The sequence below is a fragment of the Cnephaeus nilssonii genome (assembly GCF_951640355.1).
Source record: "Cnephaeus nilssonii genome assembly, chromosome: 10".
Taxonomy (NCBI): Eukaryota; Metazoa; Chordata; class Mammalia; order Chiroptera; family Vespertilionidae; genus Cnephaeus; species Cnephaeus nilssonii.
In genome coordinates, this window is record NC_137081.1 from 39,759,527 (window position 1) to 39,868,209 (window position 108,683).

General features: G+C 38.5%; 1 protein-coding gene across 1 annotated transcript; it reads left to right on the plus strand.

Annotated features, from left to right (window-relative positions):
• Positions 1-2,810: 2,810 nt before the first annotated feature.
• On the plus strand, positions 2,811-106,989 carry SESTD1 (SEC14 and spectrin domain containing 1). The gene is made up of 18 exons (XM_079781749.1): positions 2,811-3,089; positions 44,424-44,503; positions 47,700-47,808; positions 52,858-52,948; positions 57,521-57,634; positions 70,683-70,796; positions 71,926-72,020; positions 74,860-74,915; positions 77,166-77,377; positions 87,817-87,939; positions 91,432-91,626; positions 92,141-92,255; positions 93,674-93,833; positions 97,680-97,761; positions 98,478-98,600; positions 99,330-99,521; positions 103,566-103,687; positions 106,271-106,989. Exons 2-18 carry the CDS (start codon positions 44,449-44,451, stop codon positions 106,398-106,400), a joined length of 2,088 nt encoding a protein of 695 aa, XP_079637875.1. The 5' UTR covers positions 2,811-3,089; positions 44,424-44,448; the 3' UTR covers positions 106,401-106,989.
• The last annotated feature ends 1,694 nt before the right edge of the window (positions 106,990-108,683 follow it).

Consider the following 108,683-nt stretch of genomic DNA (forward strand, 5'->3'; position numbering starts at 1 on the left):
AGAAGGCACATGCTATGGTTGCTGACTTCAAATGTTTAAAGGCTATGCACAGAAGGGGAAATGGACTGTTCCCCTTGGACTCAGTACTCATTAGTACCAGCTTCAGATTCACTGGACATCTTCCCACACATTGTCTTCATATTTGTAATAATGACTTAAAGTCTTACTTCTTTCCCCCTTTTTAGAGTTGAGCAAACTCACACTTGGAGCTGTTTTGCAAGTGTTCAAGGTCATACAGCTAGGTAATTATAAACCATACCATTTTGTGCTTAAGTTCAGTGGTGTGTCTACCAATACCACAGCTACCTACTAAATGTATAGTGAGACACATTTCAGTTCAAGGTAGCAAGTAGCAGGACTGTTCAAAGATGAATTCTGTTGTGAGGTAGTGAGTGGCTCCCTACACTCGGGAGTTCAAGCATAGGCTAGACAGCTGTTTTGCCAGGATCTGATAGTCCCTTTAATTTACACACACACACACACACACACACACACACACACACACATATATATATATATATATATATATATATATATATATAATGATATGCATATATATATATATATATAATGATATGCTTATCTTATTAAACAAAATATTAAAAATGAATGCTAATCATAGAGCCAAAGGACCTCCAGGAGTGAGGCCAAGTGAATTGAAGTGATTGAACTATGTGCATTCTCTGTGGTTATTAGAAAACAACTACAGCACCCAAAGATCGTTCTCTGCACTTACAATCGAACGTTTTTTTCTGTTTCAGCAGTTACCCTCGTCCAATCACTGGGCAATAAAGTGTGGAACTAGAGGGTATGGAAAGAGGAAGGGCAGGCATGTTTTGTGAATTCCTAATGTGAGTTATTTGGCATGCTCTTGCTTTATTAAAACAAGCAAAGAATGTGAGTGGCAGTAGGAGAGGGTTTAAAATGATAAGCCGAGAATGCCATCTAGTAAAAGAGAACAGAATACTGTGGAAGGCTAAGGAAGGCGGGGACTATGGATTGTACTGTATTTCCCCTCTTGTTGAGTAGATGCCCAACATGTATTTGTTGAAATGAATAATGACATCAACACTGCAACAAATATTTAAAGAGAACCTTCTTAGAGCTGAGCTGTGTGCTCAGTCTGGGAGCCAAACATGAGGTAAACAAAAAATCTCTATCCTTTTAAGGAACTCACAGTCTAGTAAGAAAAGACCACCTGGCAAAAGGAGAGTGCTAATGATTATCACAGAGAATAGATAAAAAGTTCTCTGAAAGCAGAAAGGAAAGAATATTTAATTCAGCATAAGTGTATAGGGCAGTGATGGCGAACCTATGACACGCGTGTCAGCACTGACACACATAGCCATTTCTGATGACACGCGGCCGCATGCCGAGGATGAAACATTTGCTGCTCCTGAGGATGAAACATTTGCGACTAGAGTCTTGGAGTTAGTTTTTTCCTCAGAGTGACACACTACCCGAGTTATGCTCAGTTTTTTGGCGAAGTTTGACACACCAAGCTCAAAAGGTTGCCCATCACTGGTATAGTGTGAGGATGTGGGTGGGTGCGGTGAAAGGAGGGGAAGTCAGGGAAGATTCCAAAGAGGAAATGCTGCATTATCTTTTGAAGGATAGTAGGAGGAGGCTCACCTGGTTAAATGAGGGATGGATTTCAGATGGGGGAAAATATACCACCGCACAGAGACAGAGCCTGTGGGCTTTGTGTGTGACATGTGGTGGGAGTTAGAGCTGGAGCTGAAGAGGTCTAGGGATCAGATCGTAAAAGGACTGGTACATCATAGTAATTATTAACTTGATCCTAATTGTCCAGGTGGAGAGCCTCCGAAGGACTTGAAAGACGCAGTCTCTGTTTTTGGAGCATTCTCTGGCAGTAATATGAGACAGAAGCAGAAGGGAAGTTAGAAAGGCTTGACCAACTGAAGAGTGGCTAAGAGGCTAAAGTAGTGGAGACAGCTTGTTTGTTAGTCACAGAATTAAGAGGAAGAATCCCTCCATGGTATTTTAAATTGGAGAACCTTAGCAGAGAGAAATTTAGTGGCCTGGTTGTTGGAACGGTGAGATTTTAGTCATGGAATTAGGTGATAGTGGAGTGAGTAGCAGACTGAGTAATTTGGAATGCCCGGGATTGGGAACACATGACTGCCTGAGTTTGTATTCCTTGATGACTCTTTTGAACCGAATTCAGGAAATGACATAAAAATGACTTGCGCAATAAAATTAGAGGAATAGAGACCATGAAGGCAGTACATTGGAGAAAAATAACCAGAGTCGGTGGAGATGGGGAAGTAGCCCGTGTCTGAGGGCCGTTTTGGACTGTCGAGTGGAAAGATCCTCAAGGAAAAACAAAGGCCTTGAATCCAGCCCTTCTTCGCTACAACCCATTCTGCGCCAACCTTCCCAGCTGCCTTCACCCTCCAGCCACGTCGCAGGCAGGGGTCAGGTGCGGGGACCATCTCCAGGCATTTCCTGGCAGTAGGTACTTGGGAGAAAAGGAATTCCAAAAAAAAAGGAGGATGTCAATGCTAGAATTTTGAAAAATTGCACACCACATCCTTGAACCTACTGCACATTAAGGAGAGAAAACAAATGCCGAGGGGCCAAGCAGACGGGTCCCTCCTGCAGCCCAGGTTTCCCGACTCCGGGTCCCGCGCTCCTTCCATACCCACGGTGCCGGCTCGGCAGCTCCCACCTGCACGCTCGGTCCCGGGGTGCAGAGAGGCCCCCTCCCCGCGCCGCCCCCAACCCCCAGCCGCCTAGGCACTGCCGGCCCCGCCCCCTTCCCCAGCTGGGCGGGGTCTCTGCGCAGCCGCTACCCCGGCGCGTGCGGGGTCGGGCGGACGCGGGTCGGACCGCGGGTATCGGAGGTCGCCGGGCCGCCTGCGCCGCCGCCCCTCGCCTGACGCACGCCGGGGCCGGACACGGTTTGCCGCGAGCGACTGGAGCCCTGCGCGCCGCCGCCGCCGCCCGGGCCCGCTCCGCCCCCAGCCCGCCCTCTCCCGCCTCGCCCTCCTCCCGCGTCCCGTTGGCGTCCCCGCGTCCTCTCCCGCCGCCTGGGAGAGCCGGTCCGCAGCGCCAGCGCCGGCCAGGTGAGTGTGGCCGCCGCGTGGCCCGGGCGGCCCGGGCGGGAGGAGGGTGCAGGCCCTGCGGCGGCGGCCAGCGCGGGCGGGTGGAGGCGGCGGCGGCGGCGGCGGGCCCGGCGTTCTCCCCCCGCGGGCCGCGCGGCGCAGGGAAGGGCGCCCCCGCCCGCAGCCCCCGCCGCCGCCGCCGCCGCCGCAGACAAAGCGCCCGAGGTGGGAAGCCGGCGGGCGGTCCCTGCCTCCGCGCCGCCCGCGGGGTGCGGCTGCGGCCCGCAAAGCCCGGGCCGCTGGCGTCTCCCCTCCTGAGCGCCCTTCTTCATTTCTGGGTGAAAGGGACCCGAATCGTGCAACAGGTTTAGGCGTGAATCCGTATTTTCCGGTGTGCGGGACCCGATGTGGCGCCCGGCTCCGGGGGCGAGTCCCCGCGTCCAGCGCCCGCGGCTGGCTGCTCCTTTGTGTGGCCGGCGCCCAGCCCGCCCGGTGGGTGGGGGACGCCGGCTCGAGGCCCCCGGGCTGCGCGAGCCTCCGGGACGCCTCCCTCGCGGAGTGCGGCTCGGCTCCCGCGGGCCTGCAGCACGCTTACATCCCCTAGCCTGCGGAGGAGCCACAAAGGGAGGGGAGCCAGGATCCCGGCAGAGGTCTCTCGGGATGTATTTATTTTCTGTATGTTAGGGTGGACTCAGACTAGGACCGCAGCGTGCTCGGCTCCCGAGGATGCGGGCGGGATCTCACCCTGGGATGCGCGGTGGGCACAGCCCCCGCGGTTCGCTGGTGCTTTGACATCTTGCTCACACACAGACCTCACCCTGGAAGTTGGAAGTGCGGTGGAGGGAGTAACTTGATAGCGGCTAGTTGACAGGTCACCTCTACCTTCACATTTTGTCTGTGCCAGCTAGACTCACCACGCATTCTAGCAAAGGGGTGGCAAACCTTCAATTAAAATCGCCACTCAAAATGCCCCCTATGTTGGAACATAGTAATCCATATGGGTTTCTTTGGCTTAACAAACCTTATTTTCTTAGGCGTGAGAAACTTTTTTTCAACCTCCCCAAAGTTGAATACATCATAAAGAAGGTTTATCTTTGTTTACATACCTTGGGTCATGCTCTTTACCTATCTGGTTTCATTGGTGTGCTATTTTAGTGTAACAATACTAAATAGAAGGAAAATATCTTCCTTTTGCTTTGAGCAATAAAATACTTCTTTGTTCTAGAACCAGGAAGCTTTCTGTGGACAGAAGTTGGTGACTTGCTTTTTACCCCATGATCAAATACGTTAAAATATTCCCAAAGGACTTAAAAAAAAAAAAAAGCATTACACAACTCTATAGATTGTTTGTACATCCAAAATTCCAGGAAATAATTTTGCTGTATGTTTATTCAAACAATCTAACCTTAAAAAGTGGGCCTACTCTGTAAATACCCACACATTAGGGAATGCATTGATTGGATTTAAAGAGTTTACCAAGCACCCCTGTGAAGAATAGTTGGAAGGAATAATGGGTGGGTGAGATTAGGAGCTGATGATGGTTGGACCTAGAAGTCTGACAGCAAAATGCAGAACATGTGAAGTGGTAGAGGTTGCAGAATTCACCTATTTGGGTTTCTGCTGGACAGGCATATCTGAAAACTAGATATCTACTAATTTAAAAAGCAGAAAATACTACATTTTGACCTATGTTTTTCATGTGCTTAATAAAGACTCCTTGAAGCTCTTCTCTACTTCCTAAAAACACACTTGATATTGATAAGGACTTTTCTTTTGAAGAAACAAAATTGTATCAAATTAATATGATCTGTAGAATGTTTCTCTGGCATAATTAGTAGTTTGACTTCACTAAGGATACCATTTATCCATGTAACATTGAACTTCAGAGAGCTTTCCTAGCTGTTATAAGCAACAGGAACAATCTCTTGAGAAAAGTAGGATATTTACTAATGAAAAGTAGCAGAAACTTAAATTTATGAAATTATTCTTTTTTATCGAGATAAAACATATAGTTTAGACTCCACTCTTTTAAAGTGTTCAGTGGCATTATTATATTCATAAAGTCGGACAAATCTCTCTCATTCAAGAACATTTTCATCATCCTGAAAAGACACCCCCAAACCCATTGGCTATTATTCCTATTCTCTCTCTCCTGCATTTGGCAATCACTTATCTACTTTCTGTATCTATGGATTTGCCTTTTCCGGACATTTCATGTAAATGGAAGCATAAAGTATGTGGCTCTTTGTGTCTTTCACTTAGCAAAATATTTTCAGGATTCCTCCATATTATGCATATATCAATACGTCATTCCTTTTAATGGCTGAATAATATTCCATTATATGGATATACCACATTTCCACTTTTTGAGTAATGCTGCTATGAACACTTATTTACAAGTGTTTGTGTGGACATAGGCTTTCTGTTCTGTTGGGTGAATACTTCGATGTGGTGTTACTGAGTCATTTGGTAGCTCTGTTTAACTTCTTGAGGAACTGCCAAGCTTTTTCTTAGCTGCCGCACCATTTTACATTCTCACCAACAGAGTGTGAGGGTTCCATTTTCTCCAACACTTGTTAAATGTTGTCTAGGATAGTCCTTCTAACGGGAAGGTGTATCTGTGGTTTTCATTCGCATTGCCCTAATGCCCTGATGGCTAATGATGTTGAACATCTGTTCCTATTCTTATTGGCCATTTGTATATCTTCTTTGGAAAAATGTCTATTTGACTTATAATCATTTCTGTTTGTTTTCACATGTATTTTCTTAGTCTTTGAAATAATACTATAAGATAGATTCATTTCTGTTTTACTGTTAGGAGAGTAAGTTGTAAAGAGGTTAAGTAATTTGCTCCTTTTTAAGCTTATAAAGTTAGTAAGAATAATGGTGTGAATATAAACGTAGGTCTTCTGACTCCACTTCCTGCATTCTTTCCACTTCGTGAGGCATACAGAACTCAAATTGTCTTTGCAGATTTGCCTGGCTAATCATTGCCAAAGTGGGGGCATAACAAATCAATCAACCAAACAACAACAAAAAGCAGGTGTTATGGCCACAGTGCCTCAGATTCACCAGATTTTGTTACGCTTTCTCAAATAAATTTTTTTTCTTATCCTAATAAGGTGGATCTGATTTGCATACTTCCTGTGGGGAAACGGAGCAGTTAAACTAGTCCCAGCTTCTCAGTGGCACAGCTAATCCTAGAACCCACTGTGCCCTGGGACATGGGGCTTTCTCTTCCCCTGCAGCTTCCATGTTCTCTGTTTTCTCCCTTTCATATTAAAGTGATCGGACAATTTCACATTTTTCATAAACATTAACATTTTTCTGGATTAAACTGAAATTAACTTATTTTTGAACCAAGTGACTTGCCAGTTTCACTTTGAAGTGCAGGATTACTAGGGTATATGCTTCAGTTTTTATGAACTAGTTTGGATCAGACATATGCAGAATTCTTAACTCCTAAGGGTAGGTAGAACCCATATGTTATTTATTCATCTTTGCATGTCCATTGTCCAGCATAGTGCCTGTCACATAGAAAGGACTCTAACCTTTTTAATGAGTGAATACAAATACATTTTTTTAATTGGAAAAAAATACACAAAGCAATACAAATGATCTGGTACACTCTTTTAGAATAAATGTAGTCCTAATTCCAGAAAAAGAAGTATTTCTTAACCCTGGCATATGATCTAAAAACTAATAAATGTTAAAAATTAGAACTTGATTTAAAACTCAACACTGTGTGTTATGGAAGGAAGTAAGTGTTGTTCCATCCTGGATTTAAAAAAATAGTTTCCTAGACAGTTTGACTCAGTGGTTGGAGCGTGGGCCTGTGGACTGAGAGTCCCTGGTTTGATTCCGGTCAACGGCATGTACCTAGGTTGCAGGCTCGCTTCCTGGTGCTGGTTGGGGCTCATTCTGGAGGCAGCCATTGGATGTGTCTCTCTCACGTCAATCTTTTCCCCTCCCTTCCACTCTAAAAATCAATAAAAAAATATCCTCGGTTGAGGATGAACAACAACAACAAAAATAGGTTCTAAGTACCTGCTGGCACAAGTGCTTACTCTAAGCTCGATGTTCAAACAAGAGTTGTACTCTGAGTGTTTGTTAAATAAAGGAATGCCCAATGAGTGAGTAAAATAATTATTTTTTTCTATAACAAGTAGAGGAGATAACAGCAAGTGAATATTTAGGTCCTGTTATTCACTTGTATTTTAATTATCAAACATGATATATCCTATAGTAATAAAAGCCTAATATGCAAATTGACCATCACTCCAACACACAAGATGGCCACCCCCATATGGTCAAAGATGGCCACCCCCATGTGGACACAAGATGGCTGCCACAAGATGGCCAGCAGAGGAGGGCAGTTGAGGCGACCAGGCCTGCAGGGGAGGGCAGTTGAGGGGGACCAGGTCAGCAGGGGAGGGCAGTTGTGGGTGATCAGACCTACAGGGGAGGGCAATTAGGGATGAATGGGCCCGCAGAGGAGGGCAGTTGGTGGCGACCAGGCCAGTAGGGGAGGGCAGTTGGGGGGGACCTGACCTGCAGGGGAGGGCAGTTGCGGGGGACCAGGCCTGCAGGGGAGGGCAGTGAAGGGTGTCCAGGCCTGCAGGGGAGGGCAGTTAGGGGTGACCAGGCCTATAGGGGAGGACAGTTGGGGTGACCAGGCCTGCAGGGGAGGGCAGTTGGGGGCGACCAGGTCAGCAGGGGAGGGCAGTTAGGGGTGACCAGGCTGGCAGGGGAGGGCAGTTAGGGGTGACCAGGCCAGCAGGGGAGGGCAGTTAGGGGCAATCGGGCTGGCAGGGGAACAGTTAGGTGTCGATCAGGCTGGCAGGGGAGTGGTTAGGGGGTGACCAGGCTGGCAGGCAGAAGCAGTTATGGGCAATCAGGCAGGCAGGCAGTCGAGCAGTTGGGAGCCAGCAGTCCTGGATTGGAGTGGGTGCAGGCTCGGCTGAGGGACACCCCCCCCACCCCCTTGCGCGCCCCCCTCCCACTTCCCCCGTGCACAAATTTCGTGCACTGGGCCTCTAGTGTTAGTTATAAAAATTCAAATAATTAATGGGTATATAAACTTAAAGTTGAAAATCTCCCATTTACTTCTTGTCCTCTTTATTTCTTTCACTCCAAGGTAATCATTATTAACAGTTTGAGATTTATATTACAAACCTATATCTTTGCATTTTTGTGTACATAAGTACAAATATACATTTATATATCCAACCATACTCACGTACATATGTGTGTATACACAATGGTTTTTATTCTACATGTATCCTTTGTTTTTCACTCAAATATATTAAGACTTTTGCATCTATTATCAGAAAAGATAAACATATTTGTTTGCTATTCTTGCCTGGTTTTGGTGTTAAAATTAAGCCAGCTATTAAGAATGAATTGGTAAACTATCCCTATTTTCTCTGTTGTCTGGAATAGTTGAAAATATCTGCCCTGTAAACATCTTTTAGAAATCACCTGAAAACCTTGGCGAAGGAAGAAATCCAAGACAACCTTTCTCATTTTTCCTGTTTGTTTTTATTGTTTTATCAAGTTTTAGACCTTATTTTCTGTTACATGTTTGGTGAAGGAATCCTTCCATACACACTTCTCTCAGCTCTGATAAGTTGACAAATGCAAATGATTAAATGAATCAATGGATGCAGAAGTATTTGCGCTTTTCTCTTAGAAAGATCCAGAGTAAAGTCCTACACTTACTAGTTGTATAACTTTTGGCAAATTACCCTCTTCAAACTTCTGTTTTCTTATCTGTAAAATGGTAATGGTCCAACCTCACAGGAATCTTGGAAATATTAGAGATGTGAGACAATGTATGAAGTTGCATCTAATAAAAGTGAAAAAAAATATAACACTAAACTATAAATGTAAATTTGTCACCTTAATTACTATAAATTGTTTCAGCTACCAAGAACAAATTTAAGGAGAAAGAATGGTGGAGCTATAGGGATGGTTTCCACTAATAAATTGGAAGACTATAAACATTTCCAGGCTATTTAAAATTTAATTTTGGAAAAAATGATTTCTAACTACCTGCATGCTTTTGGGGCAGAATAGTGGGGAAAAGTACTGGAGTAAACAGATCTGGATTAATCTTACATTATCAATTGTAAGCCTTGTGACTTTGGACAAGTTAATTTCTCTCTGTAAAATGGGATAAATGCACTTACTTTATAGGGTAAGTATGAGGAGAGATATTAGTATAATGCCTGACACTTAATAGGTATTCAAATTGTTAAAAAACATTTTTGCATGTGTTGAGTGCCTAACATTGATGAGCATGAGGTGTTGGGTTCTGCTGTTTGAAGGCTTCGTGGTGTAGTGGAAAGGACATTAGACACTAAATCAGAGATTTAGCCTTGGACAAGTCACCTGCTCACCTTCTTCTATTTCCTTACCTGTAAAAAGAGAGTAAGAGAACTAACACTTACTGAGATTCTATTTTATATGCATTTACTAGGCAGTTTAACAAATCTTACTTCATTTAATCTTCCCAATAATCCTGCCAGGTAAAGATAATTTGTCATTTCCCATTTTAATAGATGAAGAAACAAAGGTGCAGGAATTAGATTTTCTGAAGTCCATTGGGCGTCCACCCTCCTCCCCTGTCCCCCAGTCCTGTCCATGTTCTTTTATTCATTACAGCACTCCCCTGCTGGGATGATAGGATGTGTCTACATACAGCGAATACTAAATGGAGAGAATACTGCAAACTGAAACACTAAGTGTATAAAGAAACTAAACCAATGTATGATTAGGCTACTAATTTATTAATGGTTTCCATTAATCAAATATAAATAGAGGATTGTTAATGTGTCCTAATGCCTGTGCTTAAGAGTAGTAATTTAATTTTTTTAATATGTGTGTTTCTTATAACCGCTTTACTTAAATAATTTATGAGTCTTCATTTGCATTTCTACTTTGACCAGGTAAAGGAGAGGGAGTAGGTAGTTGTCATAAAGGGAAATACAAGCTTGTTTGATGAGTGTGTGTGTGTGTGTGTGTGTGAGAGAGAGAGAGAGAGAGAGAGAGAGAGAGAGAGAGAGAGAGAGGAGAGAGAGAGAGAGAATGAATATGTGTGTATGGAAGAGGTGAGAAGTACAGTTCTATGGCAGTTTGGCATTTACTGAAACTATAAACTCTTTGAAAGAAGTAGGGAAAATCTACATGATAATTCATTATCCACTAGCAGACTTGCAGAGTCGTTTAAAAAATGAACCTGCCTTTGTCAGCTGGTTTGTAAAGAGCTATTGATTGTATTCTTAAAAGGTAGTGATATTGTCTTTCCTTTGATAGGGTTTGCCAAAGCTTTTGCTATGGGTTTCATTTTATTTGATCAGATTCTGTGATATTGATTTTGCATTGCTGCAAGCCTTGTGCTAGGGATATGCAAAACCAAAAAAAAAAAAAAATGCCTTAGGATATTGCAAAATAAATTGTGATTCAGTTTTAGTATAGAAGGTTTAGCAGTTCTGTTGAGGCTTCAGTTATCATTTTTATTCTGTTGATTAGAAGTGGGAATTCCTATGTTTAGGGTAGAGAATTTTTATCAGAGTGACTGGAATTGCACTGTGGAAATTCTCACTGGTATTGAAGGCCACTTTATTTTATTTTATTTACAGAATACAAAGCGTGTGGAGCTATATGTAAGAGGTAGAAAACATGGTTCTTGTCTTCAAAGAGTATATTTTTAGTTTGGGAGGCAATGAAGGAGGAAACCAAGTAAAAGGACACAGAGGGTTTTGAAAACTTGCACTTGCTCTTTGTAAAATCACTTTAACTGCATTGGGCTTTGTTAAGATACGATAGGTCTCTCCTGATGGATACTATCAGAGTAACTAAACCCTTTGAAAACTGGCAGTTGTGTGTCTTGTATGTCTTGTTCATTCTATAGTATTCTCTTTGCTGTACACAAAGAACTGTTTGGAATAAGTATCAAGATTAGTTCCTCTTTTCAGTATTTTGCTGTTTATCTCCTGGATTGTGGACTGGGTTCTCTTTTTTGTGATGGCTGTTAGAAAGCCAGAGCCAGGCTTGTGGAACACCCCAGAGTGGGCATACAGGTTTTATGCTGTGCATTTTGCTTAGCCTTGGTTTGGCACCATTATTGGTGTCTTTATTCTTTTGCGTTTATTGTTTAACTTATTAACTTTTATGGTTCATGTAGTCTTATAAGTCTCATTAATCCTTTTCAGAATAAGATAGGGGTATACATGAAATCCATGGAGGAACATATCAAGGCAAAGAGATTAATATAGTAGAGACCATATATTGCAATGGGTTTATTTCATGGGCTAGCTTTGATTGATAATGGTGGCTGAATGGAACACTGCCTTAAGAAGTAGTTAGAGGCACCATGTGGATTTAGTGGGAAGGGCTATTGTGATCCTTGAGCAATGTTGTCATGGGTGTAGGAATATTGATGGCCAGTGTTTGCCATCCCTGTTATAGACAAAATATACAGGATACTGGATAATACAATGGGTGAGTGACTTTTTAAGTTTAGAGTTAGGTTTTGCCAGGTGAGATGTGGATTTGGGAAACAAGCTGGTTATTTTGGGAGGTTGGCAGTCAGATTGGTTCAGCTGCAATGAAATGTCTGCAGTGGTTAAGCAGAAATAAAGTTGGTGGGAAAAGTGAAGAAGGAGGTGTGGGAAGCCTTCTTCCACAATCCCATCCAAAATACCACATTGTGTTTATTTTTATTATTATTTTTTTACTTTTTATTTTTTATTTTTTTAATAAATCTTTATTGTTCAGATTATTACAGTTGTTCCTCTTTTTTCCCCCATAGTTCCCCTCCACCTGGTTCCCACCTCACACTCTGCCCGCCCCCCCCCCCCCCCACTGTCCTCATCCATAGGTGTACGATTTTTGTCCAATCTCTTCCAGCATCCCTCACACTCCCTTCTCCCCGAGGATTGTCAGTCCACTCCCTTTCTATGTCCCTGATTCTATTATATTCACCAGTTTATTCTGTTCATCAGATTTTTTATTCACTTGATTTTTAGATTCACTTGTTGATAGATATGTATTTTTTGTTCACAATTTTTATCTTTACCTTTTTCTTCTTCTTCCTCTTCTTAAAGAATACCTTTCAGCATTTCATATAATACTGGTTTGGCGGTGATGAACTCCTTTAGCTTTTTCTTATCTGTGAAGCTCTTTATCTGACCTTCAATTCTGAATGATAGCTTTGCTGGGTAGAGTAATCTTGGTTGTAGGTTCTTGCTGTTCATCACTTTGAATATTTCTTGCCACTCCCGTCTGGCCTGCATAGTTTCTGTTGAGAAATCAGCTGACAATCATATGGGTACTCCCTTGTAGGTAACTGTTTTTCTCTTGCTGCTTTTAATATTCTCTCTTTGTCTTTTGCTCTTGGCATTTTAATTATGATATGTCTTGGTATAGTCCTCTTTGGATTCCTTTTGTTTGGGGTTCTGTGTGCTTCCTGGACTTGTAAGTCTATTTCTTTCACCAGGTGGGGGAAGTTTTCTGTCATTATTTCTTTAAATAGGTTTTCAGTATCTTGCTCTCTCTTCTTCTGGCATCCCCATAATTCGGATGTTGGTATGCCTGAAGTTGTCCCAGAGGCTCCTTACACTATCTTCATATTTTTGGATTCTTTTTTCTTTTTGCTGTTCTGGTTGGGTGTTTTTTGCTTCTTTGTATTTCAAATCTTTGACTTGATTCTTGCAGTCTTCTAGTCTGCTGTTGGATCTCTGTATATTATTCTTTATTTCAGTCAGTGTATGCTTAATTTCTGGTCCTTTTTCATATCCTTGAGGGTGTCACTAAATTTCTCGGAGGTTTCTAGAAGATTCTTGAGTAACCATATAATGTGGTTTTGAACTCTCTATCCAGTAGTTTGCTTTCCTCCATTTCTTTCATTTGTGACCTGTTTCTTATTCTCTGCATTTTGGCTGCTTCCCTGTGTTGATAGAGTGGCTTTGTGTGCTAGGTGTCCTATAGGGCCCTGTGGCTCAGCCTCCCCAGTTACCTGAGGTGGACACTCTTGGTGCACCCCTTTGTGGGCTGTGTGCACAGTCTTGTTGTAGTTAAGCCTTGATTGTTGTTGGGAGGAATTGACCTCCAGGCCAATTGGCTGTGAGGATCAGCTGTGTCTACGATGGGAGAACTTCTGTGCTGGAGACACCTTTATGAGGCAAGACTTGCTTCAGTGGGGCTTTGGTGCTCACTGTGTCTGCCCCTGAGTCTGTCCCTTATGGATCTGAGAAGTTGTAATCTGGATGGTCCTACTCTGACCCCTGAGTACACTGGCTCTTGGATCTCCAAGGAGGTGCTAATTTAGCCTCTGCCTGAGGCCACCCAGCAGGTGCTACTGAGAGATCTGGAGATTCCTCTTCTTTGTTTGGGTTTTGGAGGTGCCCAGATGAGGCCCAGCTGTGAAGCAATGCAGGCTGCTGTGAGGCCTTGGGCCTTCTTTTGGATGTTCTGGGTCTCTGACTCAGCTGCAGTTTGTGAGGTAAGTTTAGATTTCAAAGGACCAGGCCATTCATATGCAGAAACCTCTACGCACAGCTTGGGTGGGGTGGGGTCTCAGGGTGGAGCAAACAGCAATGGCTGACTGTCGGCCCTGCCTTAAGAGGCCCCCGGGTCTCAGTGTCCTGTGGTAATCGCTGCAAGCACCTTTGAGAGAAAGCCGCCCTCGAGTTCGGCCTGCTGCCAGACAGTCCAGTTTCTCCCCGTATGAGTCTGGGTCCCCAGAGTCTCGCCCGGAACTGGAGTTCAGAGCAGTTGGGAGCTTGTGTCTCCCTCCTGATTGAGAAAGATAGCCATGTACTCAGTTGCCAGCCTTTTACGTGTGCGCCTCCGTACCTCTGCACTTTACTTCCGCAGCTCCTCTCAGTCTCAGTGTGCTTTTGTCTTTCCTTCTAGTTGTAGAATTCCCACTCAGCCAGCCTTTCTGCGGTTCTGGATGATGTCCATTTTGTCTTTTAGTTATAGTTTTGAAGTTGTTGTGCGAGGCAGCAAGTTCAGGTGTTTACCTATGCCGCCATCTTGGTTTCTCCAGAATACCACGTTGTGTTTAGTTGTCCTGTCTCCTTAGTCTCCTCTGACAGTTTCTCAATCTGTTCTGATTTTTTTTTTATGACCTTGACAGTTTTGAGAAGTCCTGATCATATATTCTATAGAACATCTCTCTATTTGGGTTTGTCTGATGATTAGAATGGTGCCATGGATTTTTGGAAATAAGTTGAATTGCCCTTCTCATCATGTCACGTAAGGGAATACCTGATATATTAATGACATTACTGGTGATGTTCACTTAGATTACTTGGTTAAGGTTGTGTTTGTCAGGTTTCTCCACTGTAAAGTTACTGTTTTTCCTTTTCCATACTTTATTTTGGGAAATGATTCACTAAGTTCAGCCTATCCTCACAGTGGAAGGGGGAATTAAAGGAACTTTCTTTTTAAAAAATGTAATATTCCTTTAGATTTTTTTAAATATATTTTATTCAACTATTCCCTTATTGATATACATTTAGATGGTTTAGTACAGGGGTCCTCAAACTGCGGCCCGCGAGCCACATGCGGCCCGCCGAGGACATTTATCCGGCCCTCCGGGTGTTTTTGCCGCGGCTGCCTGTCCTGCTTAGCAGCCGACTTAGCAGTGTGCATAGGAATTGGTTCATAGTTGTTTTTTTTAAACTGTAGTCTGGCCCTCCAACGGTCTGAGGGACAGTGAACTGGCCCCCTGTTTAAAAAGTTTGAGGACCCCTGGTTTAGTACATCCTAACAGGTAAGAAAATAGGCTCTGGAACTACACTACCTAGATTCAGATCCTGGCTCCACACTAGTTCTGTGATCTTGGGCTACACTTACTTGACCTCTTAGTTTCTCTATCTGTACAGTGGGGCTGTTGATAGTAATTACCTCCTGGGATTGTTTGTTGGGAGGATTAAATGAGAGAATATATATCTAAAGTGCTTAGAACAGTGTCACTATACTAAGTGCTAAGTAGGTGTTTGCTATTATTATTATTATGATTTTGTCTTTACAGTGATACTGCAATGAATAACTTTGTATATATTATTCTACACATTGGTGGGGCAGGTAGGTATATAATAAAATAAATTCCTAGAAATGGGTACTTGCATTTGTAATTTTGATAGATATTGTCAAATTTCCCTCCCGAATCGATGTACCATTTTGCATATCATCCAGGGATATGTGATAACATCTGTGTCCCTATATCTGTGTTACCAAATTTTTTTATCTTTGCCAGTCAGGTAGTGCATATCTTTTACTAGGAATTAATTTGAGCATCTTTTCATTTAGCCATTTAAGAGTTTAGATTTTGATACTGCTTATTGTGAAGCAACCTGTTCTTCATCAGCTAGCAGTAGTAAGAAATGTTTTGGGGAAATAATTATAGTAACTAGATAAGGAATAGTTGGACCAGGGAAAGAATACAAGTAGTACTGTGGTTGCAAGATGGACAGTCTGAGAAGTGGTACACTAAGTTGCTGGCCTCTCTTCTGGTGTGACAGCATGGTGTCTTGGTAATTGTTTTTTAAAAGCCTTAAGAGATTCTTAGGCTATATTCTAGAAGTGGGATCACTGGGTCAAATGGTAGTTCCATTTTTAATTTTTTGAGGAAACTCCATAGTGTTTCCATAGTGGTTGTATTCCCACCAGCAGTGTACTAGAGTTTTTTTTCCACATCCTCAATAGCACCTGTCCTTCATTGATTTGCTTATGGTAGCCATTATGACAGATGTGAGGTGAAACCTCATTGTCATTTTAGTTTTCCTCTCTGATGATGATTAGCAACTTTGTGAGCATTTTCTTCATGTATCTCTTGGCCTTTTGTATGTCCTCTCTGGAGAAGTGTCTATTTAGGTCCTTTGCCCATTTTTTAATTGGATTGTTTGCCTTCCTTTTATTAAGTTGTGTGAGTTCTTTATATATTTGTATCATTGGCAAATATGTTCTCCCATACAGTGGGCTCCCTTTTTATTTTTTTGATGGTTTCTTTTGCTGTGCAGAAGCATTTATTTTAATGCAATCCCATTTGCTTATTTATCCTTTGTTTCCTTTGCCCAAGGAGATGTATTAGAAAAATATTGCTATGAGAGATGTCTTGAGATTTTGCTGCCTATGGTTTCTTCTAGGATTTTTATGGTTTCACGACTTACATTTAAGTCTTTTACCCATTTTGAGTTTATTCTTGTGTAAGGTGTAAGTTGCTGGTCTATTCATTTTTTTGCATGTACCTATCCAATTTTCGCAACACCTTTTATTGAAGAGACTCTCTTTTCTCCATTGTGTGCTCTTGCCTCCTTTGTCAAATATTAATTCAGTGTAATGGCTTGAGTTGATTTCTGGGTTCTCTGTTCTGTTCCATTGATCTATGTGCCTGTTCTTGTGCCATTACCAGGCTGTTTTGATTATAGTGGCTTTGTAATATGACTTAATATCTGGTATTGCGATACCTCCAACTTCGTTCCTCTTTCTTAAGACTGCTGTAGCTATTTGGGGTCTTTTTTGGTTCCATATAAATTTTTGGAATATTTGTTCTAGATCTGTGAAATGTGCTGCTGGTATTTTAATAGGTGCTGGTATTTTAATAGGGATTGCATTGAATCTATAGATTGCTTTGGATAGTATGGACATTATAATGATGTTTACTCTAACAATCCATGAACATGGTATATTCCTCTACTTATTTATGTCTAATTCTATCTCTTTTTTCAATATTCTGTAGCTTTTCTAGTATAGGTCTTTTACTTCATAAGAATCCCAAAACAGCAATCAGAGAGAATATATGCACCCCTATGATCATAGCAGTGCTATTTACAATAGCTAAGATATGGAAACAGTTCAAGAGCCCACCAGTTAGATGAGTGGATAAAAAGATGTGGTACATTTATACAATGAAATACTATGCAGCTGTAAAAAAAGAAGAATCTCTTACCCTTTGAGACAGCATGGAGCAACCTGAAGAGTATTATGCTAAGCAAAGTAAGACAGAGAAAGACAAGTATCACATGATCTCACGCATATGTGGAATCTAATGAACAGAATAAACTGATGAACAAAATAGATCCAGAGACATAGTAGCATGGAAGAGACAGGAATCTCTGGGAAGGCAGGGGGTGGGGTGGGTGGGAAGAGATTAGCCAAGGAACTTATATGCATACTAGAGGCCCCGTGCATGAAATTTGTGCATGGGGGAAGAGGGGATGTCCCTTAGCTCGGCCTGCACCCTCTCCATTCTGTGATATTCCTCTCTCAATCTGGGACTGCTTTCTCCTAACCGCTCGCCTGCCGCCCCATAACCGCTCCCCTGCTGGCCTGATTGACGCCTAACTGTTCTCCTGCCGGCCTGATCGCCCACAACTGCCCTCCCTTGCTGTGACACTCCTCCTCTGCACGAGGCGGTGGAGACGCCGGGACCGGCCTCCTCTGTGCTGCGCGGAGCCACAGGACCCCCAGTCCTCACAGTGCGGAGCAGCCGCTGGGACCCGCCTCCGCTGTGCCATCTTGTGGTGGCCATCTTGTGACGATGTCACGCGAGGGTGTGACGCCACATAGGCTTTTAATATATAGGATATGCATAACCCATGGACACAGACAACAGTGTGGTAAAGGTTTTGGGTGTGTGCGGGATGGAGGGGCTCAATGGAGGGGGAAAGACGGGAACATCTGTAATACTTTCAACAATAAAGAAATTTTAAAAAAGTTTTAAGAGGCTCAGCATCTTATGTTTGCACACAACAGTGAATGAAGTTACAGGGGTGGATTGAAGGAAAGGTTTCAATTGCATTAAAGTAAAACAAAGTTAATCTGACCCATCTTTTATGATATGCATGTTTATTATGGTACATAATAGGCAGAAATAAAAACAGTTCACATATATAATTGTAATTAACTTTAACATCCAATTTTACGAGATTTTCTTTCCCATTGCTTTCTCCAGTATGTATAAAATTGCCAGTGGGTAGTATTTTTCTGTTATCATGTATTGCATACTGTTTAATGGCTGTTATCATTAAACTACCCCCTTCCAACCTCCTTCCCAGCCACACTGTAAAAAACAAAAATGCTGAATCTTACTTTTACATCAACTGGATGGGGTGTAGTGAGCATGATGGTCTTTTGTTTGAATTTAACTTTGGAGGAGTCCATGAGCTCAACCTAGCCACTCATGAATTATATGCACCCTGTTTCCTCACATGCCAGAGGCTTCAAGAACTCTGGGGCATGAGAATAAACTGCTGGGGGTTGGAGGGGAGGAGGAGATACAAAATGACCCCATTCTGAAAGAAGGAAGGGGATATTAAACCAGGAGAAGGAAGTAGACACCGTGAACATGGAATCTGGATCAGTGGAATATGAGATTCTTAGCTTCCTAACAATGAAGTTAAGAGAGGAGAAAGCAAAGGAGAGCTCAAGTAACCTACCTATTAGTCAACTCTTTTGACCCAGCTATCCTAGTCTTGTCATTACTAAAACAATTTCCTAGTGGACTCAGCAAAATAAAAACAAAGCTCCTACACCCTCAGTTAAACCAAGTCAACCCAAAAGGTGAACATTTCTTCTAGCTGCCTTAAAATACAAAGCAAGTCTGTTAAAAGACTGAGTGCAGTTATTGTTTAAGTTCTTTTCTGTTTTGATAGGGGAAATGGGAAGACTGTGGCCTCTTGGGGACAGGAGGTATGAAGGGTAACCTAGGGGTGGTAGAGAACTTAGGAGGCGGGAGAAAGGGAAGCTTAGAGGCAGCTAAAATGACAAATACAGGTTTTGATAATTTTTACCAGATCATGGATTGTCTTTACTCCTGACAAATAAAAGCTTTATTTCAAATATTTCCTCCCTGTAGAATAGGCAGCTAGCCAGACACATACCTTAAGTTGTGGTGAGATGGAAGGTGCTACTACTACCTTAACAACACTTGGATTGCAGTTTAATTCTATCTTAAACATATTTCTGTTAAAATGCCATTTTTTTGTTAACCTGCTTTTGTACATTGTTGAAAATATTTAAGCCCATCAGTTACTTATGCCTTAAATGTGAATCATTTAAGCAGATAATTATTGCTTTTCTCCTTACTACTTGGCTGAGATCAGATACTAAGGAAATAAGAATGTTGGTAGAGGAGAGGTAGTTTTATAATTTACAGCTGTTGTGCAGGATCATACTGTACACCATGGTTAACTTTAGGTGACATTTACTAGTAAAAATTGAATCTGGTTTGCAAAGAGAAGACAACATTTTATGAAAATAATATTTCTTTAGGCAACTTAAAATTAGTAAGTCCAAGAATATTCTTTCAAAGATTTATTTTAATTATCTAGTGATATTTTTATAAGATGGTTGCAGGAACAGTGCAGATAATATAGCATTTTATTATACAGTCTGTTTAAACTAGAGTTTTAAAAAATAAAATTAATACTATTTGTCTGACTGAACATTTGCATCTTGTCAAGCACTGAGATACATAGTAAGGATACAGTATATTAACTACTTGTGAAAAAAGACTTTGCTACTATAGCAGAGAAATCAGACATTGGTAGTGATAGTAAAAACAGTGATCTGAAATGTTTTTTGATAAAACTAGTGACCCGGTGCATGGATTCATGCACATTGAAAGGAAATTAATTAGAAGGTGGCTAGCGGGGCAGGATTGGGGGAGATGGGCTGGACATGCCCTGGAGCCAACCTGTGGTCCCTCCCCGGCTGGCCGCACCTGAGGCGGCGCCTTGGCTTGAAGGGCATCTGCAGAGTGAGCTGGGTCCCTCTGGCAGGTGGGGTCCCTCGGCCTGTCCTACGGGGATTGGGCTGAAACAGGCTCTCTGACATCCCCCGAGGGGTCTCGGATTATGAGAGGGTGGTTCTTGGGTGACACACCCCGGAATCGAGTTCCCTCCTCTCTGGTTCCGGGGTGCATCACCCAAGAACCGCCGCTGCCAAGTCACCACAGCTCTCCTGCGTTGAGCATCTGCCCCCTGGTGGTCAGTGCCCATCATAGCTACCGGTCAGACGGTCGCTTAGCCTTTTATATATATTGATTGGTGGATATTTGGCATCAAGTAGGTAGTGTATTTAACTTACCATGTTAAGCGCCAAGCCTTTTTGTCTTCCTTTCCGTTTAGCCCGCGATATCCGATTTCACCGATACCCTGGCGGCACCAGTGACTGATCGGTCCAGATGGAATGTATAGTGTCAGTCACCTGGGACTGACATGGCGCTTAATGTGTTAAGAGCTTGACAGGACTCTTAGTTTCAATAATAAAAGTTGTTAGGGCTAAGGAAAGAAGGGCAAGTTAGAGGAGGAGGAAAGAAAAAAGAGGTCAGTTAATAGAGAACATAGAGAAAAAAGGGACCAAAGACAAGAATTCAATTAATTTTTGTGAGAACAAAGCCTTTCCTCTGAGGAAGAAGAAATAAGGTGTTCTAGTTCCTTCTTTATTTTAGGAACACTTCTTCAGTGTGGTTTGTAATATGTGACTTCTATAAGCAAAATACACTAAGAATTATAAAATGACACTGACTTATTTTTTTCCTTGCAGTTAGTCATTTACTAAGTGACAAGTTTCCAGTTTCCTATAGAAACTGTCATGACTGAAACTGTCAAAAAAGCTGATACTTTTAAGTTAATTTTAATGAATGATGGGGAGAGTTAGTGGATTATTATCAAATTGCTTGTCAGCTTTTCTTTTTCCTAAATGTAGCATGTACTGTAACTATAATGTTTTATTTAATACCTATTTTTATGGAATCTAAGAATTTTGAAGGAATTTAATTAATGGTCATAAAAGTTTTAAGGGAAGATCAAGAGAAAGCAGTCTTTTTCATCATGCCAGTAGTTTTCTAGGGACTTCTTAGTATCATTGTACTTATGGAATATTTTTTCTTAAAAATATATTTTTATTGATTTCAAAGAAGAAGGGAGAGGGAGAGAGATATAGAAACCAATGATGAGAATCATTGATTGGCTGCCTCCTGCACGCCCCCTGCTGGGGATCCAGCCCACAACCCAGGCATGTGCCCTTGACCGGAATCAAACCTGGGAGCGACCCTGCCTCAGACTGAGGCTCTATCCACTGAGCCAAACCATCTAGGGCTGGAATAATTTTAAAATTTGTATGCATGGTTGTATCCCTGTCCTTCTGGCAGGGGAGTAAAAGTGTCAACTCCCAGGAACTCTTGTCTCTGGGGAGCAAGGCTTAGGTGGAAGTCTCTGTACCCCCCAGACATGAAACCAAGTATATGGCACACATGTCTGATTATCACTGCTTATTCTGGAAAATAATTACCTTCCTTATTCCTAAAGAAAACAAATCTGTATAAAATTTACCACTTAAAATATCTCCAAACGAACTCAGTCAGTCGTACTTGGCACTTGTAGGAAAGGGACAGACATACAATAGAAAGTAAAATTGACTCAGTCCCTGACCTTCCAGAGCATATACTTTTAACATATGCTAAAGTTTATGCTTAGAAATATAGTCTATGATAATCAAAATTGAAACAGACTCAGACACAGCAAGCCCAGTGGTGGTTGCCAGAGAAGGGGAGGGGATTTGGGAGACTAGGTGAAAGAGGTGAAGGGATTAAGAAGTACAAATTGGTAGTTATAAGATAGTCATGGGAGTGTAAATACAGCATAGGGAATATAGTCAATAATATTGCAATAATTATGTATGGTGCCAGGTGGGTACTGGAAATATCAGGGGGAATACTTTGTAAAGTATATGATTGTCTAACTGCTGTGCTGTACACCTGAGACCTATACAAAATAATATTGAAAGTAAGCTGTACTTGAAAAAAAAAGTAATTAACAAATATATAAAAATAACACAAGTAAATATGACTTGGTTCGTTCTATCAATGAATCCCCACTCAGCTAAGTTATATACTGAGTGATAAGTGTAATAGAGATAGTGTAAGATAAAATAGTAGGACTAAGAAGGGAGAGAATGGTAACTTATCCTCACAAAGAGTGTTGTGTCACGGAAGGTTTCACAGAGAAGGTGAAGCTAATCTACAGTTCAAAGAATAAGGAATTTCTTTGACTAGATAACCAGATATAGCAGGATATGCTAGAATACAAACAATGCAACAGCACTGTAGGTTGAGAGAACTGCACTTGATATATTTTTTTTGCTGATGAGAATGACATGAAATAGAAAGAGAGGCAGGGGCTTTTCCAGACTTAACTCTTGCAGAACAGATGGCTATGGAGGACCATTCAGGATTTTAGACTAGTGAGGTAGTTAATTTTGCAGGTATGTGAAAGAGGAGTGTCTGGAATAGGGACACCTTTCAGAGGTTATACAGCAACCATGTCAAACTCAAAGGCTAACACGGGCCAAATAAACAAGGTTTAAGTTTATGTGGGCCACAAAAAAACAAAAGCTTCAATTTTCATAGAAACATTGGTTTATTTCGATAGAGACATGCTGCATACATAGGGCTGAAATAAATGAGTAATTGTTAACATAAAAGAATAGAATCTACACTAATAGAAGAGAAAGATGCAAATTGACCGTACCTTTGTGACGCCCACCAACCAATCAGTGAGTATGCAAATTAACCCAACAAAGATGGCGGGTTAATTTGCATACGCAGCCGCTCAGGGCCTCTGGGCAGCATGGGAAGGCGGGAACGGAGTGGAAAGAGGCGGCTGCGGGCCGGAGCGGAAAGGCGGTGCCGGCAGCCAGGGAAAGGAAGGCCATTCTTGCACAAATCTTTGTGCATTGGGCTTCTAGTATTTTAATAAAAATTAATGTTTTTTCTTGAACATTAACTTACCAGACACTGAATAACTGCACAAATTAATAAGTGTAACACAAATAAACCTATTTTTTCTTGTTCTCCGAAAACGAAATATTTCCTGTTGCACACATCAAACAAGTCAGTCCAAGACTAATGATGTGGCAATCAGCTGCTAAAATATTCGTTGCTAGTATTAGTGGAGAGAAGTGGTGCGCCTGCACATAAGGGACATAAATGCAACACGATTATAGTAATGAGTCATTAGTGAACGTTGTAGTTCGTTATTAATAACTAGAGGCCCGGTGCATGAAATTCGTGCACGGAGGGGGGTTGTCCCTCAGCCCAGCCTGTACCCTCTCCAATATGGGACCCCTCAAGGGATATCCGACTGCCCGTTTAGGCCCGATCCCGGGGACAGTTGGACATCCCTCTCACAATCCAGGACTGCTGGCTCCCAACTGCTTGCCTGCCTGCCTTCCGGATTGTCCCTAACCGCTTCCGCCTGCCAGCCTGATCACCCCCTAACCACTCTGCTGCCAGCCTGTTTGCCCCCAACTTCCCTCCTCTGCTGGCCTGGTCACCCCTAACTGCCCTCTCCTGCAGGGTTGATCACCTCCAATTGCCCTCCCTTGCAGGCCGGGTGCCTCCCAACTGCCCTCTCCTGCTGGCCATCTTGTGGTGGCCATCTTGTGTCCACATGGGGTCAGGATCTTTGACCACATGGGGGCAGCTATATTGTGTGTTGCAATGATGATCAAGCTGTATATTACTCTTTTATTAGATAGGATAGAGGCCTGGTACAGGGGTGGGGGCCAGCTGGTTTGCCCTGAAGGGTGTCCCGGATCAGGTGGGGGTTCCCTTGGGGCGTGGGGCGGCCTGAGTGAGGGGCCTGTGGTGGTTTGCAGGCCGGCCACGCCCTCTGGCAACCCAAACGGAGGCCTTGGTATCTGGAATTTATTTTCCTTCTACAATTGAAACTTTGTAGCCTGGAGCGGAGCCAGGCCTGGGGCTCCCTCCTTGGCCGGCAGCCATTTCTCTTGGGGTTATAATTGAAACTTTGTTGCCTTAAGCGGGTGGGCCCAGCCAGGGTGTGCGGAAATCTTTGCTTCCCATGTTGCCGGCGGCAATCCTGGCCTGCTCTCTCAAGCTCCATCCTGTCGCCATTTGTTTGAATTTGTTTACCTTCTGTAATTGAAACTTTGTAGCTTGAGTGGAGGCTTAGGCCTGGCAAGGGCAGGCGGAAAACTTGGCTTCCTCTGTTACCTAGGAAACTTTGCTCTCTGTGGCTGTAGCCATCTTGGTTTGGGTTAATTTGCATGCTTGCTCTGATTGGATGGTGGGCGTGGCTTGTGGGTGTGCCAGAGGTATGGTCAATTTGCATATTTGTCTATTATTAGGTAGGATTATGTATAACAGGATATTGTAAAAATTAAGTTACGACATTTTTATTAAAACGTTTCTTACATACCGTTATATTGGCTGGGCCACAAAAATATTTGTTGTGGAGCTGCATGTGGCTCATAGCTCGTGAGTTTCACATGCTTGTTATACAGTAATGGAGGCAATAGTGCTGTGGAAGAGAAAAAGATAGAGTCAGCATTCTGTGGCATTTATACAGAGGGTATAGGAAAAGAATAACTTCACAGTCTCTCTTAGGTTTTTCGCTCTGGTTTTTATAATGTGTGTGGGTACATGTACATGTTGGGGATTAATGTAGCAAAGCTTATCAAATACTATCATTTTACCAAATTTTAAAATTTTGAAATAATTGCAGACTTACAGAAAAGTTATAAAAATAATTCAAAGAATTCTTAATATTTTCACCCCATTTTAGCCAAATGTTAACTCTTTACCACATTTGCTTTTCATAAAGTAATAAATATTATTTTATTTCTGAACTATTTGAGAGTAATTTGTAGACATTATGTCCCTTTGTCCCTGAATACTTCATTGTGCATTTCCCCCAAAACAAGCGTATTTTCTTATATATAATCTATACTAATAAAAGCCTAGGTGGCCCTCGCATGCGACGTTGTCACAAGATGGCCGCCACAAGATGGCTATGCGCACAGCGGAGGCAGGGCCTGGAGGCAGCTCTGTGGGGTAAGGCCTGGGGGTCCCGTGGCTCTGCGTGGCACGGAGGAGGCGGGTCCTGGCGGAGGAGGCAGGTCGTGGCAGGGGAGGGCAGTTGTGGGCGATTGGGCCGGCAGGAGAGGGCAGTTAGGCATCAATCAGGCTGGCAGGGGAGTGGTTAGGGGCGATCAGGCTGGCAGGCAGAAGCGGTTAAGGACAATCAGGCAGGCAGGCAGGCGAGTGGATAGGAGCCAGTAGTCCCTGATTGTGAGAGGGATGTCCGACTGCCAGTTTAGGCCCGATCCCTGTGTCGGACATCCCCTGAGGGATGGAGAGGGTGCAGTCCAGGCTGAGGGACACCCCCCCCTCGCCCCTATGCACGAATTACGTGCACCGGTCCACTAGTCAAAGTATAATCATCAAAATTAGGATATTAACATTGATGCAATGCTGTATCGCCTTTATCCAAATTTTCTGATGTCCTTTTGAGTAAATGAGAATCTTTTTTCCTGGTATAGTATCTAGTCTAGGATCATGTATTACTTTTATTTGTCTTCTTTATTCTTCTTTAATCTGGAACATGTCCTTTGTCTTTCTTTATGTTTCATGATATGACATTTTTGAAGAATACAGGTGAGCGGTTTTGTAGAAGTATTGCACCATTTGAGTTTGTCTGGTGTTTCCACCTGATTAGATTCAAATTATGCATTTTCAGCTGGAATACTACAGCAGTATGTCAGTGAGTCATGTCTGGAGGTTCATGCTATTGTTGTTGCAATACTAGTGATGTAAATTCTTATCACTTGGTTATGATGGTGTCCTCCAGGTCTCCCTACTGTAAAATTACTTATTTTTCTTTTATAATTAATGAGTATCTTTTCTGAAGATACTTTGAGACTCTTGATAGTCTATTTTTCATAAATGTTTTTTATCCACTAATTTTAACATATGAAGATCTTATATTCTGTGTCCTTTTGATATGTATTCATAAATTTTTCAGCACGGCCTTATATTCTGGCAAAAGATGGTCAAGAGTCATCTTCTGCTTTCCTCACCCAACTTGGAATACCAGTTTTTCAAGCAGCCCTCATTCTTGTTAGTGGGAATTGTGTTTAGAAATATAGATCAAGGCATATTCTCATTGCTGCTAAGAGGTCATTGAATTTAGGCCCTTTTATTAGTCAGGGTTCTCCAGAGAAGTAGAACCAATAGGCTATATTAGGGAGATTTATTATAAGGAATTGGCTCATGTAGTTGTAGAGGCTGGCAAATCTAGTCTGTAGGGTGGACAGGAGGTAGGAGACCAAGGGTAACCAGTGTTCCAGTTCTCAGAACATCAGACAGGATGAACTTGAGCGCAGTCTATTGGAGAACTCTCTTAACCAGGGGAGGGTCAGTCTTTTTGTTCTTCAGCTGATTGGATGAGGCTCACCCACAGTATGGAGAGTAATCTGCTTTACTCTACTGATTAAAATGTTAATCTCATTCAAAAACACCCTTGCAGAAACATTCAGAATTATGTTTAATCAGATATCTGGCACTCTGGCCTAGTCAAGTTGATATATAAAATTAACCATCAGTGCCTTCTTAGGGGACAAAGTTAGGGGACACACAAACATATCCATAACTATATGTATTAAAAACTATGAGTACTTAATAATTTTTCCTTTTCCAACTATCATTATGGGTTCATTCTAGCCTCCCTCTCTCTTCTTATACAGGGTGGGTTTACAGTTATGATTTACAGTTGTGAGTACACAAAACAGAGTTTATGCTTGTATTATTATTTAATTATTGTATTATTTTCCATACGAACAACTGTAACCTACATTTGTCTCATCCTGTATTTGTAACTCCCTTCTTTGACAGAAGTGTGGCTCTCATTAGTATTCACTTTACTTATTTATTTGCTGAGTATTAGAGTACACAGAAAGTACTTTAATTCAGAAAGTACTTTAATTCAGAAGTGCTAATCCCTTAACACTGTTAAAAAACACAAACCCATTTACTGGAATTCTGTATTTATTTATGCTTTTTATTTTTTGCTTACAGCCTGAGAGTATGAACTAAAAATACTATGTTCAAAAGCCACTTGTTTGTTCTCTCTTCCTGCCTCATCCTTTAGTGTAGTTATGGTTGTCATTTGAAATTCCATTAGAGACATTTCTTTCTGTTTGATTTCTGTTTTCGGTTTTTTAACCCTTTCATCCTTGTAAATCTGTGAGTATGTGAAACATTATCATGGTTACAAAAGTCAGAACTACACAGAAAGCTATACTCAGAGTCATCCCTTCCATCTCTTCCACTCCTTTTCCAACCCCCGATGCTTTTCACCCATTTTCCCATACTTCCTCAAGGCAATTAGTCTAGTTTCTCATTTATCTATCTTTTGTTTCTCTGCACAGAATGAGCAGATGAATGTATGTGTGTGTGTGTGTCTGTTCCCGCGTGCGCGTGCGTGCTCTCTCTCCTATCTAATAATAGACAAATATGCAAATTGACCATACCTCTGACACACCCACAAGCCATGCCCACAAGCCACGCCCACCATCCAATCAGAGCGAGTATGCAAATTAACCCAAACCAAGATGGCTACAGCCACAGAGAGCAAGGTTTCCTAGGTAACAGAGGAAGCCAAGCTTTCCCCCTGCCCTGGCCAGGCCTAAGCCTCCACTCAAGCTACAAAGTTTCAATTATAGAAGGTAAACAAATTCAAACAAATGGCGGCAGGATGGAGCTTGAGAGAGCAGGCCAGGGTTGCCGCCGGCAACAGGGGAAGCAAAGCTTTCTGCACACCCTGGCCGTGCTCACCTGCTTAAGGCAACAAAGTTTCAATTATAACCCCAAGAGAAATGGCTGCCGGCCAAGGAGGGAGCCCCAGGCTTGGCTCTGCTCCAGGCTACAAAGTTTCAATTGTAGAAGGAAAATAAATTCCAGATACCAGGGCCTCCGCTTGGGTTGCCAGGGGGCATGGCCGGCCTGCAAACCACCACAGGCCCCTCGCTCAGGCCGCCTCCCACCCCAAGGGAACCCCCACCTGATCCGGGACGCCCTTCAGGGCAAACCAGCTGGCCCCCACCCCTGTACCAGGCCTCTATCCTATCTAATAAAAGAGTAATATGCAGATTGATCATCACTGCAACACACAATATAGCTGCCCCCATGTGGTCAAAGATCCTGCCCCCATGTGGACACAAGATGGCCACCACAAAATGGCCAGCAGGAGAGGGCAGTTGGGAGGCACCCGGCCTGCAAGGGAGGGCAGTTGAGAGGGACCAAGCCTGAACGGGAGGGCAGTTGGAGGTGATCAACCCTGCAGGAGAGGGCAGTTTGGGGTGACCAGGCCAGCAGAGGAGGGAAGTTGGGGGCAAACAGGCTGGCAGCAGAGTGGTTAGGGGGTGATCAGGCTGGCAGAAAGAAGCGGTTAGGGGCAATCAGGAAGGCAGGCAGGCAAGCAGCTGGGAGCCAGCAGTCTTGGATTGTTTAACGGGCAGTCGGACATCCCTCAAGGGGTCCCATATTGGAGAGGGTACAGGCTGGGCTGAGGGACAACCCCCCTCCGTGCACGAATTTCGTGCATCGGGCCTCTAGTGTATATATATATACATATATATATATATATATATATATATATATATATATATATATATACTTTTTCCTCTTTACTGCACAGAAAGTAGACCACTGCAGATCTTCTGCAGTTTGCTTTTTTCGCTTAACAAATCATATTATCTCATAGAGACCTTCATTAATTTTTATAGCTGCATGGTACTCTATTGGGTGGATACCAATTCTTTATTCAGCTACTCTTATCTATGGACATGCAGGTTATTTCCAATTGTATTTTCCAATTCCTGTTACACCACCATAAATAATCTTGTGTAACAAGTATTTATATATTGTTGAAAGTGTATCGTCCTCCTTATTCTGTATATTTGTGCTTTCTCCTTTTATTTTTTTCTTCATTATCCTTTTCTATTTTCTTAATTAAAAAAATCAGATGTTAGTTTATAAATTAGATATACTGTTTTGTTTTATTTTAATTCTCCACCTCAGTTTTTTTAGATCTATTTTTCCATTCTTCTGTTTTCCTTTGTTCTTTTTGAATTAGGAACTTACTTTTATTACTTACATAAATGTTACAGGTTTTTCCCTTTTCACTGCATTAAATGTTATTTTAATATCATTTGTTTTAGAAAATGTAACGTGTGTGGTTTTTTTTCTGTTTACTAGAGTTTAATAGACGTTTTAAAATTTTGAGGAAGAGTGCTTTGATTTTATTTTCTTTGTAATGTTTATTTTTATTAGAATTATGATCAGTGTTTGTATTATTTCTATTTCATGAAACGTACTGTTGCTTTCTTTAAGAACTACATACGATCATTTTTTTTTTTGGTCAGTATTCAAGTCTACTTTAGAAGAAGGTACGGTTTTTATTACTGGTATAAAGTTTGATATAATCTATAAGATCTACCTTACTTATGTTTGTCTGTGTTAGTCTTATGTATGAAGTTGTTTTTCTGTATCTTTTTGCATTCCTTGTAGTTTCTGCTTTTTAAAGGTAGTTGTGTTATTTGATAAATCGGTATTCCTGTTATCTTCATTGTGTATTGTAGCTTTTAACATTAAACAGTGTTTCTCTTTGCCACATTCAGTGCTTTTTGACCGTGCTTCTTTAGTACAGGCGTCCTCAAACTACGGCCCGCGGGCCACATGCGGGTGTTTTTGCCGTTTTGTTTTTTTACTTCAAAATAAGATATGTGCAGTGTGCATAGGAATTTGTTCATAGTTGTTTTTTTTTTAAACTATAGTCCGGCCCTCCAACGGTCTGAGGGACAGTGAACTGGCCCCCTGTTTAAAAAGTTTGAGGACCCCTGCTTAGTATCTGGATGACTATTCTTGCTTTCCTTTGTTTCTATTGCTTGATATGCCTTTGCTTATCCCTTTATTTTTTTAGTCTGATTTACTTCATTGTAAGTTATCGCTTGCATATAGCATTTAGTTAGTTTATTTCTTATGAGTCATATTGAAAATCATTTTTGTTTAATGACTTGAATTTGATCTAAATTCTTTCATATTTTTATGTTATAAATATGTGAATAAAGTTATATTTTCTTTTGTTTCTTTATGATGTGTTTTCATTTAAAATAATTTCTTTGGATATTTTAGATTTGTTGTTTTTTTGTTATTGGTTTAGTAGTTACTTCTATACTTAAGCCTTTTCAAAATAGCTTCATTTCCTTGTGTTTTTTTTAAAGATACATATTTTTATTTATTTTATAGATGAAGGGAGAGGGAGAGAGATATAGAAACATCAATGATGAGAGAGAATCATTGATTGGCTGTGGATTGAGCCCACAACCCAGGCATATGCCCTTGACCGAAATCAAACCTGGAACCTTTCAGTCCACAGGCCGATGCTCTATCCATTGAGCCAAACCAGCTAGGGCTCCTTGTTTTCTTATTTAACTCTTTCCTTTCCTTTATGTTAGTTTTAATGGTGTGCTTGATTCTTATCTATTGCTATTTCAACTATCAATGAGTTTATTCTATGTTTTTTTCTCTCTTCTCCCATTTTTAGTTGCATTATACATATACACACACACACACACACACACACACACACACATATATATGTATACACACACACACACACACACACACACACACTAGAGGCCCGGTGCATGAAATTCATGCATGGGTGGCGTCCCAATGCCTGGCTGGTGCTCAGGGACGATCGGGGCCTTCCGGCTGCCGGCTGGGGCCTTCCCTCCCGCAGCCCCTCCCCCTGGCCGGCCCCACCTTCCTGCTGGCCAGGGCCTTTCTGCCAGCTGCTGGCTGCCGGCCGGGGCCTGCTGGATGGGGGGAGGGATCGCGGGAGGTTGGCCAGTGCGGGTAAGGACCAGGGGAGGTTGGCCGGCCGCGGGAGGTTGGCTGTGGGAGCGCACTGACCACCAGGGGGCAGCTCCTGCATTGAGCGCCTGCCCCCTGGTGGTCAGTGCGTGTCATAGCGACTGGTTATTCCGGTCGTTCCGGCGTTCTGGTCACTTAGGCTTTTATATTATAGACTAGAGGCCCGGTGCACGAATTCGTGCACGGGTGGGGTCCCTCTGGGTGGCCTGCAGGGATTGGGTCGAAACCGCAGTCCAACACTGCCTGCAGCTCCTACCTGCCACTCCCACTCATCCCGGCCCCACTGTGCCTGCTGCGGGCTCGTGCCCAATCAGTCCCGTTCAGGAGAGGCCCATGCTGCCGCGGCAGTGCTTGTCAGCCATGAGCGCTGCATCTGGCGCCCTCCCAAGGGGAGTGGCCTTCGGGATGGGACTGAAACCAGCTCTCCAATATCCCCTGAGGGGTCCTGGATTGCGAGAGGGCACAGGCCAGGCTGAGGGACCTCACCGGTGCATGATCGGGCCAGGGAGGGACCGTGGGAGGGCTCCAGGATGTGTTTATCCCATCTTGCTCATGCACGTCATAGCGACTTGTCGACTGGTCGACTCTCTGCCTGTCTGCCTCCTCATGATCAGTGCACGTCATAGTGAGCGGTTGAGCAGCCTTAGCATATCATTAGCATATTATGCTTTGATTGGTTGTTCGGTTGTTCTGCCGTTCGGTCTATTTGCATATTACCTTTTATTATATAGGATAGGATAGTCTTCAAACTTGAACTGCAGCTTTGTCTTGCTTTTAGTTCTACAACTAAGTATATTCAATCCTTTTGATTAGTTCTTTGCTGAAGTTTCCCAGTCACCTACTAGTTAGCTATAGCTCAATTTTTAAAATAATTCTTAAGAAGTGCTCATGGCCACAACTTCCCAAGTTTTTGCATATTTAAGGTTGTTTTTCTATAGCCCTATTGCTGAAAAGACAGCTTGGCCAGAAATAAAATCCTTGGTTCACACTTTTTTCCTAGTTTATAATGTGGCCTTGCTTTATATATTGTTTTTGAAAAGTCTGACACCAGTGTTTATTTTCTTGCCCTTGTAAGTTATTTGATCCTTTTGCTTAGAATTTTTTATTTTATTTCCCCTTTTATTTTTAAAGTCTAATAATTTTACTTAGAGTTTATTGTAGCAGGTAAATATTCCCTGCTACCTAGTAGATCCTTTTAATATATAGAATTGGATCTTTCATTTTTTTCTTACTATAGTTTTAAATACTAGTTTATTTTCCAGTTTTGTTTTTTTATAGGCACTCCAGTTATGCATAATTATATCTTTGTTTATCATTGATTTCAGAAATTATCTAACTATTTTTACTTCATTATGTCATTTTCATTCTCTTGGTTCTTTTATGTTTCCCTCAATGCCTTTTATTTTTTACTAGAGGCCTGGTGGATGAAATTTGTTCATGGGAGGGGGTGTCCCTCGCCTGGCCTGCACCCTCTTATCTGGGACATCCGTCTCATAATCTGGGACTGCTGGCTCCTAACTGCTTGCCTGCCTGCCTGCCTGCCTGATCATCCCCTAACTGCTCCCCTGCTGGCCCGATTGACACCTAACTGCTCCCTTGCCGACCTGATTGCCCTCCCCTGCCAGTCTGATCGCCCCCAATTGCCCTCCCCTGCTGCAACCTGCCTCCTTTGCCAGGACCTGCCTCCTCCGCGTGAAGCAGCGGAGACGCCGGGACCGGCCTCCGCTGTGCACACGGCCATCTTGCGGTGGCCATCTTGTGACGGCCATCTAGGCTATTATTAGTATACATTTGAATTATTGACCACCTTGTAATTTAGTCTTCAATTTTGATATTATTTTGTCTTTTCTATTTCTAACCTGAGTTCAGTCACCTCTTCTTTCATTTCTCTTTGCTTTTGTCAATTCTGTTTTTAGGTTTTAAATTCTGATACAGGGTGTTTTTGTTTGTTTTTTTTAATCCTCACCTGTTATTGAATTTTTAGAGAGGAAGAGGGAGAGGGAGAGAGAAACATCTATTGGTTGCCTGCTGTACCCCCCTACCCCTCATCAGGGACTGAGCCACAACCTAGGAATGTGCCTTGGTGTGAATCGAACCCACGATTTTTTGGTATATGTGATGATGCTCCAACCAACTGAGCCACCTGGCCAGGGACAGAATGTTGTTGTTTTTTTAATATCCCAAATATTTGTTTAAAAAGATAAAATTAAGTTTGAATGTTGCCTTAAGTTTTTTGCTTTGTTGTTTTTTAGGGGGTACTTTTCATTCTTCATTGTTCTGATTTCTTTTTTTATATTTTTACATAGATGAAGATCGCTTATGCCTTTGCAATTCTGTGAGCAGGGCTGATGTATTAGGGAGCCTTAAGAGAATACTAATTCAAGAGTTCCCTCCTCTGTCCCTGTAGCAAAGTCTAGTTTGTTGGGTGTCTTTATTTTCTCTTGTGGGGGAAAGGGTTTTGTCGCCTCTCAGTTTTTTTCAGGGGTTGATAGATATCAAGATAGATTCCTGGGAGATAAAGGGATCATAACGAAGGGGTGATTATCTTAGGTCTGGTCCCTTTAACTTTAAGCATTTAGGCCAATGTAATGAGCTTAAACTAAAAGGGGGATCTAATGAAAGAATGCTGGCGTATCACCCCACACAGAATGGCACCTGGGTCCTCTTAAGGCATTGAAACTAGGGTAAGAACTAAAGCAACTTGTTCAAGGTTTCCAGAGGCTTCACAAACAATACAGAAGTCTTTAAAAACAGGCAGTGCTGCGTTGGTGCCTCCTAGCTAACTGGTTTGCTTTATTCTAGAGGCAGTGGCCACTTCAAGAAAGCCCTTTTAAACTTAAATTATTTTTTTTTAAAATATATTTTATTGATTTTTTTACAGAGAGGAAGAGAGAGGGATAGAGAGTTAGAAACATCAATGAGAGAGAAACATCGATCAGCTGCCTCTTGCACACCCCCTAATGGGGATGTGCCCGCAACCAAGGTACATGCCCTTGACCGGAATCGAACCTGGGACCCTTGAGTCCGAAGGCCGACGCTCTATCCACTGAGCCAAACCGGTTTCAGCTAAACTTAAATTATTTTTGTGTAAACAGTCACCATAGTTTTTCATTTAAAAATTGACTTTGTATTTGTGTGTTCCTTCAAAAAATATTTTTCCTAATTGCCCTTGCCACAGTCGCACTTCTAGAATATAGTATTAGTTGATAACAGAAATGATATTGCCTCAATTATTAGAAATACTTGCTAGCAAAAACTTACTTTCAACTGTCCAGAAGAATCCCAGTTTCCTCTGTGGTTCTTTTGTGGGTTCTACAAATCAGATAATCTGCCAAGTAAGATGTGGGTGCTAGAGTCAGGAGCCATCTAAATACTGCAGGAAAGTATTTATAAATATTAAAGTGAGAAAGTGAGGTGATGGAGAGGCTGATGGTGAATACTGTAATAAAAGTGAAATTGTAATTTCAGAAAATGGAAAAATGTTCATGCTAAATAGTGACTTTTTTCAAATGTTGAAATATAGATAATGAAAACTCATTTAGACTGTAAATGTAGTAAGGTTAAATAAACCATTGTGAAAGCCAAAAGTTAGAGTTGGCGCGGTATAAAGAAGGCTTTATAAAGTGCCTCTCCATTCATGATGCTGATCGGCCAGGTCCCAAGATGTTTCAGTAAAGGTCCTTGAACCATGTAATTTAATATTCTGTTCAGAGTAATACATGCTTTATTCATAGTGCTTTGTCAAGTTTAAAATTATCTAAGTTTTCTTTTTCCTTTTTCTTTTGCTTCATAATGATTCTGCCCAGTGGCACCTAAATGAGAGAGCTGGCAGGATCATAATAAGGGAATTTATTCAACAAATATATACTGTGCATTGGTCATGTGTCAGGTATTGTCCTAGTGAAACAAATAGACATTCAGAGGACTGAGCCAACACCTACATTGATTTCAGAAATAACTTTTTTTTGGCTCTATTGACTATATAGGTAAAGTAGTTTCAAAAATGGAATAGCCTCTTAAATGTTAGTACATGTTATAGGCAAAACCTTTGGACTCTGTTCTTTGGGTCAAATAATATGATACTTAATTTATTCTTTACCTAAGAGATCTGCCTTGTTTTCTGACCAACCACTACATCACAGTGAATGAGTATGGTGGACATAAACTTCATAAACTTTTGCTTGCCTTAGTAGTTTAATTACTTAAAGAGTAGAATTTGGTGATAGTGATAGAGAGTGAGAGGGTGACTGCTGAGAAATGACTCCAGTCACAAAGTGAAAAGTCCTAAGGAGACAGGGAGCAAAAGTGTCTTTTTATCATCTGACTAGTGTTCCGGTGCACGGATTCGTGCACATTGAAAGGAAATTAATTAAAAGAAATAGTTTAATGTCGCTACTCACGTCTTGCTAATGAAAAGAAAATAGGATTCTACTGAGTCTCCTATCTACCTACTCCAGGACTTCTGTGAGGATCAAATGAGATGAGGCATGGGAAAATGTGTCACAAACATTTGTTTAAACTAAAATGTTTGCACCTGGCTATAAAGCAAGTCGGGTTCCTGGACTGAAGGAACTCCAAGGAGGCTAGTCGTTAGGGAGAGGAAGCTGGCCGTTGCTACGTGACGTCATTACCCGGCACCCATAGCGACTGTTTCTGGGCTGGGCTGTGGGCCGCACTTTGTGCCATGGGGTCTTGGCAGCGTTGGCTGCGATTTGGTGGGCTGTCGTTCCAGGTTGGTGAGGTTGGTGGTGGGGCCTGTGCCCCACTTGGGGGAAGCCAAGTGTTGATTTGTCGGCACCAAGTCCGTGGTGCCATTTATTTTCAAATGGCCGCATCATGGCAGCTCCTGCATTGAGTGTCTTCCCCCTGGTGGTCAGTGCATGTCATAGCTACCAGTCAGGCAGACACTTAGCCTTTTATATATATAGACTAGAGGCTCGGTGCACGAAATTCGTGCATGGTGGGGGGAGGAGAGGAGTTATTGCTGTTATTTTTATTTGGAGGTCCAAGTAAATAAACAGATAACTAATTTGAGGTTCCACCTTTTACTCTAGTATAGGTAATGTTTCCAAAGTGATTTACAGCCTGCACCCTCTCCAATCTAGGACCCCTCGGGGGATGTCCGACTGCTGGTTTCGGGCCTAAACCCGCAGTCGGACATCCCTCTCACAATCCTGGACCACTGGCTCCTAACCACTCGCCTACCTGCCTGCCTAATCGCCCCTAACTGCTCTCCCTGCCAGCCTAATCACCCCTAACTGCCTCTGTCTACTGGCCTGATCGCCCCTCACTGCCCTCCCTGCTGGCCAGGTCGCCCCTAACTGCCCCCCTGCCGGCCTGATCACCCCAGCCTGATCACCCCTAACTGCCTCTGCCGGCCTGATCGCTCCTCACTGCCTCTGTCTGCTGGCCTGGTTGCCCCTAACTGCCCCCCTGCCAGCCTGATCACCCCTAACTGCCCCCCCCACTGGCCTGGTTGCCCCCCCAATTGCCCCCCCCCCCGGCCGGCCTGGTTGCCCCATGCAGCCTGCTGCTTGGTTATTTGGTCATCCCTCACTAACCCCCCTGCTGGCCTGGTCGCCCCATGCAGCCTGTTCAGTTGTCTGTCTGGTTGCGACGGTCACTTAGACTTCTGTATATATATATAGATTATTGCATTTGTTAGAATTGTCCTCCCCTTCTCTGCAGTCTTACATGGGGACCAAATACTCAGATCTCTCTTCATAACGAATTTTTGAATATGATACGTTAATATGTGAATTTTTAAAAATTAGTGTAGTCTGTTTCCTCTCCTTGGTTTTGAAATAAAGAAAATATTGCTAAGTATGAAAATAAAAGGATTATAGCTTCCTCTTTTAGAGTATTGGTCTGTTTAAAGATCTAGTCTTAGTTTTACCATAGATGTTTTCAAAAGCAGAGAGAACTGTAAAATGAACCATTGTTTACCTGTCATAAACTTTCAACAATTATCAGCACTTGGCCAATTCAATTCAATGTATATCCCTCTACCCCTTTATCGATGTAAATACCAGACATACTTCATTTGAAAATACTAAAGTATATGTCACTAAAAGATTAGGTACTCTTTTTAACAAACAGCCTTAATGTTATTATATCTAAAAAATGAACAATTCTATTTCAGAGATTTTAAAGACCTTTATAATTCATGTTTATTAAACAAGAGCATGAGGAGTAATATAATTTAAGTCTCGGACTCTGCCTTAGGACTATGCCAGTTTTGCTACTTAGGAGCTGTATGACCTTGGGCAGGTTAACCTCTCCTCATCTCAGGTACCTGTTTCCTCAGCTGGTAAATGGTAACAACAATAATTCTAACCCCATGGGATTGTTGTGTGTTATAAATGAAACAGTGCACATGAAGTGATTTATACACAGAACATTCTCAATAATATAGTTATTGCTGTTATTTTTATTTGGAGGTCCAAGTAAATAAACAGATAACTAATTTGAGGTTCCACCTTTTACTCTAGTATAGGTAATGTTTCCAAAGTGATTTACAGTGATCCTCTAAGCCCGAGGTGGGGAACCTTTTATATGCCAAGGACTATGTGGGTATTTATAAATCATGCAAGGGCCATACAAAACTATCAACTTAAAAATTAGCCTGTTATATTTGGTCACACATTTAACTAACTCACCCCTAAAGCCTTGGCAGGCCAGACCAAATGATTTCGCAGCTTTATGTGGCCCGAAGGCTGGACATTCCCCACCCCTGCCTCTGCCTTTGGTTTTTAGGGAATGCAGAACAGCCGTAAGTATTCTTTTAATTTAAAGGCACATTTTGTACTTTTTTTCAAAAGCAAACTTGATTTGCCTTAAACATGATACTATTGAAAAGAATAAATATTTAACCTATAATAAAATTTTGGATGTCTGTATGTGTTGGTGTGAAAACTTTGTGATACCCTAAGATATTTATTTATAGACCTCTCTATGGGTTAAAAACAAAAAGCAACTCTTAAGTTGCCTTTGTAGTAGCAATTTATTTAGTGATAGTGTTTGGGCATTTATGAACATAAAAATATTAACATTATTGCTTATATTCTCTTTTCTTCACTCTATTTAGTCTTATTTTTAATTTTTATTGCTTTACCCCATGCAGAATGCACAGTGTTGAAAGAAATTTGTCCTTGCAGCCGAAGTTCTTTCATAGCAATGCGTTCTAATTATAGTGGAAGTCAGGGGGATAAATTGCTCAGCATATGCAATTCATTTAACAGACTTTATGGAACATACTGCTTACATATTTTCAGGTTTTAGTTTTTAATACTTAAAGTACACAACATTTTTATCCAGATTTTCCTGATTTACAAAATTGGCAATTCTGTTTATTTTTAAAATTATTTTTTGACAGCTTTATTGCAATAAAATTTATATGCTGTAAGATTCACTCATTTAAATTGTACAATTCAGTGATTTTTAGATTTATAAAAATCATCACAATTTTATCTCACATTTCCATCACCCCCAAAAAGAATCCTTCTACCCATTACTGTATAATTTTATATATATGGATATGTAGAGTGAAGAACCTACTTAGCAACTAGTGATTAACATTGAGTATGTGTGCTCATTTGTTTGTTTTAATCTCTAAGATTGCTCTTTATAACAACAGTTGAAATTTAAGGACAGTATTTCTTCTGGAATACAAGGTTAAGGAGCCCACCGTCTGATTTTGTTCATTGCTATTATGTGTTTACATGATATAGACTTAGAGATGATTTAGTTAGCCTTAGGCTATCCTAATGGGTTTTCACTGTTTGTTATCAATGCTCTTTGAAGAACCTAACTAAATTTTCCAAATAAACTGGTTGATTTATACTTGCTGAGAGAGAGGTTCCAGTGCACCCATTCATATCATCAATTACAGTCTCTTATGAATTGTAATTTGCCCAGTCTTATTCAAAGGCCTGCAATTCTCTTTTCCTGCTGCTCAACACATCCTCTGCTGCTCAACACATCCTCTGCTGCCCTCTACTGGCTGCCCATTGATAGCACCCATTGATGTCCATCTTAACCACCATCCATGGACCTCCCTTTTGCCAGCATCCAGCAGTTAAGTAGCTGTTGGGTCTGTGGGAGGCTGTCCCAGTAGAAAGATGCTGGGAGGAGCTGCTTTTACGGAAAAATCATGTATATGTGATCATGTGATTGCACCACAGATGTTGACATCCAGGTAGTTGTGATAATGTTAGGATTTATAGGGTGTTTTGCTTTACTGTTTGTTTAATATATTTGTTCATTTATCCATTTATCAGATATCTTTTTAATGCCTTACCTAACCTTGCCTCAGTCTAATAGGTACTTATTATAGATTTGTTAAATGAGTGAACAGGTGAATAAATCTCTATATATAAAAGCCTAAGCAATTGAACTACTGGTCGACTGGTCGCTATGACATGCACTGACCACCAGGGGACAGATGCTCAATGCACAGGATCGGGCTCCTTCCTGTCTGGATTGGGCCTGCGGGGATCGGGCTCCCTCCTGTCTGGATTGGGCCTGCGGGGATCGGGCCAAAATCGGCCATCTAACATCCCCCAAGGGGTCCCGGATTGTGAGAGGGCACAGGCCAGGCCGAGGGACCCTAGTACAAAGATAACGTAAGACTTGGTCTCTGCTCTTGGGGAGACAAGATTCCAATTTAACTACTTGTTTGCCCCAATTTTCCTCTTTTTAACTCTGCAAGATCTTGCAAAGATGCTTAAAGAAAATGGATACAAATATCAGTTGAAACTTAGTCTCCCTATATTTCTAGTTCTCAGAATTTATGATCCCTAACTTTAGTAAAAGGGCTCTGTTTTAGGTAGGATTTATTTTGCACCTAGGAATGATATTAATTTGCTTCGGTGTCTCTTATTTTCGGTTGAAGGTAGCATGCAGTTATGGTTGCACATATTTCTTTATAGTCACCAGTCTCTAAAACATCATCTACTATATACTCTGACTTTCTGCCTCTTCTTATTTAATAATAGTGACTTAAAATAAGTCATTTTAAATGACCATATATGAAATCTGACATGTTTTTGGTAAACATGTTGTGAATTGTTTAATTTTTCCATTTCTTGGCCTGCTTCACCTGGCAGGTTTTTTTAAAAATAGTGTTTTTCTTGCCACTGTTTATTAATATCAAGTAAATGTCTGTCATTGCCTTCACTTCTTGTTTGCGAATATATTCAACTCAAATATATTTAAGGTTGAATAAGCTTCTTCTTGTGAAAAGTAATGATCTGGTACCTTCCTGTTAACATTGTATTTTGGTGATGTTAGTGGATGGTTATATTTTGCAAGATTTTTCTCTTTGTGTGTGTTTTGTACATTATTTTAACTACTGTCAGATATATAATATCACCAGAGATAGGCAATTTTTTTATGGCTATGTTAAACGTTTGAAAAAAATCTTAAACAAATAACTTTTGCAAAACTAAATTTAATTGGAACTAGTGTTACAGGTAATCATTATTTTTCATTACTATCTCTTTTATAATAACAGTGAAAGAAATCGATGGAATGGAGACTCTAGAAGCGAGGAGATATAAAGAGTAAACATTATAGCTTTCATCTCTTGACAGTTTCACATTTCATCCATCCGTTCATTTGATCTTGGCACACACACCCAAAAACCTATAGATCTCATTATTTCAAATTACTTTTTCATCACTTGCAGGATGTTCCTTAAAAAGCTATTGAACCACACCAATTTAGTATTTTGCCTTTGGAGGTGGTTCTGTAAAGTAATGAGTTTGAATGAAGTATCTATCTCAGATGACAGAGATAAAATGTTAAGATATTTTCTGGATATCATAATTTACCAAGGTAAGTCTGTAATGAAGACTGAAACCATCTTCCTATTTGCTCTAAGTATGTGGAGAACATAATGGTGAAAAATTTGTCACTTGTTGGCATAAAATCAATAACCTGACTTGCAGAGCTTAGGTAACACAGATTTCAAGGGTCACCTGCATCTCTCAATTCTTATGCTTTGTGGGATCATAGGAATTCCAGATATTCTTTTCTCTTGGGTGCTGATTAATTGAGTTTTATGTAACAAGGCTTAAAACCTCAATATATTGATGAACATTTTATTCAGAATAAATGGGAACAGATTTTTTTTTTTTTTTTAAAGAAGCATTCATCTTGGCTGGTGTGGCTCGGTGATTGAACATTGACCTATGAACCAGGAGGTCACGGTTCGATTCCTGGGCACATACCTGGGTTGTGGGCTCGATCCCCAGTAGGGGGCATGCAGGAGGCAGCCGATCAAGATTCTCTCTCTTCATTGATGTTTCTATATCTCTCCCTCTTCCCTTTCTCTCTGAAATCAATAAAAGTATGTTTTAAAAAGCATTAAAATGACTGCATTCATGATCTATTGAACTCTAAATTGCATTTTTGTTCCCTATACTAATCAACTTTCTCCATTAACTAAAAGAGAACCTGATTATCGCTAACTTAAGCAGAAAAGGGCTTTATTTGAAGGATGTTGTATAACTCAGGATTGATGAGAAAGATGGAGAAGTAGGTTCATATAATAAGAAGGAACCAAAATTTGTCTGTTCATATCATAGGAAATGTCTGGTTAGGAAGCCCGTTCTATTTCTATGAGTAAGTTGTTCCTGTGTCTGCATTACTGCCTCAAAGTTGAAATTCCTTTGTGGGAGTATCCCATTGACAGCCTAGATAAGTAGTTCTCTTGTTTCTAGATTTCACGGGTCTGTGAGTTCAAACTACTTTTATAATAATTCTTAGGTATTATTTGCCCTTTTCACTGTGTTGGCATTTGCACTTGATGATCTAAAAGAAATGGTGGGTAAAAGTGCTGGTGCCTTACCATGAATCAAGGCAGTGCCACATACACACACATGCATTCTCTAGATATTTTAATTCTGCATATAGTCTGGAGCTCCATTTGTTCACTTGGCCGGAAGTCACTGGACATTTTCTGAGCTGTTTTATTGGAAGGCTGATAGCATGATGTGAGAACATTGTTACTGGAACCAGATTGCTTGGGTGTGAATCCTCACTTCCCCACCTACTAGCTGTGAGTTGTTAGGCAGCATTTCACCTCTTTAAGCTCCAGTTAACTCTTCTGTAAAATGGGGATAGTAAGAGTACTTACCTTATAGAAATGTGAGGATTAAATAAGTTAATAGAAATAAATCACTTAGGATAATGCATGCCTTTCAGTAAACAGTTAATAAGTGTTAATCTTCATAATCATTATTATCATTATAAACTTTTCAGATTTGGTCTCTGACAAGCTGGTCACAGGAGAAGGGCCAATAGATGTAAATCTGAGCTGTCTGGTTCTTGTAGAGCTGGATTACAAACTCATCAGGTCAAGATGTTGATCTGGTAGCATGAAATGTTACTGGTTTTAGATTAATGTAAAATGTAAGCTTTTCCCTTATACTTTCTACTAATTTTATGTTAGCCTGGGCTGATGTAGAACAAAACGAATGAATAGATTGCAAACAAATATTCAAGGATAAAACTTGGTTAAGAATATATTGCATTTAGTTGGATAGTGTATGTTTTTTGTATATAAGTGCAAATAATGGTCTTTTATTGTGTACACAAAAGCTATAAAATAATATACTTGTAAAATAGTCTTGTTTATTTGTCATTATCTGACAAATATTGATTACATTGTTTCCCTTAATATGTGGGATTTTTTTTTTTTTTCAGGGCAGGGCTGTGACTTTAGTTTTTAGCTTCAGTTGATAGCACAGTGCCAAAAATGGCATAGGTTCATAGCAGGTATTTGCTGAATAAGTAATATGCTTTCATATAGAAGAGTCATATTTTCTACTCTGCTAGAAAATTATCCTTAACAGAGTATGCTTTCTGGTGACTATCCTATATAATATAAGCCTAATATGCTAAGTGTTCGGTCGTCCAGTCAATCATCAAAGCGCAATATGCTAATGATATGTTAAGGCCGCTCAACTGTTCGCTCTGATATGCACTGACCACCAGGGGGCAGATGCTCCAACTGGTAGGTTAGCTTGCTGCTGGGGTCTGGCCGATTGGGACTGAGCAAGATGGGCCGGATACGCCCTGGAACCCTCCTGTGTTCCCTCCCCGGCCCCAGTTGTGCACCAGTGGGGTCCCTGGTCCTGGCCTGCATCCTCTTGCAATCTGGGACCCCTTGGGGGATGTTGGAGAGCCAGTTTCGGCCCGATCCCGCAGCCAGGCTGAGGGACCCCACTGGTGCACAAATTCGTGCACCGGGCCTCTAGTAATTTATAATACTCTATTGCACATTTGACAATTGCTAAGAGAGTAAATCTTAAATGTTCTCATCACAGGAAAATAAATTTTTGTAGCTCTGTATGTGACAGATGTTAAGTAGACTTATTGTAGTGATCACTTTGCACTATATACAAATATTAAATCAATATATTGTACACCTAAAACTAATATGTTATATGTCAATTACATCTCAGTTAAAGAGGCTAAAATATTTTAAAAAGAGAGTGTATATTTTTACTAAAGATAATGCAATTTCATGGTCTACTCCAAGGAACTGTTACTATATGTTATAATGGTGGGTGGGTGTGAGGTGGGAACGGGAAAGGAGGGATAAAATATTATGGAGAATACTCTCTCAGACATGAAATTAAATATAGATGGATAATATAGTTGAATGTTTGCTTTTCTTATTTTGTTTTAAAGGTCCCGCTCACCTTAAAATCCTTTCTTGGTAGTAAACAGAGCTGGCCAAGCCTTCAGATGCCTGCCATGCTAAAGCTCCCTTTTAAGGGAAACTATCTTGTTCCTTAGTCCTTGTTGGATGGATGGTGACTCGTTGTATTTAGCCATAACCCCTGGTTGTGGCCAAGTGGACACTAGAAAACCAAACCAAGAACATTGACTTATGACTTGGTACAAAGAGATCTACTGGGCTAATCATATTTTCCCCTGGATAATTTAAAAATACAAAATGTGGAGAGCTGGAGATAGTTTACAGTGGAGGGCAAAAATTGAAACAGTGCATTAAGGAATATCTTGAGGTAAACATGAGGGAAAGATGTGTTACTATGTATTGTGGAGAAACAAAAAATATGAGCAATCCAAGAAAGCCATTTAATAGTGAAACTTAAAGAATTGTGTATTTGGAATGAAGTTATATAATTAATAAGGAGACCAGTAGAAAGAGGACTACCTGTTTGATTAATTGATTCATTTTTTTTTATTTCAACAGATTAGTTTATTGAGTTACCACAATGTACCAGACACTATTCTAGCCCAAGAGTGTTGCTCTGAAAAACAGAGAAGCCAGTGATTCTCAGCTGGCTGTGACTGTGCCTGCCAGAGAATGTTCGACAGTGTTTAGAGACATTCTGGTTGTCACAACCTGAAATGGGCAGTGCTCTTGATATTTCAGTGAATAGAGAATGCTGCTAAATATCATACAATGCACAGGACAGCTTCTTACAAAAAAACAATAAATGATCCGACTCAAAATATATGTCATGTTGAGATTTGGAAATCCTGGTATAAGCCATCATAAGTATATATTTCATGGAGTGATTACCATCTTGTGGTTGATATTTAACTTTCTGTGTTTTCAGACGTGAGGAAGTTCACTGGAGTAAAATGGAGGCCTCAGTAATATTACCCATTCTGAAGAAAAAACTAGCCTTCCTTTCAGGTATGTTTTCCTTCTTTAAAATTGGAAGTGTTTGATGTATAAACTTGTTTAAACTTTTTTTTTTTGTAAGTTTGACAGAAATGCACTTCATTTTCCTGAGATTTTTGTTTCAGAGGTATTCCTGAGGCATCTTTTAATCAGAATGGATAGCCATGCAAGCCCAGTCTGTCACTGTTGTTTCTTGGCAGGCCCATTTTTATCTGTTCTGTAATTTGGTAAAATGATTTCCACAGGGTAGATGTCATGATATCTCACTTCTTACATGAAAATGGAATAATTGATACAGTCTAAGAATAATTGACTAAATAGCATCTAAATAATTGTTTCTGAAACATAGAGTAATTAGTTTTTATGATACCCTGCATCCTAGCTTGTCGTCTTCCATCTTTCTATGAGAAGGTTTCAATGTGCTGAGAGGATTATGAAATATCAATTATACAGCTTTCAGTTTCTGCTGTGTGAACTTGGTTATACAGGCTTGGTTTACCTTCAGTTATTAGTGCAAAGTCTATATCAGCTAAGAAGAGTCAGAGAGAAACTGCAAGATATTTTATCAGTGTGAGAGCAGTGGTGAGTACATTGGGTGTAGTGATTTTTCTGGAATTCTGGATCACTGAGTGATTAGCACATGCTTTAGAACAACTACTGTGGCCAGCCTGTTTAGGGTTATTTGTATTATGTTATCTCGATTTTTCTTTCTTACTCTTTAGATCCTATCAGAATTTTCTTGATATTTAGGCTACTGATGTCTTTTTTTTTCAAAGCATATTGCAGCTCTCTGTAAATTGACATGTTTTTCTAGGGTCGTATAACTGACAAATAAGATATTGTCTATTAGTGTTATTGTTTCCTTATTTATTAACATGCATTTCCTTTTCATGAAGAATCCTCTTCCCTTACCAGTTGACACATTTTTTCCATTCTTTTCTGATATGAATGGTGTTGTAGGAAACATTTTTATTCATAGTTTGTGCGTGTTGTACAAGTTCAGTAGTGTGTATTTCTATAAGTGGACCTGTTAAAGAGAATTTACTTTTAAATTTGTGTGAGGTTTTGTCAGATTGCCCTCTAACAATATTGTTTCAAAATGCCTGTTTGCCCACACCATTGCCAAAAGTGGATATTATTATTCTTTTATAATCTTTATCACTGATATTTTGCTTCCTTATGACACTCGTCTCTGTGTAGCATTTGACTGTTGACCTTACCTATCTTGAAAGTCTTTTTCCTGCCAGCTTCTGCCCTCTTTTGTGTTTGTACCAGTGGATGTTTTATTGTTTGATAGTGAAAGCTGAGGGCATAAGGTTAAATAGAGTTCTGAATGTGAGACCTGTCCCCTGAAGACAATTCCACAGTGGGTCAGCATGCTACAGTCCAGATGTGATAACCATTTTTTTGATACCCTGCATCCTAGCTTGTCTTCCATCTTATTAATGTAGGGATAAAGATTAACATTTTTTTGAGGAGAAAATGAAACATCTCTTAGCCCACCCCTCTTGATTTTCTCCATTGACCATTATTTTAACCATTAAATTAACACTTAATTTTCAAACTTGTTTAAAAATAGAGAAAAACTTTTAAACCAAAATCATTCGGGGAATAGAGTTAGAAAACCATGGGTGCAATCTGTTTTTTGTGTTTTTTTTTAAACTTACATTCTAGACAAAAAAACAACAACAAACAAACGTGCAATTGGAAGTCTCAATTGATTATCTGTTAAGTTGAATCACATGAAATTACAATTTATTGAGGTTAAATAAAATGGTTGAATATCAGTAATTTTTATGGTTAACATAATAACAGGATCCTCTATGGTTGGTACATCAAGAATTGCATTTATGCACTCATAGCAGTCATCTTGTTCACACCTTTTAGATCAGGGGTGGGGAACGTCCAGCTGATGGGCCATATAAGGCCCGTGAAATCATTTGGTTTGGCCCTGCCAAGGCATTGGGGGAGTTAATTAAATGTTTGACCAAATATGGCAGACTAATTTTTAAGTTGATAATTTGGTATGACCCGTAATGATGTTATAAATATACAAACTGCCCTTGGCAGAAAAAAGGTTCCCACTCCAGTTTTAGATAATACAGAGTTGTTTCCTTTAGAATCTGCTGGTTTTTAGGCTTCTAAAATGGCCACAACTGTCAGCTGCATCAAAAGATGGGCTTCAGAGTGCAAAGTCAGTCATATGGGGAACTTTCAAAGAAGCTCTGTGTGTATAAAAGTATTAGTTATATTTTATTGCTAATGGAAAATTGAATAGGAGTTGAACAAACGTGAAATGTAAGTTTCACTACCTGGCTTTCAGGCTTCTATATCCAGGTCCCATACACTCTTCTCAGCTGGGCAGGACTGTCTCCTTATTGCCTCATGAACGAAGAATGTCTAGCTGACCTTTGTGCGTTAACTCATATCAGTCCTCATCACAGAATGCTGTTTTGGCTTGGTTTATAAATTCTATCATTTTCTTAAGTCTGTCCTAGGAAACATTCCACATTTATCACAGCTCCTATCATTTTCTCCATTTTTTTTCAATATATTTTTATTGATTTCAGAGAGGAAGGAAGAGGGAGAGAGAGGTAGAAACATCCATGATGAGAGAGAATCATGGATCGGCTGCCTCCTGCAAGTCCCCCACTGGGGTTCGAGCCCACAACCCGGGCAAGTGCCCTTGACTGGAATTGAACCTGGGGCCTTTCAGTTCGTAGGCTGACGCTCTATCCACTGAGCCAAACCAGCTAGGGCTTCTCCATTTCTTTAATCCTTTTTATAACACAGCCTAGCAAATAAATTGTCACATTTCATACCGTTATTTCTTATGACTCAAAGCTTTTCTTAGGTTGATTTAATTTTACTTGTAAATGCTTATTGTGCGAGGCTCACAATAGGTGTTTGATGAGTTGATTAAATTAAGAAGTAGACTAGAAAGAAGAAAATTAAACTGATAATTGCTATGTGTAAGTGAAAATTTCATGGGTGAATTTTTTTCCTTTTATTTTTTTCTAAATTTTATATAATTTTGCTATACTACTATGGACATTTACAGTGTATAAAATAAAGAGCCATTAGGTAGTTTTTTTACCTATGTCTTAAACTTGTAATTATTTTAGTAGCATTGAACCCAAATATATATTTCTTGTTTAGTGCTTTAATATCTACTACATATTAAATTTACCTTTTTTTTCTTTAATAGGAGGAAAGGACAGACGAAGTGGCCTCATTCTGACAATTCCATTATGCTTGGAACAGACAAATATGGATGAGCTGAGTGTCACCTTAGACTATCTACTCAGCATTCCAAGGTGACTCTTAAGGTGTCTTTTCTTAAATCTCAGTATGTCTTCATTCACTTACTAATGATTCTTGCTATTGTCAAAATATACTTTGCTAACTTATCTGCTTTTATTAGCAGTGAAGTTATAATTAAAAACACTAGAATCTGTAATTTATGATACCACAACAGAAAAAATACTCTTTTTATGCTCTTCAGGCACTGAATAATATACAGATTTCCAAAATGTATGTACTATCAACTTTTAAGGAACATGAAGATTGAGTATTTATGTATCATGCAACTTGAGAAAACTTAGAGAGAAATGAGTTGAATAGAAAGTATCTTTTATTTAGTTATGTATTTCACTATATAGATATAAGTACATCTGCATATTTTAATTTATTGAGTGAAGATTATTAGGAGTTTAAAACATTCTTGCTTTAAAAAATGCAAAAAATGTTTATGTTTTAATCCAAAGGTCTTTGGATTTTTAATTTTTATATTTCTTGGGTGAAGACAAAACTTACACTTTTCTGTTTGCTTGAGCCTATCCTTCATTTCAACAACAAGGAAAACAGAAAAAGTCCTCTCCTGAACTTCTTCTCCCATCGGTGATATTTGGGGGCTGAAGTCTCTTGAGTAGGCCTCCCAAAAACATTTGGATCAGAATCTCTGGAGGTTGACTCCCAGGCATCAGAATTTTGAAAAATGTCCCCAGGTTATTCCTGATTCTGTAGAGCTCCAACAGGTACAGAAGTTACCTTTCTATTTTTCTCAAATTTTGAATTTTTTAAAAATTCAAATTTAAGATTTTAAATTGGTTCTTCCTAGTTGTAGAAAACTCATTTATGTTACAGAAGAAACATCAGAGCACAGGGGTTTAATGACTTGCCAAAAATTACACAGACATTAAGGTCATAAGTCTGTAGTCACTCAGTAAATACATGAGGTCCTACAATGAGCTCCTCATGGTTCTAGGTACTGAGGAAATGGGTGAACAAAACAGACCCAGTTCCCGCCCTTATCAGCCTTATGCCTGAATGGTCAAACTAATATTACAAATAAATACATAGTATATTAGATGTTCCTGAAGGCTATGAACACTAGAGTTAAGAGAGAGATGGCTTGGGAAGGGTAGGTGAGTCAGTATTTTACAAAATGGTAAGATTTTATCAGATGTGATTGAATTGAGGAAAAGGACCTATAGATGTTTGATGAAAGAGCATTAAGAAAGAACATTTAAGACAGAGGGAACAGTAAGTGCAAAGGCCCTGAGGCAGAAGCAGGCTCAGCGTGTGAGACCAGTAAGGTGGCTGGAGCAGTTTGAGAGAGGGACAGAGTTCTGAAAGAGTGATTAGAGAGAGAGGCTGGAGTCAGAACGTAGAGGGACCTTGCAGGCCATTAAGTTCTGAATGAGAAGGAAAGCCATTGCTGCATTCTGACTGAGGAGTGATTTGATTGAATCGCGTTACATTTTTAAAGGGCCTCTGTATTTAAAGCACTGTGCTGGAATCTGCCAAGATATCAGTAAGATAATATTCTTGCTTTTTTGGGAGCATGTTATCTAATGAAGATAAATTATAAACAATAATTATAATAAAAGCATGAGTGAAATTAGTGCCATTATGTAAGTATAAGCAGAGCTCTGTGAGTGGAGGAGAAGGAGCCCTTCATTGTAATCAGAGAAATTATTAAGAGCTACTGAACACTGAGCTCAGGAAATCTTTGGCAAATAGAGTGAGTGAGCTTGTTGAGGAGTCTCTTCTCTTTTACTGCCTGTTTGATGAGTCACCTCGCCCTCGAAAGGCTCTTAACAGAGTAGGAACAAGGAGGCAGGGTTTTAATAGTTTGTTGTTGTTGTTGTTAAAATATAAACATGTAAATGGTAGTATAAGAATTTATTAGTATAGCACTTCAGCTCCTCCAACATGCCATTTATAAAGTACATAACATGCTTCTAAATTATGTATGTTATTAAAAACAGTTTAAACTGTCACTCCACTTATAGGAATGAAGTTGAAAAGCAACAACAAAAAAACACCTTCTCCCTTTAAATAGTTGAAATAGTGTCTTTGGATTGTGTGTATTTTCATTATCTTCTTCAGAAAAATGTGAGAAAATTATGATTAAGGGTGTTTTTAAGTACCTCAAAAGATAAATTTGGAGTATTTCATGCCCTTAAGATCACTGCAGATGGTATTTGCAAGCTTCATTACTTTCTTTGTCTTAATATGCAGATTAATTTAGAGTGTGCTTTGAAATATAAAGCCTTGTGTAAAACTTCTTTAACAAAATGGGTTGTGTAACCTGTGTCTGAGACATGCAGATGCCAGTGAGGAGAAAATACCAAATTATGGGAGTGGCTCACTTCTCTTGGCTCTGGTACCAACCAGGAAAGGCCCTCTACTAGGCAGTCTGTGTCTTAGCTCTCCCTCCTGCCAATTCCCACAATGCATTGGAAGTCCCTGACTTGGCTGCCACTTCTGTGAAAACTACTCAACAGCCAGCTACCCTCTCCAGCTGATCTCTCTTGGGCTTTTGTCCTCCCTGAGTCATAGTGGTCTTCCTAGATGTCTTGTTGGTAGGGAACTCCAGGAATTTTCTCCTTACCTGATCCCACAACCAGCAATTAGATACCAGATTTGCTTTCCCTAGTAAGTCTTTATGTATTGTTGCTGATCCAGAAGTGGTTATTATATTGCCTCAACTTCTTGCTACCCCACCCAACAATACTAGTAGCTCCTATATTTTGTAATACAAAATCCAAAAATAGAACACTTCAGCATTTGAGATATATAATTACTGAGATATAATTCAGATACCATGAAATTCACATACCCTTTAAAAGTGTACCATTCAGCAGGTATATTCACAAGGTGGTGTGACCTTCACGCTGTAATTACAGAACATTTTCATCAGCCTAAAAAGAAACCTTATACCCATTAGCAGAAACTCCCCTTCTTCCCCTCCTTCCAGCCTCTGGTAACCACTAATCTGCTATCTTCTGTCTCTGTGGGTTTGCCCATTTGGGATATTTTATATAAATGGAACCATATAATATATGGAGTTTTGTGTCTGTCTTCTAGGTTTATCTATGCTATATAGCATGTGTCAGTACTTTATTTTTTTTTCTGGTTGAATAATATTTCATTGTATGGATTATCACATTTTGCTTTTCCACTTATCAATTGATGGACATTTGGGTTATTTCTGCTTTTAACTATTTTGAAATATGCTGCTATGAACATTTGTGTGCAAGTTTTTTGTATGATCACTAGAGGCCCGGTGCACGAATTTGTGCATGGGTGGGGTCCCTCTGGGTGGCCTCCAGGCATCGGGCCGAAACCCGCAATCCATTGCTGCCTGCAGCTCCTACCTGCCATTCCCGCTCATCCCGGCCCCACTGTGCCTGCCGCAGGCCCGCGCCCAATCAGTCCCGATAGGGAGAGGCTCGTGCTGCCACAGCAGTGCTCACCAGCCATGAGCCCTGCATCTGGTGCCCTCCCAAGGGGAGTGGCCTGCAGGATCGGCTAAAACCAGCTCTCCGACATCCCCCGAGGAGTCCTGGATTGCGAGAGGGCGCAGGCCAGGCTGAGGGACCCCACCGGTGCACGATCTGGCCGGGGAGAGACTGCGGGAGGGCTCCAGGGCATGTCCAGTCCATCTCGCTCAGTCCCGATTGATCGCCCGGACCCCAGCAGCAAGCTAACCTACCAGTCGGAGTATCTGCCCACTGGTGGTCAGTGCACGTCATAGCGACTGGTTGACCAGTTGACAGTCTGCCCCCTGGTGGTCAGTGCATGTCATAGCTAGCGGTTGAGCAGCCTTAGCATGTCATTAGCATGTTACGCTTTGATTGGTTGGTTGTTTGTTCTGCCGTTTGGTCTATTTGCATATTACCCTTTTATTATATAGGATATGATTCAATTTGTTTCACCTGTTGCATACTTCTCACTCTTCTTTTGGAAGCTCAGGTTCTGTTCCTGCCTTTAGCAATATCATTCTTATGATCTTACTGTTTTTCATTAGAATTGGACATCACTTCTCCAAAAACCCTCTTGAGGCTAATGTGAATTCTTAGAGGGATTAAGGGAAGATTAGCAAAATCCCCTCGACTGTTGGATTTAAATCTCAAGAAAGGGTCTGCTGTTTACCTTTCCTATAATGTACACAATTGGGAGAACTTTGAGTAGGGAGAGGTTTCACTATAAATCCTTGCTCTGCTAAGCAAAGCTGTAGTTTCTTCCACTGTATTGGAAAAAGGGTAATTGAGATCCCTGCATCCAATTGATTTTATAAGTAAAACGATGACAACAACAACAATAATAATAGAGCTATGTGGCTTGGTTTTAGAATGGAGTTTTTTTCATATAGTTGCATTTTACTAGGGTAGGCTTCTGGAAAGTGTTAGTAAGTTCTTGAGTAATAGATATTATATAGCAGTAACACATTTTCCAACACACAACATAATATTTTGCTGGTCAAGTGACGGAGAGTACAAAAGTGAGAGCAAAGGTGGGTTAGAGATGCTGTATTCAAGCTTTGAATTACTGTGCACACTACATGCTACCTCATCTCATTACTTTTCTCCAAAAGAACACAAAAAGGCCCATTTCCAATGGCTCAGTAACAGCTTACTTCATTTTCTACCCGTTTTACAGTATCACTTTACAAACCTTCTACTTCAGGCAGAAAGAAGAGACGAGAATTATGTGTGCACTTGGCTGTCATTAGTTACCTGCTTCATTGTGATCCCATTTTATAGATGAAGAAATTAAGAGACCAGTGAGACTATTTGAAGATTACTTTGATTTCTTCTCTTTTTAAGAAAGTGACTTTCCATGCTTTTAAAGTAATTTTCTTGCCAAATTAGCTTGTAAATACTCATTATTTTCTGAAACGAGAAAAACAAATTGCTTGAGAAAACTCAAATGATATACTCTGTGTTGACAATGTATACCAAATCAAGTGACATTAATGCTGCTCCATATACAATTAAGATGTGAACTTTATTTAGAATTGTGAAGAATAAAATATGAAGTTTATTTTAATATTTTGTAGTTTTGTTTCATTTCAGTGAAAAGTGTAAGGCTAGAGGATTTACCGTGATTGTGGATGGCAGAAAATCACAGTGGAATGTGGTGAAAACGGTAGTCTTAATGCTACAGGTAATTTTATTTTTGACTATCAAAAAATGGTTTTATTTTACAGCAACAGATATGGTGATAATGGCAAATGCATTTCATTTATAGGACTGTGCCCAGGCTTCTCAACAGCTACTGAGCTCTGAAATGCACAGCTAACTATTGGTTTGATACATTAAATTCAATTCTTGTAGGTTTGACTTTGAGGAGTAAAATAAATGTCAGCCCTATTCTGAAGGTTTGTAAATGATCAAAAATAATGTCATGTTTAAGTAATTTAAGCAAGTAGGCCAGTCAGAGTAAAAGTGTGAGGAGAGACATTATCAGATTCACCTGGGAGCTTTTGCAGGCTGTAATATCTGCATCATCTCTACTCCACCCCATTCTGATACTACAGGTAGGGTAGTGGTCCGAAAACTCATTAGTCAGCCAAATATCAACAGTACAACGATTGAAATTTCTTTTGAGAACCAAATTTTTTAAACTTAAACTTCTTCTAATGCTACTTCCTTCAAAATAGACTCGCCCAGGCCGTGGTATTTTGTGGAAGAGCCACACTCAAGGGGCCAAAGAGCCGAATGTGGCTCGAGAGCCATAGTTTGCCGACCTCGGAGGTAGGGCGTAGGAGTAGGTAATTCTATTCTGCAAAAGCTTCTTAGGTGGTTTTGATAAGTGTCTCCCTTCTGTCTCCGTCCCCCCCCCCCTTTCCTCCACAATGCATCAGGAGTCAAGATGGTCAATTTCTTTCTAATCCAGAAGAACTGTACTTAACAGCTGTATCCCCAAGGACTCCAGAAGCTCACATGTTAGCATTTGATAAGCAGCTGCAATTATACAGGCCCTGATCTGATTCTAGTCTTGTGTTTTATAGTCTTGTGCTCCTCACAGAATACATACATGGTCCCTTGCATATAGTAGAAATTTAGTAAACATTTGTTGATGTATTATAGGCGTGTTGAGGATACTGTGATCAAAAATGGAAAAATAAAATCTATACTAATAAAAGGCCTGTGGCCGTGATGCCGTAACACCGTCACGACCAAACGAGCATCCAGGCAGGCGGGGTGGGCAGCGAGCTACTAGCGGAGGAGAGCTAAGAGCAGTTAGCTATGAGTGGTGGGGGGCCAGGGCGGGGTGAGAGCTACAAGCGGCGATGGGTGGGGCGGCCAGCTGAGGCAAGTGGAAGTGAGCTATGCTGGGCCTCTAGTATTTGAATAATTGAAAGGGCCAGATTGCTCTTACCTGGGTTTCCTCAAAAGGGCTTCTAGAGAAGGTAAAAATTAAGTGAGTGAAATATAAGAGATTGAATAATTTAAACGAAAGAGAGTGAAAAGAGCATTCTTGGCAGGACACTGACTTTAGAGACAGCTCAAAAATGAAGGGAGTTGATGGCAGGCCAGTGTGGGGGAAATAAAAGTTGGCAGTTACATGGAATAGTGAACATTCAGTTAGGTAAATATCAGTGATATCTAAAGCCAGATCAAGAATTTTAAATGAACTAGGAAATAATTGGTAGCTGCTTCAGGATTTTGTAGAAAGGAGTATAATTTAAAAAAATTAATTAACTAAGGAGAATGACTCAATGTTATATCTTTTATTTGGGATAATTAGGAAAAGGGATTCAAGGTGTGGAAACTGGTAATTTATTTTTCAGTTTTAGTGCTTAATAGAGTTCGAGTACTATACTAAGTTTGCTATATAAATTATCTCATTGAATTTTATTCTTAGAGCCTTGGGAAGCAGGTTCTATTATCCACAAAAGTGAATTGAGGTTCAAGGATTTTAAATAACTTAGTGAGGTTCTTGTAGTGGAAATGGGAAGGAGCCACAATTGGAAGTTATCATGTCCTAAGCATGGTCTTAGCTTTATCCTTTACAAAGTTTATATTTTCCAGGTGATATATCTGAGATGGTCCCCAAATTACCCATTTCCTTATTATTAACTGTTTGGCCTAAACCCTCACCATTAGAATCACTCCTTTGGCCCTGGCCAGGTAGCTCAGTTGGATAGAGCATTGTCCTGATAGGCCAAAGTTGTGGGTTCTGTCTCCAGTTAGGACACATTCAAGAATCAAACAATGAATGCATAAATAAGCGGAACAGCAAAAATTGGTGTTTCTCTTACTTTTTCCCTTCCTTTCTTTCTAAAATTAATAAATAAAATTTTGGAAAAATAAAAAAGAATCACTCCATTGGATTGAAAAAAAAAACCATAGCCTCCTGAGGATCAGTTTTCAACAGAGCACATATTAGTGTCCTATCATTACTTTTTCTGTCAGATATGTTCCCAGCACTGTTATATTCCAAACACGAAGATTAACTCTTCTCTGTCAAAGTTGTTAAAATAACTATTAGGTGAGAAATCCATTAATTACGACCTGTGTTCTTCCTTTCATCCCATTATTCAACTGTGTCACAGATGCACGGGGACTTGCTGTTTAAACTGGACTTTGATCAGTGGCAGTTTTGAAGAACAATCAATGGATGATTTAATCCCTTCTTGTGATTTCTTTTCTGATAGGTATTTTAACAACTTTTGGATTTATTAATAGGTAACATTTTCAGAAATTGCAGTGGCCTGTTGTTTGCTCCTAGTCAAACATATTCTACATACAAAGTCTCTCATTGCTTTTATTTCAGAAGGTACTGGTATCAGTTGTTTGGGAGCCCAGAACTTAGTGCTGGCTCTGCCGACAGCTATTATTCTCTCAGATGGGTGGCTTGGTTTCTCTTGTTTCTCACAGGTTTAATATTTAATGACTTTGAAATAATAATCTTTCACAAGTCATATGAATAAACCTTAAACTTCCTTGTCCCTCTGAAAAGTTTTGATTTTATTTTTAATAAAATGGAAATTAATAAAATATTTTACTTAGTTTATTTATAGCCCAGTCATTGCAGGGAACACTTAGGTTTGTGATGTGCCCAGTGCCATGTTTTAAGTAGGAAGGTCTTCTATCGTTCCCTAATTAATAATAACATTGTTATCATTACTCAGTTATACCATTTATGGTGTAGAATATAAATTTAGGGTTGTTGGTCCCTGGAGTTTGTAAATAAAGTTTTATTGGAACTAAACCACACTCATTTGTTTACATATTGCTTATGGCTTCTTTTATACTACAGGGATAGAATTTTAAATAATTGCAACATAGACTGTATTGCATGCAAAGCCTAAAATATTTATTATCTGGCCCTTCAGAATGAATTTACTGACCCCTGGTCTAGAACATTTGAAATGGTGTGGTAGAACTTAGGAGTAAGACAGGCTTGGTTTCTATTACAGCACCATCACTTAACTCTTATTTTGGATAAGTTACTTTAGTTCTCTGAAGCTCAATTTATTCTTCTGTAAAGTTGTAGGATGAAAGCCACTTGTTAATGCAAATTCATTTATTCAATAAATATACTGTATATATGGAGTATCCTCTATATGCCAGGCACATAGGAGTGACATGATAGATAAGGTACCTGCCATTGGGCAGCTTATGTTCTACTGGAAGAGTTAGACAATAAACAGGAAAATTACTAAATAATGAAACATCAGATAGTGGCAAATACTAGGAAGAAAAATGCAGTGGTAAAAGGAGGCTGAGCCAATGGTGCTATGTTAGGTAGGGTGGTTAGTGAAGAGGGAATATTTGAGTAGAATCCTAAATGAACTGAGGGAGCATTCCTATATGGGACAAAGAACATTCCAGACAGGAAACATCAAGGCAAAAGTCCTGAGGTGGGAACAGACTTCTTACATTCCAGGAGCAGCAAGGCCATCATAACTGTGGTGGAGGAGTGAGCTGAGGAGAAAGGTATGAGATGAGGTCTGAGAGGTCACTGGCCCTGGAGGGTCTTCCAGACCTTGGTAAGGGGTTGAATGTTATTCTGAGTAGAGAAAACATGAAGCAGGGAGGCCTGTTAAGAGAATATTTCAAAAGGCTGACAAGTTTAGGATATTAGCAATGTAGGTCATAGAAACGGGCAAATTTAAGATATGTATAAGGAGCTTGCTGATAAAGTATACATGGGATATTTATACATGGATAAATGTTAATTTCCATTTTTAGGTTATATGAATAACCATATCTATTAAATGTGAAATTGTATTAATCAAAGATTAGCTTTGTCCTTGTTAAGTTAATAATCATGCAAAATCTTGCCTTTTTTGTATAGTGACCTATAAGAAACTTATTTTGTGAGAAAATTGATTTTACATTATTTGAAGAATTTCTCCAAGAAAATTGCATTAGAAAAAAGAAATTTTATAATTTTTCAGCTAAAAATTGCCTTGCAGTTTAATCTATACATATTCTTGTTTCAGAGATTCAGTAAAACAAAAACAATTAACATGTACTGTGTGTATTGCTGTTTACCTTCACAATGGAATACGGTAATCTTTTCTGAGTCAGCTTGTCTTTCAAGTATTTCTTTATTGCCATATATGTTTTGAAGTTTGGAGTATTTCTTTTACTTTATTATTTTAAGTATTTTCCAAAGGTCTCTTAACTACTCAGCCTAATCATGAATATCTAGTAATTTATAACTTTAATAAACTATTCATTTTACATGTATAATCTATAATTATTTTTTTATATTTTACAGAATGTTGTTCCAGCTGAGGTGTCCCTTGTTTGTGTGGTAAAGCCAGATGAATTCTGGGATAAGAAAGTAACACATTTTTGCTTTTGGAAAGAAAAGGATAGACTTGGCTTTGAGGTAAATATAGGAGTGTGTTTTATCTTTAAAAATAGCGTTTTGCTGGTATTGTTTTGTTTGTGCAGTTTTGGATACTATGCAGTGCTTAAGTAATGCTTCCTCAGTGCCTAAGCAATGATCAGTAAGTATATAGTCAGCATTCAGATACTTGTTGAATGAATTATGATGCTTTGTCAAAGACCACAAATGCTTTCTTATTTTCATTCAAATCACCCTTTGTTAACTCCTTTGAATAAGTAGAAACTTTTTAGTCAAAAAGTTTTTGTGAATTACCACAGGACATGTAAGTCATAGTAGGAAATCATAGACATTTTGTAATTGAGGTCAGAGCATATTTTATATGATATGCCAATTTTTTTTTTTTTTTTTTTTTTTTAGTATCTGGTTTGGTTTTGGTATATGAACACAATTATCCATCCTTTACTATTGACATTTCTCTCTCCCTCTCACTTTCCTTGCATGAAAGTACATCTTATTGTAGATCAGGAAGAAGTCCAGAGATGAAATATAAATTTAAACAATTCTGTCATATTTTTCCTTCCACAACCTGTTAATCCCAGTTTCCTAGTAAGAGAGTTGATAGATACTAAACTTTACACCAGTTAAATAAAATATGGGAGCTTTGCAAGGTGTACGAAGTCCAACCCTTACCCTATAGAATATAGAGCCTTCAATGCTTGTTAAAGCCAGACAATTAAGACTCATTTTGGACCTTGCTACACATGTTTATTTTCAATAAAGTCAGTGTCAATGTATTTTTGGTCTGGAGGAAAGATTGCTCAGGTGTCTGAGAAAGATTTAAGAAAACCTGGTTAGTTCTTAAATGAGGTAGCTTGAAATGTCTTAAAATGAGTGATTTTTTTCTTCACTTAAAGAAAATATTAGGTTATAATTTACATGAAATAAAATTTATCCATTTTAGTGTACAGTTTTGAGAGTTTTGAAAACAGGTATGTAACCACATCACAATCAGGAAATATCACGCCAAAAATTTCCATCATGCTTCTTTGTAGTCAGCTCCTTCTTCCATCTGTAGTCCCTGACAACTACAGAACTGTTTTCTGTCCCTATAGTTTTGCCTTTTCTAGAATGTCATAGAAGTGGAATGATACAGTATGTAACATTTTTAATGTTTTTTTTCACATGTGCATTTGCACTTGAGATTCATCCATGTTGTATGTATTGATAGTTATTACTGAGTTACAGTATTCCATTGTGAAGGTGTACCACAGTTTGTGTATCCATTTCCCAAGTTGTGTTCAGTTTTTAGTGATTACAAATAAAGTACTGTAAACATTCATGTATAGGCTTTTATATGAAGTTTTTATCTTGAGGGGTAAAATACTTAGGAATTGGATTGGTGGCCCATATGGTAAGTATATATTTAACTTTATAAAACAATTCCAAAGTAGAATTTCAAAGCGGCTATATAATTTTGCTTTCCCACCAGCAAAGTATGAAATTCCCATTCTTGTTAGCACTTGGTATTGTCAGTTTTTGTTTGTTGAAATTATAGTTATTCTAGTGGTTGTGTAGAGGTGAATCATTTTGGTTTTAACTTGTATCTCTCTAATGATACAAGTATATTTTCAAATGTTTATATGCCATTGTTTATCTTATTTAGTGGTAAACATTTTTGCCCATTTAAAAAAAAGTAAATAAGGCCTTTGTTTTCTTGCTATTAAAATATGAAAGTTCTATACTTACTTGGATAGAGGTCTTCTATGAGCTGTGTAATTTGCAAATGTTACGTCTCTGTTATCTGCCTTTCAAGATCTTAACAGCATGTTTCAAGAAGTTTTTAACTTGGATGAAGTGCAGCTTTAAAACATTTTTTTTTTTTTCTGAACAAGGCTTTTTGTGCTGTAGCTGAGAAATTTTTGCCTAACCTAAGGTCACAAAGATTTCTCTTAGCCCTAGCTGGTTTGGCTCAGTGGATAGAGTGTTGGCCTGCTGACTAAAGGGTCCTGGGTTTGATTGCTGTCAAGGGTACATGCCCGGGTTTCGAACTTGACCCCCAGTAGGGGGTGTGTAGGAAGCAGCCAATCAATGATTCTCTCTCTCTCTGTCTCCCTTTTTTCTCTGAAGTCAATAAAAATATATTTTAAAAAATTTCTCATATATTTTAGGTTTTATATTTAGATCTATGATCCATTTGAGTTAATAGTTGTGTCAAGTTATTATCTGATAATGTATGTTTCATGACTTTGGTTATTGTTAATTTGTTCAAGTTGTTTTTTGACTCAGTATATGGTCTATCTTGATTTCCTTGTGTATGTAACAAGAATGTGTGTTTGCCATTGTGGGCAGGGTGATCCATAACTGTCAAGATAGTTCATAATGTGATTTCAAATTGGTGTTCTGTTTGATTATTTTCCGTGTGTGTGTGTGTGTGTGTGTGTGTGTGTGTGTGTGTGTGTATGTGTTTCAGTTTGGGTATTTTCTATTGATCCATTTTCAAGTTCATTGTTTCTTGGCTGTGTTGAGTTTGTTAATGAAGCAAACTTACTTCATCTCAGTTGCCATGTTTTTATTTTCTATAATTTCTATTTGATTCTTTCTTGTAGTTTCTACTCTTTGCTGAGATTCCCCATTTGTTCTGCAGTTTTTCCATGAGAAACTTTAGCATCCTATATAATAAAAGCCTAATATGCTAAGTGTCTAGTGGTCTGGTCATCCATTCAACCAATCAAAGTGTAATATGCTAGTGATATTCGAAGGCCGCTCAACTGCTCGCTATGACGTGCACTGACCACCAGGGAGCAGACGCTCCGACCAGTAGGTTAGCTTGCTGCTGGGGTCTGGCCTATCGGGACTGAGTGAGACACGCCGGACACACCTGGAGCCCTCCCGCGGTCCCTCCCTGGCTTGCCAACCTCCCGCGTCCCTCCCCAGCCCCAATTGTGCACCGGTGGGGTCCCTCGGCCTGGCCTGCGCCCTCTCACAATCTGGGCTGAGGGATCCCCCCACCCCCAGTGCACGAATTTCGTGCACTGGGCCTCTAGTATCCTGTATAATAAAAGCCCTTGCGTGATGTCATAACAAGGCCGCCACAAGATGGCTGCCCTCACGTTGTTACAAAATGGCCGGCAGGGGAGGGCAGTTGGGGGCGACCAGGCCTGCAGGGGAGGGCAGTTGTGGGTGACCAGGTTGGCAGGGAGGGCAGTTGTGAATGACCAGGCCAGCAGGAGAGGGTAGTTGGGGGCGACCAGGCCTGCAGGGGAGGGCAGCTGGGGGCAACCAGGCCTGCAGGGGAGGGTGGTTGGGGGCGATCAGGCCAGCAGGGGAGGGCAGTTGGGGGTGATCAGGCTGGCAGGGGAGGGCAGTTAGGTGTCAATCAGGCTGACAGGGGAGTGGTTAGGGGGTGATCAGGCAGGCAGGCAGGCAAGCGGTTAGGAGCCAGTGGTCCCGGATCGTGAGAGGGTGCAGGCCGAATTTTATGCACTGGGCTTCTAGTATTATAATAATCTTTAACCCTTTGCACTCGCTTGCTTTTTTCTCGAGCTGCTACTGATGCTAACTGTGTCGAGTCACACTCGACATCCAAGTGCAAAAGGTTAATTCCCTACCTGACATTTTTTATATCTGGATCTGTCTCATTCTGGGTATGTTGTTTGCTTTGTTTATTGGCAGTGGGTTGTTTTCTTTCTTGCCTTTTGTGTGCCTTGTTATTTTTGTTGGATGTTGGACATCTTGTTTAGGACAGTAGCAATTGAGGTAAGTGGTATTTGTGCTTGCATATGGGCCCATCTTGTCTTTTACAAGGCCTTTTAGTGGGGTAGGGGAAGAGTTGGTGGATTGAGCTGAGTTGAGTTGGCTTTTGTTGTTGCTATTGTTTTCCTCAGTGTACCACAGGCTTCAAATCCCTCTGGCTGCTTTGTGTTAAAGATGTGGGCTGGTTTGCCAGAGCAGTTTGTTTTTATAATATAGGGTGGTACAAAAGTAGGTTTATAGTTAAGAGTTTGCAAAACTAGAGTTTATTCTTGTATTTTTATTTATTAATTGTTGTATTATTTTCCATAACATTTGTGAACCTATTTTTGCCCCACCCCATTAGTATTCTACCCTCAGCTCTTGGTTTTTCCTTTGCACTTGGTTTTTCCTTTGCACTTGGATTTCTCTTTGCACTGCTGACTCTCCCTCAGCAGTAGACTGCTGTTGCTTGTTACTCAGTGTTTATCAGAGGGACATTTTCTGTTCTGATATAGCCTCGGTCTTAGGCAGGCTCTGTAATGGTGAGTCCAGTGGTTAGGGCCCCCTTAGTGGTGTTGCCCCTTCCCCAACTTCAGGGGGCCTCTACTCTGGGCTCATAATATATTCTTGCCCACAATAGGATAGAAGGTTCTTCTTTTCTCTTCTTCCAGCTGCAGTGGGGATTTACTTGTGCCCTAAAGTCAGTCTATCATCCTTATCTGAGCACCTAAAGGTTTTTGTTCTCTTGGAGAGGTAAGAGTTGAAGAATCTAGGCTGTGCATCAACTTCATGCCTTTCCCATAGTGGCTGCTGCTTCCTTCTCTAAGGCCTGTACTCTGAGAGAGGCTGTGTTGAAGTTTCTTATCTATCCCCAGTCTTTCTCTGGAGTCCCTGGGAAGTCTGTGGAGGGGAACCTGCAAATGAGTTTGAATTCTTGTGGCAGTACCTCCCAGGTCTCTGCAACTTTGATACTAGCTCACATTTGACCTTGAGCAATTCATTACAAATGTTAGCTGAATTCTTGCCTGGCTTGTATGGAGTCCAGCATTTTCTCCAGATAAACAAGTGTTCCTGTCTGCATCTGTCCCTGAAGGTGCAGGTCTTTCCTTAGATTTCAGGTTATTTGGTTTCCCTGTGAACTTAACTTTCATGAATTCAAGAAAAGTTGTGATTTTTCAGATTAACTTGCACTGTTTTGTTGTTCTTATAAGGGTTGGAGCAATGCTCTTTCCACCTCTTTATTTTTTTGTTAATCCTCACCCAAGGATATTTTTTCCATTGATTTTAGAGAGAGAGTGGAAGGACATTGATGTGAGAGAGACACATCGATTGGTTTCCTCCCACATGTGCTCCGACCAGGGCCAGGGATCGAGCCTGCAACTGAGGTACATGCCCTTGACCAGAATCAATCCCAGGACCCTTCAGTCTGTGGGTCTACACTCTAACCACTGAGTCAAACCGGCTAGGGCTCTTTCCACCTTTTTACACGCTAAGCAGAAGTCAGATGTTTTGTTTTTCACTTTTATATTTCAGCTTTTGTCATTATTGACCTGACTGTGATCTAGACATAGTAGAAGAGTACATGCCAGCATGTACATTAAGAAAGGTGTTATCCTGATAATTGAATGAGAAATGCATCCCAGGGAAGAGAAACAAGTGTAGTGAGGGAAGAAAGTAAAAGCTGAAAGCAGGAGGCCTGGTGTTGCCATGGCAGTGAGCACTTCAGACAGTCAGGGAGGCCCGCTGTTCCTGCCAGGAAATGTTGCTCCAGGAGGATGCAAAGTGATCAGGAGCCAGTGGTTCAGAAAGTAAGCCACAGACACTGAGTGAGGGAGAAGACCCCTTTGTGAGGAGCCTGTCGTAGCCTGCATAAGCATACGCATCTGCTCAGAAATGCTCTGTCCAAATGGATCTCATGCTTTATGAATTAATTGTGATGTAATACCTTGCATCTTGGAGGATAAAATGTAAGAGAGAATTCCTGTCTGCCTTGATTTGATGTCATAGATTGATGTTTTAAAACTCAAGCATTAAAGCTTCTTGTATCAGCATATTTTCTGTTAGGCATTGAAGAGGTTCAGTTAGCACATTTTCCCAAGTAAATAAGCACTAGGCATTTACTAAAAGCCTAATGTTCTAATGAGATGAGAGTAGTTTCAAATGCTGCCTTGCATACCACCAAACCTATTCAACTATATGGGGCAGTTCAGCACCAGCCATTAAATGATACTTAGAGCTATATGTAAAATTGAATTCAACGTAGATACTTGTTTAATTAAAAACTACTTTCCATGGTGTTATTTTGGATCATTTGGGCCTTTGAAAGTACATTATAACTTTGTTATGAGTACTTGTGTTCCTATAAGCATTAGTATGTTTTACTTCATGGAATTATCCATAACAAGGATTTATTACCAGCTGTCTACATGTTCATCAAATAAACACCCAGTAGTTATTTTAATGACACCCTGATCCCAGATAATTTCACATTTCCTTGCCTATCATTCTTCCTAATTTTTTCCCTCTAGATGAAATTCTTCCTGTTAATTTCTCTAATGTTTTTCATCAGCTATTGAATATTCATCTTTCATTGCTCACCTAAATGTTTCTTCAGCCATCCTTCCTGTGTTTGAAATAGTTGCCTACCTGTTCACTTTCTTCTTTAGCAACTCAGATATCAGGTACTTTCTGTCCTTTACCAACATTTTACCTCCTGGTGTTGATAGATTTTGATAAAATTTGCTGTTGTCTATCAAAGGATAAGATAAATTGAAGTAGTCCTGGCAGTAGTCTTTTCTTCAAATTGGGAGACTAGTAATCAAAGGGATCTCTACCTTCTCCTTCTTTATTGTCATTCATGAGACTAAAAGTGTTATTTATTGATATGATAACCAGCCACCATTCTAAGTTGTTTTCTTCTCATCTCTTTTTATTACTGATCCTGTTTTTTTCTGAGGCCATACTAATGTTAGATCCAGGACCCAAGACTGTCTTCATGTTCCTCTATTTATTCTTCTTTCCAGTTTTTGTAGAAAGTTATTTTCCCTTAGAAAAATATTCTACAGCAAACAAATGCAAGCAAACATACACAATGAGATAGTATGAGTATAAACACATATACACACGAGTATGTACTAAGCACGCAAAGACTTAGCAAGACACATTTTAATTCCAAATCTTGCACACACATTCTTAGCATAAGTAAACTAAAAAGTAAAACATCTGAGTGCTTGGAGAGTGACAAGTTCAGTGTTATGTTCTTTAAGAATATTTTATTAGGAAAGGATACGTGTTCTAGTTACAGACGGAAGAGTGGGAATAAGGGAGAGACAAGTTTTAAGTCTTTTCTATAAATTTGATTTCAGGTTAAAGAAAACCTTCACAAAAGTTTTGGTTAAAGACAATATGTTAAATATTCTTCTCTTCAAACTTTTTGAACAATGGCATGTGCTATTTAATAAAATATTATGCTTATTCATTTAATTTGTCTTAACCTCTCAACATAAAGGAAGAAGTAATGTTTTATGTAGGACTTTACTATTAAAACAATTTCATAGTGTTTATTTTCTTTGAAAGGATTTGGCAAAGTGATCTTTTTTTCTTCCTTTCTGTAGTATATCCTTAAATATATTGTATGTCATAAAAGAAAGTGAATCTATACTATTTACATTTAAGTTAATTTTAGGAAAAAGAGCTTTAAAAGAAATATTCAGATGCAAATAAACCTTTGCCACATATAACTGAGTAACTGCAGATTTTTCCTTTGGCTTATTAAACTTGAAATCTGTTGCCAATAATTTTATGGATGTAGGTACTGCAAAATATTAAAAGGTGTGTGTGTGTGTGTGTGTGTGTGTGTGTGTGTGTGTGTGTGTGTTTAGTGAGATTAACCAGAGTGGATGGAAAGTGACAAGTGCTCTTCATTGGGCAAGAACAGGTCATATGTTAGAAACAATGGTCCAAATTAAATGTGTGGGATGGCAGCTGATCAGAATTATGTCCTCTTAGAGCTTAAAGAGACATCATTAATTTAATGTAGCTTCTTTGGCAGATTGGGAAAATAAGCCAGGAGTGAATTCCTTTAGGTTGACTTCTACAAGGTGAGTGAGTTTGTGTCAGAGCTAGGGTATAAACCTGGAATGATTGGCTCCTAGCTTAGGATCCTTCTAGTTATTATTTAATTGTGTTTAACTTAAGAAAGGAATTTGGAAATCTCTTGGGGGTATTCTAGTAAAGCCTTTGGCTCTCTGCACTATTATGACCAGAGGAGCAACAACATGTAGATTTATTTATAGTATTGTCAACAAAGACTTTAGAAACAAACCAGAAATCTTTAATCCACTTTATGAAAGTGTTGTACAGCTGTCTCTGGATTATTGTAGAAACAAAAAAAAAGCTATTTCCTTTATAGAACCTTATTTATTTTTATATTTCCAACATTAGAATACATAACATCCAATAAATAATACTTTTAATAAATAAATTTAGCTTCCATCAAATAATGATTATTTAGCAAATAAACAGCACATCATTAAAAGTTGTTATAATATGAGGGACATGATAGAGAGATTTTTTAAAAGATATTTCAGTGTTTTAAATAGAATATTGTGCCAAATAAGGCACAGTTGTAGAGCAGAAAGACCATTTACTATGTTTTCCATTCATTGTATTTTCTGTTCAGTCATTTTTTTCAGGAGAGAGTGTTTTGGAAATGTCATCTTTTCAGATGTGAAATGATGGTCAATTTAGCAGGTAGTTCATTTCCTCATCGAATAAATAAATTGTTAGTATATACTTAGTTAATAAATAGCTAGACATTTTTAGAGAAAGGAGAATCCCCTCCCTGGGATCTGATTGTGTTTAATCTTTCTAGAGTGGAAGTGTCTGCCTGGATCCCAAAAGGAGTTCGTGGCAGCATATATGGTTTCTATGGCTTAACTCCACTTATTGTTAAATGTTTAACATCTTGCCTGTCTCTAAGAACTAGTCTAAAGAAGCTGCATTGGAGCTAGAGGATAAAATAAAGCCCTTTGTGACAAGTTCTTCACTAAGAGAAAACCGTTTTCTGTGTTTCTTTTATTCTATTGTTTCTTTTAAATTAGCTCCCATTGGTACCTAAATAGTAAAATATGCTAAGCTCCTTATCCTAGAGATAACATAAATTGCCATTTAAAGTAGACAGGTATTATACAGTTTGCTGTTATTAAACTAACCAAAAATGTAATCTAATGTTCTGTATCTTATTTTTTTTATTTTTTAATGGAAAAAAGAATCACATGAACTCTCAACTTCCCTGTCATTACCACCTCCCGATTTTCCTTGTTCTACCTCTAACGTTCTTGCTTGCTGCCTCAGAAGAGGTACTGTTTCCCCAGGCTGAGGTTGAGATCTCATCTTGTTTCTTGTATAAGTCATTTCCTTCTTCTAATGATTCTTTTCTGTGTTTAGTTTTTTAATATGGCATTTGGTACATACTATTTAAAAAATGTATATGTATACAAGAATCTTAATAATAAAACAAACACTTGAATACCTACCACATAACCTAAGAACTCAAATATCTAGAACTTAAAATAAATCTGAGTGCCCCTCTCTGATCCTATTCACCTGTCCCCATCCCTGAACACCTAAATTATTTGTGTTTATTCATCTTCTGTTTAGGTTTTCTTTCTGTATGTGTGTATTAAAAACTTAAATGTGAAAGAAAATCTTTAGAAGAAAATAGAGAATGTTTATCTTTTTTATTTATATCTAGAGAGTTGTCATTTAGGGATATTTATTCTAAAATAATATATTTAGTTTTATTTGTTTTTTGAGTTTTATAAATATGATATCATGATTTTAGTCTTCACTGACTTGCTTTTTCTCACTCTTCATTACCTGTCTAAGAGTCATGCATATTCTTGCAGTAGATGCAGTTGATGCATGCTCACTGCTGAATGTATTTCCATTGTATGAATAAAAACAATATACTTATTCTGTTGGTGGGTATTTGGGTTGTTTCCATTCTTTTACCATTATAAATGATGCTCTATAACATATACAGGTATATGTCTCCTGATAAACATGTATAAGGTTTTTGTTTGTTTGTGGAATATCCAGGCATAGGTTATAGAAACGTTTACAATTTCAAGATAATGCCAAATTGTTTTCCAAAGAGGCATTTTAATTTGTATATCCACTTGTGGTGTATAAGAGTTTCTGCTGCTCTACGCCTTGCTACCACTTGATATTGGCTAATGAAAATATTTAAATCATTATGGTCTTTTCTCAAGTTATCCTTGGGTATCTGATAGTTTAGTCGCAAAATAAGTTGAGGGTTTTTCCTTTATTTTTATTATCTGAAAGCATTTAATTAAGAAATGGCCTGTTCTTTGAGTTTTTTAAATTTAAATGAAGCTTCTTAGACTGTGAAGCTAAGCAAGTAGCTTATAGGTCATCAGGACAAATGTGCTGATTTTATAAGAGGAGACCACTGAGGCTTCCAGGCTTCACAGGACTTACTAGAAATCTCAGGGCTAGTACGGAACAGGGCCAGAATTGAAGCTGGTTCGAGGTCTGGTATACTTGCAGCATCACACACAAACTTTCACAACATAGTTAGTTAATAAAATACTTCTTAGCTACTGAAAATTTATTTGATTTTTAAAACTCACTTGTAAACTGGCTGGGCCTGGTATTTTCTTTTTGGGAAGATTGTTTTAAAAGAAAGATGTATAGTTATTTATTTTAGTTTTTAAGTAAATAATGAACTCCCTGTATTCCTACATCTAGTTCCAACAACGATTAATCCATGGTCCCTCCTGCCTCATCCTTACCCTCAGCCACTTTGCTCAGGGAAAACTGAAAATATTATAGTGAACAAAATTGAAGATATTTCAATTTATCTGTAAATAAATCTTTCATTGTGTGTCTCTAAAACATAAAGACTATAAAAACTATAACCCAATACCCATTATCATGCCTTAAAAAAATCCTTTAATATCTAAGAGCCAATTGGTTTCAAATTTGTTATTATTTGGTAAATGTTATTAAAAGATTTGGTTCTAAACAGAATATTATTTGTAAGTACTATATTTTGAAATTTATTCATAAATTTATATATAAATTAAGGCACACATTGGTTTATTTATTTGTATCAGGAATTAAACAATGTCCATAAGTTGTGATTGGTTGAGATGCCTTTCCAAGTAGATAGGGTTTTTTAATTTTGTTAATAATTTCTGATTTGATTGATTATTGAGTCCTACCTTAATTTCATTGCAGTTTTTTTTTTTTTTTGCAATGTACCTAGGCTTTCTTTATGGTGTGATATACAGTCATTTAAAAAAATATTTTATGATTGCTTTAAAAGAATATATAATTCTCTTATATTTGTTGTGGGATTCTGTATTTCTCTTTCTCTTTTCTTATCCATTCTTTTTTTTTTTTTCCTGGAAGAGAACAGGTTGTTTGTCCTGTGGAGTTTTTCATTGCCAGGAGTATCTCTGTGGTGTGATTAACATATTCTTCTGCCTTCTCAAATTTAGACAATTGATTAGATTCAGAATTCATTTCCTTTTCCCAAGGCTTTTCATTGATCAGGAGTCTCATAATAGTTGTCTTCTCTTTTTGTGATGTTAGCAGCCATTGATGATCAATGCCTAGATCCCTTAATTTATTAAAGATTTAAAATGATGTTCTAGTTCTATTATTCTTCCTTCATTTACTAGCTAGAATACTTCTATAATGAGAAACTTAACCTCATTTATTATTTACCCAGTGGTATTGTTGCTATGTAAAAGGTTAGATACTTTTTTCCCCTTTATATCCTGATTTTATAAGTATGAGCTCATTGAGTTAAACATACTGATATTTTAAAATACCACATTTATTATTCTTACTGATATGCAAATTATTGCATCTTGACCAGTGGAAAACTTTTTCAGGACTTTTTGGCACAACCCTAGTAGTCTTTGATAATCTCCATATCTGGATGAGACATCCCAAGCTCATCATGTGTATTTCCAGATCTGGCATTTCTCCAAGGAGATTTGATTCCTTAAAGTGGGAAATGGTATTTGGAGACAACATTTGGATGCTAGGAGTGTGTATGTTTACATAATTGGTCATCATTTCTAACCTGTCAGTGGACAGAATTAGAGAATTTGTGTATGTAAGTGTATGTTTTTATTTAAGATCAAGTATGTCATGAGTTTAAACTGATGCTTCCAATTCAAATTGAAGACCATAAGGGCAACTTTTTCCCTCTCACATCTTCCTTCCCAAGAATTCCATTTTGTCAAGGACATCAGGGATCTTTGATCCCTGTCCTTTTTTTTTTTTTAGACGAGTTGGTTTCTCTGTGCCCTCTGCCCTCTGAGGAGTTACAGAAAAGTTATAATTTTATAGATTATCTGGCCTTTGTTCTTTAGGATGATAATAGTGTTCCTTCCAGCTTGACACATTGTTTTTATATTCTTCTTACCAAGTCTTTTTTGTGTGTGTAAATTTAAATTCATGTCTTAATGTCTTATTTTTGCTTCAATACTACCATTTGAATACCTTTCTCCCATGTATTTTTTTTATTTATGTGTATATTCACTGAAAGTTTATTTAGCTCTATAGTGGTTTCTTAGATGATTCCATAATTTGTATTTGAAATCTTTTGAAGTTTAGCGTTAAAAGATTATTTTAACATAATTTTCAAGTTCATGAATTCTCTGATTGCTCTACATTTTAGTTCTGATTTTCAAACTAAATATTAGTATATCCCAAGTTTTACTCTACCATTACAGGGACATGTTTTGTTAATATATAATCAAAGGAATGTTAGAGAAACTTTGTATAATTTTTTATATTCATCAAGTTTGATTTTTCTTATTAGCTTTTCATAAATTAAAATAAAATGATAGACTTGTTAATTCTTTATTACAGAGTATAATCCAAGAGTACAATAAAGTGTGTAATTTTTGATTGACAGATTTATTATTCATTTGTGCTTATCATTTTATTGTACTTAGCTAAGTTTAAGGCCACATGAAAATTCTTTGCTGAAAATATTATTGTAGTAAAGGAGCTGATTTTTATTACCAAGAAATTATTAATATTGATAAAATTTGAAAATATTTAAACCAAGCTACTCTAGTGTCCCTGTTCTTTTAAAATGTGATACTATAAAAAGTTAATGATCGCATATTTCTTAGTAATTAATGTCCACAATTTATTGAATTGATTTTAAATGTTGTTGTATTAAATAATTGATATATCATGTTGGAAACAATATTGCATAGTTTATCCTAATTTTACCTCCTCATTACTTTCGTGGCCATAAAAAGTGGCTCACTAAATGTTTCTTTTCTTTTTACCTTTATAGGTTATTTTAGTGTCTGCTAATAAATTGACTCGTTATATAGAACCATGTCAGTTAACTGAAGATTTTGGTGGAAGTCTCACTTACGATCACATGGACTGGTTAAATAAGAGGCTGGTTGGTATATTACAATGAGATAAAATGTTATTACATGTAAATAAGATATTTTGATAACTTCACTGTTTTAATCAACTAAAGTATAATTAACTAAAATGTAGATTGTTTTCCCTTTTATAAAAATGAAGAAATATAATGTATATCACATGAGAGTATAATATTTGAAGGCAAATACTTTGGAGTCAGATTCACAAATGTTAGCTATTACTGTTGTCATTAGTAGCAGTATTACTAGTTAAAGTTGTAAATCTTCTGGGTAGACAGAGTAGCATAACTTCCTGGGAGGTAATCTAGTTATATACCATTCTCATAGAAAATATTTAAACATCAATTTGAATTGGAGAGCAGTTTGGCAGGTTGTGGTTTATGATTCTGAAAATGTATCTTCTTTGTCAGACTTCTGAAATCTGGTACTCTGTATAATATAGCATTATTTAACCAAACTGTTGGGGACTAAAATAATAAATATATTAACTCCGTTTAGATTATATGCTAATTTTATTGAAGAATAATGAACTTTTGGATATTTCAGAATGGAAAACCAATTCTATTTCCATCATATTTAAACAATGTTTTCAGACAAATGAATGTCCACTTTATTTTAACCGGACTTGTCCAAATCCCTTTTTAGAAATATTTTAAGAACTCATGTTAAAATTGTAACTAATTTATTTTTATGCTGTATGTTTGTATGTAAAATTCTTTAACCATTACATGTAACCAGTATGGATTGATAATAGAATAACAAAGAAATGTTCCATAACTGGAAGTAGAAAATTAAAACTTTTCTAAATAATGTTCATGCAGTTAAAACTATTATGGATGCAGATGTTTCTCAAGGAAACGTAGGAATAAAAATAAACTTGCTGATTGAGGAATAAAAATAATTTCTTAATGTATTTAAATTTTAAGACTTTCTTATCCTTTGAAACTATTCATTGTTTTAGGGAGTGGTTGAGTCTTCTCTCCTGTACACAGCTGTGCTCTGATGGTTGAATTGTACTAAGTGACATCCAGAGGGGAAGGAGAAACCTTCCTGGCTAATTCTATTGCTCTTAACTGAAAATCCTTTAGTACATACTAACTTTTAAGACTATTCTTAATATCTTAATAAAATTTCATATTGTAGGTTTTTGAGAAGTTTACAAAGGAATCTACATCATTATTAGATGAACTTGCTTTGATTAACAATGGAAGTGATAAAGGAAATCAAGAGAAAGAAAGGTAGGTGGCCAGAGTCATGCAATTATACCCTTGCAAAGCTATGATTAACCTGATAAAAGAAACCTCTATTGTTAATGCAAGCTAAAAGAACTAAGGTAAGCAAGTCTCCATTCAATAAAAATTGCATAAAAAATGAATTAAATTTATTTTTTTAATTTTCAAGAATTTGCTTTATATGTAAAGTTTACTGATTTGAATAAAAGTTTCTTTACAAAAGACTTTATTTGATGAATAGTAATAGCTTTACTTTTTTTTCTGACACAATGTAAAATATTCTTTGGCAAGGAAATGTTTTCCAAATGAAACAATATTTTACCTTTTTAGAATTCTACTTTGCTTATAAAGAATATTGGAAAAGGTTGCAGCGTGAAATAAATGTAATGTGACCTTATTTAAATACATTAGTACTTACATGCCTGGTTTATAGAACTCCTGTAACCTTATAAAGTATGTGATACTCATGAGTTCAACTTGGAGAATTAAGTATTTTATGACACTAGATAAAGTAATTGTTCAGTTGTATTATCTAAATGTAACTACTTAGATAAATCATTTTAATGGGTTTCCATTGAACTTGGTAACCTTCGCAGTTTTCATTTTTCTGTTGGTAGACCAAGTCACTCTCCCAAGGTAAAAAGCATTTCAGGATGCAAATGAACTCTTTCTGATCTCAGTAACAAAGTGGTCACTAGAACAGTAATTTTTCATTAGGAAATTTGAAAGAATCAGTACTCTCGTCTGTCTCTTTTGAATCTGGCCTTACAAATACAATAGAACCTATAAAAAATTCATCTTGATATTCTGTGAATCCAAATATAGTCACATACCAATCAACTGAGATGATAAGAGGGATATGAGAGGGTCATTGTATAACACCAATTCTTGATTAAAACAAAGTAAAAATGTGAAAACAAATGGTTTGAATGTAAATGTCATTAAAGTTAAACATTTAGGAACATTACTAGCCTATTGGTGCATTATAGAAATGTAAAATGTAAATATGTGTCTGTATATATATGCTATGGCTCAGGAATTGAAAACCTCACACAAGTTACTGGATAAAAATTAGCCAAACTTCTATTTCTCAATAGTCTAGCAGAGTAAGTTTGATGTTTCTTAAAGTCCTGTGTCTCAGCATGCTAAAAGGGTGCCTATAGAAAATGAGTTTATAGTCAGAAGGTTTAATGCTGAGAAAGCATTGCAGTAAAAACAAAGTGTTTGTTTCCCTAGAACTTCTTGTGTTTATGTTCCAGTGTCACCCTTTTTTTTTCCATCTAATACTATCTTGTTCAGTTTGGAAATTATTTTGGGAAATGTTGGTTCGCATGAATATATGAAGTATTATATAAATCTAGAGGGCCGGTGCATGACATTCGTGCACTGAGGGGGGGGGGGGGCGGTCTCTTGCCCGGCCTGCGCCCTCTGACAGTCCAGGAGCCCTCAGGGGATGTCCACCTGCCGCCTTAGGCAGACATCCCCCGAGGGGTCCTTAGCGCTGCCGCAGAGGCGGGGGAGGCTCCCGCCACCGCCGCTACATTCACCAGCCATGAGCCCGGCTTCTGGCTGAGCAGCACTCCCCCTGTGGGAGTGTGTTAACCACCCGGAGGCAGCTCCTGCGTTGAGCACCTGCCCCCTGGTGGTCAGTGCGCGTCATAGCAACCAGTCATTCCTCCGTTCGGTTGATTTGCATATTAGGGTTTTATTATATAGGATGTTATATATGTCAGTCTCTCCTAAAGGAACTCAAACTGTATTGCTTAGTCTCTAAAATCCCAGATAGTAAAGTCCTCCCCTTGCAAATTTTTATCACCTTTATGTCAGCCCTCAGAAAGTATCGAGGCTAAATAAGGTCCGAATGCCTAGATCAATTGACAAAAGTGAGAGATTTAGAGCAAGACTTCCTGGTTACAACAGCAGGGTCCTAGGCTTTGATTTGTCATGTACACAATCTTTCACTTATCTTCTACTTCCCAAATGTGTTTTAATAAAGTCCATAGTCCAACTCACATGAAGCATAATTAGTACAGGGAAGAGAGTACAATTGCAGGGGACACACACACACCCACAAATATGAAAATATTTGAAGTTCTCAAAGGTTGCTGTAAGTAAACTTTAGATTGTTGGCAGATGACTACATGCGTTTTTTAATGTTAACATTTCTGGGTTATTACATAGTTAGCAATTTCATTTTGAAACACATATCCAGTGAAAACTACTAAAATGGATTTCTCTGATATATTTGAAATAACATCATAATCCTATATAATAAAAGGCTAATATGCAAATCGATCGAATGGTGGAATGACCGGTCACTATGACACATACTGACCACCAGGGGGCAGACGCTCAATGCAGGAGCTGCCCCTTGGTGGTAAGTGCGCTCCCACAGTGGGAGCGCTGCTCAGCCAGAAGCTGGGCTCACAGCTGGGCTCCGCTGCAGCGCTAAGGATGTCTGACTGACGGCTTAGGCTCGCTCCCCTAAGCCATAGTCGGACATCCCCCAGGGGCTCCCGGACTGCGAGAGGGCGCAGGCTGGGCTGAGGGACCCCCGCCCTCAAGTGCACGAATTTTGTGCACCAGGCCTCTAGTTAATAATAATAAACTATTTTTCTCAGTAGTATATTTTGTGATTTATCACATAGATATGTTTGTGGGGCTGAGTATTTAGTTAACTCTAATGGGTTTCCTAATGCTTTAGAGAAATTATGGTAGAACAGTATTCCTCAGATTTTCATACTTTGGTTGTTCCTGTTTTAATATGTATATATAAAGGATTTTCTTAAATTATATGGGTAGAAATACAGCTTTTAAAAAAAATTACTCTTTTGATGCTTGCCAGGTCTGTGGATTTAAATTTCCTTCCATCAGTTGATCCTGAAACAGTTCTTCAGACAGGTAAGATGAAAAAACATACTGATCAATAATCATCATAATCCAATAAATTAATCATATATTGATTGAGTCATGAAATAAACATTGGTTGAGCATGTGTAGCTGGTCTTTGAATAACATAATTTTGTTAAAATGTTATGAGATGCTGTAGGAACTTAGCTCTTATTTATGTCAATTAGCCTATGGTAAAATTGGTTTGTTATATAGTGTTTTGATTAAGTTGGAGAACTATTGACGATTTAAGTGATGAATTACTCTGTATTATGTGGTAGAAACTTACGGGGAAATTTTTCAAACTGATATTTCATTTAACCGAGCTGTTAATGTACTCTACAATATTGAAAATATTAATAATGATAAATCGTTAAATTATCTCTCCCTTGAAATACTTGGGTTTATTTTCTTATCTGTAAAGTGGAGATAAAAATTTCTATTATATGAGGTTGCTATGAGGATTATTGAAAACTTATTCTAACATTGTAATTGTTTGTGGGTTTTTGTTTTTTTGTATTATTTCATCCTTCTAAAAACCCCTTGAGATAATTAGGATTATTTTCTCTACTTTGTACTTAAGGAAGCCAAGGCTTAGAGATATTAAAAAAACTTGCTCAAGATCAAGTAACTATTAAGGTTTATTACCATAGCACTAAAAATAGGACTAAATCCAGTGCCACTGGCTATACTGTTTTACAGTCATCTACGTAAAAACACTTGGCACCTTGTAATGGTCTTGAACATAGTGTGTGTTCATTGCTGCATGGTATGTACTATATATATAAATTCATAAAAGCCATTATGATCAGAATACATTTATCTTTTTACTTTGACAATTTCCTTAATGTTTTCCTTGTGGATTCCATTTCTGTTAGAGAAGCAGCACCACATAATGATTTCAAAGGCAATACTTGGAAACCAAACTGCTCAAGTCCCAACTCTAATATTACTAGTTGTATAACCTACATAATAAGTTACTTAACTTTTTCATGCCTCAGTTTCCCATCTTAAAATTGGGATGATAACAGTACCTACACTTCACTGGGTTGTGGTAAAGGATAAATGAGATAACATGTAAAGTGCTATGAGAACAGTGCCTGGTACAAGGCAGAATTAGAATTATGATCTATTATTAGAAAATACATTAGAAATAAAATTAAGGTATTATTATTTAAAAGAACTTTAGTGTGTTTTATAATCTGTGAAACAACTAGAGATATTTGGGCTGGAATACAGTATTGCTCTAGGTTTGAAACAATTCCTTGTTTATGTGCCACTAAGTCCTTTATTATATGCTATTTGCTCTTAAAACAGGGAGAGTATAAAATAGAGAAGTTTAGAACAATCTTGGATATTTTTTAGAAATTGGGAATACCTCCAAATCAAATTAAAAGTTTTGTTTCTATATATTAAAAGCCATTTAAATTTAGGACATGTTCCTGAATAAAGGTGAAAACAAAAGAATTTAAATATCTGCATTTTTTTGACCACTAAATAATAGTTGGAATAGTAGTATCCTGGAAAAACAATTTGTTAATTTATTTACTTTTGAAATTGTTAGCATACTTACAGCTTTAGACTTTGCACATCCTGCATTTCTAATTTCTCAGGAATGAGCAGATTTTCTTTATTAGATTGCAGTAATTGAATAACATTGGATATTCTTTGGCTTCTCATGATTCCCACTAATATATTGTGGGGAATCCTATAAATAAAGGTTGTTTATATATTATTTTATACCAATAATAAGGACTTGCTACCTTTACTGCAATCGTACATTTGTTACACCATCAACTTTTCTTTTAGGAGCTATAATTAAGGGTATGGATTAATACTAAAATCATACAACATATTGCTTAGTATTGATTAGTACCATCAGACAGAAATTCCAGAGTGTAATTGTATTCACAGGAAAAGAGGATTGGTTGGTACAGTATTCTGAGCAATGAATCCACCAATAAGATGAATATTATAAATATAGATAAAATATATAAATATGCCATAAAATTACTATACAGTGTTGCATATTTAGAAGATATATTCATGATATATGAAATAGCATATAAATATACTATGTTATGTATATGTACATATATGCAGTTTTCTGTTTCTATATAAATTTTAAAATTACATGTGAGTACTTAAGACCTGGTAGATAGATAGACATAAGGTAGATAGGCTCTAAAAATAAGGGGCTAGAATTGAGAAGAATTGTATTTCTTTATGGATATTAATTATAAGTATCTTTTATCCATAAAGGGCATGAATTGTTATCCGAATTACAGCAGCGTCGATTTAATGGCTCAGATGGAGGAGTGTCATGGTCTCCTATGGATGATGAACTGCTTGCACAGCCACAGGTTATGAAATTATTAGATTCACTGAGAGAGCAATATACCCGTTACCAGGAAGTTTGTAGACAACGTAGTAAGCGTACACAACTAGAAGAGATTCAACAGAAGGTGATGCAGGTAGGTGTCTGATTTGAATATATTTAACTCTTTTTATTTATCAGTGTTGTGTTTTTTAAAAATAATTTCTACTCTGTGACTGATTTTATGCCAGGAATTATTTATAATATATGGAGAACCTTAGACATCATATCAAACTTAACTTTTAAATTATGTATATTTTTACAAATAGTATTTGTATTAAGAATATATTTTTTTCTACAGTGATGACATTGAGCATTCAGTTCACGCTATCAGAATGAACTTCAAAAATAACTAGATGGAAACATCTGTGGTCTCTGCATTCTTATAAACTAGAGGCCCGGTGCACGAAATTCGTGCACGGATATGTGTGGTGTGTGTGTGTGTGTGTGTGTGTGTGTGTCTGTGTGTCTGTGTCTGTCCCTGTCCCTCAGCCCAGCCTGCACCCTCTCTAATCTGGGACCCCTCAAGGGATGTCCAACTGCCCATTTAGGCCCGATCCCACTGGGCAGTCGGACATCCCTCTCACAATCTAGGACTGCTGGCTCCCAACCGCTCGCCTGCCTGCCTGCCTGATTGCCCCTAACCGCTTCTGCCTGCCAGCCTGATCACCCCCATCTGCCCTCTCCTGCTGGCCTGGTCACCCCTAACTGCCCTCCCCTGCCAGCCTGGTTGCCCCTAACTGCCCTCCTCTGCTGGCCTGGTTGCCCCCAACTGCCCTCCCCTGCTGGCCTGGTTGCCCCTAACTCCTCTCCCCTGCAGGCCTGGTCCCCCTCAACTGCCCTCCCCTGCAGGCCTGGTCCCTTCCAACTGCCCTCCCCTGCTGGTCTGATTGCCCACAACTGCCCTCCCCTGCCGGCCATCTTGTGGTGGCCATCTTGTGTCCACATGGGGGTGGCGATCTTTGATCACATGGGGGCGGCCATCTTGTGTGTTGGAGTGACAGTCAATTTGCATATTATTTCTTCATTGGATAGGATAACATTGTATTATTGATAATTTGATTTCTTTTTAATAATTTGTTAGTGCTTTGTTAATTTGAGCATTTAGTTTCTCTATCCGAGTGAAGTGATAAAATGTAATATAAGCAGTTATAATATAAATTTTATTATATGAAACTGATAGAAAATTTTAAGTGTATTTAACATTTATAATTTTTTAGTTCCTTTTATATTTAAAAAATCAATGCCAAGGAAGACATTTCTATTATTTAAACTACATTCTGAATTTTCATGTTGAATTATTAAGAGATAAATCTTAAAATATTTTACTTAAAAACTCAGATTAGAAATGTTTTTTATTACATTTATTAGGTAATTATTTATGAAGTGCTTATTATATAGGATATAAAGGTACACTTGCCTTTTGCTGTCATTACACTTAAGGGGATAGAATGTTAAGTGTCACAGGGGCATGACTGATGTGCTATGGGTATTTATAGGAGAGATTATTCCTTTGGTTGCAGGTAATCTAGGAAAATTTAGTGGAGTAGGTGGAATTTGAGCTTGTCCTCCAAGCATATGTGGGGCATCTTTTAAACCAGGCATCTCCTTTTGGTTTAAAAGAGTTTGACATTTTGTGAAGGATAAAGAACAGCATGAATAAATAATAGCAGAACGAAAGCCCAAGCTCCATTGAAGAAAAAGGAAGCAGTAAAGCATTGTGGGAAATTTTTGGCTTTTGAATCATAGAGCAAAATAGTTCAGAGAGCATGTTCTGAATCCCACTTCTTCTATTTTTTTGGTGTGTGATCATGGCTATATTATTTAGCCACCTGAAACTTCATCTAACTTCCTTTTTTTCTTTTTTCCCTTTCTCTATTTTTCTCCCATAGTTTTTTCATTACTGAAACAAATAATAAGTCCACTTTTGAAGGGTTTGCTGAAAGAACCCAGTACTTGATTAGTGGCAGCTTTTATATATATTTCCATTGAATTAGACTCTAGTCTAGAAGTACACTTTAGTTGTTGGCATACTTTTTCTGTAAAAGGCCAAATAGTGAATGTTTTGGCTTTGTGGGTCAATTTTTCTTGCAGTTATGGCTATTTAACCTGCCCTTGTAATCCGTAGACATTATGTAAATGTATGTATATGTCTGTGCTCCAGTGAAGTTTTATTTACAAAAACAATGGTAGGCCACAATTGGCCTGTAGTTGTTGACCTCTGACCAGATCATCAGGATGTCATGGGTACAAAAGCTTGAAATGAAGGAAGGAGCTGGATCATGAAAGATCTTGAATTCTAGACGAAAGTATTTAGGTTTTATCTCATGATAACCAAACCAAAGATTGCTGAACATAAATTAATTATACTAATATGTAACTTTTTCTGTGTAATATATTTGTAAGTTAAAGATAGCTTGTATTAAATTCAGTTAAAATTAGCCAAGTAGCTTGAGAGTACCGTAGTCCCCTATGTTTGAGGGGGGTATATATCAAGACCCCCAGTGGATGCCTGAAATCACGAAGAATACCTAAATCTGTATATACTATGTTTTTTCTCTATATGTACATACATTTTCACTTAAAGGAAACACTTTATGGCTTCTTTTTGGCCTATCCAAATAGCCAGCATCACTACTCTTGCAATTTGTGGCCACTGTTAAGTAAAATAAGGGTTACTTGGACACAGCACTGTGATACTGTGATAGCCTGATAACTGAGAAGAAGGCTAAGTGATTAATGGGTAGATAGCATATCTAGTATGGATATGTTAGATAGAGGAATGATTCACTTCCTGGCTGGGACAGTGCAAGATTTTATCACACTACTCAGAACAGCATGCAATTTGAACTTATGAATTGTTTATTTCTGAAATTTTTTCATTTAAATGATGGGACTGCAGTAAGGGGGTATCTTGGAATACTGTAATGATGGAATAACAGTGGTATACAAATCACCCAGGTAATCTGGATTCACTCTCTTCTACCACTTTCAAGTTGGGAATGAACTGTAACCACTCAATGCTGTAGCTTCCTTCTTAGTAAACTGAGCATAACAATAACAGTAATAATATGACCCACTTAATACAGTGTCACAAGGATTAAAAAAGATAATTGTAATAATAAAATGTATAGTGTTTGGCACATAATGAGTTTTCTATTAATGTCAATTATTTGCTCACTCATTCAAATGTGAATGTGTATATTAGTGTGACACTGTGGTGGTGGAATACAATGGTGAGTAAAACAGACAAAGTTCCCACCTTTACAGAGCATAATCCTATATAATAAAAGCATAATATGCAAATCAACCAACCGGTCGCTATGACACACACTGACCACCAGGAGGCAGACACTCAATGCAGGAGCTGCGCCCTGGTGGTCAGTGCGCTCCCACAGGGGGAGCGCCGCTCAGCCAGAAGCTGGGCTCATTGCTGGTGAATGCAGTGGCAGTGGCGGGAGTCTCTCCCGCCTCCACTGCAGGCGGGCAGTAAGGAGTGAGGGGGTCCTGGACTGCGAGAGCACTAGACTGCAAGAGGGATGTCTGACTGCCGGCTTAGGCCTGATCCCTGGGGGGATCGGGCCTAAGTTGGCAGGCGGACATCCCCTGAGGGGTCCCAGACTACAAGAGGGTGCAGGCCTCCCCTCCCCCAATGCACGAATCTCTTACATCAGGCCTCTAGTTAGATAATAACACGAACAGTTGTAAAATTGCAACTATAAAGGAGAGTGGTGGGAGTAAGGGTGAGAAAGAACATATAGATATGAATCATTTTTATGGCTTGCAAAACTTAATGGATGGTAGTGATGTCCAATTATGTTTGGATTTAAGTGTAGGTGGAAAAGGGTGTAGAGAATCATGATATTGGGTTTAAATATGTTGAATTTGAGGTGACTTTGAGATATCTAAGCAAAATGTAGAAGGGTATTCCCAAACAGGTCCAGAAATCAGAGAAGTCTGGGCTGGTGACATACTTGTTTATTATTTGTATATGAATGATAATCAAAGGCAATGATATGGATGAGAATTGCCCAAGTAAAGAGCTGAGAGAACGTGAGAAGTGGGCTTGTTAACTAAGCTAAGAGAAACTCCAGCATGCAATGAGAAGGCAGTGAATGATTGGCCAGAGATGAAGAAGAGAAGTGTGAAGAGGAAGCCAAGGGAAGAAAGCACTTCAGGAAAGGATTTGGGAACCCTGTCAAATGCTGCTGAAAGACTGAAAAAGAGTAAGACTTCACATGTTGGTTAGAATGTACAAGATGGAGGTAATTGGTGAACCCAGGGCATGAATGGCATGGCCAGAAGCACATTGACATGAATTCAGGAATGAGCAAGGTGTGATGAGGGACACTGAGTGCAGAAGACTCTGAGAACTTTGTGTTTGAAGGAAAGATGAGCAATAGACCAGTCCCTTAAGTGGTAGAAAAGAGGTTGCATTAGCTTGCGAGGGCTGCTGCAATGAAGTGCTGCGTACTGGGCGCTTACACAACAGAAATATTTTCTCAGTTCTGGAGGCTAAAAGTCCAAGATCCTGGTGTTAGCAGGGTTGATTCTTCTGAGGACAGTGAGGGAAGGATCTGTTCTAGGTCTCTTCGTGGCTTGTCGATGACCATCTTCTCCCTGTATCTTCATATCATTTTCCTCTTTATCTGTGTCCACATTTCCTCTCCTTTTAAGGACACCTGTCATTAGATTACGACCCATCCTAATAACCTCATTTTAACTTAATTGTTTCTTTAAAGGCCCTATCTTTAAATAAATATGGTTACATTCTGAATGACTGAGGTAACGTTAGAACCATACAGATTGGGGGGGGGGGGGGCAGAATTCAGCTTAATAGGGGTTAATTGTAGTGTTGTGTTTTTTTTTTAATTAATACTATAGAAACTGTAAGAGGTTTAAAGCCTAGTGGGATTTATCAGTTTGGAGAGAGGAGTTGAATATACAAAAGAGAAAAAATAATTAATAGTATCAAGTTCCTGACAAGATGGAAGTGAATGAACTCAAAAACAGTTGAAGGGATTAGCTTTAGAATGAAGAGGGAGAACTCCCCCATTGTAACAGGAGGGATGATGAGTGGGATGAATCTGGTGGTGCTTTCATGTATAAGAGGCATCAGGAAGATGGAGTTCCTGTGTGATGTGTTCTCTTTTTTTGTAAAGTCAGTGGCAAAGATCGTCTGCTTAGTGATGTAGGTTGGAGGCAGGGAAGTGGGGGTGTTGAAGAGGAATAGAGGTTTAAATGAAGTGAAGATGATTCAGAAATTTTTTTGTGGGGATTGGAAGAGTAAAATTACTCCAGAAGTGTGGTTCTATTTTCAGATAGTGTTAATATTGAATTTATGGGGGACCGTTTCTGGCCTGCTGTATGACCCTACCTATTTGTGGCTGGCTATTGAGATAGAGCACAGAGATAGGATTCATCCAGCATTTGTGCTTTGTGACGTGGCAGATCAATGGGTAGGATAAAAAGAGGGGCAAAGGAGTTAATGTATTGCCAAATGGCATTTTTGAAATATTGGACCAGGTCAAGTGGATAAAAAATAAACTAAAGAAGGGTGATGATGATAATATTCATAATGATGCTGATGATGGAAGCAAGATTATTGTTAAAAACAAACTTCATTACAATTCAGTTTTTTGAACATTACATGTAGATTGGTTAGAACATTAATATTCATCATCTAATGGTCCTGCAGTTTTTCACAGGTCACATTTTAGGGAAATCTATTTCCCTTGTCAAAATAATTACTTAAATTTAACTACATAGTAACATATATTGGTCATGTCAGCACACACAGAGCATAAACATAATGTCTTCAAGTCTTGCAAATTTGAGGAAAATGAAAATTATTTTGTTATACGAAGATAATCATAAAGTTGACTACCTGCTTTTATGTTAAATTAGTGAAAATTGAATTTTTCCAAATTTCTTTGTTGACTTATCCCTGAAAACATAATGAAATAGTAATCAATAGCTCTAATAAAGAAACTACCTAATAGTGTTAACCGTTACAGTTACCAGTCACTTATTCCCAACTGATCATACTGGTAGCATCAGACTTCATGTGTTATGCAGAGGCTCTCCATGCTGCTGCTACATATAAAAATTAGACTTCACATACTTCTAGGTAGGAGACAATCCCACTTCACAGAAATATACTATCATGATTCTCATTTATTGCAGCAGTAATTATTGCCAGCATTGCAAATGTTATTTCTAGAGTCATCCATGTGCTTTTTCCTGTTTGTAGAAAGGAACCATAGAGGCAAAATAGGATACATTACGAGTTGCATATGGATATAGCTGGAGGCTATGTACCCAGTTCCTCATATTCTTTCTCCGGGTCAGTTGCTTGACATTTGCTTGATATGCCCTTTGCATGATGTGACCTCACATACTTCCAGATACTCTCTCATACATTCTTTAGAAATTAGCCTGGTCATGAAAGAATGTGGACACTCACATTCATTTTTGACCTTTGCATATATTTGTCATGGTAAATTTTAAGAACACATCTCCAATCCAAGGTTTTTATTTTGCATATACATATAACCATTTAACAAGTCACACTGATATAGATTGGGCATGGAACTGCTTTTGCAGTAAGTTAATATTCAGATTGACTGAGCAAGATGCCCTGATTGAACTTATTTTATAACCTAGTTTGGTAAAGCATCATTGTTAATGCATTTAAATAAATTTGTTTACTGGGGCATCAATCTCAGTTTGCATCATTTTTATTAGAAATAGTCATACAGTTACTGATGTTGCATCCTAAGGGAAATTTTAGTATACATTAAAACTAGTAACTGGCTTGTTGTGTTTTTTGTTTTTTGTTTTTTTTTCCAAGATGCCTTTGCTCTTTGAAAGTTCCATGTCAGTGAATTGTTTTCCCCTACTTACCATGATTTATGCATGGTAACCTGCTTCTTTTGTTTCTAGCATATTCTAAAAGCTAAGTTGAAATGTTTAAATAATACCTTCAATTTTTAAAAGTAATGTATAATACATGATTAATTCGTTAAATATTTTTGAGATGCTTTTATTCCATCTTTATTTTTAGAATTTAGACATTTCTAGTGAAATAATTGATTATATTAATTGCTGAAAGCTATTTTATGTCTATTGCAATATCCCATATTTGTATTACATAGTAATAAATGAGAACAATACAGATTTAGAAAAAATGTTATATATAACTAGAAAATGCTGCATATATCCTATATAATAAAAGTCTAATATGCTAAGTGTCCGGTCATCCGTTCAACCAATCAAAGTATACTATGCTAATAATATGCTAAGGTCACTCAACCGCTCGCTATGATGTGCACTGACCACCAGGGGCCGGACAGTTGACCGGTCAACCAGTTGCTATGACGTACACTGACCACCAGGGAGCAGACGCTCTGACCAGTAGGTTAGCTTGCTGCTGGGGTCCGGCTGATCAGGACTGAGTGAGACGGGCCAGACATGCCCTGGAGCCCTCCCGTGGTCCCTCCCCAGCTGGCCAACCTCCCGCGTCCCTCCTTGACCCCGATCATGCACTGGTGGGGTTCCTTGGCCTGGCCTGTGCCCTCTTGCAATCCGGGACCCCTCGGAGAGCTGGTTTCAGCCCAATCCCGCTCAATGAAGGAGCTACCCCATGGTGGTCAGCGTGCTCCCACAGAGGGAGTGCCGCTCAGCCAGAAGCCAGGCTCATGGCTGGCGAGCACAGTGGCGGTGGCCAGAGCCTCTCCTAAGCTGGGAGTTGGACATCCCCTGAGGGCTCCTGGACTGCGAGAGGGTGCAGGCTGGGCTGCAGGGACTCCCTCCCCCGGCCCCTCAGTGCACGAATCTCGTGCACCAGGCCTCTAAGTATATATATAAAATGCTAAATATAAAAATGTTATATATGTAATGTTCATCATGGAATTACTTAGAATTGGTGGAAATTGGAAACATTCTACATGCTTAGCAATAGAAAATTGGGGTCTTGAAATCAGTTATTTGAGGCAGTACATTACTTACATCGCTCTTCATAAGGATGGATAGGTTGATTGGTTGGTTGCTTGCTTGGACAGAAGTGTGAGAGGGAGGGAGGAAGGCAGGCAGGTAAGGAAGTCATCCTTAAAAAAGGTTTGCAAGCATTTAAAATGACAACTGTAGCCCCATGAAAAATCATACTATATAACAAAGAGATAATATGCAAATTGACCCTCACTCCGTCACACCTTCACAAGATGGCTGTGTTCACAACGGAGGCAGGGTTTCCGTAATGAGCCGTAATAAGCAATCAGCAGGGACCTGAGACTGCGTGGCACTGGGGCCAGGAACTGAGGCTGCACCCCCTCCCCCCCCCCCCCCCGCCCAGTGGGGCTTGACGGGGGACCTCAGGTCGTGCCCCCACCCACCCAGCAGGGCTTGACGGGGGTGGGGCCGGCCAGGTCTGGATCTCGCCCATTGGGGGTGGGGCTGGCCGGGTCTGGGTTTCATGCAATTTTGAGGTGCACATGGGTGGGCAGGGACTTGACTCTGGATCCTGCGGTGTGCCCCAGACTCTGATTGGAGGAAGATTTTCATATACATTTTACTAATTTTCTTTCATCTCTGACACTTCTACTATAGAGAAAGGGCAAATAGCAATATTAAAATATTTCCTCTAATTAACTCCCTTTTAATGAGCACGGATTTTGTGCACCGGGCCACTAGTTATAGTATAATTTAATGTTAAGTGGAAAACAGGATAGAAATTACTTTGAGAATTGGCTGTGGCACTTAAATCTGGAGCATTATATGAAAACACTATGCATATAAAAAATTAACGGAAGGAAATATACTAGTACATGATTTTTTTCCTATAGTGTGGCACATTTTTAAAAATAAGAAGGATGAAAGTTTATTAAAAAATTACATGAGCTGTTAGATTTTAAAATGAATGTGTTTCAACCTAGTAGTAACAGAAATGCACTATGGGTCTGTGATACTTTGTTATAAAGTTCTAAGGTAAATCTATCTATCTATTGCATCTATAATATCATGCTTCAGAGACACCCTTATTCATTTCTTGGGAGCTGTCCTAAGTTTAGATTTAGGGCATAACCATACATCTATTGTTGAATTCCTTATTCTAATTTAATAACAGATAAATCTTGATAATATTATTTTTTTCTTTAAAATTACTTCACTGTGTCTTTGTGGATTCAGAGTATTTATGTTTGTGGTTAAAGAGTTAACAGAACCCTTTTTTCTTCTGCATGAAAATTTTATCTTTGCTTAACTATCTAGCTCTGGTACCCTGAAAACCTGATAAAGACTTGGAATGTCAAGTATGTTACTAGACAACATTGCTTATAATAAAAAATATTCTGGATGGCCCTGGCCCGGTAGCTCAGTTGATTCGAGTGTTGTCCTGATACTCTAAGGTTGTGGGTTCAATCCCCTGTCAGGGTACATATAAGAATCAACCAATGAATGAATGAATAAATGGAACAACAAATCGATGTTTCTTTCTCTCCCTCTCTTTCTCCCTCTCCCTTAAATCAGTAATTAAAAATTTTAAAAAAATTCTGAATCTGGATTGGGAAAACTACCAATACTTTATGGAACACTTAATTTTGGGCATCCTTGAGTTCATTGACTTCTATAACAGGCATGACCCTGTGGGGTATGAAGTTTTTCTTCTGTATCTGCCCCAGATATATCTCATCTTCTTACACCTGAACTCTTGGACTGCTGCAGGGACTCAGCCGAAGAGAATTCCCCAATCCTGCTGTTTTGGCAAACTAGTCCCCACCCTACGTCCTTCTGAGTAGATCAGTGTCATTGCAACTTAAAATGACCTTGTATGTCTGAATGATTTGTTGATCCTAAGATCCCTAGAGTGTATTGTAGTGGTATAATTCTACAGTTAGTTTTTTAAAAGTATATTTTTTTATTGATTTCAGAGAGGGGGAGAGAGAGAAACATCAATGTTGAGAATCACTGATAGGCTGCCTCCTGCATCCCCCACACTGGGGATGGAGCCTACAATCTACACATATGCCCTTTCCGGCATGGCTGGGCTCTACAGTTAGTTTTTAATTTTCTTTTCAAAGTAAGAAAAATAGTATTTTAATTTTATATTAGTTAATTCATTCAGTTTTATCAATGCCTTGGGAAGAATATTAGACAGGACACATAGCTTTTAGACCTAGTTTTTCAATAATGGATTATGTTACCTTGGACAAGTCACTTAGTCTCTCTGAAACACAGTTTTCTTAAAGTGTTAGATAATGTGACCAATATCATATCTGATTTCCCTTCCAACTCTAAACCCCATAGTTCTCTGAAGTTCTTATTATAAGTTAATTTTTAATCCTCTTATTTTTGTCAGAACCTTCTAGATTTCTCTGATCCTGGCAGATGATCAGAATGAATATGAACGGCCTATGCATTAGAATTTAAGGAATTTAGATGAAAAATACTGGAGGAACTTTGGGAAGGGAAAACCAATGAGAATGAAAGCTTGAAGAGCTTTTAATTACTTTAAAATTTCATCTCAACTCCCTTTTATAGGTTGTGAACTGGCTTGAAGGACCAGGATCAGAACAACTTAGAGCCCAGTGGGGGATTGGAGATTCCATTCGGGCTTCGCAGGCCCTACAACAGAAGCACGAAGAGATCGAGAGCCAGCACAGTGTGAGAGACTTTTCTTCCTCTGCATGTTACAATGCTATTCTTAATGTGCTAATTAGTAGCATGTGTGATGCTAAGTGATAGGTTGCTATAAACTTCGGTATAGGAGCATAAACATATAGTATGTTTACTGTTTAGAGGCCATAAAGGACATTTTGACCACTTGGTACATATTCATTTGAAGTTTGGCTGTGGTTTTTATCTCCAGTACCGTTTAATAACATATTTTTATAGAGACACAATTCATGTGACAGAAACTACAGTGACAGAAGAAAGAATGATAGTATAAAAATAGGACTTTCATCTATAGTCCCTGAGATAGAAACTGTGATTCTTAAGGTCATGAGTTGATAATTATTGAAGCTGCATGGTGCATGGGGTTTCATTGTAGAGTTTACTCTTGAACAGTGAGGGGCTTAGGGGCATGGACCCCCCCGCTTCCCCTCCCTTACTGTTGAAAATCCGCATGTAACTTTAACCCCACCAAAATTTACTAATTGTCTACTGTTGACTGGAAACCTTACCAATAACATCGATTAACACATTTTTTATATATGTATTAGTATTGTATTACAATAAAGTAAGCTAGAGAAAAGAAAATGTTTATTAAGAAAATCTTAAGAGAAAATACACTTACAGTATTTATTGAAAAAAAATACATGTATAAGTGGACCCATGCAATTCAAACCCTGTGTTGTTGAAGGACCAGCTACTTTCTACTTTTGAATAGATTTGAAATTTTTCATTCTAAAAGGTTTGCAAAAGAGAATTGCACCATTTTAACCAATAGATGGCACTGCATTTCACCTTGAGAATAGGTTGATGCCGGATGAATATATTAGCTTATGATGAGATAATCTAATATTTTATTAAAAGCTTTCTTTTCTCTTTGTAAATAAAAGTGAACACTTTAAAACATATATTGGAATTGTCCAAGTCTTATGAAAGTCAAATTTCTAATATATTGATTGGTTAATAGGAGTAGAATTTGAAGAAACTTTTAACATACCATTTTTGTATTAAAACACTTTGTCAAGTATTAAGTTTTAGATTCTTCCTAAAAGTATAATTCACAAATAATGCTAAAAATAAATTTATTAGCTGAGAATTGATTTATATTTTTTTAAAAGATCACTGTCTATTGTATGGAGAACAGGGAGTAGAGACAAAAAATGAAATAGGAAGGCAGGAGGCTAACAGAATGGAGGCAGTATAATTAATGAGAAATTGTCAGATTCATGGGTTAAGCCAGCAAGACTTGCTCTTGGAAGAAGAATCATATGTTTGGCTTTAGCAACTATTAAGTGGGGAAGACTGGGAGAGAAGAAGGTTGGGAGGCTGGAAACCAGTATCTTTGGGGACAAGTTACGTCTTGGATATCTGAAAGTTACCTGAATGAAGATCGTTAGTAGACAGTTGGGTATCAGTGTGTACAGTTCAGGAGTGGGGTCAGGCTTTGGGAGTTATAAGCCTATTGGTGTTATTTAAAGGCATGGGACTATATGAAATCATCTAAACCCGATGAGTATTGATTTAGAAGCAAAAAGCCTTTGGACAGCCATGTCACTCCTAAATTTAAAGGGCAAGAGAGGAAGGAGAGCCTGTGGAGGAGGCCAAAAGGAGCTGTGTGTCTCAGGAAGTGAGAAAAAGGCATTTAAAGGAGGAGGAATTGGTTGTCTTTGTCAAATGCAGCTGAGAAGTCCAGTAAGATAGACTGATAATTTGACAAGAGTGGGAAGTACAAAATTCTGATCAGAGTAGATTATAGGGAACTTCTTTCAGGGGGATTTGTGAATTTTTTATTATTTATTTGTTTTTTAAAATTTATTTCTTTATTGATTTCAGAGAGGAAGAGAATAGAAACATCAATGATGAGAGAGAATCATTGATAGGCTGCCTCCTGCACACCTCCCACTGGGGACCGAGCCCGCAACCCAAGCATGTGCCCTTGGCTGGAATCGAACCTGGGACCTTTCAGTCCGCAAGCTGACGCTCTATCCACAGAGCCAAGCTGGCTAGGGCGATTTGTGAATTTTTTAAATGGAGCTTTCTATATAATAAAATGCACATATTTTGAGTGTATGTTTTGTTTTTTAACATAAGATATGTTATTTGTATGCTAATGGAAGTAATGTAATTGAAAAAGAAGATGATGGTGGGAAACAGAGAAAGAAGATAATTAATTCCAAGAGCAAAGCCTTGTAAAGGCAGCAGAGGATAGCATATAGCACACAAGTGAAGTGGCTGGCTTTATAAGCAGAGATAGTTCATTCGTTATTACAGTTGGAAGAGCAAAGTATAAGGTTACAGGGAAGGTCATAGATTTGTTGATGAGATGAGAGAGTTCTCATCTGATTGCTGCCTCGTGAATTAAGAAGTTAGATTTTTGGTTTAGAGTAAAGAGATGCAAAGGAAGTTGGAGATTTAAGGAGTTAAAAAAGATAGTCATGAGAATGGGAAAGTGAATTGACTAGAGAAATGTAATAGAATTGCTAAAGGCCCATTTAGTAATAACTTTTAAAAGATACCTATCCATATATTTTTTATTTAGCCATATTAAGCTTCTCTCCTGGAGGTACAGTAGTCAAGGACAGCAGGTCTGAGGTTTGACAGGTGAATCTGAGGGAAGAAAGGGGAGTCCTCTGGTCAGAGAGAGAAGTGAGGACACAAGGCTCTTGAGTGCTGGACAGTGAAACATACTGAGGTGAGCAGATTGGTAGACCCTATAGGTTTGTGGGCATGAGCATTCTAAAGGATGTGATTTGGAGAGTCAGTAGCTGGTGGTCAGAGAATGGGATTCTGTAAATTGAGATTTGGGGAGCTGTGATATAATGACAGGATTTTATGTCTATTTGAGTGGGTAGCTGAGGCCAGATGAGGACAGAATAGTTGGAAATGAAGGAGGGAGTCAAGGAACTGGGAGTTCAGTGTTGGGTAAATGCCTACGTGGTGGAAGTCAGTAAGAAAGCTGACGCTGAGAGGAGTGCAGTGACCATTCCTAAACTCCCTGGATGAGGGCATGCGACAGGAAAGGTTGGAAAGATGTAATCTGACAGCAGGCACTTCAGAGGAGACTGAGAGAAGAGGGAGAAGAAATGGTCTGGAAATAATAATGGGGCCTGAGGCAGCCATCCCTCCACTCCACCTCCAGGATTGTGGTATGTCAACTGTGAAAACAAAAACAGCAATTCGTTAGGAGGGCTGCAGGGCTAACTGCTTTTTCTGAGGGTGGACAGGTGTCATGTAAAGCAAGAAAGAGAAGGAAACAGAGGCCAGGATGAGGCTCTAGAAGATTTTGTTCTTGTCAGGAGTGAGTTCCAGGGATTGCAGTGGAAGGATTTGGGGATTGGGGACTTTTCTTCTTAATTTAAATGATTTTGCCTAAGAAAATTCTTTTGTTTATTACTTAGTATATATGGAGAAATTATAAAATGTCATGTAGGTTTCCATAAACTAATTTTATCCTTAATTTACTTTACAATGTCTCTATTATAGGAATGGTTCGCAGTGTATGTGGAACTTAATCAACAAATTGCAGCACTCTTAAATGCTGGGGATGAGGAAGATCTTGTGGAGCTGAAGTCCCTGCAGCAACAACTTAGTGATGTTTGCTATCGACAGGCCAGTCAACTGGAATTTAGGCAAAATCTCTTACAAGCAGCCCTTGAATTTCATGGGGTTGCCCAAGATGTAAGTATCTACTCTTACTGCTTTTCTTCTCTTCAAATGATCTGAATACTTATCTGCACATAATTTTTGCAGGTTTGCATGTCTCCTAATTATTTTCTTGGAACAGTAAAATAATGTACTGGTGGGGGAAATGAGATAAAATCTTTGATTTTTTAAGTCAATCTGCATGCTCCTAAACCTTTTTTGTCTACATAGTGTGTCCCAACTAGTAGATACATTTTGTTTTTATTGTTTCTCAATGTTTATGCTTTATAACATAGAATGAAATGGAAGTTTCAGTACTTTTGTACATTCTGCTGACCTGGATATATTTCTTTGTCTTCCTGGTGCATGCATCTGTGTGTTCTGTCTTCCAGATAACATGTATTCTAATTATTCGTTCTTGTCTTTTAACAGCATAGTCTTTTTTCAAGTATAATTGTGATAACCTCATTAGATATAAACCTCATTAACCATTAAACACTTTAGATGCTGATTACATCAGGGTTATCTCTTTGGTGTCCCTCTGCTTTAGTTGTCTCAGCAGTTGGATGGCTTATTAGGGATGTTGTGCGTAGATGTAGCACCAGCTGATGGAGCATCGATTCAGCAAACTTTAAAACTGCTTGAAGAGAAGCTGAAAAGTGTTGGTAAGCAGATTTTAAAAATGCTGAAACATAAGGGTTCTTTTAAAAAAATATTACCATGGTTACACAAGTCAGCATATACTGAATTAATAATTATTTACAGGAAAAATGGCTATAAAAAAGGTTTTCTTTTGAAGGATATAATTTATGCTAAAATTTTTATTTACTTTTTTATTGTTGGTCAATCACTTCCTTCATTGGACCGTTAGCTTTTCTTATATACCCAGCTATATCTACAGGTGCTATGTCTTGCATATCCTATGAACAGTTATTTGTAGTGCATGCATAAACTGTAATTAGCTGTGAAGTGTTCTGTGGTAAACCCTGTATGCCCCAAACTGTTGTTTTATGCAATGATTTTTGTTGTTGCTATATCCTAACCTGTAAAAACATACTTGGTTTGGTTCTGTGAATTTGTTTCTCCAAAATGGAAATATTGCCAAGATTACATACTCTCTAAGGGGAGGTTGATCCAATCTCATTAAGCTAGTTCTCTCACTTGTCATTAAGGCCTTTAAAAATCTAGTAGAGTGATAAATACAGTGACTTTCCCTAGAGGTAGACAGTAGATGCAAAAATGGAAAGTGGGGATGGGTTGAGGGGGCAGGAGGACAAAGGTGATGTAGGAGAAGCAGCAGAAACCGAGGGCAGAGATTTAATAGAAAATGGTAACACGTGATTAGACCAAATTAATTAATTTTTTAAAAGGACTTGAAGGAATGGGTTTGAAAAATCATGTTTGTATTGGCATTTTACTTGCTTGAGCCTTTGTTATTTTAGCAAATGATATGCATAATACACATGTAGTATTTAATATGCCAAATGAAATTTATTTGAAAATGTCAGAAAATTTCTTGAGCCACACTTTTAGAAAAGAAAAGAAATTCCTGTATATTTGGAGTGTTGCAAACATCCTAAGTGTTGCTTCTTGTTGGGTATAAACTAGGTAGTACCTGTACTCAGAATGTTTAGCATCCTTTAAAATTGCTTCAGTGATTTGAAGTCTTGCAACTCATACCTTTTTTTGAACAAAACATTTATTTGCCTTGTTCTAAAAAAAAAAAATTGGACTATGTAAAAGCAGAAAGGAAAAAATTGAAAACTCTTACTCATCAAAAGAGTAATTCTCTCATTTACTGCTTTCAGTTTTAAAAATTAATTATTATCTACGGAAATTAGCCTTTTGGAAATTCTCTTTAAGGACAATTTGGTATTGGGAGGGTGGGGGGAGAATTTCAGTCTGAGTTGCATTTAAAGGGGTTTTATTGCTCGAAATGTTCAGAGGACTCCATCCAAGGATAGTTTAATATACAAACTGTTTTACTTGGAATTCATGTGCAGTATCTGCTGCAAGGGTTTACTTGAGGGAGGGGAGGCACCTCCTTTGTTTAAGAAATTAAATCTAGCAACTTTTGTTTTAGATGTAGGATTGCAAGGTTTGCGTGAAAAAGGTCAAGGTCTTCTGGATCAGATCTCCAATCAGGCATCCTGGGCATATGGAAAGGATGTAACCATTGAAAATAAAGAAAATGTGGACCACATACAAGGAGTGATGGAAGATATGCAGCTTAGGAAACAAAGGCAAAGTTTGACTACTAATGTTAATTTTTGCTAAGACAACATATTAATTAAAATGAAAAGTGATATAATTTATATTTTTTATTCAAACTAAAAGTTTTTACCTGTTTATATAGTAGACATGTAGTAAGTTTTTTTTGTGACTGTACTAATTATTGTATGTAATTATACCAACACATAATGGCAATTTGTTCAATTAACAAATGGGTACCTTTTCCTTTTTACTCAGTAGTAAAAATTTTGATTACACTCCAATAGTTTTTATTCCTATCCCCAGTGTAGCTTCTGACTCTTTGGCTTTTAAGAAAACCCTTTTTGGAGAATTTTGCTTTTCAATTTTCATTGGTTTAGTTGGTGTTAAATGTCTTCTAAACTGATATGTTTCTTCATCTAAACTTCTTACTAACAAATTATCATACATCCATTGTTCTCATATTTGCTGTGAAAGGATTAGACTATAGATTAATGTTTTTTAAAGTAAGATGATAGGTAAGATGGGTAAGGGTAAGATGATGTTTAGTTTCATTTGATACAGAATTAGGAATTTTAAGGCTTCTTTGAAAACTCAACTTGCAATAGCAACTGCAAATTGTAGTTGTCCCTGTGTGCATCCAGGGACCATTGGTTCCAGGACCCCCACAGATAGGAAAATTTACGGATGCTCAAATCCTTTCTCTAAAGTGGTATTGTATTTGCATATAACCTAACCACATCCTCCTGTATACTTTAAAGCATCTCTGTATTACTTATAATACCTAATACAATGTAAATGGTAGGTAAATAGTTGTTATACTCTATTATTTAGGGAATAATAACCAGAAAAAAAGTCTGTACATGTTCAGTACGGATGCAGCTGTCATAGATTTTACTACATAGTATACATCAGCATCAATGTAAGATATTTTTTTGTGAATATTTTCATGTTAAACTGTGCACCTTACACTTCTCTATTTTTTCTGAACCTGTCAAAATATGACAAATGCTTTTCAATTTACAGAGCACTTCATGAAAACCAATGAGTGAGGGCATTAAAATAGGTTCTTCATCCCTAATAAATCACCATAATTTTCACTACATAGTCACGTAAGCAACTACATAACTTTTTCTGAATATTTTCAATCCATGGTTGGTGAATTCATGGATGCAGAACTCACAGATAATGGAGGGCCAATGTATTTCGAACTGTACGTAGGTTAATCTAATCCATCTAGAAATTTTTGTACACCTAGAAATTTTAAAGTCAAGAAAACCTACAGAAACTCTCCCCTTACATCTTAGAGAAAACATTCACCAGGCAGAAATTCCTTCTCCCCTCATACCTGCAAATTTACCCGTTTCACTATTCATTCTCCTCCCAAAGGATGACAGTCCTGCTCTTACCAAAGTCGATCCTTCCATGTACCCTCATGTCTCCTCATTCCATCAACTCCCATTCTCTATTCGGATCCCTGTCCCTCATTTATTTGCTTAAATTTCTCCTATTTAAAAATATGTAAATAATTACACACCTTCCCTTCAACTCTTTGTCTTCTAGCTCTAGAGCACTCCTTCCTGAAAGTGAAGTCATTTGAAGGTCTAATCTAAATTAATTTCTCACGTTCTCCAATTTACTTTTCCTCCACAGTTTGACTTCTCTCACCATTTCACTAAATCTGCTCTTACTGATGTCTCCAGTGACTTTTTAATTACCATCTATAATAATAAAAGTGTAATATGCTAATTAGACCGGACGACCTTCCGGACAAAGCCGGTGCTGCAGCAGCGGGATCAAAGCAGCCGCTGCGGCTGCAAAGGCCTGCTCTTGCACCAATTTCGTGCATTGGGCCTCTACTAGATAGTAAATGCTTGATCTTGCTAAAAATGCAGGAATACTTCTAGTCCTGACCTTGCTTACCCACTCTGAATAGCCTTAGACACAGCTGGATTTTTCTTCTTGAAACTCCGTGACAACCTTGTCTTCTTTGAAAACACCCTCATGGTACTCCTCCTGGCACTCTGTTTCTTCTCAGTTTTCACTGTTTCTTTGTCCTCCTACTAATGTCACTGCTTCCAGGGTTTGTTCTGAAGCCAGATTTTCCTCTCAGTCTGTGTTCTCCCTGGACAGTTTCACTACTTGAACGACCTTCTTTAATGTCATGATCGAGTGGTTATGGCTCTGACGCAAACCACTCTCCTGTGCTTTAGACCCATACTTCCACTTGCCTGCTGAGGATCTCCACCTGGATGCCCCATACACTCGTCAAACCAACGTGTCCAGATTGGAATCATTCTCCCCCGCCCAAATTGCTCCTCTCCTTTAATTTCCTATCTAGGTTAAAGTTACTAGTGGCTACCAAACTGCGGTGTATTCTAAAATCCTTACTCTTCCTCATCCCTACAGCCTCATCAAATGTCAACCTTTTGCTGTTTTGGTATCCTAAACATTTCTTTGTTCAAGATTTATCTGTTCTCTACCTATGATTGTACACAGAGTAATGTTTGTAAAGTGCACTTCTAATTACACAATTTCCTTATAAACTTCCTGTTTTCTCACGTGAAGTTCTATCTCCTTGGAATAGTGTAGGAGATCACAATCCAGTCCTGCATAGTCTCATCTCCTGTAACTTTCCCCAAAATCACATGGTTGTTTCATTTCCTGAATACCTCATGCTGTTTCATGCGTCCGTGACTCATTTTCTGCCTACTGGATTTCCTCCTTCTTTTAAGGTGCTTTTCCTTGCAATTCTTTTTAGATTTCTAAGACAAGTTAATCACTTGTTCTTCCATACTCCCATAAATTCTTTACATGGCTCTACACTAACATTTATCACATTGTTTATGTAAACGTCCAACTCCTCAAATGGGACCATCTTAATACAAGAGACCACATCTTAATTTTTTCAAGCACATTACTCAATTCCTGACAATGTGTTAAATACATGTATGACATCATCTTCATCATTAAAGTGTCTTACATTGTATTGTAGCTTCAGATTTTAGAAGTAATTCGCATCACTTTTCTTCAGTCCTTTGTAGAATTTTACTTTAACCAAGTTGCATTTTAACAGCATGCTGTGTGATTTTATTGAAGGCATCTTTATAAAAATTGCCTTGTGACAATGACGTCTGTATTGTTATTAAGCCTTCTTTAAGAACATCAACTGTAGTGGAGCCCAGGGCCTCCTGGTTAACTAGTTATTGGTATTTGGGATTGCAATGAGATTTTTCCTTCCCACCTAAAGGACATAGGATTGCATGAGAATGAAGGGAATGGGTCAGAGCTGAGTTAGGTCAAGTCACCTTAAAAGTTTAGGCTGTATATTATCCAGACCTTACTAAATTTAAAAATAGTCTGTGTTGTGTTTCTCTACACCCAGAGAGCTATAGAGGTTTTTTCTTCTTAAGAATATAGGTAGAGCTTTTGTGTTTCTTTTATTCAAAATTAGATATTACTCTGAGTAATGAATGTAACACAATGAAAAGTGTTGTGTGTTTTTTTGTTTGTTTCCTTGGATATCATCTTCTAAATTAGTATTTGAGAAACTTTGCATTTTTATCTTTGAAGCTAGTTTAATGCTAATTGGCAATGGAGATTTCTTTGGGTTTTAGTGTGCTACTGCATTTATGCTTTGCTTCAGTATTCTGCAGAATCCGTGCTATTCTCGAGGGTTTGTGATTCAGTATCATTCAGGTATTTTGAGGTTTGATGTGATATACATATAGTTATCCTTAAAATTCTTATAAGTCAATATAGAATAGTTACAGTCTCCATAGTGTTGGATTAGGTATTTTAGTATACTATAATACGTGTGTGCTATAATAGTTATCCACACAACCAAAATGTTCTAAATTTATGTTTGGGTTTATTAGATGTGAAGACATGGTAGATGTGCGAAGGTTAAAGATGCTTCAAATGGTGCAGTTGTTTAAATGTGAAGAAGATGCTGCCCAGGTAAGGATCAATTGGCACATTATTTAGTTGTTGTTTTTTCTTAGAAGATTGATTTCATCCAACATACACAACTTTTTTATGGTCCTAAGAAGGTAACATGAAGTCAGATTCTAGTTTAAACTGTTGAAATAATAAACTTTTGTATTCCCAGTTATCTCACTTGGTCTCATTTGATTTACCTTCTTAATGAAACCCTCTATTGAGCTAGAAATTGGGACTAGGTATTATTTATTATTGTTCATCTGTTACCAGTTATATCCCAGGATAAAGGCTGGATAACACACTGCTTTTTAACCACAAGAAGGTTTTTCAACTAGGTAAACAATTTGCTATCTTTTTGTAGTTAGCATCAGAGTGCATCATTTCAGCTTGGCTTAGAGGACATTTGTGATTTTAAATGGTAACATAAAATCATAATATAAAGAGATTTCAATAAGGTCTACATATATGTAATCTTCTATTACAAATCATGTGATAATTTTAAAAGAGTGCTTCTCTTTAATTGGTATTGTCTTTAGATTTTTTAAAATATTGAGTAGGAGGCAAGGACATTAATTCATGTAGTTTGTCATTGAATGAACTAAACTATTAGGAACTTAGGTTATAACTAATAGATTAATCAATCACATGATAAGATTTTTCTTATAAATATGATATTTTGACATAATAAGTAAAGACTTATGAATCCAGCTTCACTGTTCTTTCTTTTCGTTTAGGCAGTAGAATGGCTAAGTGAACTTCTGGATGCTTTGCTTAAGACCCACATCAGATTGGGCGATGATGCCCAGGAAACGAAAGTTTTACTGGAAAAGCATAGAAAATTTGTTGATGTCGCACAGGTGCAGAACTGGTTATCTTCCTTTTCTACAAGCTCAGTGTTTGAATAGCTTTCTGCATGATTATAATGTAACTTAACCCTCCAAGTCCCAGAAGGTTAGTTATGTTATTCCAGAAATATCACAGAACTAAGAAAAGGGCAGCTGGTGCATCCAAACTAGCCTGCACAAACTTGTGAGGGTTTACGTTTCCCTGAATACAGGTTCTGTATGCCTTCTGTGACTTATGTTATATATTATAGCATTTTTTAGGCAATCCAACTATTCATTCATGAAAGTTAATACAAAATATATGTTAATGCTATATGTCACCAGCATTAACATTACAACACAGGTTTTTTTGTTGTTGTTGTCAAATGTGTCTTAATTAATTTCCCTAATGATTGAGTTTACCGTGTAACAGTTGGGGTTTCCTCTGTGGAATACCAAGTGCCTGTTTTTACCCACTTGCCTTGATTAAAGACTGAACAGACATTCTTTTTGGCCTGTGGAATTGAGCCGACTGAGATGGGGAAAACAGAATAAGAAAGAAACTTACTGAAAATGAGCTAAAAGTATTGCTTCCCCTGCATTATTTATGCATGCTGATAATTTGTAGTAAGTGCCAGTGGAGTCACTCAGTATTGATTTCCAGGAGCGTCACTCAATGGCAACCACAGTCCTCCTGCATGCTTTCCCATCCCTCTTTTCAGAATTCTTTTATTATAATTTCATGTTTTCTTTTTTTTTTAGAGCACTTATGACTATGGAAGACAGTTGCTACAGGCCACCGTTGTGTTGTGCCAATCTTTGCGCTGCACTTCTCGGTCATCTGGGGATACACTTCCTCGCCTGAACAGAGTATGGAAACAATTTACGATAGCATCTGAAGAGAGAGTACATAGGCTGGAAATGGCTATTGCATTTCACTCAAATACCGAAAAGGTTTGCTTTTTTAAAAATGTGGTCACAATGGTATTTATTGTGTATGTTTAAAATGCGTTCATCTTAATAATATGTGCTTGACAGTCTGGTTTTAAAAAAATTGATATTAGTTCTATTATTTAAAGTTTGTTTAGCTATATTATCTCAGAGAGTTGAAACCAAATTCTCTTAGTAATTGGTACCAGTGGGGGAGTACTGTGGTTGGAGAAATTCAAAACCATTCGGTGGTCTTCTGTCTACAGTGCTACTCTTCTCACTGTACCTGCTGCCCACAATGTGCTGTCCATTCTTCAGGAGGTCATGACTCCCGTCTCATTCATATGCCAAGAAGGGAAACTTTGCTTTGGTACCTGCTGTAAATTATCAAATTATTTAAAAGGGCACTTTAAAAATTTTTAATGTTGAGAGTCTGTCCCAACTAAAATGAGAATAAGGATAAAAATTAAAACTTTTTTAGAAAAACATTTTTATTGATTTCAGAGAGGAAGAGAAAAGAGAGAGAAAGAAATATCAGTGATGAGAGAGAATCATTGATCACCTGCCTCCCGCACACCCCCCCCCCACTGGGGACCAAACCTGCAACCCAGGAATGTGCCCTGACTGGGAATGGAACCGTGACCTCCTGGTTCATAGGTCAAAGCTCAACTACTTAGCCACACTGGCCAGGAAGAACATATTTTTATGTGTTACCTTTTAAAAAGTAATTCTGGAATTTATTATTTACTAAATTATTTAGTCTCTGAAACCAGAAATGAATATGCAGTGTTATTGGACAGTTTTTCATAGAACTTTTTTCTTAACTCAGCACAGTGAAAATGTATATCACCTGAGCTTTGCATTTCCATTCTAAAGAGGAGCTTTATTATGTAGTTAGCTTAATTATGTAGTTTTCTCTTACAATGAAAGTTTATATATAGAGGATGTTTAGTACAATTTAAAATAGGAGAAATCAAAGTTTTAAATGTGATAGCCTTGTCTGTTGAACAAAAGAAATGTTTCCAGGAACCTCAGGAACTATGCAATTTCTGTCAGTGATATGAAGTACATTTGTTGGGAGATATTCATAGTAAAGTCTTTCTGACCTGGTCAATGAACTCCACACACAGGGCAGTGTTTTAGGGACCTAATGGTAATGAATGAAAGTATGCAAAATGGCTTAACTTGCTTATCTACTGATTATTTTATTGAAAACTTTTTATTCCAGTATAATCTATATATATAAAGAGCCAGGGTCCTTAACGTCCAAAACAACCGAAGGCTCGACCGAACACCAGAAGTCAGTCCTGCAGTCACCTCAGCAACCCAGCACTGACTGTCGAGGGGGCTGGGATCAGGCCCAGAGAGAAAAGCAGGGTCTGATCGCAGCTCCCGTGGCAGTCAGTGCTGGGTCGGCGTGGCGGAAGTCAGTCCTGCAGTCAGTGAACATAGGGTCAATTAATATTAAGTGAACATAGGGTCAATTAATATCTCTTTGAGAGGAGTTGAGCATATAAAGTACAGTGTAGAGCAATTACTTATATTATTTCACATAAAACTCTTTTCAACTAAGATATTTTCCTTTATATAAATTGTATCTTTATTGTTGAAAGTATCACAGATGTCCCTTTGTTTTAGTTTTTTTTTTTCCCATTGATGATCTCCTGCACCCGCCCCTTCTAGGCCTTAGCCAGACTATTGTCTGTGTCCATGGGCTATTCCTATCTAATACATAAAAACCTAGAAAGATTTAGAGAAAATAAAATAAAGATATGCCAGATAAATATTGAACAGAAGAGCTGAAGTTGCTTCATGAATACTGGATACAGGCTTGAAGCCAAAACACAACTCATGAGATAAAGTTAGTCATTGTAGCATAACAAAAGGTTCCTTTCACTAAAGAGATAAGATGGTTCCCAATACTTATACACATAATAGAACAGTGTGGGGGTTCAGAATGAGCCTCACCAAGATGTGTCTCAGTGCTATGCAGATTTTTGAGCTAAGGGCAATTTTAGCTTCAGGCTCAAGTGAAAATTCTGCCCCTCCCTTTAACTACCAAAAAAAAATTGAATTAGAGGCCTTGCCCATAATAAGACATTATCCTATATAATAAAAGGCTAATATGCAAATCGACTGAACAGCAGAACGACTGGTCACTATGACACACACTGACCACCAGGGGACAGGTGCTCAATGCAGGAGCTGTCCCCTGGTGTCAGTGTGCTCCCACATGGGGAGCACCGCTCAGCCAGAAGCCAGGCTCATGGCTGGCTAGCGCAGCAGCAGTGGTGGGAGCCTCTCCCGCCCCTGCGGCAGTGCTAAGGATGTCTGACTCCTACAGGGAGCAGGCCTAAGCCATCAGTCAGACATCCCCTGAGGGCTCCCGGACTGCGAAAGGGTGCAGTCCGGGCTGAGGGACCCCCCTCCAAGTGCACAAATTTCATGTACCGGGCCTCTAGTATTAACATAATATACAGAACATATATCATTAATTTTAACAAGGTGAACACACCTGTGCAATCAGTGCACTGTTCGAACAACAGAATGCTACCAGCACCTCAGAGACTCCCCACTCCCTTTTAGCCACTCTGCTTTTGCTGCCCCTCCCCCTCTCCAAGGTGACCACTGGCCCTATTCTAACACAACTGAAAACTTTAGGATACTATTTTTAAAGACATTTTAAAATCTAGACCACTTTAAGAAGTCGTATAAAAATATATATATATACATACACGTACACACACACTAGAGGCCCGGTGTACAAAATTAGTGCACTGGGGGCGGGGGGGGGGGGGTGTCCCTTGGCCCAGCCTGCACCCTCTCCAATCTGGGACCCCTCGGGGGATGTCCAATTGCCGGTTTAGGCCCGATCCCGCAGGGCCTAAACCAACTGCCCTCCCCTGCCAGCCATCTTGTGACAATGTGGGGGCGGCCATCTTGTGATGCAAGGGCGTGAGGGTCAATTTGCATATTACCTCTATTATGTAGGATATATATATATATATATATATGATTGATAGGGTTTTTTTTGCCAGATTGGATTATTTATTCACATTAAATAACCAACTGTTTATTTTTCATTGGCTATAATAGCAAATTAACATTTCTACTTTTTCTACTTCATGGCCTTTATCATACTTATAATAACTTGATTTAAGGTTATTTTGCTGTGCAAATGTATGGTGAAACCTTCTGTTATCATATTTTATTTTCCTTTTGACTGTGTTCTGTTTTATATCAGTAAGCATAAATATGATAACTATAAGCAAATTGTATAGTATGATTGGGAAAATATTTAAATTAAGTCTAGAATTTTAGAATATAAATATGTTCTTATGAGCGACGATGAAATAAACATGATTGGATTAAGTGAAGTATGTTGCAAAAATAAGTACCTTTTTTCCTTCCTCAAATTTTGTGGTTTTTTTTTTTTTTTTTTTTTTGAGTTAAATTTAAATGGTAATAGTTAAGGGGAAACAAATAATATCTTTGCAAGGGCTGTAGAACTTCCCTATATTTGAAGTACAACCATAGCAGTTTACATCAGTTAAGTCAGCAGATCAGTTTTTAAAATAACTATAAATTGTGTAATTAGGCCATCAAATCAGTTATGTGCTTGTACGTGGAGTATATGTTGTTTTGTATTTATATAATTTTTCATTTTTCACGTCTGTAAAATCTGGAGGTCAAAATTTGTATCTCATTTATATCCCAAGCACTAAGTAAACATATAGTAAGTGTTCAAAAAATTGTTACTTATTGAATGAGATAATACTTCTTAAGTACAATTCGCACTTATTTTCCAAATAGTTTTCTAGTATTTTTTCTTTCCCCCAAGAATTACTATAGACTTTTTTCATATTCCAGTTATGTTGGTAGGGATTATGTATCTCATTTTGTTTGAATTTCTTGAGCCAGTTTTGTCAAAAATAGATCTATTTTTTACAATGCTGTACATGAAGATGCTAAAATAAAACAAAATATAAACATCTTTAATCTGCTAAATTTTGTTTGAGATTTATTTTGTTTTTCTGTCTCTTGATGTTGCCCTTTTATTTGTTGCAGATTTTGCAAGACTGTCCAGAAGAGCCTGAAGCTATTAATGATGAGGAGCAATTTGATGAAATTGAAGCAGTTGGGAAATCACTTTTGGATAGATTAACTGTTCCTGTAGTTTATCCTGATGGGTATGGTGCATGTTCTTACAATTTTACTAGAGGCCTGGTGCACGAAATTCATACACCTGGGGGCGCCCTCAGCCGGGATTGCAAGAGGACGCAGGCCAGGCTGAGGGACCCCACCGGTGCACGATCGGAGCTGGGGAGGGATGCAGGAGGTTGACCAGTTGAGGAGGGACCGCGGGAGGGCTCCAGGGCATGTCCAGCCTGTCTTGCTCAGTCCCGATCGGCTGGACCCCAGCAGCATGCTAACCTACCGGTTGGAGTGTCTGGCCCCTGGTGGTCAATGCACGTCATAGTGAGCGGTTGAGCAGCCTTAGCATATCATTAGCATATTACGCTTTGATCGGTTGAACAGATGACCGGACACTTAGCATATTAGGCTTTTATTATATAGGATCTTTTAATCTGTGAGGTCTTTTTATCAGTGAATTCATTAAGAGGAAACCTGTTTGTTTTAAAAGCCAAGTCAATTAGCTTTGGTCCACATTTTCAATTCCTACAATCAACTGGTTTAAAAGGAAAAGAAATCCAAACTCGGCTCTTAGCAGCAGTAGCACTTGATACTTGCTGCCATCAAATGTATTGCTTCTTCACAGCTTGTTGTAGAAGAAGGATCATTGACTAGGTTGACATCCTGGGATCTAGCCTTGACTATGACGATAGGGACTAATGTTTAGTGAGCTCAGTATATGCCCCGCACCAAGTTAAACACTTCACCTTCATTACTTTTGACCAAACAGTGCCAGGCTAGTGTGATTATTTCTGATTTACAGATAAAGAAACTGAGGCTCGGAAAAATGGAATAAGGTACTCAGGATTTCCCAGCTTCTAAGTGGAATTAGGATACAAAGTCAGATCTTTCTGGCTCCAAACCCACTCTCTTTTCACTGTGTTGTGTGCAGTACCTGATTCCAGGTTTCTGTTCATTTCAAACAGTCTGTGATAAAGATATGAAATAATTTCATGCAAATAAATGGGCCAGTAAATGAATCAGAAAGAGTTTTATCCCTGAGTATTTAGGCCTTCTTAGTGAAGATGATTTAGAGGTAATCGAGAGGATATTTAATTCAAACAATAGGGAAACCAGACCATTGAATACATCTATCCTTACATTTTAGTGTAGTGTAATGGTTAGGATTGTGGTTTCTAACCAGTTGTCTTGGATTTAAATCTCAGCACCACCACTTAGTTTTTGTGCTCCTTTGGGCTAGCCACTTAACCTTTCCTGTGCCTCAATTTTCTCATCTAAAAATAGGATTCATACCTCCTCAGATTATAGGTGCAGGGGAATCGTATGAGGTAAATGTATATAAACCACTTAAAATAAATCTGACACATAGTGCACCTTCTGCTGTGTCAAGCATTTCAGGTGCTTATTTGGAATTGATATTGAAAATATATTTTATTCTCTTGAACAAATATTATTCATAGTCTAATATATAGATAATTACTAGTTGTACCTAAATTGAACAATCAGAAAGAGCCTAAACTCATGCTATACATCTGCAATGTATACAAGAGAATAAATCTTAAAATTGTAGTTGAGCTAGTAACAGTATTAGTGTGCTGCTTCTGGTTGTTCCAGGCCAGAACACCCAGCCCTCCCCAACACCTGTGGTTGCATTTCACAGCCAACTGTCTGCCAGTCTCCCTTCTACTCAGGTCAGCCTGGGAATAAGTTTCCCTGGTGTGTTTGCTTGAGCTCCTCCTCCTGTTCTACCAATAGTTTGTGTGTTATTTCCTCATCCTTTTAAGATAAAATAAGTTAATACTGTATTATTCAAATTTGACAACCACGCCTTTATATTTGGAATTCTTATTCCTATTTTATACAATAATTTGTGTCATATAAAATCTGTTTGATGGTAAAATTATTCAGATTTTTCTTTTGTAACATTCTCTTGGGAAAATATTTTAAAAATGTTTTTTCTGGAGTCATTGCTTAAAGACCCAGGTTCAGATCTTAGTTTTTCCACTGTGTGATCTTAGGTAAGCCACTTAGTTTTCTACACTTCCGTTTACTAATCTAAAAAATGAAGAGCTTAAACAGATAATTTTTAAGAACTCTATTACCTCTAAAAGATTCTGTGACTCTGAAAACAGAATCTTTGCAGGTAGGATAAAATTAAATGATTTTTCTATTAATGTCCCAAATGATGCCTTAACATTAAATGGATATTTCATTTGCCAACTATATTAGACAATGAGTGTAAATAGTCCTTAGCACTGAAGTACACAAACTTTGTATTTGTGTGTGCTATGGACCCCAAATTGAAAAATAAAAATTCAATGTTTCATTGATATTTGCATAGCTTGGTTGTATTATTGAGATTATCCTAAGTACACTTAATATGACATTTATACCACTAATATATTTGTCTTGACATTTTAAAATATATTTTATGCCATCTAAAAAATGTTTTTCCTACTGAATTACTACTCAAAGATAAACAGTATGATCTACAAATGAACTAAGGCCTTATCACAGAGGTAATTTTTATGCTAATTTTTTGCTTCCTTTTGTATTTGCTGTGGTCAGTGGATCTGTATTAATATGAACGGGGTTTTTCTCTTTGTTTTGACTTTTAGAACTGAACAATATTTTGGGAGTCCAAGTGACATGGCTTCTACTGCAGAACACATCAGAGACAGGATGAAACTAGTTAGTCTCAAAAGACAGCAGCTGAGACATCCTGAAATGATGACTACAGAGAGCTAATGGCAACCAGCTTCTCACAGATCTGCGTTCACAATAATCCTGCATGTCATCGGCATACTGCAGCATTAGCCACAATACATTAAGATACATTTCACAGCCAAGATAAGCCTCATTTCTTTTCATTACACATTTCTCTCTACATGTTAACACCTTGCAACTACCAACGCATAATTATTTAACATGCTTTGAGACCATAGACTGCAAGTATCTTAAAAGAAGGAACTATAAACATTGCACTGAAAACCTGCTTTAAAGCTTTACCTGACCTGTCAGTTTGTAGATGAACAACTGATAATAAGCTTTGAGTGGTGCTAATAAGAGTTTAGGAATTCTCTATATAAAAACAATTGCCCTTCCCAGGTGATGTAGTAAATTTAGACTATAGTAAAATGGTTATTAGTAAACAGTGGTGTCTTCAAAATTTTACTTTTTAATTTTTCTTCAAAATTGATTATTTTTATTGTATCAGTATGAAGAAAACATTCAGATCTTTGATATATCATAGTCATTACAAGACATTTTCCTATTTGTATTGATAATGTATTAAAAGTTGTTTGTGCTTAATAAAAGGCTTCTTTTAAACATTGTATTTAATTTGGTGGTTATATCCTATTTCCAAACATGAGTGCCTTATTAAAAAGGGCATTCTTAGGATTGTGAGGATGGTTTAATACTTGTTTTTTCAAGTTGGTTGCATGTGTTTTAGCCAGGAGATTCATATGTAAGCATGTGTATATAATAAATAAGCATGTTTTATCACAAAAAAATAAATGTGAAGAACAATTTAGATCTTTAAGAACTTACAAATAATGGAATACTGTTTCTAATTTTTCTCTATTTCAACTTGAAAAAATGTTATTCAAATTATTAACTACCCTGCAGATACTTTGTCTTTGGAGGAGGAGGCTGGGGAAGAAGGCATACACAATTACTTAAGTGTAACCCTTTATATCAGAGTTATCTTTCTGGAACTAAAGTAGCAGTTGTTAAGTTTAATTTCTTATGCTAGGCTAGAAGCAAAATTCTGAGGTAGTCTAATAAAAACCTCTTTATTAGACTACTGCAGCTCTTTTAGAAATAAGATTTATAAAATGCTAGTGCTTTTAAGTTTATATGGTAAGTGCATATAATTTAATTTTTGTTTAAGAAAATGTTTTTTGAAAAAGATTAAAAATAATTTTTTAGTGCATAACATAAGATTATGCAAACAATTTTATGCTGGTTCCTTTCTGTCTTCAAAATGCTCATGTATCCTCCAGTGTAAAAAGTTCTCTCTGAACCTGCTGGTTTCTGTAGCCTTTTTCACACTGCCAGGCTTCTTGGAGAGATCCTTATCCATAACCCCACATCCTCAGTGCTCAGTGCTCAGCACCTTGCAGTCTGGTGTGCACAGCACTGCACTGAAACTGTTCTCAGTGGGCCCCCAGTTAGTGAATTAAATTAGTGCATTCTTATCCTCCTCTGTCTGCAACCTTTACACCATTGAGCATCCTTTCCTGCACAGTACTCCCACACACACCTTGAAGATAGTATCCTCTGCCATAACTGTGAATACAGTCACATCACTCTTATTTGAAATATATGTACAAATGTGCTCGCTCAGGTTCTGTCTTCAGAATGCTTCATAATCTCATCCCTAGGGTTTCTATTTTATCTCAATGTCCTGTTATACATCTGCCCAAAATTCTACATCTTTCAACTACCTACTTGACATTTCACCCTAGATGAAGTTATTTATAATATTTTTTACCTTACTCTTCTTGGAGCAATTTTGGTTAAAGGTGCCACCTTTTTTTCTAGTCAAACATGCCAGAAAATCTGGGGGCAACATTCGAATGCCCCCTCTTGTCTTGTGCTGTCACTGCTTCTGAGAACATCCAGGAGGTTCTTTCTATATTTGATGATCCTCTCAATCTTTTAGGGCTTGACTTCTATGAGCATAAACTTTTGTGATTATTCACTGTAGTCTTCATGATGGTGCTAACCACATGCTCCAATTGTTACATCTACCTGCGACATTATAAGCTCTTTTGAGAGAGGGAATCTTGCTCATGCATAATAGTTGCTCAATTTCCCTGTATGTAAATGTTTTTTTATAGGCATTGGTAATAATCCCTCATGTTGTAGTTTGAGGTGTGTTTCAAACGTATTTTCTAACATTATAACTGAGTTGTGAGTGGATCTATTCATAAGGAAGTCATTTGGTATTTTAGATACTTAGATATTAGCTAATTTAGATATTCGGTTATACCCAATATCTATTTCTTCTGAATTTTGGAGTAG

Bases quoted from the DNA above. Each gene is read 5' to 3' on its own strand.
- SESTD1 (XM_079781749.1), top strand. From the start codon at position 44,449: ATGGAGGCCTCAGTAATATTACCCATTCTGAAGAAAAAACTAGCCTTC. The intron at 91,627-92,140 runs GTAAGTATCTAC...CCTCTGCTTTAG, and splicing joins TTCATGGGGTTGCCCAAGAT to TTGTCTCAGCAGTTGGATGG. The intron at 103,688-106,270 runs GTATGGTGCATG...TTTGACTTTTAG, and splicing joins CCTGTAGTTTATCCTGATGG to AACTGAACAATATTTTGGGA.